General features: G+C 34.8%; 11 protein-coding genes and 1 non-coding gene across 16 annotated transcripts; 5 read left to right on the forward strand and 7 right to left on the reverse strand.

Moving 5' to 3' along the window:
• Positions 1-3,061: 3,061 nt before the first annotated feature.
• On the forward strand, positions 3,062-14,231 carry LOC118053300 (5'-3' exoribonuclease 4). 2 transcript variants are annotated; one of them, XM_035064525.2, is made up of 22 exons: positions 3,077-3,454; positions 4,026-4,128; positions 4,230-4,306; positions 4,397-4,588; positions 4,750-4,869; positions 4,978-5,040; positions 5,125-5,271; positions 5,351-5,515; positions 5,943-6,020; positions 7,222-7,308; positions 7,884-7,964; positions 8,641-8,736; positions 9,738-9,808; positions 10,229-10,357; positions 10,469-10,545; positions 10,639-10,679; positions 10,778-10,852; positions 11,700-11,851; positions 11,954-12,058; positions 12,138-12,213; positions 12,747-12,826; positions 13,096-14,231. In XM_035064525.2, exons 1-22 carry the CDS (start codon positions 3,248-3,250, stop codon positions 13,769-13,771), a joined length of 2,898 nt encoding a protein of 965 aa, XP_034920416.1. In that variant the 5' UTR covers positions 3,077-3,247; the 3' UTR covers positions 13,772-14,231. The 2 variants fall into 2 exon arrangements, 1 of the variants encoding a protein (XP_034920416.1); XR_004688339.2 differs by lacking the exon at positions 13,096-14,231 and having other exon boundaries at positions 3,062-3,454; positions 11,954-12,045.
• A 2,702-nt stretch (positions 14,232-16,933) lies between these two features.
• Positions 16,934-17,848, reverse strand: LOC118053299 (uncharacterized). Its single transcript, XM_035064524.2, has one exon. It carries the CDS (start codon positions 17,788-17,790, stop codon positions 17,068-17,070), a length of 723 nt encoding a protein of 240 aa, XP_034920415.1. The 5' UTR covers positions 17,791-17,848; the 3' UTR covers positions 16,934-17,067.
• A 2,964-nt stretch (positions 17,849-20,812) lies between these two features.
• LOC118053298 (protein transport protein SEC24 C) lies at positions 20,813-35,653 on the forward strand. Of its 2 annotated transcripts, XM_035064523.2 has the most exons (25): positions 20,813-21,017; positions 21,175-22,127; positions 24,402-24,629; positions 24,752-24,826; positions 24,920-25,018; positions 25,393-25,504; positions 25,970-26,097; positions 26,262-26,381; positions 26,621-26,701; positions 27,020-27,097; positions 27,252-27,344; positions 27,948-28,002; positions 28,754-28,830; positions 29,439-29,510; positions 29,679-29,762; positions 30,498-30,617; positions 30,729-30,797; positions 31,199-31,276; positions 32,406-32,544; positions 32,863-33,027; positions 33,594-33,739; positions 33,821-34,000; positions 34,372-34,460; positions 34,597-34,628; positions 35,300-35,653. In XM_035064523.2, the coding sequence occupies exons 2-25, from the start codon at positions 21,270-21,272 to the stop codon at positions 35,410-35,412; spliced, it is 3,291 nt and encodes a 1,096-aa protein (XP_034920414.1). In that variant the 5' UTR covers positions 20,813-21,017; positions 21,175-21,269; the 3' UTR covers positions 35,413-35,653. The 2 variants fall into 2 exon arrangements, with proteins under 2 accessions (XP_034920414.1, XP_073259987.1); XM_073403886.1 differs by lacking the exon at positions 20,813-21,017 and having other exon boundaries at positions 21,146-22,127.
• A 2,753-nt stretch (positions 35,654-38,406) lies between these two features.
• On the reverse strand, positions 38,407-42,071 carry LOC118053296 (receptor-like kinase TMK4). The gene is made up of 2 exons (XM_035064522.2): positions 39,789-42,071; positions 38,407-39,237 (listed from the first exon to the last, which is right to left on the reverse strand). Exons 1-2 carry the CDS (start codon positions 42,037-42,039, stop codon positions 38,723-38,725), a joined length of 2,766 nt encoding a protein of 921 aa, XP_034920413.1. The 5' UTR covers positions 42,040-42,071; the 3' UTR covers positions 38,407-38,722.
• A 2,681-nt stretch (positions 42,072-44,752) lies between these two features.
• Positions 44,753-47,093, reverse strand: LOC118053295 (guanosine deaminase). 2 transcript variants are annotated; one of them, XM_035064520.2, is made up of 5 exons: positions 46,917-47,093; positions 45,925-45,984; positions 45,369-45,559; positions 45,126-45,230; positions 44,753-45,030 (listed from the first exon to the last, which is right to left on the reverse strand). In XM_035064520.2, exons 1-5 carry the CDS (start codon positions 46,930-46,932, stop codon positions 44,842-44,844), a joined length of 561 nt encoding a protein of 186 aa, XP_034920411.1. In that variant the 5' UTR covers positions 46,933-47,093; the 3' UTR covers positions 44,753-44,841. The 2 variants fall into 2 exon arrangements, with proteins under 2 accessions (XP_034920411.1, XP_034920412.1); XM_035064521.2 differs by having other exon boundaries at positions 45,369-45,551; positions 46,917-47,092.
• A 4,054-nt stretch (positions 47,094-51,147) lies between these two features.
• On the reverse strand, positions 51,148-53,483 carry LOC118053294 (small ribosomal subunit protein eS24z). The gene is made up of 5 exons (XM_035064519.2): positions 53,312-53,483; positions 52,491-52,532; positions 52,014-52,184; positions 51,503-51,589; positions 51,148-51,395 (listed from the first exon to the last, which is right to left on the reverse strand). Exons 1-5 carry the CDS (start codon positions 53,381-53,383, stop codon positions 51,363-51,365), a joined length of 405 nt encoding a protein of 134 aa, XP_034920410.1. The 5' UTR covers positions 53,384-53,483; the 3' UTR covers positions 51,148-51,362.
• Positions 52,804-52,889, reverse strand: LOC118053323 (small nucleolar RNA SNORD24). The gene has a single exon (XR_004688343.1). It is a non-coding gene; the product is annotated as a small nucleolar RNA SNORD24 (small nucleolar RNA).
• An 8,361-nt stretch (positions 53,484-61,844) lies between the features above and the next one.
• On the reverse strand, positions 61,845-65,220 carry LOC118053293 (probable serine/threonine-protein kinase WNK9). The gene is made up of 7 exons (XM_035064518.2): positions 64,768-65,220; positions 64,638-64,675; positions 64,216-64,443; positions 63,865-64,085; positions 63,538-63,695; positions 63,032-63,467; positions 61,845-62,941 (listed from the first exon to the last, which is right to left on the reverse strand). Exons 1-7 carry the CDS (start codon positions 64,843-64,845, stop codon positions 61,908-61,910), a joined length of 2,193 nt encoding a protein of 730 aa, XP_034920409.1. The 5' UTR covers positions 64,846-65,220; the 3' UTR covers positions 61,845-61,907.
• Positions 65,221-79,802: 14,582 nt separating this feature from the next.
• On the forward strand, positions 79,803-80,816 carry LOC118053314 (uncharacterized). The gene has a single exon (XM_035064539.1). The coding sequence runs from the start codon at positions 79,803-79,805 to the stop codon at positions 80,814-80,816; it is 1,014 nt and encodes a 337-aa protein (XP_034920430.1).
• Positions 80,817-82,687: 1,871 nt separating this feature from the next.
• LOC118053291 (uncharacterized) lies at positions 82,688-86,798 on the reverse strand. 2 transcript variants are annotated; one of them, XM_035064517.2, is made up of 8 exons: positions 86,644-86,798; positions 86,388-86,533; positions 86,153-86,259; positions 85,147-85,212; positions 84,846-84,928; positions 83,647-83,693; positions 83,119-83,197; positions 82,688-83,017 (listed from the first exon to the last, which is right to left on the reverse strand). In XM_035064517.2, exons 1-8 carry the CDS (start codon positions 86,704-86,706, stop codon positions 82,928-82,930), a joined length of 681 nt encoding a protein of 226 aa, XP_034920408.1. In that variant the 5' UTR covers positions 86,707-86,798; the 3' UTR covers positions 82,688-82,927. The 2 variants fall into 2 exon arrangements, with proteins under 2 accessions (XP_034920408.1, XP_073259908.1); XM_073403807.1 differs by having other exon boundaries at positions 85,147-85,215.
• Positions 86,799-88,307: 1,509 nt separating this feature from the next.
• LOC118053289 (uncharacterized) lies at positions 88,308-91,353 on the forward strand. Its single transcript, XM_035064514.2, has 2 exons — positions 88,308-90,659; positions 90,841-91,353. The coding sequence occupies exons 1-2, from the start codon at positions 88,355-88,357 to the stop codon at positions 91,230-91,232; spliced, it is 2,697 nt and encodes an 898-aa protein (XP_034920405.1). The 5' UTR covers positions 88,308-88,354; the 3' UTR covers positions 91,233-91,353.
• A 30,162-nt stretch (positions 91,354-121,515) lies between these two features.
• Positions 121,516-124,802, forward strand: LOC118053290 (uncharacterized). Its single transcript, XM_073403755.1, has 3 exons — positions 121,516-123,842; positions 124,233-124,252; positions 124,296-124,802. The coding sequence occupies exons 1-3, from the start codon at positions 121,544-121,546 to the stop codon at positions 124,659-124,661; spliced, it is 2,685 nt and encodes an 894-aa protein (XP_073259856.1). The 5' UTR covers positions 121,516-121,543; the 3' UTR covers positions 124,662-124,802.
• Positions 124,803-143,882: the final 19,080 nt, after the last annotated feature.

Genomic DNA, 143,882 nt, shown 5'->3' on the forward strand with positions numbered 1-143,882 from the left:
ATCTTCATTACTATCTCTTAAACTAGGTGTGTGTATAATATGTCACGAGACATTAGCTCAACATCTAGGAATAAGTTTTTTATTTTTAAAGGAAAAGTGCGATTCATTATTTATCAATTAACATTATATTAGAAAGAAATATTGAACAAAACTCCAGTTTTTATCACAATCATAATTTCTAGAGTTTATAGTTAAGTAATGATATAAACTCTAGAAATTACTTAACTATAAATTATAAACTCTAGAAATTATGTTTTGCCATTCATTATTTATCAATTAACATTATATTGGAAAGAAATATTGAACAAAACTCCAGTTTTTATCACAATCATTATTTCTAGAGTTTATAATTAAATAATAATTAATAATATTTGCAATTTAGAATGCACCAGTTGATAATTTTCAACAATATATAATAAAACATGATAATCTTCTATCACCAAACCAAACTTACTAAAATCAACTCTATTTGATGTCAGATGATTCATTACAAGTTTTGAATTAGTTTTTAATAGGGGTATTTAAAAAAACCGATCACCAAGAAAATCAAAAAAACTTAACCGAAATGAAAAACCAATTAAACTAATTTTTAAAACCATAAATTCTAATAAGTCTGGTTTGGTTTTGGTTTTAATACGAAAACTGACAAATTGAACCAAAGCAACCAAAAAACCTAAAAATTATACAAATTAAGAGGGGTATAAATAGTTAAATACTGAAACCTAACCCTGACATAATCTCCCCTGACCTCGTAAAAAGTCATCGCCATGACCCCTTGAAAATATTTATCTTAATCTTTCTGTCCCTTTCAAGTTTAAATTGTTCTACCTTTGTGTTTGTCTCCATTTTAAAAGTCCCATATTATCTAGATTCTAGCTAAACACAAACCCACCTCTCCATCTCCCTAGCTTCTTTTCTCTCTTTACTTCTGCATAAGCTGTCACCATCCTCCTCTATTATTGCAAGTTGTAGTAGAAGGAGACGACTCCTTCGTTAAAAAAAAAATGGCAAGGTAAAATTTGACCCAATACTTAGTGTTCGACCAGGGATCCAAGGCATATCAACATGAAACAATGATTAATGATCAAAGATGAATTTATAGCTTTTGTTGTTTACTATAATGAAGATGGATGTATTACAAAATCCTCTAGATGGTTAGCTAAACTGCATTATTCCTCGCTTGGCAGCTCAAGTTTATAATAGCAGGAAATATAAAATCCCAAGCAAGGAAAAATTAGTGTTTGATTTCTGAAGGGATTAGGTTTCCTGGTTTTATGGAAAAAAACAACCGAATTTAACCGAGTCAAACTAGTTTGGTTTGAATTGGATTTCAAGCTAGTCTGGTTAATAATTTACAAAACCAATATAACTCGGTTCAGTTGATTTTTTAAGTCTAAACCAAACCAAACCATGAACACTTATAGTTTCCACAGTAACAAACCTCAAAATTCAATGAAATCAGCTTTTGTAGCACCTTTTTCAATACCAATGTCTCTCTCGTAGCTGAAGTGAACACTCCTCTTCCACAACATATAATTGCCCCGTTATGATCCCTAACAATATATCTTGCTCCTATTGTAGAGATGTCCTAAAAATATGTTGCATTAATATTGCATTTTTACTTTCCTACCGATGGTTTCTCTCATCATGATATGGGAGAATGAATAACAAGTGATCCATTTCAACACATATGAGCTGCTTTCCACTTATTTTAAAAATCAATCCCCCTCTTTAATGCACCTAATACTGTCACCATTTTGTTATGTTATTGCTTCTCATTACGTTGATTTCATAGGAACCACATAATTACAATAACCTGTTCTATGTTCTCCTCATCCAATATAGCAAACAAACTAAAAAACCTGAAAGTTGATCGTGCCTGTCATATGAAAGACCATACATATCTCTTGCCAATATACAACTACGAATAGACATTTAAAAAAGACATGTTATCTAGATTTCTGTACCCCTTCAAATAGCACAAATATCAAGAACTTTCATTCCCTTTTCAATTAATCCGCTGCAAGTTAAAATGCAATGTTAACACATTCGTCAAAGAAAATATTTAATACTTGGAGGGATATTCAAATTCCATAATTTACGCCATTTTCCATTTATGTGAGATTAGGTTTATTGATGTTAATGGCAACATGGTAGCTAGATTTATAACTTGTATTGGATTGAATTTTGGTCCTTCAACATTTAAAAATGTTTAAATGAGCCAACTTTTATTTTATTTTTCTAAATTGAGTATCAACCAAGCATTGAAAAATTATTTTGACACTGAAAAATCCTCGTATCAAGACAACAAGAATCAAATACCAAGTTAAGTCCCAAATAAAAAAAAAACAAGGGATCAATTTTTTTTAAAAAAGTTAAGGGATTGAAATAAAAAATAAAAAAAGACATGAATGCGCTCCAATCATGCAAATTAGTCAATGAAATTGGCAAAAAAGAAGCTGGACATTTCTTTAACCTTTAATACGATCCTCAAAGACCTAATCATTGCAAATCAAATAAATTGAATTTTGCTTTGCAAAATGATAACTAATTGAGCGACAAAATATTTTTACAACACCTTAAGTTCCCTATATGCAGCATGAAAAATAAATTACCAAGATCAATTATAAATTAAAGTACTGTCAAATGACCAAATAAAAAGAAAAAGAAAATTAAGGGACCAAAGCATAAACAATTCCAGGGACCAATTTTTTTTTGCTGTTGTTGTCTATATTGTTTTGTGTCTAGAGCTACATTGTTTTTTTTTTTCCCCCCTTACATGGATTCAATTTTTTCTTGTAATTAATCTCATAAATATATATTGCCAAAGAAGCAATTTTCAAAAAATATGACGAAGTCGTTGTTTAAATTATTTTTATACGAATTTGTTTTTTTCTACCTACTCAATGGTTTAACACCCTTTTTTTTTTTTTTAATCTAGCCAAATTTTGATCAAAACATTAAATTAACCCAACTTAAATTAGTCACCGGTCTACTATTTTCTTCCCCAATTAACCCCCAGCTCCCGCCCAAAATCACACTTCCTCGACACCATTCGAAGTCCAAAGTCCAACCACTACCCAACGAATCTCCCTTTACGCGGGCAATCTCGTCCATTAATCTGTCACCGTACCCAACACCGTTACAATGATCCTTCCTTCCAATAAAAAACCCACAAGAAAAAGCACTCGCTTCAATTCTCCGATCTCGATAGAACCAGAGCCGGACGTAGCCAGAGAGTCTGGACATGGGTGTACCAGCGTTCTACAGGCTTCTCTTAGACCGATACCCGCTATCAATTTCGGATGTGATCGAAGAGGAACCTCAAGAGGATTCGAATGGAAACTCCAAACCAATCGATGTTTCAAAGCCTAACCCTAATGGTATTGAGTTTGACAATTTGTATTTGGATATGAACGGGATCATCCATCCCTGCTTCCATCCTGAAGGCAAGGTACAATTTACCAACTTATACTTGTATAGTTTTCTGGAATTTTAGCTTCTTAGGGTTTAAAAGGAGGTTTTTTGTATTTGTAGTTGAATTGCTGTTAAATTTTGATGTAAATGCAATTGACTGTTGTTAAATTTTGATGGTTATTGTTCGCTGCAAAGCTATACTTATACAGATTGTAAAGTTTTAGCTAGGGTTTAAAAGAGGGGTTTTTTTGTGTGTTGTTGGATGTAGTTGTTGATTTTGATGGATAGTGTTTAAAATGAACATTCATTTATAATTTTACACATGTTATAGGGTTTTGTTAAGGTTTAAAAGTTTGAAAGATTTTGTGTGTTATTTAAATTCTGTCCATTTTTCATGGTTAGTATTGAATGGAAGCATATATTTTACGCAAGTTGTAGAATTTTATATTGTAAGATTTAAAAGAGGAAATCTTTGATTTTGTTTGTGTGAATTAATTGTTATCAATTTTGATGGTTTGGGCTTAAAAGAGGGTTTTATATATATATATATAGTTTCTGTGTGTAATTGAATAAGTTGAATGGTTTCTTACTTTTGATTTTATTTACAGCCTGCACCTGCTGCTTATGATGATGTGTTCAAGTCCATATTTGCTTACATTGATCATTTGTTTGCCTTGGTTCGTCCAAGGAAACTACTTTTTATGGCAATTGGTAGGGTTCTTGTTTTATTGATTTTTCTTTTAACCGGTTTTGGTATTTGTTGAATTTATAATCATTTAAAGTTCATTGGTTTTTTCCTGGGATAATTGTAGATGGGGTTGCTCCTAGAGCTAAAATGAACCAGCAACGGTCGCGACGGTTTAGAGCTGCAAAAGATGCTGCTCAAGCAGTAAGATTGAGATAATTTAATGGTTTTTTTAGTGGATCCTCTTTTGTAGAAGCGATGATCTTAGTATCATTTTATTTATGATGTATGTAGGAAGCTGAAGAAGAAAGATTGAGGAAAGAATTTGAGGCCGAGGGGGAGCTTTTATCCGTTAAAGAAACGCCTAAAACATTTGATTCTAATGTTATCACTCCTGGCACTCAATTTATGGCTGCTCTTTCGACTGCGCTTCAGTATTATATACAAAGTAGATTGAATCACAATCTGGGCTGGCAGAATACCAAGGTGTGATGGATGTTCTCCTTTTGCTTAGTTTGTTATAGATCGGATCATTCCTTGTCTTTGGAGTAATCCCTTCTGTATCTTTTGAATATACTTTCAGCTTTTCAGGATACTTTGTGTTCTCTAAACTTATTTATGGGGCTGCATTGGGTGATTATTTGAAGGTTATTCTTTCTGATTCAAATGTTCCTGGTGAGGGAGAGCACAAAATCATGTCTTATATAAGATTGCAACGCAACCTTTCCGGTTTCAATCCAAACACACGCCATTGTCTGTATAGTCTGGTGAGCGTGTTTCTGATTTGAGGCATTTTGGCATTTCAGATCTTATTGTTTTATTATTATTTTGGCATCTAACTGCTAATCCTATGAAATTATTTTGTTTGTGGTCAGGATGCAGATTTAATTATGCTGTCTTTAGCCACGCATGAGGTTCACTTTTCCATATTAAGAGAGGTTTGCAGCTCATAATCTAAAGTTGGCATCATTTCTCCATCGATTATTGGTCAGTCATAAATTTTATATGCGTTGATTGTACAGATAGTTACACTTCCCGGGCAGCAGGATAAATGTTTTCTCTGTGGTCAAGCTGGTCATCTTGCAGCTGAATGTCATGGCAAGCAAGGAGATGATGCTTTAGATTGGCATGTGGTAGATGATACCCCAATTCACAAGAAGAAATATCAGGTTGAAGAACAGACATCAACTGTTTCCATTTGTTTCCATCTCGTCGTAGTATTTCTAAGCTGTCTCCTTATTTGAACAGTTCCTCAACATCTGGGTGCTGCGAGAATATTTGCAATATGATCTGGAGATTCTGAACCCACCATTTGCTATCAACTTTGAACGAATAGTGGATGACTTTGTGTTCATGTGTTTTTTTGTTGGCAATGACTTCCTTCCGCATATGCCAACATTGGAAATTAGGGAGGTATGTAAGTAGCAAGCAATGGTTATACGAATGAGTTTGGGACTGAACAACAGGCTGAGTTCCATTTGTTTAGTTTTTCAGTGATCAACTCTTGACAAACAATTATTATGAGATGAGGTGGTTTTTGTTTTGTAGCTTGTTTGTGTTGCTCAGCTCCTAGTTCTTTTGGATGCTTTTTAGCTAATATTAAGTGACATTGATCTGCTTTTGTCCTCCAATCTCTCCTCTACTTCTTACTATGAAATCTTTTCTTCTTTTGTCAATGAAAAAGAAAGATATTGATGTTTTTATTTATATTGGCCATAGTTTTGTTTTGAAGTTCTGTTGCTTCATGGTTTTCACTTTGTTGTTCTTCCTGGTGCTATCTACACTATTTATTGACTCTTCAGTTTTATCAACTTCATCATCACGTCCTTTCCTGATTCAGGGTGCTATAAGCTTACTGATGCATATTTATAGAAGGGAGTTCTCTGCAATGGGTGGTTATCTTACTCTTGCGGGTGAGGTAATTTCTCTTTTTTATGTTCTCTACAATACTTGTGCCTTTGACTATACTCTGGAATATGTTTCTCATTATATGAAATCTGTTAAAGATTTGGAATACAACATTAGTCTAATTTTATATCATGCATCCATTTTTTTCATTTATCACAATTATGATCAGGTGGAAACTGTGCGCAACACTTGAAAATTTAGATTACCATTGTTAATGATGGTCTGTTCATTCTTGTTGTTTTCCTCCCACCTTTGTTCTAACTCTTCAAAACCAAGTTTTTTTCCTCCTTTTAGTTTAGATTACTTCTCCTTTTAATCAAGTGGATTTACTTAATAAAATCTGCTAATAAAAATTAATAAATAATTTACAAAGTTATAGACAAGAACTTCTGTTAGAGTTTGTAGTGAGAGATTTTTGTTGCTTATGAGCGATGATGTTTTAAGACTTCTGGTGAGTGTAGTGTTTCTAAAAATACTCAGATTCATTTTAGTTTTCTAACTTTGGACTTGATTTCGAACGCATTTAGCCCTTCCAGCCTTCCATTTCATCCTAAGCCATCTGAATTAATGTGGACCACTTGAGACAAGAGGATACTAGCGATAACATGAGATTTTTGCTTTATGTTTGCTGGAAGATATCATTCTAAATATTAGAAAGTTCATGCATTATCAATGCATTTGGTTGTCTCCAAATAGAATTAGATCTTAGCTGCCCAATTCCACCCTTTCCTCTGTATCTCTTTTATCATACTTATTTGTTTGGAAATTGAATTCAGGTTTGGCTCATTTTATATGCTTGAATTTCTAGAATGACTTGCTTGCTAAACATGTGCTTTAATACTCAGTGGGTTCTAGCCAAGATATAGACATGTTATAGCCTGTCCTGACCCCTAGTTATTCTAAACTACTTTTTTTATTTCTCCTTTTCTCTCAAAGAAGTTCCTTTTTGGCTCTGAAAGTCTTACTTGGTTAGATAATCTTTTTATTAGTTATTGCTCTTTGTCACCCATATCATGAAATAGTTACATCTATCTGCTGGATTTGCCAAAAAAACTTGTTCTTCAGTGCTTCTGTCCCCTTTTAAATCACCATGGCTTGTATTTCATACTTTTTATGCTGCTTGTTGGTTACTTTCAAGGAATGATTTTGCTCCACTATTGCAAGCATGAGTTCTAATGAATGTTCTGATTTCAATTAGCTTCTGTATACAGGTTTTCCTAGATAAAGTAGAACACTTTATTCAGTGTGTTGCTGTCTACGAGGAGCAAATCTTTCAGAAGAGGACTCGTATACAACAGGTGTTTTCTTTTTCCATGCATGGACTTATAGTCTTCAGTTCTCATCCTTGGGTCTAATGCAAATATCTGCGTTTATTTTTACTATTTATTGCTGGTAATAGCATGCTCACTTGTTGGACCATCTTGTTGGCTAGAGACTTTTTATGTTTAGATGACAATTTATGTAAAATCTTGGCAATGATTTAACTTATCTGTAACTGTAAATTTGCTAGATACAGCAGGTAGGATGTTGGCCCTAAATGAAACCCCATATGCTGCTCCTCATTTACTTTATTAGTAGAAGTATTAGGTTCTGTAAACCATTACAAAATTTAAGATGCACTCCGAAAATTGGTCTGGTGATAAAAAATTTACTTTATGTGCTAGAGCTGAAGAAATTTAGGGGATTCCCTTATCTTGTTTGGAATGCTTAGTTCTCTAAGATTTACGTCAAATTTTTATACACACATTGCAAAGCAGACTGTATTCTTCTTTCTATTTTTCTTCTGTGGCAAATTTTGAGTTTTGGAGTCATATACATATTGTCTTCTCTGGTTATCTTTTTGTTTGTACTTGTGTGGATAATCCATTTTCAGGCTTTTGATAATAATGAAGAGATGAAACTCAAAGCAAGGAGAGAGTCCTCTGAAGTGATACAAGCACCAGTTGTAGATAAGGTTTGTGCCTATAATATTTTCATTTGATGATATGGATTTAAATAAATGTGTTGTGTTCTGAATTTGCCTGTGAAAAATTGTTTAGGATCTATATTAAACAAAAATGAACCAATTATCAATTCCTTGCCAGTTAGTTTTTGACAGAAACCTCAATCCTCTCTCATTTTTTTGGACTTCTCCATGTATAGACAAAAGCTCGTTAGAGGAGTTGACGCTTAATATTGTTTCTAATTTTTCAATACAGGATGTTGGTCTTAACTCTTCGAGAGAAAGGAATATAAAGCTAATTTTGTATGATTCCCATGTTGTGTTTGGTGACCTAAGGATTTTTCTTTTCTTAATAGGGTTTTTAAGATTTAAAAAATAATAATTGCTTTTGCTTTCTAACTGGTAAATTTGAAACTTACGGTTGTGCCTTAAGTTCCTTGTCTTTAGAGGTAGATTTTATTTTGTAGATAAACAGCGAAGATTATTTTGGTTCAGTAGTGTCTAAATATTGAACATCCATTTACTCTAGCAGGCTCGTTTTCTGTTTGATATTTGTAAGTTTGCTTATCCATGGCCTTGCATCTTGTGGACCAACTGAGGACAATGTCAGCCCATTTGAAGGCTAGTCTTGTCTTTCTGGTTGTCCATTTTCCTGGTATAAAATTTGGTTCATTTTTCTTCTTGTCAGGTTAAATTAGGGGAACCTGGATACAAAGAGAGATACTATGCTGAGAAATTTGAGTTGTCAAATCAAGAGGAGGTTGACAAAGTTAGAAAGGAAGTGGTAAGTTGTTTTTTCCTAATCATGCAATTAGCACCTTAGCATATCCATATAGATTATTATCTGCATTTTCTCTTGGTAGCAAAATTTTGTGTGTACACAGTAGTTCATGACAACCGTCTGTCTCCCCCCACTAGTCCTTCCTCTCCTTAAGAACCCCCAGGCCCCAACATCAAAGCTGCTAGGTTGCTTGTACATATTTTTTTTCCTGTAGTTATACGGTCTTCATTCTGAGATCCCTTGGCATGATGAAGTACATTAAATGAGTCTTTCAATCACCCTTTTTAATGGGGTGGTTTTCGTTATTGTTATTAGTTTATATGGGTGACCTTGAGTGCTACTTGTCTCACTGTTGTGCTATCAACTTGCTGTTGGCTTCTCATTTCCAGTTCCTAAGAGTTTATTTATTAGTTTATCTGGATGATCTTTTGGGTGTCATTAGTCTTATTGCTGTGCTATCAGCATGCGATTGGCTTCTTGTTTCCACCTCAAAGAGTACACATTTTTTTCAACAAATGAATATGTTCTTCATGGTGATTATATTTGTTTTATTATGATCTCAAGTTCCATTATTTTCTCCAACTTTTCATTTTGAGATTTCTTAATTTATATTGACTTTAGTTTGAAGGTGTAATATAATAAGGTGAACTTCACAGATTTACATGAAGAAAATAAGGCTGCTTTTGAAAAATCAAGGAGTTTTGCATGTTTTTCCTTGAATGGGAACACTATTATGTACTATCTTAACCAAAGGAAAAAAAGAGAAGAAAATAATGAATAGATAGAGAAAAAGTCAGTTGCTTGTCATCATAACAAATAGAAATCTGGCGTGACAAAAGATTTGGATGTAGGAAGTATGCCAGATATGGTTTCTGGAGTATAATTTTTTTTTTGATGTTGCTAATGTTCCTTTTTGGTCTCCCTTGTCCCTGTCACTTGTTTTCTGTACAACCAATCATGTATCTGAAGAAAAAAGAAAATAACGTTTGATGTTGTTCATGCAGGTATTGAAGTATGTGGAAGGTTTGTGTTGGGTCTGTCATTATTACTTCCAAGGTGTTTGCTCTTGGCAATGGTCAGTTCAATAAAGGCAGAAACTAGAAAGTCATTATACTTATTTTCACTGGCAATTTAAATTTTTTTATTGGAGTTTCAAGAACAAGCACGTGCCCAAAAATACAAACCTATATATGAATGTATAATATCTTGAAGCTCTATACATGAGTAAAGAAATAATGGAAAAGAGGACAGTAAGTTCATTGAAAGTTGAGAACTATAGTTCTATCTGTTTTGAAGGTGGTTTTGACCCTGAGCTCTTAAGCATATGACCTGCCAACCAATCAAATTTCTATGGCTTGTGACAGCTAAATTTAGCTTTGCCATCACTCTGCTCATCAAATGGACAAAAATAGGCTTCCATTCACTCTATAAGCTTATATGATACGGTTCCTTACTGCAATTAGTTGAAGTTGGAATTCTCTGTTGTCTGTTTCAGGTTTTATCCGTTCCATTATGCCCCATTTGCTTCAGATCTTAAGGATCTGGGTGAGGTGGAATTAAACTTTTTTATTGGAGAGCCATTCAAACCCTTTGATCAACTTATGGGAACCCTACCAGCTGCAAGGTTTTTTTTTCTTTCTTTTTTATGTGAACTCCTTGCATTTTCAATTTTACTTTGGATACTCTGTCTGATTATTCTTCCTGTGCTGTGTGTCATCCTTTGGGCATACTACAGTTCTAATGCTTTGCCAAAAGAATACAGGAAATTGATGACCAATCCATCTTCACCAATTCATAGATTCTTTCCCTCAGGTAAAAGAATTGATTGAAGGATATTGATTAATTTACCTCAAGGAATTGTTTATCTTCTTCACAAGATTAATGGGGTTTCTTTATTGTGGACAGATTTTGAAATTGACATGAATGGCAAGCGCTTTGCTTGGCAGGTAAATTATTCTGTATTGGTTATCAATACATGTGCTTTAACTATACCTTTTTTTTTTTATCAACTGACTATATTTACCTTATATTTATTGGAAGCTAGGGTATTGCCAAATTGCCATTTATTGATGAGAGGAAATTGCTTGCCCAGACAAAGAAGCTTGAAAGCACTTTAACGGTATTTAGGTTTTTTAAAGTAGTATCCAATAATTTCATCCATTGTAAACTATATTTTAATTTCTCTTGTATGTGTTGGCCATTTTATTAGAGGCTTTCACTCTGCACATGTTCTTGTAAATATAAACTACTACATGTTCCTTGCTCTCTTGGATGTTGAGCTATTCTTTTGGAGGCTTTTACTCTGATATTTTCAGAGTTTTGAAAAAGAAAAGTATGCAATTAAGATTTGGGAAAGCATATTTAATGGAGAAATGCCACTGTCTGAGAGATCAATTTTGTGCAAAGAGAAGGATTCGTGATGTGATATTTTAAAAAACCTGTTGAGATTCCTAGTTATAATGCATTTCTACTGATTTAGATTCTAGGAAACAATATCAATTCGAATACTGATTTCGGAGAAAAAATATTTATTTGTTACAGATGCTTTTGTCACCAAAGGTTCCTAAAGTTTATTTCTTATGTTACTGTAATGGAGGTTGGGCTGTTAACATAAACTCGTATTCATTTATCTTTTTACTTGTGTAACTTTTTAATAGTCAATTATTTGATTGTGTGATCTGATAGTTTTTTGCTAAATTTTGTATTTGAATAAATCCATGTCGACTTTTGAGTGATTTTCATACCAGATGGAAAAGTTTTTTAGTTGATATATCCTCCTGTACTTAAATTTCTCCTGAAATTTAATTTGTAAGCACCAAGGGTAGTTTAGAGTTGGCAGTCAGTTGTGTTCACACCCCTATAATGGGTTTGATCCTTCAGAAGCTAAACCTTGCGGTTTTGTGGCATATCAGTCTTCTTTTTAGTTTGGATGTCAAGTATGTTAATCTTTGATTTGCTATTTGCAGGAGGAAGAGCAGATCAGGAATAGAGTGATGCATGATTTGCTATATATTCATCCTGTTCATCCATTAGCTCAACTAGTTATTTCATACTATCAACAGAACGATCATTTATCTGAAGGTGAAAGATTTGCTTGGGAAATTGACACAAGAGCCAGGTTAGTTGGTCTTAGTGTTGATTGATGTTTTAGTTTGAATCTGTCAAATCATTATTTATGTGTGCTGGCTTTATTATCTCATTTTACACTGACCTTTTACAGTGGGGGGATGAATGGTTGTCTTTGGTTATATGAGAGAAATGTGCGGAGAAGTGTGGTCCCCTCCCCTATACTTGGATTGCCAGCCTTAGAGGGTAACCAAGTTTTGTAAGTTCCAACTTTTTCCAGTGCTGTTTTCATAAGCTGATTGATCCTTGGTGTAATGTTGTGTACTTTTTCTTTGCAGAAATATCACATTTCTAAATCCTAAATACCGTGGACACATCCCAGAAATTCCTGAGGGTGTAGTCATGCCTGAAAAGGTATGTGAGCTCTAGATGCCTGTAAATTTGGTTTATTTTGTTATACGCTGAAAAGAAAGGACATGGAATTTCTGTCAACTAATGATGTGGCAGTGATTCAATTCATGCATAAAATAATGTAATAGTGTTATTGGGTTTCATAGTTCAGAGTTTACTGGAGCAGTAAACTGGGATTCTTCTGTGAAAATTAATTGGCCATGCCTGAAAAGGTATGTGAGCTCTAGATGCATGTTTTTCGAAGGTATTGCTGGGCAGTAAACTGGAGGCAGTCCTTGTGTTCAAGGAAATTGAGTTTGGTCATGGTTTATGTTTCTGGAAGTTCCCCCCTGCATATGCATATGGGTGGAAGTGCTGATGCAATTGTAATATAATGGTCATGTTAAGTTTGCAGGTGCAAGGATTCTCATATGTTGTTTCCTTGAAGGCATTTTCTTTGGATAATGTGTTGTGCCGTCACAGGGTTTGATGTTAGTTGATGATTTGATTTCACAAATGTCCATGGCTAATTTGAGGCATGTTCTTGCTATTTGCAGATCGTAAAACCTGAAGATCTTAAATCATTCCCCACATTATGGCATGAAGATAATGGCCGGAGACAGCAAGGCAGGGAAAGGTACGAATGGATTTCCACATCTTTGCAATAATTGATTTGCATTGGTTTGTAATGTTTGGGTGGTTAGGTTGAATATGGGTGACATTTGTTCATGACCTGCTATTCTTGACAGACAATGCATCTCGCTCAATTTACATGTGGAGAAAGGAAGGGTTTCATTGATATCCTCTTTTTTTTTTCTCTGAAAAGCATAGATTGTAGGGATTAGAACTTACTGCTTCGTCTTCTCTTAAATAGCCTAATTCACACGTGCTGTCTCTGTATTACAGGCCACAAGCACAACGAGCAGTAGCTGGCCCCTTCCTGGGGGATGCAGCTCATCGTCTTGTCAAGAACACCCTTAATATCAAACCAAATGTTTCATCCTCTAGGGTGTTTGACCAGCAACTATATCATAATATCCCGGGCAATTACACATTCTACAGACCAAGACCAGCTGGACCAGCTGGTTATGGAAGGGGCTATAGGGATGATCCAAACTATCATTATGCACAGCACAGTAACCAGCAAGGCCTGATGAGTAATCCTAGGTATCAATCTTTGTCAAACGGTGTGCAAAGCAACCGACACAACTTTAGGACTCAAGACAGAGTACAGTACTATCAACAGTATCATAACTTGAGTAGTGGGGTGTCTGCTCTGACTGTAGAAGAAAATATCAGAAGCAGGGCACCTGCAGTGATCTCACCTCGAATGCCGAATCCAGGAAACACTCCAATCTTACAAAATCAGGCCGAGCAGAACACAGGTCTACTTTCATCACCACCCACCAATTGGATCAACAAAACAGCTGCAGGAAACACTGGAATGTACTTCAAACAAGAATCAACGTCGATGGGTCCAAATGAGAAGCAGGTGAAGCAGGTTTATCAGGCTAAGACACAAGTAGCTCAGGAGACGCCAGATATTCAAGCTCAGGAGACGCCAGATTTAAAACAGCAGTAACATTGTATATTTGAAGAATCTTGCGTGTTTTTGCCACACCCACATTTCAGTGGCAATGTATGTTCATTTGAATCTTTGAATCTTTGCATAAGCGCAAGTTTTTGGTGAATTTACTCGGTTTGGGCAACAAGAGTCACAGAAACTATTCCTGGATGGTATGCAGCTGCAAGAGCTCGTGGATGTTAAAGAGTTTAATATAGTGAACAGTGGCCTTTTTGAGATCCACTTTTGATTTGGTGAGAGTTAGCATACTGCATCTCACCTCATTCATGTTGCAGCTGCTTTCTTCCAGATTTTCCTATTTGCTTACCAGATTGTCGTAGAAAACTGTATCATACAAATGTTTGGTTGCAATCGGGCATGTATCTCAGAAATGTTGTCCATATGTACCGTATTTTGGATGATGTAATTATTCTTGATGCAGTATCCTTTTTTGTGACTCGGAACTTTTTGCTTTTCAGGATTTCTGTGCAAATCTGACAGAATCTGAACGATAGTTCCTTACGAAACCTTAAACGATTGCCTAACAAGGAGAAGCTTTTTCCAAGTTCTATGGCTTGCTAAAGCCCTCTTTGGTGTGTTTTTACTGGCTCACTCACTGTTTAAGGTGGCAGAGACGGCTCTCTCCAAAGGCCCTTTCTATCCTGGGTTGGAGCTGGGATATCATTCTTGCTCAAGTTTCAGCATTCTTTCGCCCAACATTTTCCATTTAGAGGTTAGCTTGGTGCTCGCGCTATGTAGCTGGCATGGTAAAAAAAATATTTAGACGAAGCAATGTTATTAAATAAGCAATAAAAATTAGAGACTCGGTCATTGATTTGTTGAGTTTAATATACTTGGTTAATTTAACATGTGAAATTCTAGATCTAAAATCAATTAAGAAACTTAATTTTTAATCAATTTAATGTTTTTAATTAATTTAATATTGAATGATGAATCAAAAAAACAATATATCGATTTAAAAAATTAGCAATCTAAATAATAAAAATCAAATTTGATTGGAAAAAAACTAGAGGATGAAATTGTAAGGAAAAAATCAATTTTAAAAATTATCTCAAATAAACTAAATAGCAATAAAAAAAATAAAGATCAAATTTAATATATGAAGAAATTGAAAAAAAATCTAGTTTTATAAATTATTTCAATAAAAAAATGATAATAAGAAGAAAAATGGATCAAATTTGAATGAAAAACAAATTGAAGATCTGTTTTGAAAATTTAAAGAGTCAAACATAGAAATCAAGTAGGAGAGAGAAAGCGAAAAAAAAAGTCATTGATATCAAAGTAGAGGTCAATAAGCTGCACCCGCCACTAAGAAATGAAGATTTTATCGAAACAATTTGAACACTACCTTGAAAGCTATTATTTGGCCGTCAAACACCCACTCATGCACGAATCAAATGGCACAACTATAACCCATGCGCTCTACAATATACATGTCAATCAATTTTTTAAAATAATATTTATATTTATTAAACTATAAAACTATCCTTCTTACAACTTGATTGTAACAAAAAAAAAAGTTAGGCACAGCCTAAATAAATTTTGATTTTAAAGGCAATTTAATTACGTGCTTTAAAAAATAAAAATACAAAAAGTCATTGGACACCAATTTATTTTTATTTTTTTTGCTTTTAAGTGTAATGCTGTTTTTAAAATGCTAAAATACCAATTTGTCACATATCAATATGACTATGACTAATGGATCCTTATAAAAAGAATATGTTACCTCAATAATTAGTTCATTTTTTTTTTTTTAAAAAAGAAAGACAAAATGATCATTATAATATTCCAATTTATGTCTCCTTATTGGAGAAAAAAAAATTCAATTTTATAAATTATTTAAAATAATATAAATAATAATAAAAAATATATATATCAAATTTTAAAAAAAAAAAAATTGAAGAGTTGCTTTGAAAATTTAAAAGGTTAAGCCTAGAAATTAAGAGGGAGAGCCGCCTAGACAATTTGAATACTGTCCGAGAAGCTATTGTTTAGTCATTAAAAACCCATTCACAGATCACTCGAATGTTGCTACCACAACTTTAATATTCTAATATTTACAATGTACATTTGCAATATTTTTTTAAAATAATATTTATATTTATATTTATTAAATTATCAAATTGTTCAGTAAATTTGATTATAACAAAAAAAAAATTAAAGAAAGTTTGAACACAACTTTTTTAAAAAATTGCTTTTAAGAAGTCGTCCAAGCCTGCTTTGAAAAGTGAAAATATAAAAAAGTACATGAAAACTAATTCTAAAATAAAATTACTTTCAACAATCATTAAATTATTTTATTGTGCTTTAATATAATAATGATTAGTGGATACTCGTGAAAATAATAGCTAGCGGTTTTTTATTTGAGAAGGGGCAAAATAATTAATCCAGCAATGTGTCTCCCAGTTAGTCTCTTTTTTTTATTATTATTTTATTTTAAGCATTGTATATATTAAGGGTGATCATTTTTTATTTAGTTTGATTTATATAAAAAAAATAATTAAATCGATTTTTTTTTAAAAAAAATCAAAACCAGTTCAAACCAAGCAGTTTCAATTCAGTTCGGTTTTTTAGAATAAAAATTAATTCAAACCAGTTTGACTCGATTTTTTCAATTTGGTTTGGTTTTAGTCGGTTTTTTTTGTTTGGCTCAGGTTTTTTTTTTGTTTTTTTTGTGGTTTGGGTTTGGTTCGGTCTTTCGGTTTCAGGCTTAAAAAACCAAAATCAAACCGAACAAATTGATTTTTTTAAAATTTTAATAAATTTAATCAGTTTTTTTTTTTACAGATTTTTTTAAAAATATTTTAAATATTTTAAATTTAATTGATTTTCCATTTTTTTTCTCACCCGTAGCATATATGTTCCCAATAACTATAGGTCTCTCTCTCTCTCTTTCTCTTACATGTCAAGCATTTTACTTTGCTTCATCATTTCTCTTCCACATAAAACAGCCAAGGATAAGAGAATCATTGATCATCTAGCATGTCAGATACTTAGTAAAATATGCAAATTATTCAAATCTTTAGATGAGATGCATGTTCAATGCTGTACAAAAGAAGAAATAATGAACTAGCTTAGCAATAGAACCTGAAGATGAAGAGAGCAGAAGTCAAAAGATGATCTTCTGATAAAAGAGATTCGACTCAGAACACTTAGATGTCCATATAAATTCTGATGTTCGTGTAACTCTCAAGTCCATTTCTGAATTATCACTCTGTTTGCAAACATTTTGTTCCAGATGAACTTCAAATACATATAATACAGCATAACATGAAAAAAAACCTCACCATTTACTATTGCAGAAAATACCCTGACAAGAACAGAACAAAGAAGAAGAACAAGGTCCCATATATCAAAATAGTCTTTTGACCAGAAGTAAGTGCATTGCCTCCTAATCCATACTGCTGGTTCTGTGCAAACCCAGCAATCTCCACACTTTTACTCTCGAAGAAACTCTGTGCAGCTCCACAAGTTGGACACCTCCAATCATCAGGTAGCTTGTCAAACTGAAACCCTGGTGGTAATGGATATGATGGGTCACCAACTGCCTCATCGTATTTGTAGCCACAAGACCTACACTCATAAATCCCAGTGTTTAAAACTGCAAACTTCTCTTCCAACCTTCTCTTATCGAACTGTGGCTCTTCTTCTTCTTCTTCTTCTTCGGGAGGAGACTCTGTTGGTGGATTGGTTTGGGTTGAATCTGATAGAGTTGGCGTCTTGTCTTCTCTGGAGACATCAATGGAGTGTAGAGAGAAAAGATGAGTCTTTTGGGGTTTATGAATGGAGAGGAATGACAGTTTTGAGAAACGGGTTCTGGATTTTGGAGGGGAAAGCTGTGGAAGGTGGAAGGACACAGTGGCTCTTGCGGCTGCACAAGCCATTACTCGAGTTGTGTGTTTTATATGGCTTCTTTTCTTGTGCCAGTGTTTGTGTCTTAAAGGGTGTAGACAAAAATGGAATGTGTGTTGATTTTCTGGGTGGAGGAGAAACGGAGTGGATCCATGGAAGAGCATATGCTGTGTTCTGAATGGATGGTGGATAAGGTGGGGGAAGTGACAGAGATTGCAGATCGATTCTTATGGCTTACAAGTCTTTCGTTTTTATTTTAAGAATATAAAAAAATTATTGTAAATTTATTTTACAAATAAATTTATTTTTATTTCTTATATTTTTGTCTATTTTGTATTTATTTTTTTATATTCAAATATTAATCAAACAAGAACTAATGATGTGTTTCCTTCCTTCAAAGAAAAATCTCAAGTTCTAGACTTTATAATTTAATATCATAGTCAATGCATGGTCTAGGTCATATCGATCACATTCCAACTAGCTATGTTAATCAATGAGATTGATTTTTAAGATACTGTAATATGTGATGTATCCATAAAGATGATGTGTTAGTAAATTAAAATAATTTAGAAAGATACGATCTGTAGATGAATCTAGTAATAAAAAAAGAAAATAGAAAAAGAAAGTTAAATAAATACTATTAAGTTAAATAAATACTATTTTCATGAAAAAACAATAGTTTAAATTCATGTGTTTGTAAAGAAATATTTAACCCCGATTTTTATTTTTAACGTGGACATTTTTTTTTATCTTAGATGTTGTGTTTTCTTACCAAGAAAAAAATATTTTATATTTATGAATAAATCATGGAAAAAATTATTTTTATATCAAACACGAGAAAATATAATAATAATCTCTTTGAGAATTTATAAAAAAAAATTAAAAATAATATTTTTTTAAAAATGAACTAAAAAAATTAAAGTATCGGAAAAAGAGGATATTAATTTAAATAAGAGTAGAAAAATTAATGAACCAATAAACTAAAAATAATTTTCAATGCATTTTAAAAGACAAGATAAAAAGTCAATCTTTATCTTACAAGTAGAGACAAATGAAAATGTAAATATTTAACCATGATTTTTCTTTTTAATTTATGTGTTTGTATTATTTTTTTTTATCTTAGGCAACTAATTTTTATTTTTATAAATACATCAAACAAATATAATTTATTTATATCAATTAAAAAGAAAAAAATTTAAAAAATAAATTAGAATAGTCTATTTGAAATATTATATCAAAAAAATTAAGAAATAAATGCTATTTAAAAAAGATAAAAAATAAATATTAAGACAAGAGAGAGAGGGTATTAATTAAAGTTCAAATAAAAGAAAGTAACAAACACATAAAAATATAAAGGGTACTCGTTAAAACCCCATTAAAAAATAATCAAAATAAAAATACTCGTGCAACAATGGGTCAACCACCAGTTTGACTATAAAAAAAATTCCAGGCTTGCTCAAGTGTTAATTTTTTTTTATTTTTATCTAGGTGACAAGTTGTCTACGGGGTTACTATTTGAATTTTGACCACCATTATATGGCTGAAAAATCAGAGAGAATAAAAATTATTTGGAAAGTACAAAAATCAATTGAATAAAAAAAATCCAGATAAACCCCAATCTATTTTTAAAGGCATATTTATTGGAAAAAATCACTATTATCATCAAGATTCTCTCATCAAATAGATCCTTTTGACACTAATACCAGTTATTTTTGTTTGTTGTTGAAGTATGATCGATCATAATTTTTTTTTCTTCTATGCCATTTCTAGTGAATTTTTACTATTTTTGTTCATGTCTTCTCACTTTTAATTTTATCTCTTCCTGCACTTTAAATCTTTATATGATGAAATTAGGTATTCAAAAATTAAACAAAAGAAAAGAGCTTAAGGAAAAAAATAGAAAAAAAGAATAAAAGTGAAAATAGATGTTTTACCATCCATATTATAATATAGTTTAAAATACCTTGGGAAATTATTATGCTGGTATTGTGTATGTAGAATGCTTGCATCATGAACTACATTGTAAATGTTAAGAGAACCATGAGAGCGTTGTTTTTTTTATTTTTTATTTAAAAAGTTGTTAGTGTGTATTCCACACACCCTAGCGAGTGGGTGACGCCCATGCTTTTTAGGAGGCGCATGAAGTGCCTCTCGGTAACCAAATTTGGCAATTCATCGTCTTGATATACACGTAGACGTGTCCTCTCTTTTTATGGTGCAACGCGTGTAGATATATTATGGTCGTTGATCGATTATCTGTGTTTAATTTTTATTTTTTCTACTAGCAACTAAAGTGCATAATTTATCACCTATTTATTTATTGTTTGCTTGGATCTGACAACTATGTTTGATGTTAGATTCAAGAACGAGTCTGTTATGATGTCATAACCAAAGCTTATGGATCTTACATTACCGTCAGACCCAAGCCTCAAGTCACTTAGTTATGGCATAACTGCTAGATTCAATAAATTTAAAACATTTTATATATTTTTTAATATATTTTTAAAATTGATATTTACCCTTTACAAAGCGTGAGCTAATGAATAAATTTACAGAGAAAAACACTGTTATTTCAGTATGTATTTTAATTTAATTTAATTAGTAGTTAACATAATTTAGTAAGAAAGTTTTGTTTGTAATTGATTTTTTTTTAAATGATTATATTATTTACCATATTTAAAGAAAGCCAGCTACGGTTGACTTGGACAAGAGACGAGAGTAATAATTTGTGTACCTAGAAAAAAGCTGACTGGGAATCACAATGCTGAAATGGCACGATCTAAGTGGATCAAAGAAATCACTCCTCCCACAAATAATGACGTGGCATAAGTCTCTCTCTCTTCTAGTTTTATGTGTAATGTAACGTCCTCTCCTACTTTCCAAACTTACCATCCAAATCTTTCTTTTTTGGTAACCTTTAATTTAGCTCCCAATGTTTTATCTAATTATCAATTGAGTCCCCAAACAAATATTTCTATCAGTTAAGTACGAAATTTTCCTCAATTGTATTAAACGGCGTGTTTTATTTCATGATATATGCTTACGTAAGACAGAAAATATTAACATACATCAACAGAGAGAATGATTTCTTCTTTTAAGGACTAAATTGAAGTTTGTTTTCTTGTTTTAGAATAACCAAAACCATTTATTATATTTTATAAAAAAGTGAAAATATACCCTCTCTCTCTAAAAAACCTGTCTTTTGTCATCAACCCCCCCTCCCTCTCTGTCTCTCAATTGATGTGCCCATCTTGGATCTTCCTCTCTTGATTCCAAAAACCCTGAAGAAATCTCTTGTTTTCACTTTCTCTCCTAAACTATTTCTCTTAGATCCAACAACCCTTTTGATCATTTTCGCCGAATTGCTGGATCCAATTCTCTCTGATCACTGGTACTTAACTATCTCTTCTCTCCACAAAAAGATCCAATCTTTATTCATTTTTTGTATAATTACATTCATTTATGTTTCAATCCAGTATAAATTTGTGGGTTCAATATATATATTTATAGTGAATTTAGATTTGGGTTTTGTGTTTTTGAATGTGTAGATTTGGATTTGGTCCTGTTTTTTTGAAGATTGACACTTGTTGAAGATAAAAGAGGGATTTTTTAACTTTTGGGATTGGATTGGTTCGATATAAACATGGCATCTAATGTGCCTCCAGGGGCACCTAGGCAACCACCACCGCCTAGTTATAACCCAAATTATCAGCAAAACCCGAATATTTTATCCGATAATTTTCAGAATTTGAATCTCAACCGGCCCTCTTCCATGCCGAATTCAGCTCCTAGGCCTTCGCCATTTGGCCAACCACCGCCATTTCCCTCCTCAGCTCCTTCACCACAATTTTCCCGGCCTGGTGCACCACCTCCTGGTGTTGTCCCTAGACCTTCAGTGCCCCCCTCGGGATTACCTCCATCCACTTTCCCCCCAAATGTTACCCCTGGTAGACCTACTGGGCCGCCTTTCAGTCAGCCGCAGCCTTTCAGTCAGACGCAGCCTTTCAGTCAGACGCAGCCTTTCGGTCAGACGCAGCCTTTTGGGTCCAGACCGCCTCCGGGGTCATTCCCGTCTTCTGCAAGTAGTGGTCTGGGAATGGGTCCTGTCTCTGGTGCACCACCTCAAGGCTCACTTGTACCGCCCTTGGGTTCTCGCCCTAGTCCTGCTGCACCATCTTCTTCACCTTTGAGTATGCCCCCATCCAGTTCATTTGGTGGTTTAATGAGTAATGGGCCACCAGCACCAGCTTTCCAGAGTGCTCCACGATTTCCTTCCCCTGTTAGTGCACCACAGCAACCGCCCATGGGTCCTCCACCAACAGTGGGGTTGGCTCGCGCACCGCCTCAAAGCATGCGCCAATTAATGGGTAGTTTGGGGATTAGTGGCCAGCCAGTTGCTCCTTTTTCAGCACCACCTCAAGGGACACCGTTTTCAGCTCAGCATGGGATGGCACCACCACCAGTAGGTTCTCCTTTTGCACCACAGATGCAACCGCAGTCTGTAAGTTTGTTAAAATCTCACAACTTGCAGTCAGTATTTGGAAAATTTCAATTGTTATGTAGTTTCCATTTTGAATTTATTTTAACTTCAGCGTTTCACAATTGCTTGAAATTCAAGTAAACTAGCTCTTTGGGCGATGTTGATAGCTTGAAAAATGTTATATTGAATATAGTTTGTACTCTATTTGGAATTGCATTGGATGTAGATTCAGCCTCAAGGCTCCATTTTGCTTTACAAAAATGGCTGGAAAAAAATTATAAAAATCAATCATGAACTTGAATATGTTGGAGGAATAGTATGCTTTGTTATGTAATACAAGATGAAAGGAAACAAAAACATGCATTGAAATACTTCTACTACTTTAGACTATATCATGAAATGTTTTGATTGTTTTCAAATATGCTATACTGAGAGCCAAGGCTTACTCTGGTGGTATGCATTACTTCATCAAGTGATAAGAAACTGATATGGGAACTTATGAGGTTCTTAATTGGAAGTTTTGCAGGTTCTGATGTCTTCTTATTAGCTTTAAAACATTCTTGTAACATTGTAGATTAAATGTGGTGAACGATTTTTTAATGTATCGAGGCGAGAAATTTTACACCAGATAGTTACTCCATAGGGGAGAGAGGTACGCAGAAATATTTTTATCACTTTTGGTTGGACCGAATGTGATTCTCTCTTTTCAAAGTGGGCCATGGAGTAACTATTGGTCATTACTCCTGGAGTAACATAAAATTTCTTGTATCGAGGTGGCCAGATTCTTGGCTGAGGAAATGATGGTGACATCTTTTTTCACAGCTTATGTTGTGTTGCTTTAACAGTTTGAAAAAGTAAACCTAGAGACTATTGCTGGTAATCAGGAAGATTGCTTTAACAGTTTGTAACCTAAGAGTTATGAGTGATATAACTGGTTTTTTGGGGCCGGACAATGAAAGTTGAAGCTGGCAATCAGGTAGAACCTTAGCTTACAGCTGAACTGAGTAGATTTCCAGCAGCGTGGATGTGTCTAATTAAAAAAAAACCATAGCTGACAGTTGAACTGAGTAGATTTGCAGCTGCTTGGGCGTGTCTAATTATAGAAAACCATAGCTGACAGTTAACTGAGTAGATTTGTAGCTGCTTGGGTGTGTCTAACTATAGAAAACCATAGCTGACAGTTGAACTGAGTAGATTCGCCGGTGCTTGGGTGTGTCTAGCTATAGAAAACAGCTTAAATGTCTTCCGACTTTACAAGTATAAGGACATAGACATAGAGGATAGGAAGAAGATAGAAGTAAAGAATAGAGGGAGAAGAACTCAAAAAAGAGAGAAGAAAATAAGGGGAGGCTGTGTTGTGATAGGAGATAAGAAGGGGCTAGGCAGCTTTATGGAATTCTATTGCTTTGAAATCATCAGTTCATTTGGATGGAAAGAAATGTAGGAATATAAAGTATCTTTTCACTTCAACCCAGTTGTTGTGGGATATATTACTACTCCTCTCACGTGCCAGTGGTGCCTTCAGGACTTTTATGAATGTTCGTCTTAAAGTTATTCAGAGAGATCGGAGTTCTCTTTTAGCTTGAGATTGTTTTAATTTCTTTTTTGTTTGGAGGATATCTTCTCCTAACTAATCTTGTATATTTATTTCCCTCCTTAAATAGCACTCTTGTCCTTCAGAAAGAAAGACAAAAGAGCAAGGTAAGGAAAAGTGAGGGAAAGAAGAGGGAATAAGGCAGCGACCACCAGCTTCCAGATTCCTTTATCTGTAAAGAAAAGCAAAGCTTTGTCTCTTGATAAGCACCACCTCCTAACCAGCTGATATACCATGCAGTTAACTTATCATGTGTTTGGTTTGCGCCAAGGTTTTTTATTTGAACAGTCATGGCATTGTAGATGTTAACCAAACAAACTTATTGTGTTTTCGTGTGCATGCCTGTTGATATATGGATTAACAATATAAGAAGTGAACAAGGGTTATTCTTCAATAAATCTGTCTGTAAATCTTCCTTGTACTTCCATTCCATGAATTGTTCATTGCTGGTCTGTTGCCTCAATTGTTTCCTATCTACTTTAGGTAGAATATGAAATTTTCTGGCTATGTTAAGAGCTACTTTTCATGAAGAATGGGGCTATCTTGCTTTACAGATTTCAGTGTGATTTGTGCTGATGTGTGTTTGTTTAAGTAGCAGGGATCCATCTCCTGCCTATGATGGGTGAATCTTTGCCTGACATCACATATGCATCTCTTTCCTCCCAAAAATTCTGAACACTGAATTTTATGGATTCTTCTAGGTAGCTCAACCTCCACCGATTCCTGGTTCTGCTCAACCACCTAGAATGTTTGGAATGCCACCACCACTACCAAATCAAATGACTGCTATATCACCTGTTATGGGTCAAACTGGAAGTCCTTTATCAGGAGCATCAAAGATTGATCCCAATCAAATTCCCCGGCCCATTCCAGGTTCCTCTGTGATCCTACATGATACTCGTGCGGGGAATCAGGCCAACCCACCACCGGTATTTATTCCTTCTTGATTTGTCTCTTTCTTTTTAGTCTCTCTTTGTGGAATTTTGCATGCTAAATTAATTTAACCACTGGTTTATCAATCCCTCATCTGATTATTTGTCCTTTTGTAAAGCCTGCTATAAGTGACTACATTGTTACAGACACTGGGAATTGCAGTCCACGGTACATGAGGTGCACCATCAATCAGGTTATAATAAACTCTTAGCATGCACAAACTTGAAGACTTTCTTTGAAGCGTTTACAATTTCTGACATTATGATTGACTCCTTCGATATTTCAGATTCCATGCACGGTTGATCTGTTATCAACATCTGGCATGCCGTTGGCTTTGTTGCTTCAACCTCTGGCCCTTCCTCATCCATCAGAGGATCCTGTCCAGGTATTAACGATTTCTTTTTTCTTTATTCCATCTCTACTGCGTGACATTTTCTTCTTTCCTGAATGAAAAGAAAGTTTGTTTTGCTCATTATTAGGTGAAATATTGTTTTCTACTGCAATTCTTCTTTCTTATTTCATTTCCAATGTTCTTTCTTTCTCATTGAAGTTTGATCCCCAACAAAAGCAATTAAAATCTTGTATCTGACACATGATTTGGGAATCACCAACCCATATTATCATCATTTATAAGTTTTCTTTTTTTGTGTGGAAATGCCTAGTAACCAGTAAAAAGAGCACGGGCCATTGCTTTCATGTTGATGAATTGTGCAATTATAATCTCACTGGTTCTTATATCACAAAAATTTGTGTTTGTAGGTTGTTGATTTTGGAGAAAGTGGTCCTGTTCGTTGTTCTCGTTGCAAAGGCTACATAAATCCCTTTATGAAATTCATTGATCAAGGGAGGCAGTTCATTTGTAATTTGTGTGGTCAGTTTACATACTGTTTATTTTTTTGGTTGTTGGAATTCTTTTTGCAGTTTTAATTGTTAGGCTTTCTGAATTTTGCAAAATGTCTGATTTGCTAGTTATAATGGGATTTGAAATAGTCTTATTGTTCCCAATGCCTCTTTGGATTAGTCGGTGACTGAAGACAAGAAAAAGTCATGTACTATACGCATCGTATTTAGTTTATCACTGTCAGAACTTCCGGAGCAGTGTTGCATGCATCAATCAAGAATAGACATTGTTTATTATTCACTTTCAAACGTACCACTTTCAGTTACGGAGCATTGTTTTGAGATGTACAACTTATAACTAGTTGTGTTGACATTTTATAGATCTGTTAACAGCTACTGCACTTTATTGGTTTCATTGACTAGTTGATTTGGCTCTGCTCCCTGAACACACTGGCATGATAAGGTACTTTACAATTTCACTCATTTGTTTTGGCAGGGTTTACTGATGAGACTCCCCGTGACTACCACTGCAATCTAGGTCCAGATGGTAGGCGTAGAGATGCTGATGAAAGGCCTGAGCTATGCAGGGGAACAGTTGAATTTGTTGCCACAAAAGAATACATGGTTTGTTTTCTCTTTTGTAGTTTTATAAAATACCATTTGCTCTCGATTTCTTCTAATCGGATGCCTATGTGACTATCTATTATATATTTGATTCCTTGGTTCAGTCACTACAGTTTTTCTCTGGACTACTGTAAATATTTTATTTTCTATTTATTGTCTTCCAGGTTCGTGATCCTATGCCGGCTGTGTATTTCTTTCTTATTGATGTATCCATGCATGCCATACAAACTGGTGCAACTGCTGCAGCTTGCAGTTCAATTAATCAAGTTATTGCTGATCTTCCGGTGAGTTTTATGTCCACTTCTGAAACATTTTAGCATGTAATTTGTCTAGTGCAGGTATTTTCATCGACTGGCATTGATATTATGTTGAGATTCACTTGCATTCATTTAATCATTCATGCTATTTGCAGTTATTTTTTCTTTTGATACGTTACTCTAGCTTGTATTTCATAATATACCTAGATTTGCAAACAAGAAGGCAGTTTTGATTACTGATGTATGAACTGAAAAATCCTTTGCAGGAAGGGCCACGGACAATGGTGGGCATTGCAACTTTTGATTCAACAATCCATTTTTACAATCTGAAACGGGCATTACAACAGGTAAATATGACATTTTTTCCTGAAGATGCAAGTTGATACATTTTTTGTTGTTGGAGGATGTATGGTATCTATGAAGTAAAGGAGATGGATAAAGAACTTTAAGTAGATTGAACAATCAGCTAGATGCTGTTTTGTGCTGTCTTTCTCTGCTCATACCTTTTCTGGGAGTTGTTATTAAATCTATGACCAGCGTCCAGCACATCATTTTATTGTACTTAGATTTATGGTTCTGATTAAATTTCAATTATTTTTAGAATCAGTGAATAGTCACATCAAAAATTTTGAGGGCTGATTTTGATTTTTGACACATGTTTGCAGCCACTGATGCTTATTGTACCTGATATACATGATGTTTACACTCCTCTGCAAACTGATGTTATTGTTCCGGTTTCCGAGGTTAGCCATCTGGACTCCTATTCTTTGGTTGATCTTTTTTGGTCCAGATGGCCAAAATATACACACTTATTGTTCAGTTATGAGTTTTATGTTTAGAGACACCAGCCATATTTATTAGTTTTTAAAATTCTTTTGGTTTCTTGTGTGGATTCAGTGCCGTCAACATTTAGAGCTATTATTGGATAGTATTCCAACTATGTTTCAGAACAGTAGAATTGCTGAATCAGCCTTCAGTGCAGCAATCAAGGTATAGTCTTTTTTGCTTGTGGAAACCATATATGTATTGGTTTTGGATGATGTATGCAAATCTCGTAAAAAATTGAAACACTGTACATGTCTTTTCTTAAGGGGAGGTGAAACTTAATTTTTGCACTGACCATGATACTCGGTCCTTTAAAATTTCCAATTCACTTGCATGGTTCCATCTTGGACATTAGTCTTAACACGTAATATTTGAAACGGGGTACTTAGGGCTGCATGCACAACATAGCGCATTTGGACACGTATCATGTAACTAAGCATGCATGTCCTGATAACTAAAATGGAATATACATAAACTGTCCGCACGAGGTTTTTCAGCCACTACATTCAAAACACTATTTTCTATCTCTTTTTGCCTTTCAGAGGGAGAACCTAATTGATTCACACTAATTGATGCATACGGTGCTTCCTATTTTCCTAGGTTTGTCTTTAGATGGAAAAACCTTGGCAGAATGATACATGTTCCTATGTGTCCGTTGCTGCTGCTGGGTTATAGATGTCATCTGGAATCAAATATTATATGCATCACAAACTCATGCAAATATCTTCAGATATTTGGAATTTATAATTCATTTTTTTCCTATTTCAGGCAGCTTTTTTGGCAATGAAAAATACTGGCGGGAAGCTTTTGGTATTTCAATCAGGCAAGCTTATGAACTTGTCATCATCTGCTCACCTTTTCTTTCTTTCTTTCATTTTTTGTTGTTGTAGACCTATGTAAATGTACATGATTGTTAAGTTTTTGTATTTTTTTATGGTAGGATGCAGTCAATAACATTCTGCTCCTTGTACTTTTCTTTGTTACTGTGTTAGGCATATAATTTGAGAACAGATAACCACTTATTCTCTGTTGCTATATGTGCTCCTGAGGCTTTGATTTTGATCTAAGTTCCGAGTTCAGTTAGATGCCAATAAAGAGAATGATATTTTATACTAAGTATTCATACTGCATATTATGTGATCATGTGTGTAGTTGTGATCTGCATCATTGTAATTACTTGTCGTTATTGTCTAGAATATTCCAATGGAAGAAGTGACTTGTGAAATGGAGAAAAAAAAAGGTTTAACTTTCTCTCTCATGAGAGAGTTCTAGAATAAAACACATATACCAGAGTTTCATCAAGTTTGATTTAGACTCGATTTGAGCTGGCTGCCTGGCCTATGGTGTTAGTCATAGTTTTATTAAATTAAGCAATCATTTCACTTTTACATTTTTGTCAAATGGAAATTATGTGTTTTGTGGATGCTTTTCTTGCTTTAAGCATGTTTCAGGCAATTCCATATTTTTCTTGATCCTATTACATCTTAGGAGCTTTCCTGCTTCTTCCTACCACTATAAAACCTAGACTGAAATTATTCTGATGGGGTATTCTGATGATTCTACTATGTTTTCAGTCTTGCCTTCTGTTGGCATTGGAGCCCTTTCTGCTCGAGAGGCTGAGGGAAGAAGTAACATCTCTGCAGGGGAGAAGGTATATTTATCTTATTTAGGTGTTCTCCTGCCATCTGTTGTGGTTGTCTTCTTGCTTTTCATCCTGCAGCGTGGAATTAATTTAAGATGAGAACTATTGAATCCTATCCCATCCATTCATATTTGAAGGGGACTGCATAATTTGTTCTAACTTCAATCTCATCTTGCCTTTGAATAGTTATAACTGACACCCGTGCACACTCACACACAAACTTATAGCCTTTCCTAAATATAATTTTTCTTCTCTTGGGCCTCTGAAAGATTGGAAGAAGAATCAACATGTTAGGATGATAATTAGATCTGATTATCTGTCAACTTTGGAAGGTTAATGTTGACAAATGGATATGCTCATCTTCTTGTCATGTTAATCATTATTTGAGGCTTAAATAATCTGGTAGTTTTGTCTTGAAACTAATGGACTGACATTCCCTCTCATGTTCCATTTTACTGGAAGTGGAGTACCAGGCTATAATATATTTTGCAGTAGTATTCATCTGTTAAACTCTTGTTTTTCCATCATAATTGGTGAAGTGAAGAAACAGTCAATTCAACTGGAGAACATAGCCCTGAGGTTTTGGTAACAGTATTTTCTTATTTACTGGATTGCAGGAGGCCCATAAATTACTCCAACCAGCAGACAAAACATTGAAGGAAATGGCAATTGAATTTGCTGAATATCAGGTGGCCTTTTTATAATTCTTTCCCCCTGTTTACATTTTCATTATGAGGATGCTAGTACTTAAATTGTTTGTTTTCCCTTTTGTACTTTATCATAATCATGAGCTGGTAGATATATACCCTTTTGCCAAAATGTATCTAATCAGGTTTACTTTCCTGTATGTGTTCTAGGTCTGTGTTGATGTGTTCATCACTACCCAGACTTATGTCGACATTGCTTCTATCTCTGTCATCCCAAAAACAACTGGAGGGCAGGTATTATTTGAACTTGAAGTGCCAATCCTGTAGTTATAACACTTGTTTCACAGTTTCAGTAAAATGACAACATGTATATTGGAATTTTATCTTTGCAATACCATGTTAAAGGCAGCAAGCCTATTTGTAAACTGATGTTTGGGACCTATTTATTTCTTTTTAATATGCTGGATGCCCTTCCCAAGCTATCTTTCTCATTTTACTTTTCTTAATCTTTTTTTCCCCATATCTGTGTGATATTTGACTTTTGGTTCTGTGGTGATGTCAAGCATCTATTTTCAATGATTTATTGAGTACATCTTCCATTCTTTGGTGACTTATGACCTAGATCCTTGTGTTGGTTTTGCCATGGTACACGCTTCATGTTGCATTCTAAATCATGTAAACATGCTAATTCAAACACGGAAACCTTAATTACTTGCTGTGCACCTTGATTCCTCTTGGTGAGTTATGACCTCAGTCTTTTTGGCTGGTTCCATAGTGCATATCTTGTACGAGATATTGCTGCCATGATCCTTAGGAGAGAGTTGCTGGGGGCTCTCTTGTAGGCAAGCTGGATAATATTTGGCATATATTGGCAATCTGTTTTATACTAACATTTCACCACCATATCATTGTACCCATCACCCAGTGCATGAGCTCTAACAATGTGCTGTGAATGACTTCTAGTTTCTTCTTTTAGAGCTGCTGGCATATTTCTGATTATCACTTCAAATGTTTCACATTCTGTTCCAGGTTTATTATTACTATCCTTTCTCTGCTGTTTCTGATCCAGCAAAGCTGTACAATGATCTCAGATGGAATGTCACACGACCTCAAGGGTTTGAGGCAGTGATGCGTGTGAGGTGCAGCCAGGTACCCCTTTCTGGGATATATATCTTTTGTACCTTGCTCGCAGTTATAAATTGATTGATTATGTTTTCTTTACATGATACTAGGAATTTGAGGTGGTTTGTTTCTTTATAGGGCATTCAAGTTCAAGAATACCATGGAAACTTTTGCAAGCGCATTCCAACAGATATTGACCTAGCTGCGGTTTGTATCTTTTTATGAAATTCTTCAGTTTCATACTCTGGTAGCCTATTACACTTTAGTTTATTTGTTAATGAGAGCATTCAAGTTGTGAGGTGCCTAGATTCATCCTCTATTGATACTGGACTATAACTTTGCTTTTTAAAGCACCAGGCTGAATATAAAATCATATTCACTTGCCAGAAACTTCTTTCATAGAACAAGCTATCGAGTGAGTAGAAGAATCTGTTTTGACTTGGGCTGATCTATTGGAGGCTGATTCATTATGTATTTTATTTTTTTATGGCTTCATTCCATTTCTTGATTTCCTATCTCTGGTTTCATATGAGTCAAGTGGCAACGTGCATATTTTATAGCATTTTTACTTCTAATTGTTCTACCTGATCATTCCTTTTGTTTTGCAGATTGATTGTGACAAAACTATTATGGTTACATTAAAACATGATGATAAGTTGCAGGATGGCTCAGAATGTGCTTTCCAGGTATCTTAGTATTTCTTGCCACTGCACAGCTTTTAATACTTACTGGTCCTATCTGCTTTCATTATATCTAGGGTGAATTATGTTGTGGTCCCACCAAGTTTGACCATTATATGGTATAATCTGGTTTTATGATTCATGCAATTAAATCCTTGAATTTCATCTCGACTGCAATGTTAGGCTACTTCAAGTTACCATTTAGTAGGTTAGAGGAGAATCCATGCAACAAGTACAGTGCTGTAATTTCTCCCAGAAACCCACCTTGTCCTGGTGTTAGCAGCTTATGAAAACTCAAGTTCTTCAATAGTCCATTCATTTTGCTAGGGGTCCAATTCAACCACCTGCCTGAGTAATCCAAAATACAAACTTAACTGCTGTCAGGTTTTCTCTTTCTGTTTCATGTTCAAGAACCATCTAAACAGACCAAGATAACAGTAGCCAGGAATTCACGTTCTACTGCTATTCTGACCCTGGCAAGATTCATGAAACAATAACACAGAAAAAAAGGCTAAAAGAATTTGAAACATCAGTATGCTGAATGTGTTGTGATATCTGTCAATAATGTTGTAGCACGTCAATCATGATGTCTGACAACCTTCAGCTCTACCTCCCTATTATTTGCCCAAATGGCTTAATCAAGCTTTTCTCAAATCTCCCTTGGTACTCGCGAAAGAAACAAAAAGATCAGGAGGGTCCTTGTATAGAGGGACTGCAGGGACAGTTACAAAACACAACATCATGGCTGATGCCATATGTCATTGCTGACATATAATGCAACTAACACAAGTGCATTACTTAAGAAGTATCTAGTTAGACGGTTCTTGAACACGGAACAATAACAGAATGAGAGAAAGAAGACTTGATTTTTGCTCTCAATTGAAATTGTGTGCTTTCATTACTGACATGTAATTCAATTAGCACAGGTACATTACACTAGCAGTATCTAATTAGGTGGTTCTTGAATTTGAAACAATTACATAGTGAAAGGGAGATGACTTTATTTTGGCTGCCAATTGCAAATGCCTGCTTTTACCTTGTTAGAATTATGAAACTTGGAAGGACCATGGGGTGATTTCCCTTGAATCTTTTGTTGAGAAGATTTCTTATTCATATTGTTTGCTTCATTGTTCAGTGTGCCCTCCTCTACACCACAGTGTATGGACAAAGAAGAATTCGTGTTACAAATTTATCATTACCATGCACAAACAATTTAAGTAATCTGTTCCGCTTGGCTGACTTGGATTCCCAATTTGTGTGTTTCTTGAAGCAAGGTATTGAATTTTTTGTCAGGCATTCTCTTTCCTGTCTGTTTACACTGTTTCATAATTATACTGTTCTCATATCATGGTTTCTGACAATCTTTATATCATTCTTATCCACCATGTTTAAGTCACTATCATGATAATAACTGTCATTTTTTCACACTTCCAACATGTTATAGAAATTCCTGCCAAACTTTGGCCTTTTAGTTACATAAGAATGGATGTCTCTTTGCTTCTAGAAGTTTTTATTGTTCATGGCTTAACATAAGTAATTATTTTTTGTTTTGACGTAAGGGGACTGATACTTTTCTCAACTTGTCTTTCTAGCGGCAAGTGAAATCCCTTCCAACCCACCCTTGGTTATCCGAGACCGAGTGACAAACTTTTGCATAAACATTCTGCTTTCATATCGCAAATTTTGTGCGACAGTATCATCATCAGGACAACTCATCCTTCCAGAAGCACTTAAACTTCTGCCCCTGTACACCCTCGGTATATACTTCTCTCACATTAATTTATGCTTATTCCGATATAGTGTTTGTGCTGAAATTGCAGATATTGCTATGAACTCACCTAACAATTAATCATGTTTTATGCTGTGGAACTGTTTCAACAGTTAAATACCTGTACATGATCCATATACACTTGGGTGTCTAGCAGAATTTCTTTTCTGGGAGTTAATATGGTTAAAGCATTGAAGAGCAAAATAACTTTATATGGTTAAAGTAAAGCTAGTTAGATAAGTAAATTAGTTCATTGCAGTTACACCTTTCCTTTTCAGTGTTTCTGTAGCTTTACATTTTTTTTTCCTTGGTAGAAATAACTTTAGTTAAAACGTTGATTTGTTGATAAATTTTGGTGCTGTTTTTCATTTTAGTGCATAATGATATTTCCTCTTATTGATACTATAATTCTGTTTCTGTTCTGCAATATGTGTATTGTTTACTGGACAGATTTGAAATGGATGCAAGTGTATCAGCAAGTTTCTTTTAGTATATTTAAAGAAATTGACATGCCTTGATTTTTTTCCCTTTTCTGGCTCCCTCTCTCTCTTCCAGCATTAATTAAAAGTACAGGATTGAAACTCGATGGGAGGATAGACGATCGGTCTTTTTGGATCAATTATGTTTCTTCTGTTTCTACTCCTTTAGCGATTCCATTGGTGCACCCTAGGATGATTGCAATCCACGACCTTGATTCACAGGCATGGGTTGTCTTTTACTATTTTCAATGCTATATTATATATTTGCCCTAAATTCAATGGTAACCTGCTGCTCATTGACAGGAAGCAATTGGATCTCTTATCCCCCCTGCACTTCCTCTTTCTAGTGAATATGTGAATGACAATGGAGTTTATCTTCTTGAGAATGGTCAGGATGTTTCAATATATATTGGGAACTCGGTTAATCCAGATATCTTGCAAAAACTGTTTGGCATTTCATCTGTTGCTGAAATCCCAACTCAGGTACCATTCTTTTAAAGAATTTAGATCTGCCTAACATCATTATTTTATTAGTCTTGGTTTGGAAGAAGCTGTACCTGACCATCAGACCAATGTGGAAGATGCCAAATTCACTTGAGGGACGTAACCTCGTATGCTATGTGCCCACAGAATGGGCTTACAAGACACTACTAATTCACAGGCTCAGTTGGGAATTTTATGAATGAAACTTTTGGAGATAAAAATGCTCAAACTTTTTAAGGTTTTTTGGGGCTCTGAGTTAATTTGATAATTAACATTGTAAATACATGGACCTGTCAGAGGTGTTTTATCAGAAATTTTCTATTTGCATAGCCATTCAATTGTTTTGCAACTAATTATTTTGGTATTCTCAGTATGTCCTGGAGCAATATGACAATCCACTATCAAAGAAACTAAATGATGTGGTGAACGAGATACGACGCCAAAGATGTTCTTTCCTGCGGTATGATGTTTCAGTTGGTGATTTTTAATATAAGAATTTTTTTATGACTTATATTCACCTATTATTTTTTTCTGTCATTCTATCTACACATGCTTGCAATCTCTCATTCTGATGTATTGCAATTCTTATCTTGCAGTTTAAAGTTGTGTAAAAAAGGAGATCCATCAGGTGAGTTCATTGGACCTGTTCTTCTAAATAATGGAGGGAACTGTAATTCCACTACATATAGTAAACCTGAAACCAAAATGAAACAGATTACTAGCTCCTCGAAAAACTCACATTATCTTGTACCCCTGCCAAAGTAGTTGCAGGACTTGGCCATTTCTGATACTTCATTACTTATCAGGTTATTTGGAAATGTGTGACTAGTTAGGAACTGCATTGGGTCATTTCATGGAAACACAGAATAGAAGTGTTAGTTTGCCAGCACCACCCTCCTTCACTTCATGGGCCATATAACATTGCTACTCTTATCAATTCTCATGTTGAAGTCATGTTTTGATGGATCATGTAGTTTTTTAGTATCGATATATCATCATTATAAATTTCATGATTACTGATCACAGCACTTTACGTAGTCAGAAAAACCACTAGCTACTACCAAAGAGGGCCCGATGATAAATTTGATCTGTCCTGATGATAATTTTGATCTGTAAATGCATCGTGGTAATATCTATGTTCATCCAATCAAATTGTGCTTTATAATACACGCACTGTTCTCATCTTTGTCTGGTGTTGAGTTTTCTTCTGCTGATACTACTGGATGGAGAGAGTTTTTATTGTTAAAATGTTCTTAACAAGTTTGATTTGTTAACATTCGACTGCTACTTTTTCCACAGGAATGTCATTCTTCTCATATTTGGTTGAAGACAAGGTTCCAGCTGGCACTCTCTCCTATGTAGAATTTCTAGTGCAGGTCCATCGGCAAATTCAAGTAAAAATGTCTTCATAATTCTGGCATCTACAGTTGATTTTACAAGTTTTGATAGGCGCCTGCAAGGACAGAATCAGATTCAAAGTAAAGAAAATCAGTGTCATGCTTGATATGTGTTTCTGGGATCAGCAACTCACTCTTATTTATTTACAGAAAGCAAGCTGGGTATGAATTTTTCCATGGAAGTTTTGTTGAGTGTGGTTCTATATTTTATAACAGTGATTGCCAATAATAAACGCTTTCATTTATTGTTATCTTACCCCGTTTCCCCACCATTTCCTTTTCTACTGGTCATTGTGTGCTGTTAGAAACCCTATGCCCGCCCTACACCGCCCCTTTGGTGGGTAGACATCCACTGATTGAGGGTCTCTCCGGGAAAGTACCGTAAGAATCCAGTGGTGGAGGGAGGGGAAGATGTAGAACAATTTTTTGTTGTAATCTCACACAACCTTGTTAGATGTGTACATTTGTATGACAATTTTAATGAGAAAGTTAACAGAACCGTCTTGAGATATGGTTTTATCACAGCTGAAACTCTTTCATGCACTCTGGAACCTGGTCAAAAGCTCTCTGATCAGGGAAACCCATGACATGGTTTTCTGTGACCTCGAGAGAAATTGAGCAAAACCAATCAACAAAATAATGATTGAAAGTGTAGACTCAAAGAAAAATGACAATGGGTATTGAACCATTAAGGCTAAAAAAAGAATGGCCCAAGCAGCCAATCAAAAACAAAGAAATCGAAATTGAATAGAGCTCTGAAATTAACAAATGACGGGTTGGTTTCACTGTTTGTGTAGACAATGAACCATCATATTTTGATTTTACCCCTCCCCCCTCAATTTCAATTTAACCCTTCTGTGACCTAATTCACTGAGATTAGATTCCAATTATATATATATAAAAAAAAATACAAAACTAAAAGAAAAATGACTTGAAAAGTATAACAAGAAGAAATTACATGTAACACCAAACTGGTGATAATTTTTATTTTGATTTAAAATTTTATTTTATATATTTTTTAGTCATTGACCATGAGAGAAGAATGAAAGTCATCTAAAAAGGCGAGGAGAAAAATTATCAATTGGGCAACTTTTTGGTGTAGAAACTCGTTGCTTTTTGTGTTAATAAGTTTCATTCAATAAGGAGAGTTTGATAATGGTAGCTGTTTTTTTTAAACATCCATAAGAAAGAAGATCGAGTTTGGTTTATATATTTCGCATTCGGTCAATTTGTTTATTTTAATGATTTTAGGGTGTTTTAGAGTTATTAGATATGTTGGAGATGAGTTTTTGATGTTTTGGAAGTGAAAATGGGTTGAAAAATAGAATTTTCAACCCAAAAAACTCATTCCCCTGTTTTCCTACCATAGTGGTGGCAAAAAACTGGGTTGTAACCCCGTGGACAACATGTTGTTTGTCGCAATAAGCGACACGTCGTTTGTTACCTTTTATATATATATATATATATATATATATAGAAAAATAAGGGGTGAACAATCCCTTACAAAGAGAAAATGCTCACGTGTTTTGGCCTTTTTTTTTAAAAAAAAGCCAAGCACTGTCGCACTATGCCACTTAGACTTGCTTGTCTAGTCAATTTCAAGAAAATATATTAAAATAATGTTTCAATATTTTATATGCGATTGAAGAAAAAAATAATAAATATGATAAAATCTTGTCAAAAATCTACTAAATATTAAAGATAAGAAATTTTGTTTTCCTTGAAAATTTGAAGTTGGTTTTTTTTTTTTGGCATATTTGATACAAAATAATTGAATAAGAAATTATTAACATTCCTATAAAAACTCATAATATTATTTAAAAACCATATCAAAATTGCATAAGAATTTAAATATCATGTTAAGCATTTTATTTATAATGCATTTCAATCAAAATCTAAAACAAAATATTGGAAAAATTTCATAAAAAGTGCTTAGGCACCTAGGTCATATAGATGGGGCTTGCACACTTAATCTTCTTCTTCTTATTTTTTTTTTCAAGAACAAACAACATATCATCCACCATTTTATTTTTTAAAAAAAGAGTAAAGTAGACGATGTGTCATGTGATTCTTCATATTTTGGTACCAAAGAGATAGCTTGAAAATCAAGCAAGACTTTTTAGATCTAAAAAGCTTTTTTTAACTCATTTTCATTGAAAAACACATGATAAACACCCTTAAAATCTCAATAAATTAATTTCTCAACTTGAAATATCCCTAAATTAGCTAAAAAATACAAAAAAATAATAATATATTTTTCAACCTTGGTTTGCTTCTTCAAACAACATGGAGCTAAAAAAAACATGTTAATAATACTCATCTCATCAAAAGAAACAAATTGACATCAAATTTGAATTTTCTATTAATAGATATCAGGCAACCAATCATTTTCTTTCCTTATTATGTTTTATGATAATTTTTTTTTTATCTCTTAAACTCAAAAACTGAAATGTGAATAAAATTAAATTTTTGATCAAAATTAAAAGTTTCAAACCGAAGAATCTAAAAATAATAAAAAAAAATTTGAAGATTAGATTTTTTAAAAAGGCATTCATTAATAGTTTTACAAAAAAAAAAAAAAAACTGTATTTTTATCTGTCAAATTTAATCCTCATAATTTTAAACTTTTTAAGAACAATTCAATGTCAGTTTAGTTTTTTATTTTAATAATAATAACTTTATATAAATCAAATCAAATTAAATTATTAAACTCAACTTTCATTCAACACACAACATAATATAGAAAAAAATATTCCACTCGGCTACCGGATCAGAAAATACTTCCAAGACCACAAAAAGGGCAAACTAATATTGAAATCCACAATATTATGTGAGTGAATATATAGTGTTTTTCATATTTTATTTAGGTTTTTGTTTATAATAATTTAATAAAGGAAAGCCACGAATAAAAAAAAAACTAAAAATCTCCACACAGCAATCAGCACCTGAAAGCAGTATATACAATAACAATAACAATAATGATAATAATGAAGAAATAAAGAAGAAGAAGAAGAAGAAGAAGAGAATAGAGCCGGAAATATATTACAACAACCTTTTCTCTCCGTTTCTGATTTGACTCCAGGGTAGCTAAATCAATCAGTAGCCTCAACGACTACAGTAAAGAGAGAGAAAAAAAGAAAAAACTAAATAGCTCTAATGTTCAGCTTTGGACCATTTAAAATAACGAAAATAAATAAATAAATAAATACAATGAAGCCTTGATATAGTTTGGTAACCACTAGTGGCAGCAATCCAGCCAGTTGAGAAGGATACCAATCATCATCTTTCTACCTTACCTCTTCAAAAGTATTTTAATCTCCTTTTGTCACCGACAATCATTTGAAGTAAATGTGTCTGAAAAGCCAGAGGTCATTGAGGGAACACTTGACCTGGTCTGAGTGAAGGAAGTATCATCAGACATCGTAGAAGTACCTTCTTCAGTTTGCCATCTTCGCAGTGTTTCAGGAAGGTTGGTGTCAAGGTCAGTGCCACAGTTCTGGTCCTCTTGTTGGCTAGCCGGCCTCCATTGCTTCACAAGAGGTGCCAGTACATTCACTGCATGCCCCATGTCTGGTCTCTGATATGGATCACGAGCAGTGCAATGTCCTGCTAACTCAGTCACCGTATAAATGGTGGCTAATGTCTCTTCATCTGGATTTAGAGACTCATCAATTGCCTTTGGAATGTTCTCCTTGTTGATCAGGATCCTGCGGAACCATGTGACCAGATGAGCTGCCTCTTCTGGCCTAGTGTCATCCACTGCTTTTCTGCCAGTTATAATCTCCATTAGAACAACTCCAAAGGCATAAACATCCACCTTTGAAGTCACTCTTCCTGTAGCTGAAGAAAACAAAGAAGACACAATTTAGATTCAGATCATCCGCAAACAAAGGGACCTGGTTCCCAAATAATTTCATCACAGACTAAAGGAAAGCGCGTGCAGAATCTGAGAATTAAACGCAAATTCACATAGAGATGTCTTTGAAAACATGCTTGCAGCAAACAAAATTGCACACATGCACCCAATGAGAATTGTTCGTAGAATAAATTGACCCTTTGTAAAAAGTCGACCCTCACTGAACTTAACCATCAACTAATTCAGTTCATCAAAATCAAGAGAAATTTACGATCAATATCAGCAGCCAATAACCTGAAGCATTTACAGGACAGCAAAAATATGGCTATTTCTGTAATGTTGAAAAGAAAAAACTCAATTGACACAACACGAAATAGATGCTAAGATGAAATGATCATGTGAGAAACATAACAAAAAATGTGAACCTATTAACATTCCAATCTTCATACTGCTAAATCATTGTTAAGAAGAACATGCAACTGGAGAAATCCCTTCAACAAAGTTGAGAATATACGAAAAGGGCCAAGCCAATTACCAGCATACTCAGGTGCAAGATAACCAAATGTGCCTGCCAATCGTGTTTCCACAGAATACTTCCCATCTGGTGCATTTTTAACCAAACCAAAATCAGCCACTTTGGCTCTCATGTCGTCCCCAAGAAGAATATTTGAAGTTTTCAAATCTCTGTGAATGAAACTCTGCTGTGCTAAACTGTGCAGATACTCGACTCCTCTTGCCACATCCAGTGCAATTGTGATCCGCTGCTTCCATGTAAGTGGAGTGTACCTGTAATCGTGACATTCAAATAGATGCTGTCCTAGTGTTCCTTGTGGCATATACTCATAGACCAACAGTCTCTCGTTGCCATTTATACAATAACCTAAGAGAGCAACTAGATGTCTATGCCTAACCTTTGTAAGCACCGCAATCTCTGCTTGAAACTCACTAATACCTTTGTTTATCATCACTGTGGATTCCATTCTCTTCACAGCAATCTTAGTTCCATCATGCAACTCTCCTCTATAAACCACTCCAAAACCACCTCTTCCTATAATATTAATCTCATGAAAATTATCAGTCACTTGTCGAAGAAATTCAATTGGCACAGCAACATTCCCACCCTCAAAAATATTTTTGCTGTTATCACCATCACTGCTCTGGCCATGCAATGCAATAGGGACCTTATTATAACCATTCCCTCCACCTGCAACTTCATTTTTGAAAAATGCCTTTCCACCATCCTGTTTCAACTCCTTCCCAGATTTGGGATGTCGTTTCTTATATTTATATAAGATAAATGACAGGACAACAATAAAGATGACAACAGCAACAATGATGCCTGCAATCATACCTCCAGGTATCTTGGTACTACCTGCACTGCTTCCTCCACTGGTAGTTCCTCCACTGGAAGTGCCATTGGTAGTTCCTCCACTGGAAGTATCTACATCTGTCCTCAAGAAAGGGTTCCCCGGCTTTGTAATTAATTTCACAGAGCCTGGAAACTCAGGAATTTTTCCTGATAGGTTATTGTTGGAAACGTCAAGGGTTTCTAGCTCTGGCAGCTTGGTCAAGCTATCAGGAATTGAACCCGTCAAGTTATTCTCATTGAGATACAAACTTTTCAAAGAAGAGAGCTTGGCAAACGATGGAGAGATACTCCCCGTAAATTGCTGCTTTGCCAAATTCACAGTAACAACATTCTTCTTCCCAGCGTCACAAGTAACAAGGGGCCAACCACAAGCATCATTACCATCCCACTTATCAGACAATGTCGAAGGATACCCAAAACCCCCAGCAATCTCAAGCAACGTCATCACCAGAGCATCACAAGGAGCCCCAGGACCTGCACAGTATTTGTTAATCCCTTCATTTTTAACGGTGATAACAGACGGGGGAAACTGAGGCACAGGTCCTTGGAACTTGTTATTAGACAAAGAAACATTCACTAAATTCGGCAAAGAAACCAACGACGCAGGCACAATCCCTGTAAGCTGATTATCCCTCAACTGCAAATCAAAAATGCTCTTACATTCTGTCAAATCTGGTATAGGACCCGTAAATTGATTCACATGAAGCCAAACCTGAGACAACTGAGTTATCGATCCAATCACCTCAATACTCCCACTTAACCCAATTTGCTGATTATTCACCCACAAATTCTGTATCCCAGAATTCGCAAAAGAAGGTGGCAAAACCCCCGTCAAATTATTATAACTCAGTCTCAAATTCTGCAAACTTGGTAACGACCCAAAAACATCAGGAATAGAACCAAAAAGTTGACAATCATTGGCTGTTAACGTTGTCAGACTAGTACATTGAGCTAAATCAGTTGGAAGCTTCCACGGAGACAAATTTACATTATTTCCAATACTTAACGTTTGCAAACCCGTTAATCCTTGAAAAAAACCAGGAGGGATGGACGTGAAATTGTTGGAATCCAAGAAAATGTATTGCAAATTCGTTAAGTTGGCGAGGGATGGGAGATCCCCAGAAAGCTGGTTGCCCTGTACAGAAAGAGATTGTAGTTCAGAAAGGGTAGATATTTCTGGAGGAAGAGTGCCTGAGAGGCTGAGTTTTGAGAGAGAAATGGAGGTGACTCTTGATTTGGAAGAATCACAGTTTATACCATGCCAGGAACAAAAAGTGGTGGAGGATTTTGTGGACCAGCCGGAGGGTAATGGGGTTATGGAGTTGGCCAGCTTAAGAATGGTGGCGCCGTCGTCGGCTGTGGCGGTGGAGAAGAGGAGGAGGAAGAGGGAGAAGAGGAAAGGGTGGTGGTGACCCATTGGGAGAAAACAGGTGAGGAAGGTAGAGGAAAGAAAGGCTATTGAATGAAAACACATATTTGCCTTATTTTTAGGAAGTTTTTAAGTGAATTTGATTTTTTTTTCTCTTATTCTTTTTATTTATGAGGAAAAAAAATAGTAATAAGCTTTGCTGTTATTTTTTTTATTTAGATAATTAGCATTGGTATTTAAAGTGGTTGTTAAGATAAATCAATATTATCAAACAAATCTTGGTGTAATTTTTTTTTAATTCTTTTTAGATTAGATTTTTTTGTATATTATATGCATTAATGATAATTCTTGTGTATAGCATGCATTAATTATTTTTTTCGTGATGACATTGAATATATATCAATTATGGGTATTGATTAGATTTTGAATTATGTGAAATCCTATAACTGTTTTATTATTGATATGGCAATTCAGAGAAAATTCATAGAGTTAGTTGAATTCTTTTTGAAAAAGAGATGAGATAATTAGGAAAAATGGAAATAAAAATTCAAAAATTCTTGATTTGCTAATTCATTTACAATTTTTGGATCATATACAATTATTTCCTTTAAGATTTTGGATAAATATCTCTTAAAGCTTCCAAAAATAATGTGCCCAATACATAGTATTCGCTTCATCTTCCCAAATTCAAGTGAAGTCGTCGGAGTCCATTATTATGTTCATAAAATAAATGTGACAGATGTGTTTCTGTCCCAAATGGTAAGAATACTCTATGCAATGGGATATAAGAGATTTGGGCAGTGGAGACCGAGAGAAAGCATGTCTCCTTGTATTTGTATTTATGTTTTTTGTTTTGAAAATATAAAAATTTATTTTAAAATTATCTTAATTTATTTTATATTTTCATTTCTACGACTAAACATGTTTTTATCTCGACTCTTCTATCATGGAAGATTAATCAAACACGATACTAGAAACTAAAGAGTCTTGTCTTGTTATCTTGTTGAGTCTTGAGTATATCATCAACTATCGGACTGATGTATTCACAGACAAATATTTGTCTTGCGGCCTCCTCCAGAATGTGAACAACATAGTATGTGATTAACTAGAGAACTTGAAACATCAAACTAAGTTGGTTTTCCTTAGAGGGGTACAATGGGATGCGACAAGGAGCCAAAATTAATTTTTGGAACTGTACTTTTTAAACAATGAGATGAGGAGTTTGTGATGAAATATGTATGTATGTATGTTTTTACTCCTTTTATACCATGTTTTTTTAATGAATTTTGAGCTTATTTGAGTTTATCAAAAGTTATTTTTATAAGTTTGGCATGCTGAATTAATTACTAAATATAAGAAATTCTGCATTTTATGTTTTGAACTTAGCTTTTTGTGACAGGTTTTTCACTAGAGTTTTTGAATCAGAATGTAGGCTTGATCTAAGTTGAAAAAACACATGTCAAGCTTTCTAGGAAGACATTATGTATAAAAATATGATCTCATTTGGATCTCTAATCAGACCTGCAAACTCGAGCCAAAATTCTACTCGCTGCAAAATTCTCTTCTTTCACAATTCAAACGAGAATATCTTAAATTTCAAATATTAAAATCAGGCGATTTAAAAGTTCAAATTCATCTAAACATTCAAGAATAAAACTTTCATGAAGTACTCCAAATCAGATAAAATCTTTTTGAAGGCCAAACTCCGGACGCAATGTAAAAGACAAGATGAGTCTCCTGATCTGATTAGAAAACTAACGGTGCTGAGCATCTCACTACGGCTGAGAGTCTGACATAAAAATGGTGGGTATTAGGACCCAAGAAAGGTTTATATCAAGCCCATAACATGTCATAAATGAAATAATACAGTTGGGATTGTCAAATATTTTAGGAAACCAAGTTAAAAACAAAGTCTAAGTTGCAGCAGAGTTGGAATTACAGTAGAATTATGATATTAGCAGAGTCAGTTTTCAACACAAATTCTGAGATATTTATCTAACCTTAAGGACTAGATAAAAAGTAATGAACTGAGTATTATGAAGACTTCTAATTAGCCTAATATTCTTGAAGAAATTTGGCAGCCAAGAGAGAGGATAAATAGAGCATAACATAGCTGAAACAAGGTTCAGAAAAACATTCCTTTCTCTCTACTTTTGTCAATTTTCCAGCAACTATAAAATAAACTCCTGAATTCAGTTCAAGAGGGATACACACCATCTCTATTAACAAGTTGTGAGAAGTAATTTTATCATTTTAATTCTTTCATATTCAAATATTTATTTTTTCTTGTTTAGAATTATGTTATTGATTGTAATTCAAGCTTATTGAATTGTTTTGAGGTGACATATATGCTTTCTAGTTTCTTTCAATCAGTAATTGTTGTTAGGGACTAGAGTACGAAGAATTAATTTGATTGTTATAACTCTCATCTTGATTTATTAGGGAATAATAAATTAAGTTAAATTGTCAAGTTTTTGAATGTTTGCTTAGAATAAATGCATAAATTGTATTCCTCGACTAATGTCGAATGAATAAAAATTGCTTTTAATATTATATTCGCTTGATAGTAAGAAATTAATTAGAGAATTTTTTCTAATTAATGTACTCATAGTGTTATCGATTTCCCATAATTTTAAGGGACATCAAATTTATTTGCTTGATGTAAAATAATATTTATTTTACTTTGATGATCAACAAAATTATAGGAATGGATGTGTGGATCCTTAAACTAATTTAAGGACATATCAGTTTATTTTGATGGTTTTGACAATCAACCAACTATATATTGGAATATATCATAAGGAGAGCATACAATAGATAAATACACAGTAAGCAAGCTTTACGTGAAAATCAATACATGGTAAATTTCGACTTGGTCTTTTCGAATACTTGTTCTGCGATAACAGCGCCACTACCGTCGGCTTTCTTGATCTCCAAGTGAGCCTTCTGATAGAACCCAGTACCTCTTAATGCATCAGCAATGAAATCATCAAACCCAATTGCAATAGCTGCTTCAGCTTCTGCTCCGTAAACCAACCTCTGTTGCAGATAATGCAAAAACACAAACGTGTTAGAATCTTGGAAAACTTGAAGCATTAAACATCACGTGGAAATGAGAATTTGAGCTTCTCGACCTTGAGTCTTGAGAGATGGATGGCACCGAAGCACATCGGACAAGGCTCGCAGGACGCGTATATTTCGCAATCCGAGAGCTCAATTCGGTTCAGCTTCTTACATGCCTGCAAGATAAATTTATTCATGCATTGTATAGCAGGAATTTACCAAAATAAGTCTGCAATTTGCACATGAACACACACGACACGACACGACACGACTGCAGATAAAATCAAGGGAATATGATAATTTCAACTCTTAACCTCTCTAATGGCAGTAACTTCGGCGTGCGCAGTGGGATCGGTGTTTTGCAAAACCATGTTGTGACAGCTCATGACTACTTCATCGTTTCGAACAACGACAGCACCGAATGGACCTCCGTCACCACACTCGACGCCTTTATAAGCTTCTTCAACTGCTCTACTTAAAAATTTATGGTCTCTATCCTGAACAGCTGGTTGATTAGTCAACACAAACTTTCATAATCAATAACTATCAAGAGACAGATACATGATGGTCTTGAAACCCAAAAGTCGTCCTTAACAGGGAAAACAGCAAGGGAAAAAGACAAAGAGAGAAGTGGGGAGCCACGATGCATTAACGCAAACAAGGACAGAGACAAATTTTCTCAGTGTTCACAATAATGAAAACGATCATATTGATTGGGATATTAAGAATGGAAATGCATAAATTGACATATGTTCCTCATGAAAGTACATTTAATTTGATCAACCAACTGCTGGCGATGCTAATTTATCGTTAAAATGTCCACACATGTTAGAGAAAAAAAATGGAGCAAGATACGCAATTGACATTTACCTTCTTGATAACCAGCAAAAGAAGATGCCATAGAAATAGTTTGGTCTTCAGCTTCCATCACTATTGAAAAGCAAGAGGGTAAAACAGAACAAAAATGTTACCACTGATCTATAATTGAAGAAAATGACATATAATTATCTAAGATTTCTTATATACATGATGACTTTAACTAACTTGTAGAATCCAAAAACATGTGTTTTAACCAAATTGTCGAAACCAGTGATCTAAAGCATTCAATCATACTAGCATTCACTTAGCCGATTTTTTGAGACAGTCATGGTAAAGATTAAGACCAGCTCTAAAGTTTGAATAAATGGTATAATTCTTAGATTTACAATCAGGTACTGCTTTCTCAGAAATGAACCCATCCATTATCTTTGATAGTTTAAACATCACAAGACATGAAAATGTTTCTCAAAGACAGACCGAAAGGACTATTGTTGCTGTCATTATACGTCTATATATTAAGCCTCAAATTCTACAAATCAATCTGTAGAAACACAGAAAAAGAAAGCTCGCTCTGTAAATGTCCAAAACAGGACATATAGCTGAAATTCTTGGAAAGTCTGCCATTTTAAGACATCCAGATATATTTTCAATATATTAAAGATTAAAATTCCAACATTACACAGCCAAAATTTTAAAGGGAAGAACTTTAACTCTTCGTTTCCTAATTAAAAAAAGAAAGGAAAACAAGCAAATGAATTAAACAAAACAAAAATCTAAATTCATGGCAGCCAAAAAAAGTTCAAGCTTTAATTCCAAATATACCAAATTACCAAACATAAACATAGAACCAAAAGAAAATACAAGAAAACTAACCAAACTCAGAATCCCATTACAAGAAAACAACAAAACTTTGAAAACATAAAGCATGTAAGCACAACATGAGCCAGCTTAAACCATGACAAAAAACATCGATGCAAAAAAACACCTTCAAAACAAAAACCCTTCATTATAATTCAAGAAACGACAAAAGAAAAGTTGATTACCATTATCATCCTCCATGATGAAAGAAAGTAAAAAAAGAAAATGGGGTTAGTAAGGAATGGTGTGGAAAAGAGTAGATAAAGAGAAGGAAAGAGGAGTGCAAGAGGATGATATAAACTAGTCCACCAATTCACTATATTTATAGTCTCAGTTCCAAACAGGAAGGGGAAGAGAGAGAGAGAGAGAGAGAGAGAGAGAGAGAGAGAGAGAGAGAGAGGGAAAAGGAAAAGTACACGTGAAATTGAGAGAGAGACAAATGGGAATCTTTGATTCTAAGTACTTCGAACCCAATTCACTTTTTTTTTTCTTTTCTTGGTTTTTTTTTTATTTATTAAAATGCAGCCACAATTTATTATTATTATTATTATTATTATTATTATTATTAATTAATTAACAAAACACTATAGAGTACAGTTAAACCACTTTATTCACATTCACAAAATACTATTTACTAGAATATTATTATTTTTATTTAGTTTTTTTAAAATTTACCTTTCAATAACTCAAAAAAAAATTATTTTTTTTTTCAATTTTATTATCAATATTAGATCATTTTAAAAATTATGTTTTATGATTTTTTTTTTTTTTTCATGTTGGGTTACATACAAGTCTTATGGATTTAAGTTTTTTTTCTTTTCTTTTCTTGATTTCAACCCTTAACATTATATCTGTTGGAAATAAGGTTTCATAATTTTTTTTAGCTCGTTTTACATGAATTTATCTTGATCTTATGAACCAAGTCATGAATTTAAAAGTTAACTTGAGTTGACAAGGTTCATTATTTTGTGTTTCTTTTTCTAATTGATTTTTTATATTTCATTATTCAAAATTAGATTGATTAGAAACTCGACTTATTATTTTTTTCTAATTTTCTTTCTATGAATTATTTCGAGACTCAAGTCACAGGTTTGGTAGATTGATTCAAGTTAACTCTAATTGATTTTTTGAATTTCATCATTCAAAATTAGGTTGATTAGAAACTCAGCTTAGTAATTGTTTTTTAATTTTCTTTCTATGGGTTATTCCGAGAGCCAGGTCGCAGATTTGATAGGTTGACCTGAATTGACTCTATTTATTTTTTAAGTCCTTTTTAATTGAATAATTTTTAATTGGGTTTCGCATTTTTTTTCCTAATTTGCTTACTAGGGGGTTATTACGATCTCATTATTCAAGTCGTGGATTTGACATGTTGATCCATGTTGACTTGGCTCATTTTTTTTTTTTAATTGAATATATATTTTTTTCAATTTCACCCTCTAACAACTCAACTCATGTTTGACTTGGGTCATGAGTTTTGCGAGTTACATTGTAAAATTTAGATTGATCCAATATGTTATCGTAATAATATTTTTTTAAAAAAAAATATCATTTTGAATATTTTTTTAAAAAAGTCAAACCACGCATTAGTCAATCTTCGGGTTGCATTTGGGCTTACCAAGTCATCTAGACTCAACTCACATACGGGCTAATTATAAATTCGGGCTAAATAAAAAGTCAAGTTGAAAGGTTTCAAGGTTGACTTACAAGGTCAAGTTTAATAATAATTCTAAATAGTTCCCTTTAAATAAAATCCATCTTCCACTTTTTTCTCTATCAATTAAATCATTTTCACTTTTTTTTTTATCATTTAACAATTTTTTAATTTTAAATTGGTATTTTAAATTTGTTTTGATTTGTTTTGTATGAAGTTATCGCAGTCTCAAATAAAAACCCTGATAACTGCAATGAAGCTCATGATTCATTAAGTAAAAAATAGTTTAAAAGAATAAAATTGTTAAATCCAGTAGAGTCTATGATTTAGATTGCAACTTTTGCAAGTTAAGCCACGAAGCCTAAGTTGATCAAATATATCATCACCACTATATTAAAAAAAAATCATCTTAAAACTTTTTAAAGTCAAATCAATTTGTCTTCGAATCCATTAATTAGGTTGGCTGAGTCACATCGAGGTAACTCTCACACGATTTAATTTAAATCTTAAGCTTGGCAAGGAGACAATACAAGAGTTTTTAAAGTTAATTTATTGTGTTGAGTTTAATAACAATACCAAAAAAATCTCAACCACCCGGATATTATTTTTAGATTTATTTTTTTTATTGCCTAACACGAGCAAGTAAACCAGTACTAATAATAATAATAAAGAAATTGGAAACTTTACAAAAACACTATTATTCATTCCTTTTCTTTTTGTCAAAATTAAGGGGGAAATTATGTACAGATTTTTATTTTTGTTTCTGTCATATTTCCCATTTGTGAGATTAATTAAAAGAAGTAGGTGCCAATGAATTTGCTTGACTTGTATAGATTGGAGACGTGTATAACATCGGATTTATAGTGATAATAATTTAATTTCTGATTACTTTGAATCGATAATTTACCTTATACGTATGAATGGAGTGATTTGTATACATTCAATGAACGAGCTAAGATCAAATAGTCTGGACACGCTACAATGTATAAAACATAAGTTAATCGAACAGCAAGACTTTCAGAGTCTTCATGAGCTAGTAATGGTAAGGATTTCATTATCCAACAATTACCACCTTCCTTGCCTGAAAATAAATAAATAAATGTTTGATGGTCTGGTGCAGTGGCACACGACTTCTCTTTTCGGATGCCAACCACTTAACCTTCATAGTTTGGCATAATGCCTTTACTGTTCATCAATAAAGGGTGGAGGCTGCCATTAACACAGAATCCATATAGTGATATAGTGTAGAGTGCTCCTTGGAGGAGGGAACCCTCTGTTGATTTTGACAGAATCATGGCTTGAAGCTCACATTGTTTGTGGTTTCCACGGCAGCTACCACAAAGTCATTGTCTGACTGTCCAAATTAACGTTATTTTTACTAAAATAAATCTATTTAAAGGCTTCTGGATGACGATGACTTGAATTGCTGTCCTGTTAAATGGCTCTATAGTCTTCGGGTGGCTCAGTTTGGTTGCTTCAAGTTAAGAAAGAGCGGTTGTTTGCTTGCTTCAAGCTACCAAGTGGTCCGTCTAGTTTTTTAACTAAAAAACTCTCCATTGGCCAATCCATGCACGTCCTTTTTTCGGCAACTGAAGTGGCCAGCAAAGAATCTGGAGTGAGTCTGAAAATCTTAAATAGCTTTAGTCAAGAACACAATCACACCGAAAGCGATGCGAAAAGCATATTGATCTTCAATCGACCGAACTTGAATGTTTCACATGGAGTTCCCAGAATCAAATCCCATCAAAAATACTTCCTCCTTCTGAACAAGCTATATGCGTGCAAATCGTGCTTTAAGAGGGTCTTACAAGGACATGACAAGAAGCTAGAAATTATGTAGAATTGTGTGGCCTACCTCCTAGAAACTGAAACCAAATTCCTCACTCTTTCCTCGATCGGCGGACGATTCGTCCTCTTATTCACTCTGGCTCACTGGATTGGATTATGTCCCACCTTAAGAAGAATGACAAGAGAAAGACTCCTCTGCATTTATTGCTTGGGCACTAAAATAAATAAAAAACTTGCTTGGGGGTGGGGATGTTTATAAATGTTGTTATTATTGTTTTTTAAATAATTTTTTATGTTGAAATATATTAAAATTATATTTTTATTTTTTTAAAAAAATTATTTTTAAGATCAATATATTAAAACAATTCGAAATATATATATAAAAAAATTAATATAAAAAAACTTAAAAATATAATTTACACCGCATTATTGCCAAACAAATTATTGACCCACATGCACGAAAGATCATCTGTTGTGTGCTGTCGAACAAATAGGAAGGACAAGGAATACACATCTTCTCAAACATCCCTCGTCTCATATTCAGCATCTAATCTCAATCTTCTGAATATCATCAAAAGAATATGATGGAAAAGGATTCGCTGACAGGAAACACAAAATATTCACCACTAATTGAATGAAAATATACCGCTATTTGGCAATCACATTGTAACTTTAATTTTAATTTTAGAGCTGTTTGGGGGAACACAGGCGTTACCTTAAATTTTTTTAAAAAAAAATTGTTGGTAATTTTTTTTATATTTCATATCATTTTAATATATTAATATAAAAAAAATTAAAAATATATATATTATTTTAATACATTTCTAAATAAAAATCATTTGCCACATCCACTATCAAAATCCAAAACACACCCTTATTGTTCCATGTTGCATTTTGAAACCTTACTTAAAAAGTTTCTTCATGGGATCTAATTCCAGGTATAGCATTGAGTATCATTACGAAAATAACCAAAATGAAAATAACTAGAAATATATAATGGCTCGATGGTTCCAGAACTTGTCCACAGATGAGTGCTCAAAATCAGATAATTTAGCTAAACATAAGATAACCCAACCATCCACACAAAGATGAAATATTCCATTTCTAAATGAAAGAGCACAAGACTATTGAAGAAATCTCCCCTGGTGCATAAGGGCCACATAAAAACTACCACAAAATCACCTATAACTCATTTCTTCTTTGCAGCATCTCCGGCCTTAGTCTGCATCAGAAAATATTAAGGTTAGTTATTACTCTTGTAACATAAAGTAATGAAAAAGGAAATAACAAACATCAAGAGGCAAATCATAAATAAAACCAGGAGCTCACCTTCTTGACTCCACGGACTTTCTTTGCCCTGTTCTTTCTCTCCTTCAATTGCTTCCTCGACTTCTCTATCTTTGTGGCAAGCCCATTCTGCCAATACAAGACATAGATTAAGCAAAAATGCATGTGATGGAGAGCTTTCGCAACTGAACAACAACATGATTCCGACAAACATTGATGGAATGGCATGCTTAATCAACCCAACAGAATATGAAAAAAACACTAGCAGAACATTAATATTTGGCTACAGATAAGAATCACATCTATAACTAATAGAAACTTGCAAAGGAGCACTCCACTAATAATTATCTTTCAACAACATCAACTACATACTCCAAATTGAATAACCAGGTCAATTCATTCTACAAGTGTCATGTTCCAAACTATGATTTTAATTTTAGCTCCATATACTTAATTAATACATAACTTGCATAAACCCAAGAAATCCACAAGAAAATAATATCAAAACAAGTATGGAAGTTGAGATAAAGGAGAATGTGCATTTAAGACATACCCTTATGAGCCTGTACTTGGGCTCGTACTTCTTTGCATTGTCAACTGTATCATAAATCAACCCAAATCCAGTGGATTTCCCACCACCAAAATGGGTCCTAAATTTGAATACAAAGATTGTATTGGGGTCCTTCACCTCATACAAATTTGCCAGCTTCTCCTTCAGCTCTGCCTTCATAACAGAACAAGTGCAAGATCAACAACAAAACCAGGTGCATCAGTCACTCAAAAGTCAACTTTTATAAAAAAAAATGGTCAATGCAAATAACCTTTAAAAACTCAAGGTGTAAGTTATGTTATTCCTACATCAGAACTATCTCACAGTTAATTGTCCAATACAGCCCCATTATGACAATAATGGAAAATCGTTCCAAATCCTCATATAATACACAAATATGTTTTCAAAAACCATGGATGAAACAGATAATGCTCAGAAAAATAAAGCACAAAAAAAAGCAACATGAGACTGAGGATATACCTTAGAAACATTGGCTCTACCAGGATGAAGAACATCAATGATCTGCGTTAATCAAAAGAGAAGAATTAAAACCAAAAAAACTTGAAGACCTTAAAAAAGAAAACAAATACAATGGAATACACATTTTCACTGAACTATAACCTATGCAAACACAGATATTAGCAGGTAAAGCTCTAGTAGGGTCCATTTGACACCAAAGCATAATTGTTCTAAAATAACCACTACTGCCAGGGCCGGTAAACACGTTACAACATCTCATTTTACCAGCCAATAAAAACACCCAAGAAAATAATTTGAAACCAAAAGGATTCATGAGCTCAGAGATCTTGGTGGAAACTAACATCAAATGGATTCCTTGAAACCCATCAAGAGTAGCAAATATTGGTCACATCACTGGCCCCTATTATTTTGTCCAACTCTGAATTCATAAACATACATTAATCACTATCGTAAATTAAAAAGAAACTGAACTTCCCCAATCTAAAACACGCTTTATTTCTGTTGAAGCAAAACAAAACCAAGACTATTCACATTAACTATTAAAATCCCACAAACAATATTCTGTATGTCCATTTAAGAGCCGCGATCCATTCAAGTACCAACAATTTATTCCAAATACAACAAACAATAACACTAACACTTCCAGGAACAAACATTCATAAACAACCATCTTAAAAATTCCAAACTTTCTTCATTACAGTTCGAGATCTAAAGGACCCAGTAGAACAAAATCAATAGCTAAAAAAAATTTATTTACTAAACCCTCGTTTGGGCACCTAGAAAATGAAGAACAAAGAGAGAATGCGAGGCTCAAAGCTTACAAATTGCTTCCTTGAAAGGAGACGATTTGTCATGAATTTCCTGGTACGAATGGTAACTGCTTTGTCTGCCATGATTTCAATCAAACCCCTGGATTTTGTTTTTGGATTTTGGAGGCGGAGAGCTAGAGACTGGTGAATAGCTGCTGCAGCTCAAGGAGATAACGATGGAGTGGCAAAACCCTGGCTTTTATATTGTGGTGTTTATAGGGTTATTTTTTTGGATTTAGTGATTGAATCGTGCCCTAAAGAAATGCATTGGGCTTTATAGGCCATTTAAAGTTTTTGGGCTAAATCGATTTCTTTTGAAGGCTTTTGAAAATATAGGCCCATTGAGTAGAGAATACTTTAAAGAACTTGGCCCAGAATGGCACCCACGAAACACTACTAAGCACTTGCGAAAGTTTATCAGACGCCACCTTTAAAGAATGATTTTAAATAGAGTTTCGTTATTATTTTGAAATAAAAGAAACGAAGATATAGGAGATAGATATTATGTGTGTCAGAGACAAAATTATATATATAAATAAATTGAGTATCTCTATATCCTATTTAGTTATTATAGATAATAATAAATAATAAAATATATATAAAAAATTATTTTACCCTTAAATGTTTTACTGAAAAACTTATTAAAAAATAATTAAATATTAATTTTTTTATTTTAGTTTATATTAAGTACTAAAATTAATAATATTATAATCCTTGATTATAAAATCCGGATAAACCTAGCGAATTAACTTGGAATTCAGTTGATCTGAGGCTTGGACCGATCTAAGTTTAAGAAAAATAAAATAAAAGAAGGATTAACCCTACCTAACTTGATAAAAAACTGGGGTCAACTCAAGATAAAACACGATTGTTTTGAATTTTTTTTTTAATTAGGTTAACTAGAGTTAACTCTATCAACTCATTATCTGAGCCTTGTCCTAGGTTGACTTTTGAGTTGGATTTTAAAACTATGATAATAACTATTTTTATTCATACATTAACCAATGTTAACCTAATTTGACTCTCTCGACCCATGACTTGGATCTTGTTCAAAGTTGACCCCCGAGTCAAGTTTTAAAACTATGATAATAATCATTTGTGTTCTTACGTTGACTTGGGTTGATCTTCCTGACTCGGGCCTTGCTCCAAGTCAACCCTCGAGTCAGTTCTTAAAATTATGATAATAACTATTTTATCCACATATTGACTCGGGTCAATGATTAACTCGACTCGTGACCCGGTCATTGTTCTAGGTCATCCCCGAGTTGAGTTTTAAAACTATAATAATAATTGTTTTTATTCTTATACTGACTTGGGTCAACTAGATCGTGGACTGAGTCTTGTCTTGAATTTACCTCTAAGTTGAGTTTTAAAACTATAATAATAATAATTTTTATCCTTATATGTCTTTAGTTTGATAATTTTAAAGTTAAGAATTTTTTACAAAGATATTTTTAAAAAATAATAATAAATATTGTTTTAGGAGACATGTCCTCCTTTTACCTTCTATTTTGGAAGTTTGGAAATTCACTCCAAAATTATCTCATCAACATATTTATTTTTACATTCTTGTCCACATTACAGTAACCAAACTCTAACTATTTTTTAATTCATTTGTCCTTCTGTAAATGACAAATTTTAACATTAAAAATATAATTTAACACAGTCAAATTTAATATAACACAGTCAAATTTAATATTATTTTAAAGATGAATAAATATGGTATTATAAAATAATAAAAATAAAAATAAACCTTTAAATAAAAAAAATATGAGATATCATTAAACCTATTCAAAAGCTAAATTAAATAAATTTGTTTGGAACCAATTCTTTAATTGAATTCAATTTCGTGTTCAATTTGAATCCAATTGATAAATAAGTTAAATTTACATATTTGAAAGATATATAATCGAATTTATTATTTCTTATATTACCCTTGTTATCTTCATTTTAATCCTTCAAAATTCTATATATAAAAAAAAAAGGGAGATGGTAATTAAGATAATGTTTTTAGGGAAGTTAGTTTTAAAATTAATTTCTTCTCTTTAACATAATAGATCAGAGGAGATGACATCTAATTTATTTTTATATCATTTTTAGAGATTAAATTTTATTTAGAATTCAATTCTTAACACTTGAACAATTTTAAATATAAAATTTTGTTAAAACCTTTTACTATTTCCACTGAACTCTTCTCTTTGAAATAAATAGATAAACATCCAAATCAAAGTTAATAGTGGTTAGAATTGAGCCACGAAAAGATTTCTATACCCTAAATTTTTTCAACGACTAATCATCTATGATTGAAACATAAAAATAAAGTTTAGAATCAAAATGAAAAAGCTAAAAGAAAATGGACGAATTATGAAAACATTTAAATTATAGGGACCAAAATATAATTTTAGGCACCATTCGTGGTGAAGGCGTTCATTTTTTTTCCTGAAGTCTGTAGCTATCCGACAGTCACCTAGTTTTTGAAGAAGGGGTTAGAACGCCTAGGATTGTTTAGTATATGACATGATGTTGAAGATGAATTGCATTCTTTGATTAATGAAAGAAAAATGTTAGAGATTACTGTATTACAAAATTGTGGTTTAATCTCTTTTCTTGATTCTAGAAGACACGGAATTGGTTTCGTGGCCAAGCCTTGAGGCATTGTTTATATGCTTTCGGCAGAAGAAGTACACATGCACTCAAGACTAGAAGATATTGCTTTATTATTTTTTGAATATGTTTCATTTCCCTTTGAGCATATCTATCTCAATACAAATTTCGTGAACGTCAATGAAACTCTGTTGTTACCCTTGAGAACATGCTTTATCATCTCATCATGTAAATCTGTTAACATATACGTTAGTTTTACATACTTTTGTTTCGGTTACAGAGACCTCACTAGCTTTGCTTTGGTTATTCATCTGCAAGTATACAACCATTTCCTAGAACTTTATCTGGTTTTTCATATATCTTTGCATGTTCTGTTGGATTTAGGATGTTTTTTTGTGTAATTTTTGTTTAGGCTGTCTTCTTCCCGCTTTTACATTTCAAACCTGATTGATATGTATATATCAGGACTGATGGATAGATGCAGATGCACTCTGCTTTCTTATCAGGTGGATGTGAAGCGAAGCATGGAGGATGGTGAAAAACGTTTCAACCAACTTTCCATGGGAAATTTGATGAAGACACACTTGTCAATATGAACAGCATAAAAAGGCAAAGCACGACAAGCAAGAGATACAATGGATTTGGCAATGAGTACATAGTGGTAAGATCACTTCTCTAAAGTTTCAATATTTTAGATCTCATATTTAAGTTCTGGATTGGAAGACTTTTTGCACTGTGGTATTGTAAATTTTGCGTGCCATTCTTCCACTTCAGGCAGTGCAGTTTGTCATGCAGGCAGTTGAGGTGTTGTGGACACCTAAGAATGAAAATGACATGCTGTCAGAGAGGGAACTGCTTGAAGATTACCCACTTTTGAGGCCTCTGTAAGAATTTATATCAGAGACTTGTGTTTTGCGTTGGAGATGTGGAATTACTTTGCAAATTAGGTGTAAATTTATATAGAACAAGCCCACGGTATACAGAGTGTACTTGCCTGGTATTGAGCAGATGTTCCTGTACTGAATTTCCAAGATTATCAAGATATAGATTGTGTATCTACTGAAACAGAACAGAATTCTTTCATCAGCAGTACAGCAAGTATGATAAATTCTAACAGGTCCAAAAAACAAGAGTCTAAAAGTCTATGGAGGTTCGGAATGCAGCTCTAATAGAAATATTGATGTCCCTTGTGATCCTTGACTGGACAATGTGAATAGCTGAAAAATGCTTCTCAAACTTTACGGTCAATCGAGGATGGCAGCAGATAGCAATAATGCATCTCATTTATACTTAGCAATTGCCAGTTCTAAACAGTTACCTTTCCTCTTTGGCATTTTTTAATTAATTTTTGTTCTGCTTTGCCAGGCTGCTATGTCAGTGCTTGTTTCTATTTTAATAGTCTCATGTAACCAATAAATCAAGGCATCTCCATTTCAGGAGTCCCCGAAGCTTCAAGTAATCTTTAGAATATATTCTGCTGTGATTTCACTGTATTAATCCCTCATTATAGTAACGAGCAGGCTCCATCTTTCTATATTACACCTAATCAAGTTGACTAGGTATAAAATACGATAGAAGGCTGTGGATAGTTTGAATCGTTCCTGTTAGATGCTGATAGATTTACCCTTCCTGAACTCTTGAAGGGTTAGACGGATAGATTATGAGGAAATGGATAGGGATGGCCATTGCACAGCATGATCAAGGCCAGAGGTGGATAGGGATGGCCATTGCACAGCATGATCAAGGCCAGAGGATAGATTATGAGGAAATAAATAGTGTCAAGGAACCATCCCAACTCAAGAGCTTAAGTTGTTAGGTGAATAGATAGTGTCAAAGAATCATCTCAATTCAATAACTTAAGCTGTTAGGCGAGGTCCCAAGATATAATTTATAATATTCTCAAACACACACCCTCAAGTGAAAGTTTTTTGGGCTTTAAACTTGCACAGACCCACATTACTTTATGCTTGATTTTTATCAAATAAATAAGGATGATGAGATTCGAATTCGTGACTGCTTGGTCATAAGGTTCTGATACCATGTCAAGGAACCATCTCAACCCAATAACTTAAGCGGTTAGGTGAGGTTCCAAGATATAATTTATATTATTCACTAAAGATAGCTAATTTGAGCTTCTTTCTTTTGTAGATCATGGCTAACTTGATCTCTCTAGTAAGGTTCTTGATAGTGTACAGGGTTCTTTCTGTACGTGGGTTTTATACATTGACCTTCCCTCCACAATACCTTGCATCGTTTTCCATCAGGGTGAAAGTTCAAGCAGATTTAAAGTTTTTGGTTATGGAGGATACACACAATGTGTTTCGATTAGTTTCCATTCATAGTATTTCTTTTAGGTGGTCCTACTCTAGGCCATAGCATTTTGCAGCCAAATTTTAATATCTTCTACTTTTCTAGCTAAAACCCTAATTTCCGTGGAGTATCAGAGTTCTTCACGAGGGGTTCTACCTATTTGATGATAATGAGGAGTTGATCTAATTAAACTCCACAAGTGTTGTCGTCATCACCAGGCGTGGACTTTGGCCTGACATTCACCACTGTCATGCATGATGGGAACTACCTGCAATAAAGGAGTTCAAATGGCTTGGTTTTTGCTTTATGATGTCATGGTAGGAACACGGACATTCGTGGTAATTAAGGTTTCTAGTTGAATATCTCATCCCATTTTCCTTTTCTATTGGGAATTACATTCACTGGGGTGTTTTTGGTCTGGATTTCTAGAATAGTCAACGAAAAGTGTTATGCTTTTTAACTGATCAATACCTTGAATTCAGTTGACCAAGGCAAGACTGAGTGGAGCTTAGAGCTTTTTCTTTATTCTAGGCAAGCTCCTTTGGTGCATGAGCCTTGCTAGAAATTCCACTCTTGTCTGATCAAGTTTGTCCTCTACTCGATCGTAAATCTAAATACAATCAAACCTGCTTGATCCAGTTATCATCCACCGACTGATTCACAGCGTTTGTGGTCAAGAAAACGTCAGGATTTAAAGGCACCCCATCAATTCGTCGAATTCTGCCGTTAATCTGATGGGTGAAATGTTCAATCATCAACTCCAACGTCAAAACGTGTCACTCACGCATTTCAACCAGGTTGCAATGGAAACTGAGTTCTGAAACTCCTATGTTGCCACAGAACTGTAATATGTGGAATCCTCTGATTGTTTTTGGTGGATATTTCAAGTGGTAGGTCATTGAATCGTTGAACTGTGAGTTTAGCATGTAGATGCTTTTGTCTTTTGCGTCTTCGCCGCAGCATCCACATCTTTTGTAAGTGCGAGATCATGTCCACAGTACAGCAGAAATATCTCCCAGCTCCCACTCTACCACCAATCCTCGTTGTCCAATCTACAACAATGGGCGTGTGTGCCTACTTTCCAGAAAGACCAAGATATCATATATATAGATAGCTTTTCTGAGTGGAATATCTGCTTTTTCAAGCTTTCTTCCATTTTTGAATTTGACATGGGAGTGGTGATTGGCGATGAATCTGTCAAACCATCCCTCATGATAAAGTTGCTTCCTGTTGAGGAATATACTTATCCAGTAGGTGTATGAATCGCCACTATCTTTCTTTAATAAAGGAAGCAACTTTCTATAGGATTCACATGTTTCCATTTGTCCTATATATATATCCTGCTGTGGGGAATGACTGTTATCACAAAATTATGACGAAAGAATACTTCACAGAGTTTTTCCAGTGTTCTCACAGCAAGAAAATATTTCTCAAATTAGCATAGTTACCCTTAATCATCGTTAATAACATCCTTAATCATCGTTATCTTCGTCATCATCACATCATTGATATATATGAGAAAATTAACCAACGGGTGAAAAAGCTTCTCAATCATTGAGTGTTTTTTTTTTTTTTTCCAAGCTATTGAGCCACCAGTCGATATTCATTCAATTGCTTTCTATCACATATATACATGCCGTGATTCATTAATAGCCTTAATGGCAATGCCTATCCTTGTGACTCACCTAATAAATCTCTAAACTTTTACAAAGACAATCACCCCTTTAATCATCGTGAAGCATGCGTAATTTGGCATGGCATGCTTGTTGTGAATCTTCTGTGTTTAGCTAGCTTCATGTTGGTTTTATTTTATTATATTTTTGTTTTATATATATATATATTTGATTATTTTATTGGTTGCTTACAATTCAAAGAAAGAATAAAGAAAAGAAGACGTAGCTTCACAAATATTCTAGTCAAATTTAATTAGGTATTAGTCAATTTTTGAATGAATTAAGAATTTAGTGAACTTTTTTTTAATTTAATAAACAATATTATGTTAAAAACAAAAGTAGAATAATGAAAAGAATGGAAAAGGTGTTAAAATTAAGATTATTAATTATTTAATGATTATATCTTATTCAACATAAATACTATACTTTTAATATGTAAACTTAAAGACATTAAACAACTTAAACTAAACCTTTGTTTGATATCGTGGTATCTGTATATAATATTTTTAAAAAATATATTATAATATTTTTTTATATATTTTTATTTTTAACATCAGCATATTAAAACCATTCAAAAATAATTAAAAAAACTAATTTTATACTTATTATAGATAAAAAAAAATAATTTAAAAAACGAGTTGTAATATAAAAATAAGCATTCACACCGAGTCTATAGAACCTTTAAGGATATTTTCGAGCATTATTTTTATTCAACAACTCTAGAATTCTCTTTATTTGGTTTCAGTATATATAATATATAATTCTCTTGAGTATATTATTCTATTTTTCTCTGTGAGAAATACAAGCATGAGTTCTTGCAGAGCATAGCAGTACTCAAAGAGTACAATATTTGTACATCCTTTTTTCTGCAAGGATGATTTGATTATTTATTTTATTTAGTAGTAAAAGCCAGCCTCAAAGTCAGCATAGGCTAAGGCCATAGGTGACCATATATTATTAATTGAATGATATTGCTCATGTGGGAGACCCCTGCTGTATCTTCATCAGCATGGATGAAATGAGCTACCTATATTCTATAATGCTTTAGTGGGCCATCTTCTCTTTTAAAAAATCTCTCTATGATTGCCCTAAACTGTGGGCTCTGCCGGTAGCTGCCCATACAGGGCTCTTCGGAAAACCTCTAATTTTTTATTTTTTATAATTCGGGATGTTTGGATCTGCATACCATAATTAATCTTTGAATTTATTAAACATTATGCTAACTTAATAGACAAATAAAACACTGCAGAGATAAAAAAACATACACACTAAAGCTTGAATCCAAATGTAGAGGAAAGAAAACCCTTTCCAGGACCGCTACAAGCCTTGGTGTAGAAAACCTCTAATTTTATATATATGTGTGTGTATTAATACATCAAAATTGTTCTAAAGCACTAAGAAAATCAATGTAATATATTTGTATGCTAAATACATCTCTGAAACGTCTTCAAATACAGATTTAACTCCAATGCAAAACAGTTTTGAGAAGATGTCCTGTTCTTGGTAAATTTAGTATGAATTGAAGACGCAAAAAGGACGCCAATTCAATCATGTAGGATCTTACACAATCGGTTGGCCCTACAAACTTCATTGATCGTATCCTCTCCTCATGATAGCAAATAATGCTCACCCTTTTTGGTAGTTCAAGTGTAAATGCTCCAATGGATGTCATCTCTGCACTTCAACACCCTTTAAACCCTACGTAATTACATTTTTCATCATGCAATCATGAACTCCATCACATTGTTTGGTAGCTGGCACTATCCAGGCCAAATGGATAATGTAAATGGTCTCTCGATAACTCATCACACTTTGATTAATTTTACAAGCCTCAGGATTTTACATCTCAACTCTTCATATGATTTGTTTGTCTTTGTTTTGTGTGATGAAGACAGTCTAGAGGCAGGCAACGCACTGTGTGGATGGTCATTAATATTGCTAGGGCAAAAAAGGGTGGATTTATTCACAATAGTGCTTCTATAATGTGTATAAGAATATAAAAGAATGGATGTCTCAAAATATTATACATCGACAGCATCAACTGGTAAGGATGTTGTCCTGTGGAGCGAGTGTGGGAGCAATGGCCCGGTGCAGAGATTCTTGGCGTTGACCATATCTTTCGCTCTTGGGGATTGATTCATTGCTTTGTGATTCCAGGGCCTTCGAGCATCCGAAAGGGCGCTGACATGAGTATGCAAACTATGACTAATCTGCTTAGCAAGGGATTTCAAGAGATCTCCATTGCTGCCTCCTTGAAATGAATTCAACATTGAAGTTGAAGAAACCACATCACTTGTTTTCTCTTCCCCGTTCTTAGAAGTTGAAGGTTTCACTGCAAGTCCTAATCGTTCATCTCTAAGTTTCCTCAATTCCATTTGGTGTTTCGCTTTAAGCCATCTCAAGTCTTGCTGGATTTCATTCTCATTACTGTCCGCAAGGTCATTGTACAATGAAGTCAGTCTGCTAAGAGAACCGGAACCGGTGACGTGCCGAAATGACTTTCCTCCAGGAATTCCATTTTCCATCTTGGTATCTTTTGTATCCTTTTCTGGGATTGACTGATCAAAATTTTCATACTCTTCATCTGACTGACTTTTTCCCGAGCCCATTGGAGTAAGTTGCCGGCTTTCTTGTTGACCCCAAATTTCCTGATAGTGCAAGTAGTCCTGTTGGTTGAGTGTGTTTGGCGCCCCTTCTGTTAGATGATGCTCAGATTCATCCACTTCAAAAATGATCTCTCCAAACCTTCCATGCATTGAAGCACATCCATGGCTACAACATGGATTATTTGACAAAAAATCCATGAAAGAACCATTAGAGGTGCGGGTGGAAGCACAATTGTGACAGAAAGTTTGATTTGCAAAGCAGGGTGTCTCCTCTATGCCTGGCCCTGGCCTCCATTCAGGTACCAAGGAAGCAATCTCCCCATCGATCATATCTGCTATTTTAGTCACATCTTGATCGGTGATATCAAGCTCAGCAACCATTTCAGTTGCCACGCTCAATGCTGTATCATTTTCAATGTCAAAAGGGAAATATATGTTTCGTATACGACCTGCAAAGAGATATAATTAAAGTGATTGCTAATATGGACATTTACCTGTACAGAAAAGATAAACACAAGGAAAGAAAACAACTCACTAACCTTCTTTATCTGCAATTCGGAGTCTTAAGAAGATGCCACCATCATCACCCCTCTTTCCTTTTATACTTGTGTCAACATTTGCAGGATGTTCATCATGATACTCGAAAAGTTCAATTCCACTCAGTTCGACCTCGACTGAATGATATTCCCATTCATTCTGAGCCTCATAGTCATAACCATTTAAGTATCCACTACTGTAGGAATTATTATTGTCATGATGCTCAAGATAAGGTGGCCTTATTAGGGGTCCTAAGCCATCAACCTCAATCCTCTGGTCCAACAGTCTCAAATCGGATTCACAACCATCAATTTGGAGAAAAGGGTCATTCAACAACTCCCTTGCAGATAGCCTAAGTGACACAGTGGCCAAACATTTCTCAACAAACTGTCGTACTTCTGGATCCTTTACTTTGTACAAAGCATCTGGTTTTTTCCCCTGAAGTAATAAAGCATGTAAGTGAACACATCATGTTTTGAGGGGGGAGGAAGGCAGAAGGAGGTCTTACAGAGATAACTTTCTTGTAGATTTGAACAGGATGAGTGCATTCACTGTAGGGATATTCAAAAGTGACCATCTCCAAGATGCACATACCAAACGAATAAATATCAACCAATTCGTTGTATGCCTCTTCATACACTTCTGGAGCCATAAACTCAGGTGTCCCTGAAGAAAGGAGAGCCCCGCAGAAAAGAAGAATAAACCAAAGTGTAATTATTATCAATATAAATCACAGAGATCCTAGAATCTTCTGTTACAAGTCTCAACTGATTCTAATGCTCTGGTTATAGCGACCAAATAAAGAGAATTCATGAGATTTGTCGATTAAACCTACCAACACAATGAGCAGCATGAGATTTTCGAAGAATTGCCGCAAGGCCAAGATCTCCAATCTTCACCTCTCCTTGGTTCCCATTCACAAAAATATTATCACACTTTAGATCTCTGTGGATCACAGGAGGGTCATGGCTATGGAGATAAAGAAGCCCTCTCAAGATCTGCCTACACCAATGCTTCACAGCTCGAATGTTTACTCTCCTGTGCTTTAGTCTATACCTATCGAAGACGGAAAAAAGTAAAGAGACCAACTTATACGATGATGAACAATACAAAAGACCCACAAGGCATAATCAACAGAAAAGCAAAGAATGGGTCATGAAATCAGTATGTTTTGACAAATTCTTACTGTCTCAAAGTCCCAGAAGTGAACATTTCCGTCACAAAGTTGATGTTCCTATTTGCAGTATCAACCCAAGAAGTGTAGAACTTCATTATGTTCTTATGCTTCAATGTCTTAAGGAGATGAATCTCACAGTAGAGTCTTTCAAGATCTTCAGGACTTTGTAAGAAATCATATAGCTTGACCTGGTTCCAAGCAACTTCAATCCCTTCGTACTCATCAAATGCTCTATAACTGCCCCAATCAAGAAACTAACCGTTACCAAAAATTTGTAGAAAGAGCCGAAAAGACTCCAACTTTTGCAAAAATATTGCATGAGCATCCATCAAATTCAAGCAAAAAAAACAAAAGAACCAAACATGTGGGGGGAAAAAAAAACTAAATGGGATTCCATGAAATTAATGAGAAACAAAAACTTAGATTCATACACTGTCTTTGAAGCTCCTCGGCCAAGGATTTCATTGTACTGCAAAAAAACAAAAGGAAATCCCAAAATCAAACTCACAATTCATTTCACAGTAGAAACACACGCGCAGAGAGAGAGAGAGAGAGATGTACTCTGCCATATCTTCCAGTTGGATCAACCTCAACAAACTCAGAGTAATCGGGTGGTTCCAGATGTGAAGGACCATTCATTCTCCGAAACTTTCAAAAACTTATTTTTACTCTCTCTTTCTTCCTTCGTTATGATAAGTATTTCGCCGTACGGTAGTTTCTTTCTGTCTTCTTGACTCAAGGAAGGACTCAAGAGAGGGAGAAATGAGAGAAAAAGACGACTTCTTTATTAAAAAACATGGTGTATATTGTTTCAATAACCCTTTTACAGATAGATGAGAAATGAGTAATCAATCAGAAACAAGTTACAAGAGGGTGTTTTTAAAAGACAGTTTCTTTTTCCTTTTTTTATTTTATAACTATATTACAACATTTCTAGAGGAGAGGATACATACAGAATCCACCAACCACACCATTAAAGAACATGACAAATAGAGAGAGAGATGGGGTGGGTCTCCCTCCTCTTCTTCTCTTATAAAGGTCTTAGCTTTGAAGTAGGCCTGTAGCCTGCAAAATTTGTGAAAAAAAACTCAATGAAAAAAAAAAAACTGGTGGACAAACATGGGACCCAGTTGACTGTGATGCTCTAATGTGGGACCATGTTTCACGAGCAAAGAAAATTAACATGGAGACATTCGAGCTCCTCTTGGACTCCTTGCAGATGCCTAACATAAGCATCCACAAAAACAGTAAAAACTATTGCATTAGATAAGTAGTTTGTCCATATTTCATCTTATTTCTCTCTTGTCTAAAATATTTAAAAATTTTAAAATAATTAATTTAAAATAAAAAATTTAATTTTTTAAAAATATTTTTAAAAACATAAAAACTAACATGATTAACCTCTCTTGTATTAGTAAAGGTATTTAAGGGGGAAAAAAGAAATTATTCCCATTTTGTAACTAAAAGGTTGACAGCCATTTAATTGTGACAATCTAAAACTGAAATGAAGAGATTGAAAAAAAAAACTGTGTCATTATGCCTACGTTGCAAACATAATCACTTCGTTAATTGGTAATGGAAAAAAGTTATATTCTAATTTTATCCATTATCACTTAACAAAGTGATAAAATTATTAATCACTACATCCCTGGATAAAAACTGACAAAAACATTCTGCAGCCATATATATACCGATAAAATTACAAAAAAAAATTAAAAATTAAAAAATATATTATAATGTGTAACTTGACAGTAAAATTCTTCCTAAATATACCAATAAAAATTATGCGTGAACATAGTCACAAGTCTTCTTGAGTTCGAGTTAGGGCGTGCACTTCTTGTAAGAGCCTGGGATAACCGAGATTTTACTTATTTATTTGAACCCACAAAGTACGCTTTCCAGAGAATGGGGTTTTCTTAAATCCAAAAAAAAAAAAAAATAATCATAAGTCTTTTTCATCTACAAAGGAGAATTGTTTCCTCTCAATTAAATCATCCGTGGAACATTCAACGTTGCAATTTTCAAAGCACGTCTTTGCTTTATTTTTTATCAAGAAAATTGATACAAGACTCAATGAGACCAAATTACTTAATTAATAATTAAAATATTGATAATGACAACTTGAACATCATAAAATCTTTCAAAACATATCCTGTAGTACTCATTTATTTCTATATTTTTAATTTTTTTGCCTCATGTTTTCAAAGTTAAAACACCAACGTCTTCACGAGGTTAGGTAAGGCTGATTTTATAGCTGTAGGTTTTAAAAGTCTTCGATTTATGGCTTAATTTACAGATTAGTGAGTCCAAGCACAAAACGATAAAGAAACCAAATTAAAAAAATGGAAAGCAGAATACTAACATGTGGACTGAAAATTGAAAAGAAGGTCTATATCGTTTGAGTAATATTACGAATATTAATATGTAATTTTTGGAAAGCGTTAGACTTGCGGTAAAAAAAATTTATTAAATGATCTAAATATTTATCATTTATAATTAAACTCTAACCATGATAAATAGAGTATTTAAGAGTTTAATAATAATTATTTTTTAAGGTGTTTTTCATTCAGATATATATTAAAATAATATTTTTTTTATTTTTTAAAAATTATTCTTCATATCAGCATATCAAAATAATTAAAAAATTATTTTAAAATTAAAATTAAAATTTTAAAATACACAATTTGAAAGAGTTCCCAAATAAAATCATAATCAATATCAATGATTAATAAACCTCATTAAACTGCGAATTTCATTTTGGTGTAGACTAGTTCATAAACCCTGAGTATAAATATTCTATTTAAAATAAATTAGTTTTTTTATCAATTAGTTTTTTTTTTTGGAAATTACGACAAATTAATCGAACGATGAATTAACAAAAATATCATCCCATCTTGCATCGTATTTATAGCTTCCAACGGAATTTTGGTACCTAAGGTCGAGTTCTTTGGTCAACATATATAACCTTGAAGATCAAGGATGAATTTTCCAAGAACAAAATTTTTCTTTATTATTATTATTAGGAAAATGTTTTCCTGTAGATTGAAACCATTTGTATCATGCATGGTAAATAATATTTAGGCTGTATTTTTCTCTGCGATACAATTACAAGCTGTGTTGAAGGGCATTCACAGTATATGGACTGCAGGAAACTAATTATTGGAAGAAAGACTGACTTAAAATACACATGGTGAGTGTTTATACGCATAAAATTTGCAGAAAAACACAGCTGATTTCATGTCCCGAGAGAATCCAACACTGTAAACATGGAGTTTGCTGGGCACGTGTCAGGTATGGGAGTCAGGGTGCAAGATAAATCAAAGTGGATTTCATCTTCACATGGACGTCCATGCACAAGCGCATGCAATTTGGAACCTGGTCTGGTCTTTTTCAGAGCTCACACTTGCTAGCCATTTATGGTGCAGAGCTGCATGGTGGGGTTCGAAGGTTTTTTGAATCTAAAGCTGTGATACTGACATGAAACCAGCTAGTCAAGCTTATCTTATATGCTCGTCGTGATCAAAAGTCCTGAATGTTAAGAGCGCGCAGGCCCTAGCTAGGGTTGGTTTTATTGCAGAGGCACCGTAGGGGAAGGTTTCCTCCTTTAATTTAATGTTTTTTTTTTTTTTTAATGAAAGAATAGCAATTTCTTTATATTAAGGAAAAACTATAGCTTATTTGTTTGAAAAAATAATTTAGTATTTCAGTCAATAATAAGTTCATTAATTTAATGATTTGAATCATAACAAAACCCTTTGAAATTTCTAAATTTTAGCTGTCTTTGTAGGAATTAATTTAATGATTTGAACTTTTTAATGAAAGAATAGCAATTTCTTTATATTAAGGAAAAACTATAGCTTATTGTTTGAAAAAATAATTTAGTATTTCAGTCAATAATAAGTTCATTAATTTAATGATTTGAATCATAACAAAACCCTTTGAAATTTCTAAATTTTAGCTGTCTTTTTAGGAATTAATTGCATCTTAATGACGCATAGAAATGAATTGAGTTGTCATAAACTAACGAGGAACAAGCTACTCTACTAGACTCCATTTTGATGGAAAATTTTAAACCGTTGATCAATATTAATTTTTTTTATATAGCTAGAAATAATTATTAGACTTTTATTCAAAAAGATGAAAATCTTGACAAGCAAGAGAGCAAATAGTTGACTCGCAACCTTGTAGATCCAAGGGTAAATTACAATTTACCTCCAAGAAGTTTATGTGCTGTCTTAATTCCACCTAAAATCTTTGACCTATTTCAATTAGACCCCATATCTTTCCCTTTTGTTCGAATGTGCCCCGACACCTTTCACTTTTTCTAAGCCCCCCCCCCAATTAGGTGTGTAAATTCTAATTTCGTTCCTGAAATTCATGAAATATCCCAATATCATTCAAAAAGTAAATAAAAATTTGAAATGAACAAAAATAAAAATAAAAAATTAATAGAAAATATTTTTTAGTTAAAACAAATATAATAAAGCCTGAGAGGATTGGTTCTTGAGAAATCCTCAAATCCTAGCTACCAACTTCAATTCTCCCTTAGCAACGTCATCTTTACTTTTATCAATGCTATAGTTAAATAATAATGTTATAGGTGATATCAAAACTATATACTCAAGGTACCATTCCATTCATATGGGATTTTAATTTTCTTTTTTCATAATTCTTCTTCAAGATTTTTATAGAAATTGAATAAAAATTCTATATGATATGTTAGCGAGAGAGTGTATGAGTGGCAATGACAATGATAGTTGATACTTTTTGTTTAAAAAATCAATTTTATATCGTATTTTTGTATATTAATCTTATTTCTTTATTTTCAAAGGGCTATTAAGAAATGTTTGTGAAAAAAGGTACTTTCATTATATTCTTCATTGAAAATGTATTTTTTTAGTGATCTTTTCAATTTCAATATTTTTCATTCTTCTCTTTTAAGTTATATTAAGATACTCCATAAATTTTAGAGACAAATTTGAAATTTACACGGTGGAATAAAACAATACGAGGTCTAATTGAAAGAAATCAAAGTTTTAAATGGAATTGAGAAAACATATAAACATTAGGAGAGAAAATATAAATTGAGAGCCCACAATTGGTAGTTAAGCACGGTGTAAGAAAGCGAAATCGACTTTGAAAAGGTGCTCAAGCAATCAACATTAAAATTGACGAGTCTTTCCCTAATTTCTCTACTTATATAATTCAACATTTCCTTTTATTTTATTGCGTATTAAGGTAATTTGGAACATTGATTTTACTTATTTTACACTTTCTACAATTTTACATAGAAAAATAATAAAATTAAGCAATAAATTATTCAATGGGCCTATACTAATTAAAAAAAAATTATTCATAATCTATAAAAATAGCAAAAACTCAAATCCAAGAGCCAAATTGTAAGAAAAAGTATTGGATTGTAGATAATTATTAGTAAGAGGTGTTTGAGAGTATGATAGCATTAATTTTTTAAAATGTTTTTCGCTAGGAAATATATTAAATTAATTTTTTAAAAAAATATTTTTAATATCAGCACATCAAAACGATCTGAATATATATATATATATATATATATATATATATATATAATCTTAAACAAAAAAATTAGATTTTAACCGAACTTTATTTGGTCCACACTCCCATTCGGAGGCATAATGTCTTAATTAACTAAAGGATGTATTGGAAAAGAACTTGGCATTCTAGAACTAATTTAAATATTATTGGAGAATTAAGGGATTTGAGATGTATATATTTGAACTAAAGGACTTATTTGAAAATAACTTTGAACTCAAGGACCCGTTAAAAAACCAAGGGATTATTGAAGAAGTGCATACTTGAACTAAAAGACTTACTAAAAAACCTTTGTACTCAATATTATAAAATAATTGAGTGACCATAGGAGATGGGTTAACTATAGCTCGACGACAAGCTACCTACCGATAACTGGTTAGACATTGATTCAATGGTTAAGGATTCAAAATCGGAGTTCCAATAATAGTGAAAAATTCCTTTCTTTTTTTAATTTAAACATCAAAACTAGCGTCAGCTGGTGGTTGAGAAATAATATATAATTTATATTATTTTTTAATATATTTTTTTTATGAAAATTATTTAGACTTAAAACTGATATATATTTATACTATTTTATATTTAATTTTTATCAAATAAATAAAAATAATAAAATTTAAAATCATTAACATTTAATTATTAATGCTTTAGTATAATGTAAAAAAACTATTTTAATTTATAAATTTAAATTATTAAATATGATTATAAAATATGTTTTATATTATTTTTTAATATTATAATATTAATTTCTAAAAAGTAATGATTAATGAACATCTCAAAATGCTTTTAGTTAGGCGTAGAAATAAGCTCTATGTGAAGCTTAACACTGTAATTATTGCTCCTAGTTGATTTGATTGATTGACGTTTGCAGGTAATTCAACAAATTAAACGACAGTGATCATTGCGAAACGTCTACATGAGTTTTCTTCGGAGAGATACAAAAAAATTATGGTCAAAAGATCATTGTAATGCTTGTTATCTTTTCTAAGATAATCATCCATAATCAGCACTTTAAATCCATTTTCTTCGACATTTTTTCAAACTTTCTGGAATGCAGCAATCTATCTTTAAAATTTTTGTTTGTTATTATATTTTAAAAGTATTTTTTAAAAAAATTAATTTTTTTATTTTAAATTAATATTTTTTATGTTTTTAGATCATTTTGATACGCCAATGTTAAAAATAATTTTATTAAAAAATAAAAAAATATATTATTTTAATACATTTTCAAGTAGAAAACATTTTAAAAAACAGTTGCAATTATATTTTAAAATATATTTTTAATATCTAAACAAATCTTAATTATTTACCCTTGCTGCTCATAATCGATGCTAATTTCCTTTAACTTGTTCATAGAAACCATTTCCCTTGACTTTATAAAAAAAATTAAAGTTATTTTTCAGCAAAAATCAATACATAATTAATTATTCAAAAATTTAATTTTAAGCGGTCAAGTTATTTAACTTTGACATAAATAGCTTTTCTTTAATTAAACAATTTAGTTTTAATACATGAAATATATAAACACACACTTTTGCATGAAAAAAAATATTTTACTATTTTAGAACCCAAAAACAAAATTTTTCTATCAATGTTTTTATATAAAAAAGTCAAAAAAAGGGACATGATTGGCAATCAGCATTTCCAGAAGTTTTCTTCGTTTGACTAGATGTCGTTTGATTCCTTGAGCACCGTACATATTAAGAAGTCAAAAATATACAAAACAAAGCTTTGACTACAAAACTGATGCAATGACCAACGAAACGATACTTCGGATTCTTGGAACAAGTCTTGTACGGGGATAAGTGTTGTCCAGTACGCGTGTTTGGAATTACAATAATAGTGTCCTTTTAAATGTTTTTATTTTAAAATATATTAAAATAATATTATTTTAAAAAATTATTTTTAATATTAAAACATCAAATTAATCTGAAAATATCAAAAAACATATTAATTTAAAATAAAAAAATTAATTTTTTCAAAAACACTTTCAAAATACAATAGAAAACACACCTCCACTCCCTATCATAAATTACAAAAAGTTCTTCTTAATTATTTTAAAAACTGAAAAAACTAAATTTGAAAAATAAAAAATGAAAAATTATTTTAAAAATATAAAGAAACTTAGAAAAAATTGAAACTAACTTATAAATCTTTAAAAATAAAAATAAAAATAAAAACTACGTTCATAAAGCCTTATAATGGAAATATGTCTGTACCTATACAAAAAGTTTTGCAAGACACATATTTCTTGACTCTCTCATTAGTATTACTCTATGCAATTTTTTATATCTTTTATGGGCTATTTCAATTTTTGGGATGTTTTGAGATTTTATGTTACCATGTAAGAATTTAAGTTTTTATACTTTCTTTGTTATTTAAATTTTTTTATTTTCTTAAAAAAATTAAGATTTGATCTTTATGTATAAAAAATCAGATTAAATTTAATTTTTTTAATTCTTTATCCAAAAAATTGATAAAAAAAAAAACATATGAGAGAATATAAATATACAACGAGTGAAAAATTCTTAAAATGATACTAAGAGGATGGATCAAGTAATGAAAGTTTTTGAGAATAATCTTAATGAAACCAAACGTCAAAAGAAGAAGAAGAAGAAGGGTGACCCTAGCAAGGAAAATAAGTGTATCATGCGAGCAAAAAGTAAATGAGCACAAGAAAAATTAACCGAATGTGACATGGTTAGTCTTATATTTAGCTTTTTTTTAGTAATATTTTATTTTCACCCCCTAGAATTATAAATTGATTACCAGTTGGATTATTATTGAAAACAGCAGAGAAACGCGTTCTTTGATTGATGCAGAAGAAGTTGACATAATGTAGTGTTTTTAGAAATTTAGTTGTGATTGTTTTTTAAAATATTTTTTGTATTAAAATATTATAAAATAATAATATTTTATTTTTAAAAAAACTTATTTTTGAAAGTAAAATATATATATAAAAAAAATTTAATAACATTTTTTTTATATATAGAACAGAATTTACACTGATATTATGCTCTAGAACGATTTTTTCAAATCATGTGCTCTGCAATTTGCATGGTTAACGCGTACAAGAACATGTCTTCTTGTCTATCGTCTCTTTCGACCCTTTGTCCCTTTCTCTTCAAAATATCAGTTTCTTCAATTCTCTCTCTAGAAAAAGAGAGAGAGAGAGAGAGCAGGGAGCAGCTTTCTTCACGCTAGAATTTACAAACCATGTGTTCTGACATCGTAAGAACAGTGGGTCCTGACCAGACAGCTAATTAATTAGTTCTTCTAGTGTCTTAATCATTCATGTCTCATGAGATTAATTAATGATTGTTTTCTTATTACATGTATCAACTGTCTGTATTGAATCCGTTCAAAGATTTTAATCAAATATTATGTTTTGAATTCGTTATGAATTACAATTTAATCTTTAAAAATATTACAGGTTCTGATTTATAATTGTAAGAAGAAAAAATGTAATATTAAAACTATTTTTTTAAATACTTATATAATCTTTTTAAAAGGAATTTAAAGAAATAAAATGAAAGTAATTGAGGGTAATATAGAAAACAAAATAAATTAAATTTGATCTCTTTTAAATATATAAATTCAATTTATTTATCAATAAAATTCAAATTAAACACTATAAAATAATTTAATTACAATAAAGAATAACATATTAATTCCAAACTAAGAGAACAATTATATCCTATCAATGCATGTAACTCATTTAATCATGCAAATGTAGTGGAGGATTGCTTTGTGATTCCATCTTTGGGCATCAGTGATTCATCGGCTCCTCCAAAAAAAAAGATGAAAAGAAAAAAAGAATTATTCAGTATATTTAGAGTTGTACTATTACATCTCATATAAAAAGATGGAATTCGTAAATTATTTTTATAATAGATAAGTATAATCACTAGTATATACTTAATAATTTCTTGAATAAAAAAGGTTATATGGATTGTGGTTTTAATTTGCGAATTAATTAACCATGTTTATATGGATTATGGCTTTATGATTCTATATTTTAGATATCATTGATTGATTGATTGATCCTCAAAAAAAAATTTAAAAAAATAAAAAAAGAATTATTCATTATTTTCAGGAGTTATACTAATTCCATCTCATCCAATCCGTTAATTATTTTCATGAAAAATTCCATATTTTTATAATAGAAAGGAGTACGACCACTTATATATATATTTAATAATTTGTAAAAAAAATATAAATTATATATGTTATGGTTTTAAAATGCGAATTAACCATGTTCCAAATCTCAAAGTAGTACGGATAACTTGCATTTTAAGTGTTGATAGGGGGCACGTGTTGTGTTTGGAAGTGAGGGTGCATTCATGGCTCTTCCACGTGAATCACTCAAGGGGGATCCTCTGCATTTTCACACCTATTTCTTACGTTTTTCTCCATCGCTGCTAAGTTTCTTGAGAGCCTACAAAATAGATTTTTATTTAGCTTGGGATAGGAGAATGATGCACAACTCCCATGCATACTATATATATAATTAATATGCCCATAAATAGATTGGATTTTTTCTTTTCATAAATATTTTTTTTTATAAATATTATTTACTTGAAAATATATCAAAATAATATTTTTTTAAATTTTATTTTTAATATCAATATTTAAAAATAATAAAAAAAATATCATTTTTTTTTAACAAATTTCAAATATATGGTGAGACCGCAATGCCAAATGAGGTCCAAGGCACCGTTGGTTGGCCATGTATTTGTTAAAAATCTGAATTTGTTTTGTTTAAAATTAATTTTTTGATATTTTTGGAAATTTTTGATATACTAATATCAAAAATAAATTTTAAAAAATAAAAAATGAATATTTTAATAAATTTCTAAGTAAAATATTTTAAAAAACAACAAAAACATTAAACAATTAAAATTAAAATTTTTCATGGATACTTTGGAATGGTAACAATCATCATCATCTTACCAACAAAAAGTAACAATTATCATGGTAGACTCATTTAGACTCTGTTTTTTTTTATATTTTAAAAGTGTTTTTGAAAAAAATTAAAATTTTTTTATGTTTTCAAATCATTTAAAAAATTATTTTTTAAAAATAAAATAATATTTTAAAAAACAACTATTAACAAACTCCTAAGCACCCTTAAACCGTAAAATACAGCTAAGCCAATTTACTTATGCTTCTGTTGTTCAATACAGCTAAGCCCATCGAGCCAATATTTTGTACAAGTCTAAATAAGTGGACAAACCGTTGTCCGAAAACTGGGCTGCGTCGACCCAAAACTTGGTCTTGACGTGCATGGATCACGCTCTTCAACTGAAATAATCATCCTTTCCTCAGCCGAAGATAATGTTTGGTTACTGTAAGATAAAAATTATATATATATATATATATATATATATATATATATATATATATATATATATATATATATATCATTTATTTTGAAATGCAGTCCAGGCTAAATCAGGTTTAATCATTTATAGTATTTAGTACGGAGATTTTTTTTGGGTTATAAAAAGCGGCCTAAAATGTGCATGAAAATATTTCGTCTTAATTAATACACACATAGGAATCTCAGGAGAACTTACTATTAAGAATATAAAAAACATGGCATGATGCTGTGAAAGCTGAGCTTTTTGAAGTAACTAGTGAAATTACTTGGACTGTATTAATTGTCAAATAACTTAGAGGATTAATCAATTCTGTACTCATACAAGGGATCGAATGGATGCAGAAAAGGGAGAGAGTTTCCTTCATCATTATGTTATTTAAGTATTAAGACCCAGCACTAATTAGATTCCCAATTGAAATAAATAATAAAAAAAAATAAAAAAAAGGACCAAGAGTTTTTTTTTAGGAGTAAAGTTAACGAGTTCTTAAAGGGCACCCGTTCATATGCATTTAAGAGGACAAATTATTGTCCATTAACTTAGAAAAGAGAGTATTGCAATCATTGTTCATTTAAAATAATTGTCTATAAGTTAAATTTATTAAAATAAACTCTTATATTTCTAAAATAGTTGGCTTCATCTCTACCCTTAACTCCTCCCTCCCTCCCTCCCTCCGTTTTTTTTTTTGAGCTTATTTTTATCAACAACACAAGTAAATTGTAATAAAAGAAAATTAAAAGCCTATGTTGAGCTTTTCCTTTTTTAATAATCATTAATTTCTTAGAGCATTGCTAGGGTATCATGAACGTGGTATTAATTCTAATATTAGATGTTTTGTCTACAACATTTGGATAATGAGTTCTTACGATAAAGTAATTCTAAAAGATAAACAAATAAAAAAAATATACAATTTCATTTATGAAGAAAAAAGATGGATAATTTTGTTCAGAATTTAGTTGGAAAAAATAAAATAAAATAAAATAAAAGGCAAAAAATTTAACACTAAATAAAATAAATAGTCTTAGATATTTGTTCGGCACATAGAAAGGTGTTTTTTTTTTTAAAAAAAAAAAAAAAAATAGAAATGGCAATAAACTGAAAATTTAACATTAATTTTTTTTATAGAAAAGTTTGATTTGATTCAATCTCACTGTAAGTACTAATAGGGGTATATTTGTCATTAAAAAAACTGACACCATATTACATAGTTACGTTCAATTATACAGAAATAAATTTCGTGACAGTGAATTTAGTTGAAAGAGCTTTAATGCTTTATAACAACTTCCCTTAGTTTTTTTCTTCCCCCCTTTTTTATATTTATTTTTGTGGTATAGAAGCATTGTGTGGGTAGAAACAATATCGGGGTATAGCATGCTCATTTATTGATGAATAAAGAGTTCTTAATTTAATGGCAAATACCTGGGTGTGATTGAGATCACCTTCCTTTAAACAAAGGGCACCGCCCTTTTAATTCTACATTTATTTGCTTCCTCTCCTTTCTTTTTCTCGTGTCAAAATCGCCGTGTGAAAGAAATGGCACTTGTAATTAATGAAAAAAGAAACAACAATTCAATGACTTCTACAATCATTTCTATATCTTGAATAAATTTATATATTCTAGAGTGATGGTGAATAGATTGGTAGTTTTTATTGTCGCGGTTTTATTTTAAAAATAAATTTTAAACAAATATTTTTAATTGTATTTCTAATAAAGTAGGTTGTTTTTAGTTGAATAGATTGGTAGTTATTTGAACTTTTTACAAATTTAAGATTTAAATTAAGGAAAATCAAACATCAACGTCTAAAGAAAATATGCTAGACAATATTATGTGCGTTAGACATAGCGTATGGGTGTTTATGCCATCCAAATAAGGAAAATCAAACAACAACGTCTACAGAAAATTTGTCACTTAATGTGAAAGCTTATAAGTAATTATTCGAATAATTAACACAAATGCATGCTACTACATCCACGCTGGGTCTTTCTAGTTAAGAGCTCCTTCCCCCCTTACATTGGCTGTGGAAATGAATTTGTTTTAAGCAATAACTCTTACTAATTAACAACGAGTATATAGCATATTATAAAAGAAAGGAAATAAAAAGATAAGAAAAGGCATCACCGATATGATAAGCACACGATAGGGACAAAGGAGGCCCTTTTATATACCTTTTTTTTTGTCTAATGGGAACCTTTTCTTCTAATAAACTAAGCATGCAAGCTATCAAGCAAAGCGTAGGCTAAGGCATGGCTAGCATGCCAAGCCATCAAGCAAAAAGAATCGAATAAAACTCATTTAAATCCAAAGACACGATGGAAACTAGCTTATGAATTGCTGTATTTTGTCCATAATGTAGCGAGCCTTGATTGGCATCTTTTTGGAAGCCAGGAAATAAACAAATTGGGTACAAAAGAAGAGACATGAATGCTGTGTTCGCGGACCAAATTACCTTTCCATGTAGATTATATTGATTTTTTTTTGTTCGGATGATCATTCATGAGTACCATCAAGTGGAGAATTGTCTGCTTGTGGGTGTGTTTGTGTGTATAAAATAATGTTTCATCATAAGCATCCAATTTTGCATTTCCAACAGGCATCGAACACCCTCAAAAGTAGAGGCTTCTCTAGAACCCTAATGTCATCGCAGTGATTAGAGAAGCAAATACTGCAAAAGTGGCTGGGGACTCTCCTTTATTATTCTCTTCTTTTTAAAAAATAATATAAATTATATTTTAGAACCTCACCTAATAATTTAAACTTTTTGAATAAAATTAATTTTTTAAAATAATATCAAAGCTTTAATGACCAAACGGTTATAAGTTTAAATTTCACCATCTCTATTTATTTAATAAAATAAGCATAAGATAATGTTGACATGTGCAAATTTCAAATCCAAATAACTTTTACTTGAAAAAATATATTAAAGAATAATATAAATTATATTTTAAAACTTCATCTAATAACTTAAATTTTTAGATTGAATTGATTTTTTTAACACTTCTCTCTTTAACGCGACATTGTTGCTTCGAGATAGCCAAAAAACCAAAAAGGGAAGAGGGAAAGCGATGATAAAAAAAGGATTATAACCCTTTTGTAGCACTAAAGAGAGAATAAAAATCAAAGTCACTGCTTGTAATGTGGGTGGGAATTATGAGGGGACAGTGCAACCCAGCTCACATTCACGACAGAGAGAGAGGTGTTCATGAGCCCTTTCAAAGGCGCCAATCAAGGAAAGGGACATGAACTGTAAGCCTTAGCTGCTACTGATGGCTGTGATGATGGGTGATGAATTATGGAAGCCTTGTGCTTTGATCATCATTCAAGAACTAAACTTGGAAGCATATATGTGAGAATAAATATGAATATTTATTTAATATTTGGTACAGAGAATGATTTTCTTCTAAAGTATATATATGCTATTTAAACTCACACTTTAGTAGGTTTAATCATTAATGGCAAAACAGCTCCCTGTGATTCAATGCTTTTGTCGTAAAGAAATTTGTACTTTAAAAGAGAATAATTAATTAAGTCTCTAATTAGTTTTAATGAGACCCTATTGGTTGTATTAAGCATATGCTAGATGACACTTGTGGGGTTGCAACGCCTGGATTTTGCTAGTGTTTTCCTAGGCCCTCGCCCTCCCAACAACGGTAAAATTTAAGACTTGATCTAGGTATGCATACACAAGATATGTAATTTCATTAGTTGAAGAAATTTGATAAATATAAATGGAAACGTCGTTGAAATGTTCTTGTCAGTAAATTACAATAAATTTTATTAATAAAATATTCTTTCACTATATTTATTAATAAAAACCAAAAAATATCTTCTAGTTTATACCAAGAGAATTATAATAAAATAACATAAAAAATTAAAAAAATATAATGACATGTCATATAGACAACATTATTTATAAACTAATTCTATCGGTATATTCTAAAAAGCTTTGGAATTGTTTATTTTTTAATTATATTATTTATGTTGTTAATTACATATAAAATAAAATTATTGATGGATTATTTCATTAATATTTTTTAGAAAGTTTAAAAAAAAGTACTGCAAATATCATTATACCTTGGTTGAATCAATCCGTGAGTCATGAATTATTAATATGTTCTCTTCATCTTATATTTCCCTTTTTTTTTTTTTTAAATTATGACAACCCCTTTTTCATTTAAATTCAAGATAATATCACGAAAAATAAATTTACTTACAAACTGATTTGAGTGTTCGACCGTTCTCACAAAAAAATATGATTAATAATCAAGGATTGGGGTATTTTTAACTTGGCACTCCTAATAAACAAGAGACAAATTTTATCTTTTAATTATTTTTTAATTAGTTTCATTTTTTTCTTTCGACTACTTTGTTTGAAAAAAAAGAATCCCAGTAAGATTAAGTTTCACTTTCAAACTAACTCTATCCAAATTAATGCCCTTGAAGAAAAAAAAATCATAATACAAAGAGACATCACCTCCCTTCCCCTGCTGTGACCTAGTCATAGCAAAAAAAAAAAAAAAAAAAAACAAAAGCCAACTCTTCAAAACCCCTCGTGCACAACCCCCACCTCCCTCCCTCCCTCTCAAACTTCCCTGAGTGAGTTCACCAACTGAATGTTTTGTTAAAGAACACGCTAGCTAGTACCAACATGATCCCAGCATGTTTCAGCAATCCCAGCACACTCTCGAGTACCTCTCAAGTGCCTCAAAATCTCGTTACTTGCATTTACCAAACTCAACTCTGCAACTCACCAACCTATCTCACGCTCACTTGGTCAAAATCTCTCTTCTCTCACTCCCTCACCATCTACGCTGCTGATTCTTTCTCCATCACCATCTCTCTATACCCATCATCCTTTTCTTTCTTTAGAAACAAACCGGGCTCCAAATCCCTCTACCTGACCCACCAGTACCATTACCAAAGAATCAAGCTTTACTGGGACTTTACTCGAGCTGAGTTCTCTCACAACTCGGCTGAGCCCGAATCTCGATTCTACATTGCCATCTCCTGCGATGCAAGATTGGAATTCTTTCTTGGTGATCTTCACTCCGAGTTGACTCGGAGATCCGGGTTGGTCATGACTCGCCAAATCGGTCATGAGCCGGCTTTGTTGTCTCGGAGGGAGCATGTGTTTGGACGCAAGAGCTATGTGTCCAGGGCTAATTTCTTGGGGTCCAAACATGAAATTGGGATAGAGTGCAGCGGGGGCATGCTTGTTGTTAAAGTTGATGGCGAAGTTAGTCTTGTTATTAAGAGATTGGCATGGAAATTTAGAGGTAATGAGAGAATTTATGTTGGTGGGCTCGAAGTTGAGTTCTTTTGGGATGTGTTCAATTGGGTCAACAACGACAACAATGGTCTTGGTGGTGGTGCTCATGGTCACGGTGTGTTTATTTTTCAAGTCGGTGATGGTGGTGTATGGCCTCAAATGGCTGGTCCGGAGAAGAGATTGATGAGGAAGAGTATGTCCATGGTGGGCCCCACATCGACTCCGCCGGCACTGTCGTTGTCATCACCTTCCCCGTCGTGCTCTAGCGTGCTGCAATGGGCGGAGGAGAGTAGTGATTGTGGGAGAAGTTCATGTTCTTCATCTACTTCTAGGTCGTGTGGGAGCAATGTCGGAGGGTTCTCTTTGTTGTTGTATGCTTGGAGGAAGGACTGAAACTTGAAAAATATGGATCGTGTTTTCAAATTCGTGGATTATTGATAATTTTTTATTCCATAAAATATTTGAATTTGAAGGTTTTCCATATATATGTTGTGTTATTTAATTTGATTGTATATTAATGTGTAAATAAAAAACCACTTGAATATTTTTTTTTTCTGGGGAAAACGACAGATTTGTCCCCCAATTGTCATGTAATTCTCATTTGAGTCACCAAATAAAAGAAATTCCCAGATATGCTATTTATCAAACATTATCAACTTAACCCAATGGCTAAAATATATGATAAAAAAGATAAAAACATTAAATTTACTTCTATTTTTATGTCGATTATGTTTTTAATTTGGTCGATTATTTTGAATTGTGTTGAATTTATTTTTTGTGAGATAATTTATTCGGTAATATATTAAGCCTTGGATGGATATAAAATGCATCTCATAGATATACAAATATTTAATACTATCATAAGTTGGTTATTGAATTAATTCGACAAATTTAGAAACCCAAAGGGGTAATTGAGCAAACTCAAAGGTTAATTAACTAAATTAAAAACACAGATAAAATAAATAATTGACATAAACACAATAGTAAATTTAAGGATGTTGCATACAAAATAGGTTAATTTCAATTTTCCCCTTGAGGTTTGAGGCAAATTCGGTTTCTCCCCATAAGATTTTGATTGCTGCAATGTCATCCTGAAGTTTCAATCAACTATTAATGTCCCTCTTCAAGTAATCCAAAAGTAAGAGAATTTTTTTTTTTTTTCAATCTCTAAACTTCTAAACTCTTATCAAATAGAACCATTTTAAAATAATTTGATGTGATCGAATATTTACTTTGATTAAAAGGTTCAAATGATAGCACATATATCACTTATATTTAAAAATATAAGAAACAAAATTAAAATTTATCTTTTTTTAATATGGTTGAAAAAAAAAACATAAGATAATTTAAAATTTTAAGAATATATATTAAATTAGATAGACCATCAAAGATAAAAACCTTAAGTTTACAAAGCCTAATACCCAAAAGAAAAGGACTTTTAAACTTTTGTAATGCTACGAGGATATAATCGACAACTAATAAAATAATATTATATTTAATTAACTAATTAATGTGTAAAATACTCTGACTCATCAGAGTAAAAATAGAATAATTATTTGTTTTTTAATTAGCTACATAGTTTAAACTTTTATTCTTACATCAAATTTTTAGTCTGATACACATGAAATTATTTTTTATGATTTTTGTAATTATATCTTTAACATAAATGATATATATTGTAGCATCATTTAGATCCTTGAGCTGCAACTTAAGTATTTTATCTCGTCTAATTATTAATTCACAAAAGTTTCTATTTGATCACATTTTGAAAGTTTAGGGATTGATTTTTTTTTTTTTGTTAATTGATTCAATATTAAAACATCTGCAGGGATGTGATTGAAACTTTAGGGGAAAAAAACTGATTAAGTAGCTCTCAAGATAAAAATCATAGCTCAAAAAGGTTACACAAGGACCTTCGCCTAAAGGCTTCCAGTTGATGGACCCTGTCGTAACTAACTGATGAGAAATCTTTCTCGAGTATTTTAAGAACGACAGAGACTAGAGGAAAGCAATCATCAGTCCCTTTTCACTGGAAATTATAACTTTCTTCTTTCAATCCCGTCGTTAAGTAGGAAGAAACAGGGCACCAAGACCTAGGATTCATGACCAGCAACTGAAAAGTAAGGGAATATTGTAACCATGCGCGCATGCACCACCGCCATCTCCACCACCACAGCACCTAGGATTCCCAGACACTCACTCCAAACAAGAACTGAAAATTTCAAGGAGGTTGGTTCCTTTTTGTTATCAAGGTGATGGAAGACTTTCTGCGCTAAAACATGAGTAGCTCTCATTACTACTTTTACGCACAACGCAAATATTCTTCTTGTGCTTGGTGGCCATGCTCCTACCATCATTGCAATAGTATACCTTTTGTCCTTTATAATAATCTAGCCAGCCTCGAAAGAAAACATACAAGCAAAAAATATGGTGTTTTGGGGGACAGCACTACTCCAATCTAGCCAGCCTCGAAAGAAAACATACAAGCAGAAGTTTTCTCAAATTCATTCACCAGGTCTATCAAAGCTAGGGGTAAATATCTGACCAATAGCTTCAACTGCAGAAACATTCCAGCTCTCAGCATGCCTAACAATCTGTCAAATGGAAAGTTGCAACCCCTTATTAATAATGGAGCCACGATATAGAAACATGTCATAAGAAATGATATTATCAAAAGCAGAAGGTTTCATCTCACTTTAAGCTTGTTATCTAATTCATAGACTGTGCTTCCGTCGATTGAAATGAGAGGCCTCCATGGGAATTTCAGGTATGTTCTGCAGATTAGATGAACTGGTTAGTACAGTAATTAAGCAGGAGCCATGGTGGATGGTGTGAAATATAAAATGAAAAGCTTGACAAGACTAACAATTGATTTAGGAAGACCTATAAAGGCAACATACAGTGAAATAACCATCTATGGGATTCCTGATTTGAAGAGCAGCATATGACCTACTGGACACATGCACATACAGTGCTTATGCAGATTCACATATTCACTGCGGTTAAATTTCATATCGATAACCCTTCTCCAAATTAGAAAAGATTAAGACAACCTTATAATTAGATTTCTCATGCAAACAGAACATTTCAAGAGCAAAACTCTTCTTCTTTTCGAGGCAAAATTCTCTTTGCTATTTTAAGAACCACTACAAGCAAAAATGAAATTCCAAATAAAAACCATCAATAAAGGAAAGGGATATTTCATCAAAACCAATTTAAGCACCTTAGTTTCCATCTTGCCAGCACAAAATATGTTTCGGAATTGACACCCTGCATGCAAAGTCATATTATTGGGTATTGTTATCAGCAACATCCAATAGTGAATAGTTCCATGTAGAAAAGGAAAAGGTTTAGCTCAAGGAGGATGTAAGCCAAGGAAATAGTTGCATGTGTTCTTCAGTTCAGACACCCCCCCTTAGGGCATATTAGAACTATAAACTAGCAAGAGCAAATTGTTAGACAGCAACTCTTGTTATCGTAGACACCTATGCGTTTGTCCACACGGTTTCCCATAGGATACCTTTCATCTTCCATTCTCTCATCCCCTATATGGTGGTGATGGTAGGAGTGATTTTGGAAGCACTGATTAATCAGAATCAATAGAGAAAACAAGTCCAGATATAATCTCCTACTACAACCTAAGATGTTCTAAAACATGAGCACTAGCATGAGAGGCTGCTAGAAGGAGATATACCAAGAATTGCTGCACATCCTATGCATCTGCACTTAAACTATGAATCCACACTGATCATGCTACAAAAACTTAAACTATCAACTAAGAATAATTGTCTCCAATAAATGATTTATAACATAAGCATCGTGGACGTATATGGTATGGTAAGTGATATGTATTTTAGCATGATTATATAATAAAGCAAAGCGAGGAAAAACTTATGCTTAAGCACAGGGACCACGTAAAGCCAAATCACAAAACAAAATGCCCAAAAGGGCCTTAAAATCCTAAGAACGTAAGATTATAAAGAGTGAACAAGAGATTCGGCTGAAGGGAGTGAAACCAAGGGGGTATATTCTTGTATTTCTACAAAACCCTTAACAAAAATTTCCTTAAAAGTAAGCACAGAAACACTTGAGGCAAAACATGAACTTTATGACAGATTTCAAAGTAGTATGTTGAGTTTGGGCAATTGATCAAAGAACTTGACATTCTATACAGGCAAGAGAAGTTATTAAATAAAAACAGCTCTATCCAGCCAGTTCTCAATCACTACACTAAATTTCCCAAACTATGCTGTTTGGACTATAAGCTGGGGTGATGATTTAACTATATGTTTCCTAAAATAGTTCTCACTGTCAAATATATTGGGATCGGCTCGAATGACATGATATAAAGTTGATACTTTATGTGAATATTCAGTTTTTATTTACTGTGAAATCAATTTTAAGTTTGTAGAGTATGTTTACCTTCTCAATGTTTTGTAATCCAATTGATGGACTATCGAAGAAAGGAACCAGCAATTTCAAATTGCGTGAATACAACTTAGTACCTGATCAAAAAGCAAGGGGAATGAAGATTGAATTCCAAGTAATGCAAGCAAACTATTATAGACTTCATCAACGATGTAGCACATCATGGAACAATTAGAGACGAGAATCTGATTGAATATAGTTTCAGATCTGGTAGGGAACTCCTCAGTATCTGATGAGTTGACATAAATGAAACTGCTGAAGATGTATAATCACATAAAAGCTCAATGGTTTATACCTTGGAATTTAATGGTTGGATCTTCAAAGACACAATCTTCATCATAAATCGCTGAAGTGAAAACCCCTGCTTTTAATAAATAATAAAGCACTAATTAAAATAGGCATCAGTATGAGTATTTTGGTGCTAAACGAGTAATTATCTGGATCTTCTAGTGAGAGCAGGGTTGAGATTTTCACGGAATCATATCCAACGCAATCCCAAAACTTATGCTTGAGAATAAAATGCAAACAAACTGGGGTTTTGTTTTTTCTTTTCTATTTCATTTTTGATGAACAAGGTGCGTTTTTGTTAAGCCTAAATGAAAAAGAAAGTTCAAGCCAAAACCAGACAAGGCTACAAAGGAAGTGGCTGTAAGTCTGTAACCCAAAACAGGAAAGAAGAGTAATATCCAAAAACAAAAAGTCTACAGCCAACAAACAATGACAAAAAAACATATAGGAACAAGAGAGAAGGTCATTAAGCAGAAAGAAAATGGTCTGTGGCAAGATCTAAATAGACAAAATGTCAAGAACCTTGCGAAGAAACACAATACTGATGAGCCAAAAAACTGACAACCCCGTAGAGCATCACCCTTCCATAGAAACCAACAGCCCTCAAGAAATCTCATTCCATAGAAATTAACCCAATAACACACAACCAGCAGTTATCATCAAATTAGCAATCAGATAGGTAAAGGAAGGAACACAAAGGGCACAGCATAGCTGATTTTTGTTCTTAAAAAAATGCAGGGAGATGAAGTCCTTTCAAATCAAACCAAGAAATCCAAAATCAGTAACACCAGCACACTAAAGACAGGAAGGAAAAGGTTGCTGAACAACACCTAATTCGGATTTCACAAATAAAAAAAATCATTAAAGTAAAAACAAGAGTAGACTTAGCTGCTAGAAAAGGCCATAACCCAATTTTTATCTTGGTTCCCAAAATGCAAACTTCACTCAACTGAGAGGGGAAATCAAGAAAGCAACCAAACAATCAGTAGACAATTCAATGAGCAGATAAATACCTGTGACGAAATAAGCATTCTCATAATCAGACTTGAGGATCATTATAACATCATCAATACCAGAAACAGATATCTCATCTCTATCTTTATTGTTCACTTTCTCTAATCTACAGAACCAAAAGGAGAAAATAAACAATTAATTAACAATCAAAACCTGAAAATTCAAACACACACACAGCATAATCCCTAAAAATCCAATTTCAAATTTGAAGAGGGAGAATAATAAGGAAGATACCTCTCTTTGCCTGAGAAGGAGAAAACCCTTAAAAGCTCTGTGACCCCACTTACAACCAATTTCAAAATCTGTGGGGTTTTAGTTCTAGTTTGGCTCTTCTTTTCATTATCTGTTGCTCCTGAGCAGCATCTAATTCCATGAATTCTCTGCAAAATTAATGCTAGTAAATTGGCTAGAAAGAAGAGAGAAATTCAACTTGAAAATTGAAACTTCGACAGAATGAATAATTTGAAGGGCGGGTCCCTTGCTTTGTTACCTTAATAGTCATTAAGGTTGTTGGATTCAGAGAGCATATTCCCGCCATTTTTGTAACAGACATGGAATGGAATCAGTTAATCAGTCCATGCAAGTGTCATTACTCGAGGACTGGTAGCCACTAATGATCTGCCTCGTCAAAGATGTTTGCTTAACTTTACTTTGAGATTGTTATGATTTAAAATATATATATATATATTTTAAAATATATTAAAATAATATTTTTTAATTAATGTATTATAATAATTTAAAAATACTAAAATAATATTAATTTTAAACAAAAAAATTTAATTTTTTTTAAAATACGGGTCAAACTACATTCTCAAATGAACATTGTTATAATTATTTTTTTGTTTGAAAATATATAAAAATAACATATTTTTTTAGAATTATTTTTAGTATTAATAAATTAAATTTTTTTAAAAATATAAAAAAAATTATTTTTTAAAAAAATCTAAAACTTATAAAAAGCCATAAAAAACAAATATCTTTTTATTCTAATCTAATCTGTTTCTCCAAACTTTTTTATGGTTATTTTTGAACAATTTTAAATTTTAATGTTAAAATATATTTTTTAAAATATTGCTTTGAAATTTGTTTTTTCAAGAATCTTATTTAAGAGCAAATATGCTCTAATCTATCTATTTATTTCTTTAATATAATAGATGAGTTTATATAAGATTATTTAAAGAAAATAAGAATTACTAAAATAAAAACTTTCAGAGAAATAACTGAATCAAGATATTTTAAAGGAAGAATATATATATTTTAAGTTTTTGGTAAATAAATGTATCAATTAATCGACACAAAAAAAAAAAGAAAAAAAAAGTGACAGTGGAGTGGCATATTGGGTCATTTTTATAGGCCGCGCTCTATCATAAACAAATGGGCTGTGTGTGCAGCCCTAGCTCAGGCATGAACTGGTGACAGATTTTTCTACACGGGTCGTTTGCTTGCACCATGTGAAAGACTTTATTACACACAAAACATAGATATATTGAATTCTTCGTCTTTTTTCTTCATCCTTCTTCAATGTTGCGATTTTTTATAATTTTTTCTGATTTTTTTTAATTATCATTCGGTTTATTTGGAGCCGATATTCATAATATATTTTAATTTGATTTATATAATATCCTATCATATGAACATCTTCAACATTTGCTATCTTATACTAACTACTGAATTTCCAAGTACTTCATTAATTAGCAAGTTCAAACCCAATGAACACGACAAACATCTTATTGGTTGGTGAAGCTTTAATAGGGAGTCAAATTTGGACAAGTCAAATTTGGAACGATGACCCACAATATTCTTTGGAAAGGTAGAGCAAAGAATATTTAGAAATTTCAGAATGAAAGATTCCTCTACCTGGCAATTCCAATTAATTCAGAGAGCCCGCGTTTAATTAAGCATTATTTCTTCACCGATTCAATTGAAGGAGAGAAAACTGATGCAAAAGATTTAAAAAAACAAAATATTTTTTTATTTTTTTGTTTAGTTTAGAAATGAGCTACGGATTTTGAACAAATGAGGCAACAATTAAGCATCTTTAGAAATTACAGGTCACTGTTGTTGACGTATATATGTCAAATTCTGTAAAATAAGAACAAAGAATAGGAAATTTCACAATTAAAAATTCCAATAAACATTCCATTTCTTTTTTTCTATAAAAACCTATCTTCATCTGCCATGGGAAACAATATCCCTTAGACATGATGTCCTTCCTACAGAAACCATTCTCAAAGTTTCTCCATGTCCTTTTTTTTCTCCTTCTAATGTTCATTCCTTCTTTCTTTGCCTTTCCTCCTAATTCCTCTGCAACTTCATTTGCTGCTGCTGAAGGTAATAAAGAAGCGGAGGCTCTCCTAAAATGGAAAGCAAGTCTTGATGACAACCACAGCCAAGCTGTCCTGTCTTCTTGGGTTGGCAGCAGCCCTTGCAAGTGGCTTGGGATCACTTGTGACAATTCTGGAAGTGTCGCGAATTTCAACCTTCCACATTTTGGTCTGAGAGGTACGCTTCATAGTTTCAACTTCTCATCCTTCCCCAATCTTCTCACTCTCAATCTCTCGAACAATTCACTCTACGGAACTATTCCACTTGAGATAGGATTGTTAACAAGTCTTAACGTTCTCTATCTTGATAAAAATAATCTCACCGGTTTAATCCCAGTTTCTATTGGAACTCTGGAACACCTATCCGTTCTTCATCTAGGAGGTAACAAATTCTCTGGTTCTATTCCTTCTTCCATTGGGAACATGACTATGCTCACTAGACTTGTTCTGAACATGAATAATTTATCTGGATCTGTTCCTCAGGAAATAGGACACCTTGAATCCCTTGTTGAATTGAAATTGTCTTCAAACAGTTTCACTGGCCATTTACCACGAGACCTGTGCCTTGGTGGGTTGCTTGTAATTTTTACAGCCGCCAACAATCATTTTTCTGGTCCAATCCCTAAAAACTTGCGAAATTGCACTAGTCTATTTAGATTAAGGCTTGACCAAAACCAATTGACAGGGAATATTTCTGAAGATTTTGGCCTCTACCCAAACTTGAACTATGTGGACCTCAGTCACAATAATTTGTCTGGTGAGCTGACGTGGAAATGGGGAAGTTTTCACAACTTGACGAGCCTAAAATTGTCAAACAATAATATCACCGGTGAGATACCATCAGAGCTTGGAAAGGCCACTGGACTACAACTGATTGATCTCTCATCAAATCTCCTAAAGGGGACAATTCCAAAAGAATTGGGGCAGTTGAAAGCGTTGTTCAACCTTACTCTTCATAACAACCATCTTTTTGGTGTCATTCCCTTTGAAATCCAAATGCTATCTCAACTTCAATTCCTTAATTTAGCTTCGAATAATCTTGGTGGATCAATCCCAAAACAACTGGGAGAGTGCTCAAATTTAGTACAGTTGAACTTGAGTCATAATAAGTTCATAGGGAGCATCCCATCTGAGATAGGCTTCCTGCATTTTCTTGGAAATCTAGATCTCAGTGGGAATGTTCTGGCAGGAGAGATACCATCACAAATTAGGCAATTGAAACAGTTAGAAACGATGAACCTCTCTCACAACAAACTTTCAGGTTCGATTCCAACTGCTTTTGTAGATTTGCTGAGCTTGACAGCTGTAGACATCTCTTACAATGAACTAGAGGGCCCTATCCCCAAAATCAAAGGCTTCATTGAAGCTCCATTTGAAGCTTTTATGAATAATAGTGGTCTCTGTGGAAATGCCAGTAGTCTAAAGCCTTGTATGCTTCTTACAAGCAGGAGAAAGAGCAACAAAATTGTCATTTTAATTCTTTTTTCTCTCCCGGGCAGTCTACTTCTACTACTTACCATGGTTGGATGTTTATACTTTCGCCACCAAACAAGTAGAGAAAGAATCTCCTTTTTAGAAGAGCAACAAAGTCCACTCAGTTTTGCAGTATGGGGCTATGAGGAGGAGATCCTACATGAAACTATCATCCAGGCCACTAATAATTTCAACTTCAATAACTGCATTGGGAAAGGGGGAAATGGAATTGTTTATCAAGCCATGTTGCCAACAGGTCAGGTGGTTGCCGTGAAGAAACTTCACCCATCAAGAGAGGACGAGCTTATGGATTTGAGAACTTTTAGAAATGAGATTCGCATGTTAATAGATATTCGACATCGAAATATTGTGAAGTTATATGGATTTTGTACATTAATAGAGCACTCTTTTTTAGTTTACGAGTTCATAGAAAGGGGAAGTTTGAAGATGAATTTATCTAGCGAAGAACAGGCAACGGACTTGGATTGGAATAGAAGGCTTAATGTTGTTAAAGGAGTGGCCAATGCATTATCCTATTTGCACCATGATTGCTCGCCTCCAATCATTCATCGAGACATTTCTAGCAGCAATGTTCTTCTAGATTTGGAATACGAGGCTCATGTTTCGGATTTTGGGACAGCTCGGCTCTTGATGCCTGACTCGACCAACTGGACCTCATTTGCTGGCACCTTCGGATACACAGCTCCAGGTACATACTTGATTTCATTCTTAACATATATATATATATATATATATAAGCAGAACAATACAACCAGTACTATGAAAATGGAGGGCTACTTTTGGATGCTCTAAAGGTTATGAATAATAAATTGTCATATTAGCAGTACAAAACAACCAGTACTATGAAAAAATGACCAGAATTTTTGCAGAGCTAGCTTACACAATGAGAGTGAACGAGAAGTGCGATGTCTACAGCTTTGGAGTGGTCACAATGGAAGTAATAATGGGAATGCATCCGGGTGATCTCATCTCATCTCTTTCTGCATCTGCTTTTTCCTCCTCATCGTGCTCACAAATCAACCAGCAGACGTTGTTGAAGGATGTGATAGACCAACGTATCCCACTTCCTGAAAATCGAGTTGTAGAAGGTGTTGTCAACATTATCAAAATAGCATTTGCATGCCTGCTTGCCAATCCCCAATCGAGGCCAACCATGCGACAAGTAGCTTCGGAACTCATAGCTCGATGGCCTCCGCTGCCAAAGTCATTCTCCGCAATAACATTGGAAGATCTGATGCCTCAAACAACTGTGACAGGCTGAGAATTTTCCAAAAGATTTTTTATAATTAGTATGTGATTGTTTCGAGTTATGTACTTTTGTTTGTAATAAATTATTTCACTGCTTTGTATTTTGTTTCTTTAACGATTAATATGTTTTAGTACAGTATTATTATCAATCAAAGTGAATAAAGGCTCTCTGCTACAGTATTAACGAGGACACCTGGGTTTCAAGATCCTGTTTCATCCTTTGTAATAAAGGAAATCTTCAATTCAATATTGAGCTGAAATGAATAAACACAAAGTATAATTTGTAATTTGCAACTTCAAATATTGAATAGTTCTATGCAGAAAAGGAGAAGGTTTAGCTCAAGGAGGATGTAAGCCAAGGAAATAGTTGCATGTGTTCTTCAGTGCAGAACCCCCTCCACCCCGCGGCATATTATAAATATAAATTAGCAAGAGCAAATTGTAAGACAGCAACTCTTGTTATCGTAGACACCTATGCGTTTGTCCACATGGTTTCCCCAAAAGATATAACCTTTCATCTTCCATTCTCTCATCCCCTAATTGTAATTTTTTCTTCTTCTTTGCTTTGTATAATTTTTTATCTGCTTTCTGTTTTTAATTGTAATTTTGCTTTTCTTCAAAATTAGCTGTTCTTATTAACAGGTGGTGTCATTTGCTTTCTGTGTTTTGTAATTAACATGCTATTATAGATTTATTTTTTAGATCTATTTTAAAGAAAAAAGAATAAATACATTTAGAAGATATAATAAATCCTACATGTAGAAGAAATACTTACATAGAACAATTTTTGATCAACTGTTTTAACATGTGAGAAGACTATTATTTTGAAATTGAAAACAACTTTGTAAAGCAACTGAGGGAGTTGAAGACTAGGTAAGATTCAAGTCAACATAAACAATTAATCAAATGTTCTTAAACTTTGCCCAAAATTCTTCACCAGCATGATAACCTTCACACTAGTTTTTAGCGATGTATTTTTAAGAAGATGCTTCCATGAAACTACGTATCGCTAAAAACAACTCCTAATTTCTTGCCAAATAAGGTAATGAATAATAATAAAAAAAAAGACCATGAGAATATATGGTTGACAGGGTCAATAAAAATAAAATATTGATTTAATATTTGTTTTGAAAAAAAAATTAAACAACATTTAAAAAAAAATTAAAAATCAAATTTAATCTTGATCGGGATGATCAATTCTCTAATTTATCCACAAAATCTATTGGATTGCATCGATTAACTTCTATCTAATTTTATTTAAAACTTAATTCAAACTAAATCATTAATTAATAAATTTAATATGTTCTTCTGTGAATTTGAGGGAAGTAGTTTTCTTTCTAACGTCAGTGAACATTCAAAAGCCCTCAATGGTTTGGTTCAGTTACAAAACAACTGGGAGAGTGCTCGAACATGACTATACTCTTGACTCTAAATCTGGCACACAAAGCTTCTACATAACCTTCCAACGTTACTTCTTGCCTCCCAAACTCCTCAAAGTTCTGGTGCCAATATAATGCTATTCCATGAAGGGAGTTTTTCAGAATCTCCAATCTTTTCATGATCAAAATGTTGATTGCATCTATACAACCACTTACGGGCATCTTCCCCATCAAAGCTGGGAAAGTCACATATGGGTTTGTGCATCCTAAACTGAGAGTGCTCACCTTCACTAGGTAATCAGGTTATTGAAACTTATGAGTTGTTTGTTTGTCTCGGGTAGTATTAGCCTCCCCTGTGGAAAGTTGTAGTGTTTGAAGAAGGGATGTTTGTTGATAAGCTATTCCCCTAATGAGACCCTGAGTTCATTAAACTTAGCTTCATGGTTGCTTTTTGTTGTCACCAGTTTGTGATTGTAAGACTAACATTTTCATCATTTGTTCATAATCTTATGCTTGATCCTTGCTGACAGCTTCAAGGGAGCTCTCCAGCTTTTTGATGTCTAGAGATCTAGTGTCAGGAGCCATGTTCAGAAGCTACAATGGAGTCTACTAATCACAGGGATCAATAAACTCGCCGGCGATGAATAACATAAACACTGGATGATAGGGAATAAAGAAGAAGAGAGAGAAGGACATAAATCGGTTAAGTCAACATTTTTCATTCTACTATTTTCACGCTGGCATTCTGTTACAAATACTAACTGAAAAAGCGGCTAAGAACAACTTGTATATTTAAAAAAATAATAATAATTTCACTTTTAGGAACAACGAAGACCATTTTTGCATTATTTCTAACAAATATAATGTAAAGAGCTGTGCTGATCACCCACATCAGCTACATTATTATTTTCATGGGTTCTGTTCATTTCCTTGTGGGTAGGGTTCTTCGGCTTAGTTATTTTGTTTCCTGCAATAAAAGTAATTATAATTTTGAAGGCCGAGCAGGCCCATGAGGCCCTCTTTTTTATACACTAAACTGCAGTCTAAGCCCAAACAAATATAAAAAAGACATGCGTTTTCAAAAAATATGCCTAAAACGCAGACAAACATGTATTCAAATATGATATACGGTAGTTATTGTTTTTAAAAATAATATTTTTAAAAAAATATATTAAAATAGTATAGATTTTTGTTTTTTAAAATTATTTTTTATATTAGTATATTAAAATAATTAAAAATTAAAATTTAATTTAAGATAATAAAAAAACTATAAAATTTTTAAAAACATAACTACTCACCACAAAAACAAGCAGAATCCAAGTTGTAACACAGTTTTCAAGGTTTATCATTTGAACCAACTAATCAAAAGGGCTAGAATTCAATTTTCTTATTACTATCCAATTTTTTATTCATGTCTTTTTATAATTTTTCAGATAAAAAAATTTTTACAAAAAAACAACAAAAAACCCCCAAAAATATATTTTTTGATATATTTGTATCGTTTTTAGTATTTTCAATACCATCTCAAAAGAATTTAAATTTTCAAATATATTTTGAATGCATTCAACTTTTAATGCGTTAATTTGACAATCACTGATTTTTCTTGTTGAGTCGACGTTAATATTACTTATTTTCAAAAAAATTAAAAATACAAAAAAATAAAATTTTACAAGGAATCAAATATGAAAAGAAAAGGTTGAGGGACCAATTTGTTTTTTGAGTTACTTGGGACCAAGCAATTAAAAATAACAAAATCTATAAAGAGAAGTGAAAATTTTAGTAAGGGGTAGAGAAAAATTTTAGGGGCAAAAAATTTAAGGCCATGTTTGTTTCCAGAATTTTAATTTATATGCGGTCAAGTAGTCAAGTATCTGAAGAATAAATAAAATCATGTTGTATTTTCTGTGAAAATGTAATAACATGTTTCTAAATCTATTTTGAAATTTAATAACTGATTTATTAAAGCTTTAAGAATTTGACTAATATTTTAAATTTTTAAATCATATCAAACTACAAAGTAGCTTATTTCAGGTATGGTATACTAGGGGTGCTAATATTTTCTTTAGCTACAACCAGTTTTTTACTCTTAAATATGTGACAATAACAAATATATCTGAATTTTCTAGTAATTCTAAATCAAACACTAGATAGTGACTCTTAAATTAAACAAATGAGAATGAAAAATTACTATAGCGGGGACATGCGACAGCTTTGACAACCAATGTTGGTATTTCAATACTTTTAAAACAAAAAACAGAAATGATATCAAAATTCACGTTTTTTAATTTGCCAGTACCATTATTCCTCTTTCCTTTGAAGCATACCATTCAGAAAAATAAAAAATTATAAAATATAATGGAACACCTAGGATATGCTCTGTAGCAAATGTTTTTTTCATCCTTATTTTTTTTTAGTTACGCTCTTATATGCTTTAATTAATGACTTGGAGAATTGAAAGAATTGTACTACGTACGTACGTTCAAAAACACGAAGAGAAGGAATTTCCAATTTGATATTCATAATATAAGTTTATTTTGATCCATTAATTTGTTTTCTATATTTTTGAAATTAGAGTTGGAGAAAAATGATGTTAGAAAGAGAAAATTCTTGATTTAAATTGATTGTAGCAACAAAAAAATAATAATTAATATCAGTGTCAAAAGATTCTTTAGACAAAATAAGTTCTATTAAGTATTATTTATGATAAAAATCATGTCTACAAAACTAAATCTTACCTAGCAAAGATTTTGAGAATTGGGTTGAGTTTTGGTTTTAAAAATTATTAACTAACAACTTACCAAATTGATTCATTGAGTTGAGATTTATTGATATTTAAGACTTATTTATTTTTTTGTTTAAAAAGTGTATTTAAAAAAACTACTTTTTTATTTTATTTTTTTCTCTACTTCAACTTAATGTATTTTTATTGTTTTCAATTTATTTTGATGTGCTGATGTCAAAAATATTTAAAAAAATATATATAAAAGAGAGTGATGTAGATAATAAAATGATTAAAATAAATATGTATTACTTTTGTAGTTTTTAATTATATTATTGTGCGTTGAATTATTAATATATTATAAATATAACATTGCAACATTAAAATTCTATTTTTATTGTTTTATTAAACTAGCTACAATCCTATCTTAAATATAATTTATTCATATTCATGATTTTGTTAACATATCCAAATTGAAAGATCATTGGTATTGTTGTAACCCATTTTTGGGTCCCCACAAAAAATAAAAAATAATAATAAATAAATAACCAAAGAAGGTTAGAAAAATAACAGGAGGCAGAAGCGCTTAGAAAATGGTCGGAAGATTGGTCAAGGAGGTTAAAAAATACAAAGTTTGGATTTTTGACAGTATATTCTTGAAAGATGAGAGCCCTGTTGAGAAGGAAAATTTGAATTTTTGAGGAGAAAAGCCCAAATTTGGATGTTTATGGACTTAATTGGATTTTATTTGAATTTATAGAGGATTGGAGTGCAAGAAAAATTGATTTTTAAGTCAATTTGGGCTTTAATTGGAAGAAATTTAAGTTCTGGGGCCAAAATATATTTTTTTGGAATTTATTAGGTCAAATCAAGGGCTTAATTGCATAAATATTGAAGTTTAATGGCCAATTAGGGGCTCAATTGTGAAAATCCAAAACCAGGGACAAATTTGGAAAACGCGGGTAAATAGAGGGGGCTGTCTTGATTTGATCCAGGGGCGTAATTGAAGAAATTGGAAGTTTATTGATCAATGGAGGGCTTAATTGCATAAATCAGAGGCCAAGGACCAAGGCGAAAAATGCGGCCAAATATGGGGGGGGGGCGAGGACCGAAATTGGCAGGGACGCAATTGAAAGAGACAGAAGATAATTGAGGGCTGAGTTGAAATTTGGGCGCATTCTGGTGCCTTTTTTAAATGAAACGGCGCGTTTTACCCAAAACGACGCCGTTTCACATATATATTAAAAAAAAAAAAAAGAAGGACCGAACGGTGCCGTTTTGAACGGCACTGTTCCCCTTTCTTCTTCCTCCCCGAACGTGCAGCAAGCATGGACAAAAAGCTTGTTTAATCAAGCATGGGAAGAAATCTTCGTGCAGCAAGCGTGCACTGACAACACCCGGAGCCCATACACCTCGGACGACGCGAAGCCAGGAGGGCCACGCCTTGATCAACCACGCTCGCCGACCAGCCGACCGGCGCTGTCCCCCCACGATGCCCTGCTCAACCTGCTGTCATGCTCCCCACGCTGCCCTGCTCAGCCCATGCAGCCCCGCTCCCTTTGCCCGCCTATAAAAGAAGGGGAGAGACTTGAAGCACGGGAGGAGAAAGGAACGAAAAAAACCCGAGACCAAGAGAGAGAGAGAAACTGAAGGAGAGAGAAATAGTTGAACCAAAGGGAAATACTTAAAACTCAAAGAAACAGAACCAGGAGGAGGGGAAGAGTACCGAAACCGTGGGAAAACTTAGAGGAAAGGCAGACCAAGCACGACCCGAGAGGTTACCGGACTGTTGGGAACCGTCGTTTTGAGCCACCGACCTCCGCTGCAGCACCATTAACCCGAATGTTCGACTAGCAGCATCACCTCCGCCGTGCTAGGTATTCTTCTTCCCCCTGCATTCTCGTTTGCCTTTATATTCGTTGTCCTCCTGCATGCGGAATCGTTCTGCATGCAGGAGGTAGGGGAAGGGAATTATTTTCCCTTCCCCGTTGGTTTTTTTGCACTGGGTCGGGTTTCCGGCCCAGTTTTGTTATTATTTATTTTGGGCCAGACCGAGTCTGGCCCAGTCTAAAGAGAATTTTTTTGTTGGGCCGAGATCGGCCCATCTTCCTTGCGGGCCGAGATCGGCCCAGCCTCCTTGCGGGCCGAGATCGGCCCAATCCTGTTTTGGGCTGATGTTTGGCCCAATTCCAGCTGGGTTGGGTTCGGCCCATTCATTTGGGCTGGCCCAGCCTGAATTTTTTATTATATATTATTGAATTATAGTATATTATAATAATATATATGTGTGTATATTGTGTATATATATTTTTACTTAAAAACAAATATTTCGAAAAATCTTAAAAAATATTGTTGATTTCCTTGAATATTTTTGTCAAAATGGGTTAATGTTGGTTGGTATTTTTATACTGTAAAGATACAAAACCAATGTTAAAAATAACCGGTTTTCGTAAGAATATCAAAGATTTTCAGAATGAAAAATGTTTTTGCTTTCAAAAAAATTTTAAAAAAAAAATCCCTAAAAATGTTGTTGATTTTTCTGCATTTTTTATTAAAGTGGATTAATATTGGGTTGTATTTTTATACCGTAAGGATACAAGCTCAGTATTTAAATGCCCGATTTTCGTCAAAGCATAAAAACAAAAAAAAAAATATTTTCAAAAAATGGTTTTGTTTTAAAATACGGCCTAGTCTCTTCAATATATATAGATATAAATAGTATAACATCATATTTTTACATAACAAAGAAAATTTTCAAAACAATATATGTATTAGCATGCATTTTGGCTTTAATAACCAGTTTATTTAAGCCATGAGAACTAGGCCAATATTTCAAAAATTCTAAAAAATCCTTTTGTTTTCCTTTTTTTAGTATTTGGGATTACGAATTTATACATAAAACGTATTCCTAAATATATATTTTTTTTTTGTATAGACGCTAGAACGGTTAGAGTTTTACCCGATAAGATAAAAGACCTTCTTACCGAGGAGGATTTTTTCTTGAACCATAGACAGACCAACGACTAGAGGTACAATAACACCTTAGTTTTTATCAGACAATAAAACAATGCAGCTTACCTTAGGTAGGGCGTATTTGGGGTGCTAATACCTTCCCTTTACGCAACCAGTCCCCGTACCCAATCTCTGAGGCCAGTTAGGGTTCCTAGTGACCAAAATACTAGGTGGCGACTCCTATTCCATTTCCTACCGATAAAAGACACCTTTTTCTTGTATCCCCATAGATATAGATAGATTTACATTGTAGATAAGAAAAATAGAAAAAACTATATAATTTTCGCCGCGACGCCGCACACGTGCGACAGAATGGCGACTCCACTGGGGACCTTGTAGACTAAGCTTTGTTTTTGTCTGATTTGTTTGTGTTTTTGTGTGTTTATTGTTAATATGCCTTTCCTTTTATTTGCGTATTTATTTTATTTTATTTTACTCATATTATTCATGCATTGTATACAATTGTCTCATGCATCACTTGCTTTAATTTTGAAAAGCACACACAAGCTTTAAGTTAAGTGGGGAATTAGCGATTTACCCTAAGACTATTAGTCAGGGTTTAAAGGCGTGAAACACCCAACTCATATCTGAGTGTCTGCTTGGTAATGGTGGGCATACGTGTCTTAACTGTTCTTTGCAACGCCCCCATACTTCTTTACAAAGAACGTCACTGGGCAGATATGAGACCCTTTGAGACCAGATAGAAAGACTACCCACTCTCATTTGATAATTAGAGCTTGTCCTTAGGTTGTGAAATCTTACTTTCATTTTGCATCACGATTAATAATGTTAAATTCATCAACCCAGGTTTTGAGCTGAAATCATGACTAAGTACCTCTCTTTCCAAGAATATGGACAAGAGTCTGAGTTGGCTCATATTGCCGAAGGAAAATGCCCAAGAATCGATACTAGTGGTTTACCATACATTACCAAGGTAAATCACATGGTAAACGACTTAGGAAAGTTGCTGCCTATCATGGAATATGTTGACGAGACTTTGTTTGAAAGGCGATATGGGAGAATTGCACAAATAATGAGGTTACTTGTACAAGCAGCGGCGATCAAAGCCCTTCTGAATTTTTGGGATCCAAGTTATCGGTGTTTTACCTTTGGAAACATCGATATGACACCCACCTTGGAAGAATATGAGAGAATTCTGGACTTTCCAAATGACAGCCACAGAATCTACCACCGACGCAGATTTAAAGACACAGCTTCGGAAGTAGTCAATTTATTAAGCTTAGGAAAGATCAGCCAGTGTAGAGTCGCTGAAGGGGGTTTTAAATGGAAGGTCATTGAAGCCCGAATGAAGAGAAATGCCGAAGAGGGCAAGTTGGGAGACGAGCGATATAGGTTGGTGGCCTTCGCCATTTTTGGGCTAGTGTTGTTCCCTTCTGAAACTGGGGTCATCAGTTTAGAAGCAGCAAGTGTCTTCATCGAATATGAGCGCGACCGGATCAACCCTTCCTCAGCCATCTTGGGGGAAACCATGTTATCTCTTAGTCACTGCCGAACACATGGAAAAGGAGCTATGAGATGTTGCGTCCCTATGTTGTACCTATGGATAATTAGTCATATCGAAGCACCAAGAGACATCTTCAACAACTTTTGGTGGTTTGACTTGCGACCGTTAAAGATTACCATAGATGAGACTTGAAAGAATTGGGATGAGAAGGCATGGAGGGATAAGTATGCAGCATTGCCAAGTAGCAACTTCAAATGGAAAGCGCTGTGGATGAACAACGTTATTTGCACAATGAGCTGCGGAAGTAAGATATGGGTTCCTTTAATTGGTATAACCGGTTACATCAGCTATGCGCCCGCCCTCGTAACAAGGCAGTTAGGCGGAATGCAATATACGCCAAGAACCTTGGGTTTAGCTGATTTCATTGGGTTATTCAAGCACCAACCGTTCATCAAAGAAATGGAGCTTATCTGACAGGATTGAGAAAGACCCTTGAAGGTGAAAAGAGAAGAAGGAAGCAGTTTTGAAACCTCATTCAGCCATAATTATACAGTTTGGAGGAATGAAGATTTTTCTGAAGTGAAGGGTCTCTCTACACAAGAACAGTCTGAGGCAGCGATAGAAACACAGAAAATGAAAAGAAAGGATGATGAGGAAGATCTAAGAAAGCAGTTAGATCAGTGTATAATAGAACTCAGCAAAAGTAAGGGGCGACAACAACTGTTAGAGAACCAGCTAGAGGAGGAAAATACGATGAGGGTTTTCTTGAATCAGCAGTTAGAAAAACAAGAGAAGCAACTAATGTCTCTAAAGGAATGGCAGAAAAGGGCTGAGGTAGCTGAAGACATAACAACGGGGGTCCAGGCTGAGTTAAGGAATCGAATAGCTGATTATGATGAGTTGGTCAAGAAGAATGGGATAGCAGAAAAGGAATTGGCTAAGGTTAAGAAGGCAACAAAAGGCGTGAATGTTGATAAGGAGACGATGGATTGTTTGAAGAAGGGAAGGAAACTTCTTTTGAAGAAAATAAAAGTTGAAAAGGAGAAGAATCGTCTAGCCAACCTCGACATAGAAGAAGAAAGGAAGGTTAGAGCTCAATACATGGTGCAACTAGAGGAAGAAAGAAATGCGAGAAGGGCCGCTGAGTCGGACATGAGAGATTACCAGAAGAGAGTTGAGTCTTCAAAAGGAAGGATGAAGGCTTTACAATCAGAGATCGAGGTACGAGAAGAAGAGTTAAGGGAGTTGAGAAGACACTACTTCGAGATGGAAGAAGAGATGAGTAAGGCTAAGCAAGAGCGTCAAGAATGCCAAGACTACATGGACAGCTTTGCAGTTCGAATCAATTCCAAAATAGCAGAGCTGGATATCGAAAAGGAAGAGCTACAGAGGACAAGAGATAAGTTGGCACAATCAGAGGATATGGTGCGAGTATTGGAAAGAAGCAACGAAGCTTTAGGAGCCAGCAACGAAGCAATAATCAGAGATAACACTGTATTCCACGATAAGATAAGCCATATGTCAAAACAGGTTGAGCACGTATGTCGCACGTGGTGTGGCGGCGCGGCGATCGTCCACCCTCAAGGAAAAATCGGAATATTTATTCCAAGCAAATAGGGAGAGACAAGGAATTCTTGTCTCTATAAGTGAAAATATGGATTGGGAGTCGCCACCTAGTATTCTGGTTACTAGGAACCTTAACTGGTTTTTAGAGATCGGGTACGGAGACTGGTTGTGTAAAGGGAAGGTATTAGCACCCCAACTACGCCCTACCTAAGGTAGGCTACATTGTTTTAATGTCTGATAAAATCTAAAATCGTGTTATGGTTTTTGAATTGTTGGTTCGTTTACGGTTTAAGAAAAGTCCTCCTTTGTAAGGAGATCCTTATCTTTATCGGGTAAAAAACTAACTATTCGAAGTCGTCAAAAGAAAATATCTTATTAATATCAGGAATACGATTTACGTATAAATTCATAATCCCTGATACTAAAATCAAACAAAATAAAATATTTTGTTGTTTTTGAGATTTTGGCCAATGTTCTCTTGACTTTAATAAACTGGTTATTAAAGCCAAAATGCATGCTAAAAATATTGTTTTTTTTTGACATATGAAAAATACGATATGATTTTTTGATTTGAGACACTTGGCCGTATGCACAAAAACATTTTTTTTTTCTCTTTTTTTTTAATCTTTTTGTAATTTTTGAAAGTTGTGACAAAAAACCGGGCATTTTAATACTAGATTTATATTTTTACGATGTAAAATACTACCAGATATTAATCAAAATGACATAAAAACTGCACGAAAAAATTATAAAATGCTGAAGCAAATATTTTTTTATTTTTTTTCTTTTTGAATGGGCCGAGTCAGACCCAAATACATGTGTGAACAGTGCCGTAAATAGTGCCATGTGAACAGTACCGTGGGACGAAAACCGGGTATTTTAATACCGGATTTATATTTTTACGATGTAAAATACCACCCGATATTAATAAAAAAAAAATGTGCTGGAAAAATTATACAATTTTGTAAAAAAAAAAAAAATGAAACTGAAATGGGCCGGACCAGGCCCAAATGCATGGGCTGGGCCGACCAGGCCATTTACATGAGCTGGGCCAACGGCCTAGACTAGGCCCAAACGGGCTGGTTACTGTGCATAAGCACAGTAACCAGCCCTTCGTTATTTGCAGAACGTGAATTAATTCACGTTCTGCATGAAGGCGCTGGCGACCATAAGCAAAGGGAGGCAGAGGCGGGGCAACAGGATGGCGTACCTGCGGTGGCGTCGAGGTGGTGCTGCTGGCGGCGTTGGCACGGTGGCGATGGTGGCGGAGGCACGGTGGCCGACGATTTTCCTTCTCTCTCTCTCTTCTGTTTTTTTCTCCTTTTCTTCTGTTTCTGTTTTGTTTCTCTTCTCTCTTCCCTCTCCCTTTTGTTGTGTTCTCTCTCTCTCTCGTCCTCCCTCTCTCCTTTTTTCTTCTCTTCCTCCCCTGTTTTTATAGGCAAAAACAGGGGGGGCCGAATGGTGGGTGGCCGCCCCTCCACTATCCGTTCAATGGATAAAAAGGAGGCAAGTGGGCGTCGAATGGTAGGCGTATTATTGCGCCAAATCCGGGAAAGAAGTTCGGCGAAAAGTGGAGAAGAAAAAATTCTTCTCCCCTGTTCTCTGCGTGCGCAGGGAAGAAGACGATGGTGCCGTTTCAAAACGGCACCGTTTTGTGTTTTTTTTTTATATAATAAACAGTGAATGAAACGGCGCCGTTTTTGGTTTAAAACGCGCCGTTTCATTTAAAAGAAAAAGGCGCCAAGACACGTTAGATATCAAAGAAGTCCCTCAATTTGCGCGCGTTTTGCATTTTAGTCCTTGGTCTCGGATTTCTTCAATTAAGTCCCTAATTGGCCATTAAACTTCAATATTTATGCAATTAAGCCCCTGATTTGACCAATTTAACTTCCAAAAATTATAATTTGACCCCAGAAAATTAATTTCTTCTAATTAAAGCCCAAATTAACTCCAAAATCAAATTTTTTTGCAAATTAAAACCTCTATAAATTCAATTAAACCTTCAATAAAATTTAATTGAGTCCATAAACTTCTAAATTTTGCATTTTTCTTCCTTAAATTGAATTTTGTTTATCATCGGGGCTCTCATCAGTCAATGATATATTGTCAAATTTTTAATTTTTTTATTTTTTGAACATCCTCAATCAATTTTTGAGCATTTTTAGGACGCTCTGACATTTTTCACTGTTATATTTTTTGATAATATATTTTTTGAATTTTTTTTGTATTTTATTATTTTTTATGTGGGGACCCGAAAATGGGGGTTACAACAACGTAGCCCGTTATGCGGAAAGGTTGCAACAGCAAGCCACCGAAGTTTGGAAATGACGCTTCAAAGTATCGAGAAATACCCATGGGGGCCATGGCTGTTTTATTAGGGATTTAGCTAATAGGGGAAATGCCTTTTAGAAATAGCAATGTATAGGACTTCTTTATTCCATTTATTGTTTTGTATGAACAGTTTCTGTTATTATATAAGAAGTCCATGACGTATTTCCTTTCTTAATGTGTTGAGTAAGCCACTATATAAGAACTTGGCAAACCCTCCCTTATGGTAATCAGGTCAACTCAGAAATCTTGCTTAAAGGTTCCGAAAGTCATGAATAAGCTCATAATACACACACACACACACACACACACACATATGACATTATGCATCACATTCTCATCACACATTTTGTTTTTAATTCATCATATGCATGCCAGATCGTGAAACATAGGTCCCATATCCAGAGTCCACCAAACCCGGTCCAGATCAAGAATGGATAACGAAGAAAGAGCTCAATTAGAGTCGCACTACCAGACCGAGTTGGAATCTGTGAAGAATGAAGTTTCTCGATTTGACCAACCTGCTTGAGCAACTTTTAAGAAACCAAGAACGGAGAGGGAACGTTCTACCCAACCACCTATAGGAGCACCGTCAGCTCATGTCCCCAGGGTTATCTCAGAACCTTGGGGGCAGATTCAGCGACGAGGGGCAGCACTTTTGCACACTGCTATTCCCATTCAGCCCCTCAAGCTCACATCACTGTAGATTTAACAGCCGAGGGGCCTTCCGATAATAGGTCCACTGGTTTTTGTGAACGATGACAAGATATCAGCATTAGAAGAAAGGTTAAGAAGCAGTTCGAGGGAAATGATTGGTTTGACCCCAATGCGAGCGTCAGAAATATGCTTGGTACTAAACGTCACGGTACCAAAAGATTTTAGGATTACCGGAGTTTATAAGGTACACTGGGTTGTGAATGCCCAAACACTCACCTTCGATCTTATTGCAATAAGATGGCTGAGGTGATTCATGACGATAAGTTAATGATCTACTTTTTCCAAGACAGTCTATCGGGATCTGCGCTAAGTTGGTACATGAGGCTGGATAATGTCAAGATTAAGAAATGGAAGGACTTAGTGGAGGCTTTCCTAAAGCAATACAAGTTCAATTGGAAATTTCTCCAGATCGAACGAGCCTCATGTCAATGGAAAAAGAGAAGCCAAGAGTTAGTGAGGCTTATGCGCAAAGATAGAGGGACGAGGCCACGCATGTGCAACCCCCCTTTGATAGAAACAGAGATGATGACTTTGTTCGCCAATACATTCAAGGCACCTTTACTATGAGCATTTAATGGGTAGCTCATCTCAACATTTCTATGATGTTGTACGTGTGGCGGAAAGAATAGAGCAAAGGAATCAAAGCTGGGTTTGGCATAACGGAGCCTTTAGAGAAGAAAGGTTTTGTTGGAAGAGAAAAGAGAAGGTGACGTTAACAATTTGGAAGATGGGTACAAAGGCAAAAAAGTAAATTTCCGTAGTCCACAAGCACCTACCTCTCAATTCTCACGCATAAACTGTTAACCAACCTTTTTCACCTAACCGAACAAATAACCAGCCAAAACTACCAAAATCACTACCAAGATCACTACCAAAGACCCCACCCCAAGATACACTTCAGAACAACTACCGCCTTTACCCATGCCATTGAAAGGACATGTATGCCAAGCTATTTGGAGTATTTGGACAAGTAGCCTCCTATCCCTACACTACCACTACAACCACCTTTCCCAATTTGTACAAGCCTGAGTTGTCTTGCGAGTACCTCATGGGGCAATCCCATTAGGGCATGGGATTGAAACCTGCTATTGCCTTCAAGAAGAGGTTATTGGAGCTTATTAAGACGGGATGGGTATCCTTCCGAAGACAAGTTACTCCCCAATGTTAATTCAAACCCATTGCGTAAGCATGCTCCAAATAGTGGTTGGAATAGGCATGATCGAAGTGGGAAAGGTCAGAGGCAAGGTGTTGAAGGTGCCCGATGAAAAGGTTGTACGACATGTTAGTACAATCAGGGATTTCTAGAGGCAAAGGTGGTAAGGCAATCAAAGAGAGGTGAACTACTGTGAGTTCCACAGGAAGAAGATGGACATCACATTGAGGATTACGCAGAGTTTTGCGAAAAGATCACAAAAATGTTGAAGAATGGACAATTGAGGATTGAAACCCATGGAGAGCAGGTGTGAGGTAAGCATGATGGAAGGCCATAGATGAGATGGCAGAGTTTGCAGAGATCCAAACAGACTGCTAATGGCCCCAAGGCTGATCTTGACTAAACTGTCCTGCACAAAAGAGAATCACCAATGCCATGCCGTATAATTATGGGTATTGCCTGTCCAATGTTTCCGAGCGCCTCTTACCTTTGTTCCAGACGCAGATAAGTGGTTTGACCAGGAGCCTGTGGTCATTGCTTTACGCCGCTGAAGAATGGAGGAAGGAAAAGGGTAAGGAAGTGGTAGATCTGGACAAAGCTCCCGAAGTTAATAAGGCCGGTAACGGAAGAGGAGTCGCATATGAGTTTCTGAAGTTGATCAAGCCATAGCGAATATTGCATAGTGGATCAACTAAAAAAAGACTCCAGCGCGGATCTCTCTTATGTCCTTGATTACTCCAGCTCTGAGCCGCATCGAAATGCCTTTGCAATCAAAGGTATGAATGAAGGCATATGTACCCCAAGACATTGAGCATAAAACCATGGAGCATTTAGTTAGGGAGGATCCATGCAACTAATTACCTCTACTTCAACGGCTGACGAGATTGATGCCTGAAGGTATCGGACACACACAAGCCCTGAAATTACTACATTACTGTGTTAGGTGCAAAAGACTGCCTTGTAGGGAAAGTACTCGTCGATAATGCTTCGGCCTCTCAACGTGTTGCCAAAAGCACATTCTGCGAGGAAATGCCGATTGATGAAATCTCATATGAAGCCAAGTACTATGATGGCCAGAGCATATGATTGTGTTGTAGGCCAATAGCTGTGGGACCTTAGAAGTGGAGCTATAATGTGGGACCGCAAAATGTTCCTAGTGACACTTCAGGTGATATGGATATCCCACCCTTCCTATAGTATGTTGTTGGGAAGACCTTGGATCCACGCAGCGGGGGGCAGTAGCTTCGTCATTGCACCAATGCCTGAAGTACATCATGAATGGGATGCTTAGGTAACTGTCAAGGCTGAGGAGGCAATATCCATGATAAAAGAATGTGGCTGTGCCTTTTATCGAAGCGGAGGATTGCAAGGATGGCAATATCCATGCTTTTTGAGAATCGTGTTCACAAACACCGACTGGGTGCCAGTTGAGAACACCAGTGCTAAGCTAAGGACACAAGGATCTCAGAAGCAGCAAGGATGGCAAGTCTAATGTTTTCTTGAACCGTGTGGTCCCACGTCAATATAACCTCGCTGCGGGAATACTAGAAGGGCTAATCCGACAAGGAAGAGAAAAGCTGATCAAAGATTTGGGCTAGATATCAAACCTAACCAAGATGATTATCGTTGGGCTGCTGATCGGAGAGAAGGACCAAGAGGCATGGCTTAGAATTAAAGGAAGAGATCTCTTGAAGAAGAAACAACTAGAAATCCCTCCCCTTAGCGTATCATTTCCCAAAGAGCTGCATACATAGTGCAACATGATAAGGGAGCTGGAAGCCTGGGTCTAGAACTGGCTCATATGAGCATAAACACCTTGGAGGGAAACGAGAAGAAAAGGGGATGACGTGAAAGCAAGTAGCGGGAAAGGAAGATGAAGCGCATGCCACAACTGACGATCCATACACTAGAAGAAGTTCTCCGCCAAGACCGTTGTGCGCAAGTTGGCTCCAGGCGAAAAGTTTTAGAATTGGGTGACCCCAAGAAGCTCTAGTGGTTTTCAAAATGTAAACCATCTTGTTTGCCTTAGCATGTTTTTTGTCATTGCTTATGTTTGCTTTTTATTTTTTCTCTAGTTGACAATCAAGGCTCATGATGTCAGCTAGATTCTATATTTGTCATAGAGCCCACCTTTTTTCCTTTGAATGAATTGAGATCATGCACTTTTTTCAAGAATTGTTTGTTTATATATATATGCATTTACACCAAGCACTTACCCGCTCTCAGGAATCCTGAAAGCGGGGTCTCCAACAACGTCACATACATTTAGCATCAAGAATAAATGGCCAAACTTGAAGGAGCATGTAATAGCTATGGAAGAAGATAAGAGTGGGATGAAAGCAATATCAGTGAATTCACCAGGCTAGTAGAACAAACAACAGGAACAGACTTTTGGAAGCCTGCCACCGAGGAACTCGAAACCATCATGTGGGCAAAAGTCAACTCAAGAAAGAGTTGAAAAATAGGAGGTACCCTAATTACTTTCTGAACAAAAGGATAAAAATGATCACCCTATTACAAGAGATATTCAGATGTCTTTGCTTTGGTCCTATGAAGATATGCCCGGTTTGGATACAAGTATTGTAGAACACAAGGATACCGTTGGAAATGAAGTTATAAGCCAGTCAAGCAGAAGCTCAGGAGGGCCCACCCGGACATCTGGATCAATGGTCAAGGCAGAAACTCGAAAAAGCAATGGGATGCTGGCTTTCTAGAAGTAGTTAGATAGCCCACAATGGGTGTCTAACATTGTTGTGGTGCCCCAAGAAGGAAGGAAGATTCAAAGTTTGTGTGGATTTCGGAATTTGAATAAAGCTAGCCCTAAGGATGATTTTCCTCTACCACACACATAGATGTTTTAGTGGATAATGTTTGCCCGAAGTTCCACTTATATCCTTTTATGAACGCGGTTTTTCAGGATACAACCAAATAAAAAATGGCTTTAGAGGATAAGGCGAAAACAACTTTTGTCACACCTTGGGGGACCTACTGCTACAAGGTTCATGCCATTTGGGTTAAAGAACGCAGGTGCAACATATCAAAGAGCAATGGTGACTCTATCCACGACATTGATGCACAAAGAAATTGAGGTGTATGTAGATGATATGATTTGCCAAGTCTAAAAAGGAACAAGAATCATGTGGAAGTTTTTAAGGAAGTTATTTGAGAGTTGGTTGAGGAAGTATGAACTAAGGCTTAATCCTGCAAAATGTTCATTCGGAAGTTAAATCGGTTGCAAGCTGTTGGGATTTTGTGGTAAGTGATTAGAGGTATAGAGGTGGATCCCGAATTAAAGTAAAAGGGCCATCCAGGGTGTGGGCCATGTCGTCCCCTAAGACCGGAGAAAGAAGCCAAGTAAGAGGATTCTTAGGAAGGTTGAATTACATTGCTCGGTTTATAGCTCACCTAACAACAACATGCAACGAGCTAGTATTCCGATTACTAAGGAAAAAGAATTTGGAACCTGGAAATGAGGGAGGTGAGGAGGCATTTCAATAAAATCAAGCATTATTTACAAAATCCACCTTTACTAGGTTCCCTCCCAGTATTCAGGAAAACCTACTATTTTCCAGCACTCATATCTTATATCTAACCGTTAGGGAAAGTAGCCATGGGTTTGTGTATTGGGTCAGCATATGAAACCGTTAGAAGGAAGGAAAGAGCTAATTTATTACTTGAGTAAGAAAATTCACTGATATGTGAGTCCAGATACACGGAGATAGAAAGGCTCTGTTGTGCGTTTGGTTGTGTGGGCGGCAAAAAGGGTTTGCCGACATTATACATGTAAACCGGGTATACTATAGCCACTTTGGTTGATTTCAAAGGTGGATCCTCTGAGGTATATTTTGTAATAAGCAATAGGGTTTTCTCTCAAGTAGAATTGCATAACATTTTATTTCTTCGGTGGCAAGTTTTATTAGCAGGAATATGACATAGTTGTATATGATAAGGAAAGCCGTAAAAGGGAGTGCAATTTGCAGACCATCTGGCCTATAATGCTGTTTGAAGATTACGAACCTTTGGATTTTATTTCCCTGATGAAAGATATATTGTCAATTAGAATAAAGAAGAAGAAGAAAAAGACAGATTGGTGACCATGTTTTTTTGATGGGGGCAGTAAATGTATTATATGGTAACGGTTATGCAAGGCAGGAGCACCCCTGGAGCTAATTTAATCTTCTCCTCTAAATAAGAAACAATACCCAGTTTTCGGTCAAACTACACTTCGAGTACACAACAATACAGCTGAAGTATGAAGCTTGTATCCTCGGTTTTAGAAGCAGCATTGGAGCTGAAAATAAAGAAAGATAGATGTATATGGGGACTCAATGTTGATCATTTGCCAGGTAAAAAGGGGAATGGCAAACCAAAGAGGAAAAAGTTGAGGCCTTACCAGGAAATAATTACCTATCCATGCTAGCAAAGGAATTTGAAGAAATTAGATCACCCATCTGGGAAGGCAGGGGAACCATTTTGCGGATGCAATTTTGGCCACATTAGCTGCTCCTATGACTACCATTGATCTCAAGTGCAAGGTACAACTGGTACACATTGATATTAGAAATGATCCAGCTCACTGTTGTTTAGTTGAGGGAGAGATAGACGGACAAAACCTTGGTATTATGATATCAAGAATCTTGTACGGAATCAGGGATATCCGGTGGAGCTTCTAAGACGGATAAGAAAACCTTGAGAAGGTTGGCTTTACGTAGACTTACTATTTAGATGGAGAGATTTTATATAAAAGGTCATTTTGATGAGAACTCTGTTAAGGTGTTTGGATGAGGCAGATGCTAGAAGGGCATTAAGAGAGGGCCATGAGGGGATTTGCTCAACCCATGGTGCTAGCGGGCATATGATAGCGAGGGAAAATCCAAAAGGGCTGGTTATTTTTGATGACACTAGAAAAAGACTGCATAGACTATGTCAGAAAAATGTCACAGCGAATAGTTGTCAAATTTTACAATGACAAGGTCAATATGCCACCAGCTCCTCTGTTTAAGCCTAAACATCTCTCCTAATATAGCCAATCCCTTGCCCCTATACCACCCGCTTCGCGCTATGGTTTGATTGTGGGGAATTGACATGTGATTGGACCTGTAAACCCAAAAAAGCGAGCAAATGGTCATAAGATTTTTCCCTCGTGGCTATTGAACATACTCACCAAAATGTGGGGTTAGAAGCCGGGTCATTTGCTCATGTGACGCAAAAAGTGGTGAATAAATTTATTGAGATAGATTTGATATGTCGGTAATGGTCCACCAGAAAAGATTATAACTGATAATGCCTAAAATTTCAACGGCAAGATAAATAATAGAGTCTGCCCAAAAAAATCAAGCATTCCAATTCTATCGCCATATAGACCAAAGCATGAATGGGGCGTATAGAAGCTGCTAACAAGAATGTCAAAAAGATTATTCAGAAGTATGGTAGTCACCTATAGGGATTGGCATGAGATGTTGCCCATTTGCCCTTCTCATGCATATCGCACCGCAGTTCGAACCTCGACAGGGACTACCCCATATTCTCTGGTATACGGTATGGAGGCGAGTGATGCCCTTGGAAGTGGAAATTCCCGTCGTTAAGAGTGTTAATAGATTCTGAGTTTAGAAGAGTCGAGTGGGCCTAAAGTGAGACACGAGCAACTGAATTGCCTGTAGTCAGTGAAAAAGAGTTATGTATTTGTGCCGCACATATGTCATCACCAGCTTTACCAAAAAACGAAATGGCTAAGGCGTATGATAAGAAGGTTAGACCGCGGTTGTTTCAAGAAGGGGATCTAGTATTAAAGAAAAATATTTGTCATTACCCGGAGATGATCAAAGCAAATGGGCACCAAATTTACGAGGGTCCTTATGTAGTAACAAAGGCATTCTCAGGAGGAGCATTGAAGTTAGCTAGAATGGATGGAGAAGACTTAGCTAGACCTGTGATTCTGACTCTCTGTAAAAAAGATATTATGCTTGATGTAAGCCCTTAAATCAATAAAGCAAAGTTTGGCCATTTGATTTCTTTCTTCTTGCATTTGATCTCACAACATTCATTTTCGCCATTAATCCAAACAGTGCATGTCTTGGTGTTATTCTCATCACTTATTAAAAAGTTTAGCATCGGCTGAACGCATTTCTTCTCTATATAAAAGCTCAGACTAGGATCACACCCCTACGTTGGGGGCAATACAAGATGTTTTTATAAAAAGTATTACGGAAGCCAATAGATTTGAAAACCAAGCTAAAACATTTGACAAAAGCATGACAAAAAGGCAATAACAAGTCATACATTTTGAGAAAATGACTACTTGAAGAAAGTCAAAGAATTATTCTCCAAGAATATGATCAGTAAAAAGAGGCAACACGAGAGATGAATCCAACATACGACTTCAAAAGCAAGCTCGTATTAAGAAAGAGCTTCATGAGCTAGAAGAAGATGATGTGGCCTATGTTTCAAAAACCAGGTACGAATGCATGCATTGCATCTAATCATAAATCATTGCATATTGTTTTTTTATCATTACAGGAGGAGATCTTAGTGCATTCCAACAAGATTGGGGACGAATAATGAATCATTGAGTTGATTCTAGAACAACAAGAAGAGAAAATAATTTTCAAACCCTGCCAGCAGGAAGAGCGACATCGATAGCATTTGAAAAAAGGGGGAATCGCCAGATAGGATTCCAAGTTGATTAAAGGAGATCGCCAGAAGGGATCTCGTGTTTCACTATTTGGAGGTCGCCAGATGGGACCTCGTATTTCATGTTGGTTAAAAGGGAATCGCCAGATGGGATTCCAAGTTGATTAAAGGAGATCGCCAGAAGGGATCTCGTGTTTCACTATTTGGAGGTCGCCAGATGGGACCTCGTATTTCATATTGGTTAAAAGGGAATCGCCAGATGGGATTCCAAGTTGATTAAAGAAGATCGCCAGAAGGGATCTCGTGTTTCACTATTTGGAGGTCGCCAGATGGGACCTCGTATTTCATGTTGGTTAAAAAGGAATCGCCAGATGGGATTCCAAGTTGATTAAAGGAGATCGCCAGAAGGGATCTCGTGTTTCACTATTTGGAGGTCGCCAGATGGGACCTCGTATTTCATATTGGTTAAAAGGGAATCGCCAGATGGGATTCCAAGTTGATTAAAGGAGATCGCCAGAAGGGATCTCGTGTTTCACTATTTGGAGGTCGCCAAATGGGACCTCGTATTTCATATTGGTTAAAAGGGAATCGCCAGATGGGATTCCAAGTTGATTAAAGGAGATCGCCATAAGGGATCTCGTGTTTCACTATTTGGAGGTCGCCAGATGGGACCTCGTATTTCATGTTGGTTAAAAAGGAATCGCCAGATGGGATTCCAAGTTGATTAAAAGAGATCGCCAGAAGGGATCTCGTGTTTCACTATTTGGAGGTCGCCAGATGGGACCTCATATCTCATATTTCATATAGGAATCGCCAGATGGGGTTCCAAGTTGATTAAAGGAGATCGCCAGAAGGGATCTCGTATTTCGATAGTTGTCAAAGGAGGTCGCCAGAGGGGACCCCATATTTTTTTCATGGAATCGCCAGATGGGATCCCAATGTTTGAGGCCGAAGAGGATTGCTGTAAAGAAAGAGTTTCAAGTCGATCAAGCTTCGAACAGATCAGTTTCAGGAGTTCAGACTGGGTTATCTTTATAAAACTTACTACGCCTTTGCTCCGTAAGCATTATAAAGAGGGGGCATCTGTTGTAACCCATTTTTGGGTCCCCACAAAAAAATAAAAAATAATAATAAAATAAAATAACCAAAGAAGGTTAGAAAAATAACAGGAGGCAGAAACGCTCAGAAAATGGTCAGAAGATTGGTCAAGGAGGTTAAAAAATACAAAGTTTGGATTTTTGACAGTATATTCTTGAAAGATGAGAGCCCTGTTGAGAAGGAAAATTTGAATTTTTGAGGAGAAAAGCCCAAATTTGGATGTTTATGGACTTAATTGGATTTTATTTGAATTTATAGAGGATTGGAGTGCAAGAAAAATTGATTTTTAAGTCAATTTGGGCTTTAATTGGAAGAAATTTAAGTTCTGGGGCCAAAATATATTTTTTTGGAATTTATTAGGTCAAATCAGGGGCTTAATTGCATAAATATTGAAGTTTAATGGCCAATTAGGGGCTCAATTGTGAAAATCCGAAACCAGGGACCAATTTGGAAAACGCGGGTAAATAGAGGGGGCTGTCTTGATTTGATCCAGGGGCGTAATTGAAGAAATTGGAAGTTTATTGATCAATTGAGGGCTTAATTGCATAAATCAGAGGCCAAGGACCAAGGCGAAAAACGCGGCCAAATATGGGGGGCGGGGACCGAAATTGGCAGGGACGCAATTGAAAGAGACACAAGATAATTGAGGGCTGAGTTGAAATTTGGGCGCATTCTGGCGCCTTTTTTAAATGAAACGGCATGTTTTCCCCAAAATGACGCCGTTTCACATATATATATTAAAAAAAAAAAAAAGGAACCGAGCGGTGCCGTTTTGAACGGCACTGTTTCCCCTTTCTTCTTCCTCCTCCGAACGTGCAGCGAGCATGGACAAAAAGCTTGTTTAATCAAGCATGGGAAGAAATCTTCGTGCAGCAAGCGTGCACTGACAACACCCGGAGCCCATACACCTCGGACGACGCGAAGCCAGGAGGGCCACGCCTTGATCAACCACGCTCGCCGACCAGCAGACCGGCGCTGTCCCCCCACGATGCCCTGCTCAACCTGCTGTCATGCTCCCCACGCTGCCCTGCTCAGCCCATGCAACCCCGCTCCCTTTGCCCGCCTATAAAAGAAGGGGAGAGACTTGAAGCACGGGAGGAGAAAGGAACGAAAAAAACCCGAGACCGAGAGAGAGAGAGAAACTGAAGGAGAGAGAAACCGTTGAACCAAAGGGAAATACTTAAAACTCAAAGAAACAAAACCAGGAGGAGGGGAAGAGTACCGAAACCGTGGGAAAACTTAGAGGAAAGGCAGACCAAGCACGACCCGAGAGGTTACCGGACTGTTGGGAACCGTCGTTTTGAGCCACCGACCTCCGCTGCAGCACCATCAACCCGGACGTTCGACCAGCAGCATCACCTCCGCCGTGCCAGGTATTCTTCTTCCCCCTGCATTCTCGTTTGCCTTTATATTCGTTGTCCTCCTGCATGCAGAATCGTTCTGCATGCAGGAGGTAGGGGAAGGGAATTATTTTCCCTTCCCCGTTGGTTTTTTTGCACTCGGCCGGGTTTCCGGCCCAGTTTTGTTATTATTTATTTTGGGCCAGACCGAGTCTGGCCCAGTCTAAAGAGAATTTTTTTGTTGGGCCGAGATCGGCCCAGCTTCCTTGCGGGCCGAGATCGGCCCAACCTCCTAGCGAGCCGAGATCGGCCTAGGCGGCCGAGATCGCCCAATCCTGTTTTGGGCTGATGTTTGGCCCAATTCCTAGCTGGGTTGGGTTCGGCCCATTCATTTGGGCCGGCCCAGCCTGAATTTTTATTATATATTATTGAATTATAGTATATTATAATATATATGTGTGTATATTGTGTATATATATTTTTACTTAAAAAAACATATTTCGAAAAATCTTAAAAAATATTGTTGATTTCCTTGAATATTTTTGTCAAAATGGGTTAATGTTGGTTGGTATTTTTATACTGTAAAGATACAAAACCAATGTTAAAAAATACCCGGTTTTCGTAAAAATATCAAAGATTTTCAGAATAAAAAATGTTTTTGCTTTCAAATTTTTTTTTTAAAAAATCCCTAAAAATGTTGTTGATTTTTCTGCATATTTTTATTAAAAGTGGATTAATATTGGGTTGTATTTTTATACCGTAAGGATACAAGCTCAGTATTTAAATGCCCGATTTTCGTCAAAGCATAAAAACAAAAAAATAATAATAATATTTTCAAAAAAATGGTTTTGTTTTAAAATACGGCCTAGTCTCTCCAATATATATAGATATAAATAGTATAACATCATATTTTTACATAACAAAGAAAATTTTCAAAACAATATATGTATTAGCATGCATTTTGGCTTTAATAACCAGTTTATTTAAGCCATGAGAACTAGGCCAATATTTCAAAAATTCTAAAAAATCTTTTTGTTTTCCTTTTTTTAGTATTTGGGATTACGAATTTATACATAAAACGTATTCCTAAATATTTTTTTTTTTTTTGGTATAGACGCTAGAACGGTTAAAGTTTTACCCGATAAGATAAAAAGACCTTCTTACCGAGGAGGATTTTTTCTTGAACCATAGACAGACCAACGACTAGAGGTACAATAACACCTTAGTTTTTATCAGACAATAAAACAATGCAACTTACCTTAAGTGGGGCGTATTTGGGGTGCTAATACCTTCCCTTTACGCAACCAGTCCCTGTACCCAATCTCTGAGGCCAGTTAGGGTTCCTAGTGACCAAAATACTAGGTGGCGACTCCTATTCCATTTCCTACCGATAAAAGACACTTTTTTCTTGTATCCCCATAGATATAGATAGATTTACATTGTAGATAAGAAAAATGGAAAAAACTATATAATTTTCGCCGCGACGCCGCACACGTGCGACAGGTATCAAATTAATAATGGTGCATCTTATTTGTGTTCTACAATAGATCAAGCTTGAGTGTTTTATTGTTCTCTCTTGTGTAACAATTATAGAGAGAGAAAAAAGAGAGAGGTTATTTTGGTTTTTTAACTAGAAGAAGAATGAAATATGAGAAAGAAACTGATCAAAAATTTTTTGCTTTCAGAAGGTGCGTGGATGAGCTTGTTGTTAGATAATACTATAAATCATATCATGAAATCTCACCTACTAACTTAAGCTATTAGTTTGAAATAGTTCTTTGACATGATCTCAGAGCCTTGATGACTAAGCGGTCACAAGTTAAAATCTCATCATCTCTATTTATTTAATAAAAAATTAAGCACGAGGTAATGTGGCCATGTGCAAGTTTCAAGCCCAACTGACTTTTACTTGAGAGGGTATGTTATAGAATAATATAAATCATATCATGAAACATAACCTAACAGTTTAAACTATTGAGTTGAAATGGTTCTTTAAGACTTGTGTTGTTCATTATTTCTCTCTTCTTTGTACACCTTTCATTTAGAAGGCTAAACTCATCTTCTGAAAATAACATAGTTTTTTTAGTGTTTGGTGTTGCTACCCAATTTTTTACCCATGTTTTGATAAATTTTCAGAAAAAATCAAAAATAGAGAAAAACAAAGAAAATCCAAAAAATATGTTTTTATAATATATTTTCATCATTTTAGCATTTTCAACGCCGTCTAAAAAAGGAATTTAAATTTTTAAGGGTCTTTTGAAGGCGTTCAACTTTTCACGTGTCATTTTTAAAATCATTTATTTTCCTCATTGAGTCGACGTTGATATTGCTCGTTTCCAAAAAAATACAAAAAAAATAAGAAAAATTAAAATTTACAAAAAGAAAGAAGTTGAGGGACCAAATTGAAAAACCTAGCAACATTTCACGTATAAATACTAGTCTTCTCAACACATTCAGGGAGGGCAATTTTGACACATTAAAAAAAAACACAAAAACCCTAAAACCCCACTCCTTCTCTCCACTCACAAAAAAACCAGTCGGCGGCGCCTCCCCCTACTGGTTTTGAATTTTTGTTCCCCGAGATCCTTGGATTTTCCTCTCCTAGAACCAGAGAGCCAAGGACCCCCCACCATTTCAGATCCCACATTTTACCCTGTCGTTTCCCCTTTTCTAAAAGAAGACTAAGGCTGCCGCCCCCCTCCATTTTTGATCTTCTTCTTCTTGAGTCCGCCTCCCACAGCCCCTCTCTCGGCTGCTCACTTCCTCTCCTTAAAAAAAAAAAAAAACAGAGACTGACCTTCATTTCCTTCAACAGCCGCCTATCTCCTTCGGTCTCCATCAACACCGGCCAAACAGCCCCCCAAACCCCCCGGATTATTTTTTTTCTTCCTTTCTCCCTCACCAGCAGCCACACTCTCAGCCCCTCACTCCACAGCCGCCGGTCACCAGACCTCTCTCCCCCTTAGTCGTTCCTTCTTCCCTTGGATAACAGCACCACCACAACTCCCCCTTTTTTTGTTCCTCTGATTTTCTCCACCCGGCCGGCCAAACGACAGCAGCAACAAGATCTGCCATCGGCAGAAGAAGAAACCCACCACTGGAAACAGAGAACAACGGGGAAACGATAGCAATGACGGCCCCATCCTCGTGCAGCGGCGCCGTGTTCCTCCAGTAGCAGCAACCGGGCAACGAACAGAGCCCATCACAGCGGCGGCCAAGCTCCTCCAGCACACCACAGAACCGGTTACCCCGTCTCCATCAATCAGCCACCATACGGCGGCGCCCACAGATCGGCAGCCAACGCCACTCATAGCTCCGACTTCCAACACTCCCGCCTCCGACAGAGCCGCCAGCTGAAGAAGAAAGAAGACCGGGACAGATCTGAGAAGGAGAAGACAAAATAAAATCAACTGTGTTGTGCATTTTCTGTAATTGCAGGTAACGGTGGTCCTCACCGCCGGCAGGGAAAGGAAGAGGGGAAGAAGGTGATCCAGACCCCCCTGTTGCTGTTTTTTTTCACGCGCCGCCAGTGACGGTGGTGCGTGAGGTCCACGCGCCGCCAGTGACGGTGGTGCGTGAGGTCCACGCGCTGCCACTGTTCCCGCTACCAGAAACCTTGCTCAACACTGTTCTGGCTTGCAGAGGGGCATTCATGTAATTTCAGATGGTGTTGAGGCCCTTATTGTAATTTTTATGTAGTTTTTATTTTTTTTTGTTTTGAATTTATATTTTTGTATAAATGTGATGTAAGAGAAAACAGAAAAGAAAAGAAAAGAAAATGAAAAATAAATAATAAAAAGAAAGTTGTGTGTGTGTTTGTTTATTTATTTATGCTATTGAATTATAAAAATAAAAAAGGAAAAGAAAAGAAAAGAAAAGAAACAACAAAATATAGTAAAAGTGAATGTGGGTGTTTTTATTTGTTTTATTTATTTTTATATATTTTTTTTATGATAAAATTGCAAATATTAAAGAAGAATTTAATATTTTGATTGGATCACGGTTAAGAATTATTAGCTTATACGTAAGTTGTATTTCTAATATCCGATGAAAAGACAATTATTAAAACTTTTTTAACACGTCAAATTCATGAAGTAGCTTACCTCAGGTAGGGTGCGTTAGGGGTGCTAATACCTTTCCTAACCACAACCAGTCTCATACCCGCGAATCTCTGACAATACCAGTACATTAGGTTTCCTAGTAGCCCTCAATCAATTACTAGGTGGACGACTCCAACGAACAATTCAATCAAACGCAACAACGAGAAAAATCGCCAGCCGATGCTGCGTGGATTTTTTCAACGTGCGACATTTGGTAATGAAAAGAAACAGCACCATATATGTAATATGGAATTAAAATTTTCTTTTTTGGTGATGTTTTATTGGTATAATTGTACTCTAATTATATATATATATGTATGTTTGTCTTTTCAGTTTAGAGATTAAAATGCACCATCCTCTCTCAATTTTGTCCGTTACATTTTATTGCAGGCCATTGTTTCCGTAACAAATTTGCATCCCTTTCTTTACACATCAGTTCCCTCTTTTTCCTAGGCAAGCCTACGTTCTATTCGCAGATATGCGCGGGAAACTGAGCGAGTTGAAGACTAGGTTACATCCAAGTCAATATAAACAAGACTATAATATTTATTTTTAGTTATAGGTGATTGATTTAAAATATAATAAGAATTATTGTTGAATAAAAAATAATTCAAAAGTTTTTGATTAAAACAACTTTTGAAAGTAATTTTTCATAATAAAATGACATATATTCTTTTATAGCTTTGAATTTCATTTTGGTGCATTGAATTATTAATATAACATATTTACAGCAATAAAACATTAAAATATTACTTTTATTACCTTATTAAACTAGCTGTAATTTTATCATGTTTATAATAAATTTGTAAACATTGAGTAAACATAGTCAACAGTGAGGTTTGTGGGTGTGTGTACTTTTTTTATGAGTTTTTTGAATGATAAAATCAAAATGATAAAAAAAAATTAAAAAAAAAAGTTTAATGTTTTGATGTGATTATGTAAAGGATTATAAAATTATACATAGAATATATTTTTGATATTTGATGAAAAGATAAAATCATTAAAATTTTTATAACATATCTAGATCATGAAGTAGTTTATTTTAGATAAGGTGTGCTAAAAGTGCTACTATTTTTTTCTAATTACAATTAATTTTTTACTTTTGAATCTTTGACAAATATCAATATATTTAGATTTTTTAATAACTCTGAATTAAATACTAGATAGTGAATTTTTAATAATCAAACAATGATAAAAAGCGTTATCTGCGCTGTGCGGTCCGTCCACTAGACTACATAAAAAACAAAGAGAACATAACTTCCTGAAACCCCATGGCACAATCTGGGACCAATGGAGTTTATTAGCTATTGAATTTCCAACTTCATGATGCATCAAGTCCATTCGTAACTTTAAACCGAAAGAGCACGATAAACAGGTTATTGGTCGGTGAGGCTTTCATGGAATAATATTGTTGTGGACGTACAACAAGAAATTAATTAACACAAGTTGTGACATTTCTTCACTGATGCAACACTAGTGATTTATTTTTTAAACAATTATCACAACTTAAAAAATTTATGTTAAATAATCATTTTAATTTAATAATTTAAATTAAAATATAATTTATATTATTTTTTTAACATATTCTTTTAAGTGAAAATTTTATAGACTTAAGACTTATATAGATTCATATTATCTTCTGCTTGATTTTTTTTTATCAAATAAATAAGGATGATAATATTTAAACTCGTGACCACTTGGTTATCAAGGCTCTGATGCCATGTCAAAGAACTATCTCAGCTCAATAACTTAAATTGTTGGATGAAGTTCCATGATATAATTTATATTATTCTCTAACACTTTAAATTATTAGGTAAGATTATAATAATAATTATATATTATTTTTTAAATTAATATTTTTTAGACCTAAAATTTATAAGTGCCTATATTATCTTATTTTTAATTTTATTAATTAAAATAAAAATATTGAAATTCCAACTTATTTCTTGACCCCTAACTTGAGCTTAATAGCTATAAAAATAACCATAAGTTATGTGAAAGGCATAAAAATACCGACATACTCACTAGAATGCAATTTGCAATATTAAATATTATCGCACTAGGTATGTTTGTTGATGAGTCAGATAAGTTTTTGGATAAATTAAACCTTCATTTACCTGTCTGTATTGTTCTTATATATTCCATGTGAATTTTTATTTTTGATGTTACAACTCGAGAGCTGCTTTCTTGCGCTACATTTATTAATATGTTACACAATCATATACAGTTAAAAGGCTACATCAAGAATCTTTGGACAAGTCAAATTTGGACAACCCGAGGCCCACAATATTCATGGTACTTTCCAATCAACAGGGAGTCCTATGATTTGGAAAGGTAGAACGAAGATTATTTAGAAATTTCAGAATGAAAGATTCCTCTACCTTGCAATTCCAATTAATTGAGAAAGCCCGAGAGCGATTAATTAAACATTATTTCTTCACCGATTCAATTAAAGGAGAGAAAACTGATGCAAAAGATTTTAAAAGACAAAATATTTTTTTCTTAATTATTTTTATTTTTTTATCTAGTTTAGAAATGAGCTACGGATTTTGAAGAAATGAGCCAACAATTAAGCATCTTTAGAAATTATAGGACTTGGAAATGAATTTTCCTAGGATTTACCAAATCTTCCACCCAATAAAAACTGATGTCACTGTTGTTGACACGTATCAAATTCTGTAAAATAAGAACAAAGATGAATAGGAAATTTCACAATTAAAAATTTCAATAAATACTCCATTTGTTTTTTTTTTCTATAAATACCCATCATTGGAGCCTAGAATCTTCATCTTCCATAGGAAACCATATCCCTTAGACATGATGTCCTTCCTACAGAAACCATTCTCAATGTTTCTCCATGTCCTTTTTTTTCTCCTTCTAATGTGCTTTCCTTCTTTCTTTGCCTTTCCTCCTAATTTCTCTGCAACTTCATTTGGTGCTGCTGAAGATAATAAAGAAGCGGAGGCTCTCCTAAAATGGAAAGCAAGTCTTGATGACAACCACAGCCAAGCTGTCCTGTCTTCTTGGGTTGGCAGCAGCCCTTGCAAGTGGCTTGGGATCACTTGTGATAATTCTGGAAGTGTCATGAATTTCAACCTTCCACATTTTGGTCTGAGAGGTACGCTTCATAGTTTCAACTTCTCATCCTTCCCTAATCTTCTCACTCTCAATCTCACGAACAATTCACTCTACGGAATTATTCCACTTGAGATAGGACTGGTAACAAGTCTTAACGTTCTCTACCTTGATAAAAATAATCTCACTGGTTTGATCCCAGTTTCTATTGGAACTCTGAAACACCTATCCGTTCTTGATCTGAGCAAGAATAATTTATCTGGATCTGTTCCTCGGGAAATAGGACAACTTGAATCCCTTGTTTTTTTGGGCTTGTCCTTTAATAATCTCAGTGGTTCTCTACCCCCCGAGATGAATAATCTCACACATTTGAGGACTTTGCGCTTGTCTTTAAACAATTTCACTGGCCATTTACCACGAGACTTGTGCCTTGGTGGGTTGCTTGTAAATTTTACAGCTGTCGGCAATCATTTTTCTGGCCCAATCCCTAAAAGCTTGCAAAATTGTACTAGTCTATTTAGAGTTAGACTTGAGGGGAACCAATTGACGGGGAATATTTCTGAAGATTTCGGCCTCTACCCAAACTTGAACTATATGGACCTAAGTCAAAATGACTTGTATGGTGAGCTTACGTGGAAATGGAGAGGTTTTCACAACTTGACGAGCCTAAAATTGTCAAACAATAATATCACAGGTGAGATACCATCAGAGCTTGGAAAGGCTACTGGGCTACGAATCATTGATCTCTCGTCAAATCTCCTGAAAGGGACAATTCCAAAAGAACTGGGGCAGTTGAAGGCGTTGTACAACCTTACTCTTCATAACAACCATCTTTCTGGTGTCGTTCCATTCCAAATGCTATCTCAACTTCAATCCCTTAATTTAGCTTCTAATAATCTTGGTGGATTAATCCCAAAACAAGTGGGAGAGTGCTTAAATTTATTACAGTTGAACTTGAGTCATAATAAGTTCATAGGGAGCATCCCATATGAGATAGGCTTCCTGCATTTTCTTGAAGATCTAGATCTCAGTGGGAACCTACTGGCAGGAGAGATACCATCAGAAATTGGGCAATTAAAACGGTTAGAAATGATGAACCTCTCTCACAACAAACTTTCCGGTTTGATTCCAAATGCTTTTGTAGATTTGGTGAGCTTGACAATTGTAGACATCTCCTACAATGAACTAGAGGGCCCTATTCCCAAAATCAAAGCCTTCAATGAAGCTCCTTTTGAAGCTTTTATGAATAATAATGGTCTCTGTGGAAATGCCAGTGATCTCAAGCCTTGTACACTTCTTCCAAGAAGGAGAAAGAGCAACAAGATTGCCATTTTAATTCTTTTTCCTCTCCTGGGAAGTCTACTTCTACTACTTACCATGGTTGGCTGTTTATACTTTCGCCACCAAACAAGTAGAGAAAGAATCTCCTTTTTAGGAGAGCGACAAAGTCCACTCAGTTTTGCATTATGGGGCTATGAGGAGGAGATCCTACATAAAACTATCATCCAGGCCACTAATAATTTCAACTCCAATAATTATATAGGGAAAGGGGGATACGGAATTGTTTATCGAGCCATGTTGCTAACAGGTCAGGTCGTTGCCGTGAAGAAACTTCACCCATCAAGAGAGGGTGAGCTTGTGGATTTGAAAACTTTTAGAAATGAGATTCGCATGTTAATAGATATTCGACATCGGAATATTGTGAAGTTATATGGGTTTTGTTCATTAATAGAGCACTCCTTTTTAGTTTACGAGTTCATAGAAAGGGGAAGTTTGAAGATGAATTTATCTAGCGAAGAACATGCAATGGACTTGGATTGGAATAGAAGGCTTAATGTTGTTAAAGGAGTGGCCAATGCATTATCCTATTTGCACCATGATTGCTCGCCCCCAATCATTCATCGAGACATTTCCAGCAGCAATGTTCTTTTAGATTTGGAATATGAGGCTCATGTTTCGGATTTTGGGACAGCTCGGCTCTTGATGCCTGACTCGACCAACTGGACCTCATTTGCTGGCACCTTCGGATACACAGCTCCAGGTACATACTTGATTTCATTCTTAACATACATACATGATAAATATACATACATAGCTCCAGGTACATACTTGATTTCATTCTTAACATACATACATGATAAATATACATACATAGCTCCAGGTACATACTTGATTTCATTCTTAACATACATACATGATACATATATATATATATATATATATATATATATATATATATATATATATATATATATCAATTGCTAAAGGATGAAAATGGAGGGCTGCTTTTTGATGCTCTAAAGGTTATGTCTAATAAATTGTCATATTAGCAGTTACAGCAGTACTTGAAAAAATACAGCAGAGCAGTACTATGAAAAGGGGCGTGGCTCAATGACCTTTGAAGGTTTTTTGGGGCTGGAGAGTTTGCTAGCTTACACAATGAGAGTGAACAAGTTATCAAAAAAAAAAAAAAAAAAAAAAAAAAAAAAAAAAAAAAAAGTGCGATGTTTACAGCTTTGGAGTGGTCACAATGGAAGTAATAATGGGAATGCATCCGGGTGATCTCATCTCATCTCTTTCTGCATCAGCATTTTCCTCCTCGTCGAGCTCACAAATCAACCAGCATGCATTGTTGAAGGATGTGATAGACCAACGTATCCCACTTCCTGAAAATGGAGTTGCAGAAGGTGTGGTCAACATTATCAAAATAGCATTTGCATGCTTGCTTGCCAATCCCCAATCTAGGCCAACCATGCGACAGGTAGCTTTGCAGCTCATAGCTCGATGGCTTCCGTTGCCAAAGTCATTCTCCGCAATAACATTGGAAGATCTGATGCCTCAAACAACTGTGACAGGCTGAGAATTTTCCAAAAGATTTTCTATAATTATGTAGTATGTGATTGTTTCTACTTATGTTACTTTCAATTTTCGTAGCTTTGTTTGTAATATATTATTTCTCTGCTTTGTATTTTGTTTCTTCAACGATTAATATATTTTTATACAGTAGTATTATCAATCAAAGTGAATAAAGGCTTCTGCTATAATGAGGACACCCGGATTCCAAGATTTTGTTTCATCCCTTGTAATAAAAGAAATCTTCAATTCATTATTGAGCTGAAATGAATAAACTAGCATGAGAGGCTTTTAGAATTGATGCACATACTATGCATCTGCACTTAAACTATGAATCCAAACTGATAATACTACAAAAACTTAAACTATCAACTACACAGAGTTCTTCACAGTGAACTCTTGAAGAATCCTTCGTGCAGCCTGGATTCTTTAAAGAAAAGAAAAAAGATACAAAAATAATTGAATCAAGAAATTTTAAAAGGAAGAATATAATGTTTTTTAAGTTTTTGGTAAATAAATGAATCAATTAGTTGACACAAAAAAAAGTGACAGATTTGTAAATTCCTCACATCAACTACATTATAATTTTCATGGGTTCTGTTCATTTCCTTGTGGGTAGGGTTCTTCGGCTTAGTTATTTTGTTTCCTGTAATTAAAGTAATATAATTTTACAGGGGCGAGCAGGCCCATGAGGCCCGCTTTTTATACACTAAACTGCAGTTTAAGCCCAAACAAATATAAAAACATATGCATTTCAAAAAATATGCCAGAAACGCAGACAAACATGTATTCAAATGGATATATAGAATTTCATGGAAGTTATTGTTTTTAAGAACAAATTTTTTTAAAAAATATATATTAAAATAGTAAAGCAAAACGGTTAGAATCCAATTTTGTTAAAGCAACTTTGTTTGCTTTTGAAAATCTTTGACACAAATCAATGTTGGTATTTTAATATTTTTAAAACAAAAACAGAAATGATATCCAAATTCACGTTTTTCAGTAATTTGCCAGCACCATTATTCCTCTTTCCTTTGAAGCATAACATTCAGAAAAATAAAAAAAATTACTTAAACGAATTGAAGCATAACAGGAGGCAATGTGCTGTGTTGTTTTTTAATTTATTATTATTATTATTATTAATCCTTTTGGTTAAATACAAAATTTTGGCAATCAATATTTTATTTTGGCGCAGATTCGAATCTCGAGAAATCATTTGGCTTTTTTCTCCTTTGATAATTCATTAGATATTCGCATATGAATTTTATTTCATTAGATATTCGCATTGTTAATCAAAATTTATTATTTAAAAAAAATAAAGTTGTAACAAAATACATAATCTAATATATATGTGGGAAAAACCAAAAATTAACAATTAAAGATATATTTAATTCTTTGTTTTTTTCTTCATCCTTCTTTGATATTGGAAATTTTATATTTGTTTTTGGATTTTTTTTAATTTAATCTTTGAGCATTTGATTTATTATGAACTGATGTTCATGGATGTGATTTAATTTAATTGATATAAGATTATCATTTTCCCGGATAGCATCTCAACATTTGCTATAATTCATTATGTTATTTTATATAAAAGTTTCACCTGTTCAACATATGTAATGATATTTTGCGGGAAGAAGTACTGTTACCTTTAGGAAAAAGGCATTTTAAGTTGCAAGCTTACAAGTAATATGACTAAAGAAAAACCAAAGAGAACGATTAACAGGTTAATGGCTGGTGAAGCTTTAATGGCAATATTATAAGTTTATTTTGATTCAAAAAACTGCTTTCTGTATTTTTTAGTACTTGAATGAAAGGAGACAAACTAGATCTTGCCTGGTGAAGCACAATATTTAACAGGTTATTGGCTGGTGAAGCTTTAATGGCATGATGCTGTGGATGTAACAAGAAACAATTAACACGATAAGGTTTTAAATATGGTGTATCAGCTCCTTATATTTTTTTTTATCTGTATCTGTTAGTTTTGTATATTTTTTTTGTTTGCTTTCTATTTTTGTAATTTTATTTTTCTTCTTTGCTTTTTTTTTTTTTGTATTTTTTTCTTCTTTGCTTTTGGTTTTTTGTATCTTGCTTTTGGTTTTTCTGATCTGTATCTTGCTTTTCTTCAAAATTAGCTGTTCTTATTAACAGGAGGTGTCATTTGCTTTCTGTGTTTTGTAATTAACATGCTATTAATTAATTATTTTTTAGATCTATTTTAAAGAAAAAAGAATAAATACAAATAGAAGAGATAATAAATCCTACATGTAGAAATACATGCATAGAACAATTTTTGATCAACTGTTTTAACATGTCAGAAGACTATTATCTTGAAATTGTAAACAACTTTGTAAAGCAACCGAGGGAGTTGAAGACTAGGTAAGATTAAAGTCAACATAAACAATTAATCAAATGTTCTTAAACTTTGCCCAAAATTCTTCACCAGCATGATAACCTTCACACTATTTTTTTGTGGTTGACGCAGCGATGTTTTTTTAAGAAGATGCTTCCATGAAACTACGTATCGCTAAAAACAACTCCTAAATGATTTTTACCTTGACGAACTGACGGTTAATGTCCTCCTTCCACCCCACACTTCACGGCGTCTAGACATGGGCAACCTTTCCACTTTCCATTCCTTCTTCGAAATCACCTCGCAAGTTGGACTCTATCCTATGATTTTTAAAGCCAAATAAGGTACTGAATTAAAAAAAAATAATAATAAAAAAAAAACCATGAGAATATATGGTTGACAGGGTCAATAAAAATAAAATATTGATTGAATATTGTTTTTGAAAAAAAATTAAAACAACATTTAAAAAAAAATAAAAAACAAATTTAATCTTGATCGGGATGATCAATTCTCTAATTTATCCACAAAATCTATTGGATTGCATCGATTAACTTGATTGATCCACCAAAGCGAAACAGTTTTGATAACATGCTTTCTGTATTGGGTTAATAGGAAGCTACCATATGAGCTCCGTTAGTTCACATAATAAAAAAGATTGGTGAATATTGTTGGGCGGAATCCGGTGACCGGTGATGTACTGATAATTGCTCAACGGAGGGGTAAGCACACTGAGACACAATATTTTACGTGGTTCGGCAAAACCGCCTACATCCACGGGAGAGACAATATTATTTAGAGATTAGAGAAAGGATACAATAAATACATGGAGGAGGAGGATTACATCCACTCACTCAACTCACTCATTGCTGCAATGGCAGCAGGGCTGCTGCCCATGGCAGCAGCTCCTCTTTCTCTCTTCCTCTCTATTGCACTCACAACTCTCTCTACATCTTAGCTCTCAAAACATGCCTCTTTTATAGGCAAATGCTAGCACCAACTCCAGCTCCTTTTCATCAATAATGGTTGCTGAATTTTGACAATTGAGAAGGCTGCACATGGTTGATACTTTTGTCAATGGTGGCTGCCATCTTCTTCAACAAAGGTGGATGGTCAAAGTCAAGGTTAGGCACATTCAATGGCAACACACCTAACAATCACTCCCTTTGACATTTATATGGGCAATTGTCCTCTTGCTTCTTCAGCATAATCTTGCATCCTGCAGCTCTTCCAAGCTTACCATTCCGAGAGCATCTCCGGCCAAGTTTACAGGTACTCGCCAAACCTTTCAATCACCAGAGTCACCAAAGCACATCCTTGCTTACACCAAAGGATCACTTCAACCAGATGGTTTCACACATCACATCTCCTGAGGTGTATCCGCTCGTCGTCATACGGCGGTCTGAACTGGGGCTCCTATCCTGGCCTCCACACCTTCTCCAAGGTGTCTCCGCTCGTCGTGGAACGGTCTCATCCTCCTTCATCGGGATGACTCCAGTGGCTCCAAGATTCTCTACCACCATGTGGACTTGGGAGAGATTACTGCCACTGACTACATAGAAAGAGAAAGTTGCGGTATACTCCTCGCAATCCTCCACCTCGATTTCTATGTTTGGAGCTTCTACGCCTTTCTGCTTGACAGCTCCACCTACACCAACTCTCTTTGGTGGCTTCGCCTTTCATCATAGGCGGTCGCCTTTTATCACAGGCGTTTGCACCCCCTCAATTAGGTGCCTCTGCAACAGCTCTCTTTCCATCCTTGCATGCATTGGAAAGGTCTTCGCCTGTTGTCTTCATCAAGAGCATAAAAGACTTCCTGTTGTACAAACTTTAACAGTCTTTGCTCTGAGCTTCATCTGGGAACACTTCTTCTCCTTGCACCTGTTGTCTCATTACAGTACCTCATTGGATCCCTCGGGTACTCCTGCACAATCTTCGTGTGCCCTCGTGCAATTTCTGTTCTCCAGATTTCTCCCTATTCCTTGCTTATGTTTGACAGCAGCTCATCCTGTCACAACACCTGGCCAAGTCAAAATAGGGTGCCAATCTTTATCCCCTTGCTGTATTTCTCTTCCATTATCAGGGTCTTCATCAATTCTCCCCTCGAGAAATCACAGTCACCGAATCTAGCTTCTTTGGAGAAATCACCACTCCATCAGATCCTTGATCATACGGAACCCAATTGTTCCCCTTGTGCCGGCATCCTGCTAGTCTTCAACTGTTTCATTACAAACTGCTATATATACGAAAATAGTATCTATGGATAATCCTTCCACTAAGCAAGTTCCCAGGAAAGATTGGAGGGGTCACAACGGTCCTGCTTAAAACCCAATCTCCTAGACAGAACTTCTTAGGCTATATCTATCCATCGTACTGTCTCTCCGTATATACAACCATTTGCTAGCTTTGTTGCGGCTTTCCTTACAAGTGATCTGGAATATACATGTTTAATACATTATTTCTCAACATCTAGCGAGACTACTAGTGCTTAGATTCGTCAAGATTGGTCTTCATTAATTTTCACTCTCCACCTCTAATTGTCCACATAACCGGGTGTCCAGAGTGTCCCAATTTTGCCTTCCATCAAGGCATTAAATTTCCCCATTTAACATTTCAACACATGTAATTGGGTAAACATGTGCACCTTCTTCTTCTTCATCTCCATCGACCACCATGATGACCTTCAGATGCCTCCTCATCGGGCAATCTGTCTTTAATTATTCACCACTACCATTTTTGGTCTCGAATCTCAACGATCGGACCATACCATTGCATCCAGAATGATCAAATTAGCTGGAAACATGTCTTGAATCGTCCAAATCGCACTTCAGACGGCTAAGATTTGATCAAAACAATTCTGGCCTGATCAACGGCTCAGATTCAATCTCAGATCCGGTTGCACGTAGGATCAGCTACACTGGATCCTATCCCTCGGCTCGCGGCTCGGCTCAGCTCCAACTCAGCTCGACTCAACTCGGCTCGTGGCTCGGCTCGCGGCTGATGATGTGGCATGTGGGTCCCCCTATGCTGACATGGATGTTGAATAGTCAATTGCTTGCTGACTGTGTATGATGATGCCGTCCTTGCATCATGCTGATGTCATCCTTTGCATGGTACTGTTCATGACACCGTCACTGTTCATGTCTACTGTTCACACGAGTCGGGTCAACTGGTATTCGGGTCGGGTCAACTCATCCGGGTGAAGAAGACGCGTGGCATGCGTGGGGCGCGTCTGCGTGCGTGGGCAGACGCCTTGCCGGAGAGTGATGGAGAGTGCGGCCATGTCCGACGTCCGATTTTGACGCCGTTTTCACCAGTGGCTTCGTCTCTTCCTCCTCTACACAGTGGGTTGGTCAAAACACCATTTTGACAACTTTCATTTTTGAGCAAAAAATCAAACACCACTTAAACCATATGCTCTGATACCGAACTGGCTGTCTGGTTTGTTGGGCGGAATCCGGTGAGGCCCGGTGATTTGTACTGATAATTGCATATCAACGGTTACAGGGTCAAGCACACTGAGACACAATATTTTACGTGGTTCGGCAAAACCGCCTACATCCACGGGAGAGACAATATTATTTAGAGATTAGAGAAAGGATACAATAAATACATGAAGGAGGAGGATTACATCCACTCACTCAACTCACTCATTGCTGCAATGGCAGCAGGGCTGCTGCCCATGACAGCAGCTCCTCTTTCTCTCTTCCTCTCTATTGCACTCACAACTCTCTCTACATCTTAGCTCTCAAAACATGCCTCTTTTATAGGCAAATGCTAGCACCAACTCCAGCTTCTTTTCATCAATAATGGCTGCTGAATTTTGACAATTGAGAAGGCTGCACATGGTTGATACTTTTGTCAATGGTGGGCTGCATCTTCTTCAACAAAGGTGGATGGTCAAAGTCAAGGTTAGGCACATTCAATGGCAACACACCTAACAAATATAACCAAAAAAATAAATGGTTTTTAATATTTCCAACTTTTTTTTTCCTTCTTCTTTTTTATATGAACAGGCACGAATCAGATTTTATCCGAAATATTGTGGAAGATGTGTTGGCTAAATTGGGTCCTAAATGTCTATATCGTCCTGAGCACCTTGTGGGTATTGATTCTCACGTTGATAATATTATTGCCCTACTAAGAATTGTTACAGATGAAAGTCGCATTGTGGGCATACATGGAATGGGCGGGATAGGTAAGACAACTCTAGCAAAAGTTGTATTTAATCTGCTCTTCTGTGAATTTGAGGGAAGTAGTTTTCTTTCTAACGTCAGTGAACATTCAAAAGCCCTCAATGGTTTGGTTCCGTTACAAAACCAGCTGCTTCATGATACTTTGGAAACAATAATATTGTTAGGATCAATATTAATGTAGACAGGGGAATGATTTTAATCACAGAAAGACTCCGTTACAAAAGAGTTCTTGTTGTTCTTGATGATGTAGATAACGAGTATCAAGTTAAAGCATTGGTGGGAGAAAATAGGTTTGGTCCTGGAAGTGTAATAATGGTTACATCTAGAAATGAGCATTTGCTTACTCGATTTGCAGTGCATGTAAAACTCCAGAACCTAGTATCCAGGCAAAGCTTGTGATAAGTTTTGACGCACTGGATGATGATATACTAAAAAATATATTCCTTGATATTGCATGTTTCTTCGTTGGCAGAAGCAAAGAATATGTGTCAACCATACTACATGCTCGCTATGGTTTCAATCAAGAAATCAATTTAACAATTCTTGTTGAAAGGTCTCTCTTAGAAGTTAATTTACAGAATCAATTAAGGATGCATGATCTAGTAAGAGACATGGGAAGAGAGATAGTTTGTCAAATGTGTCCCCTACTTCCTGGAAAACGCAGCAGAATTTGGCTTCATGAGGAAGCATGGGAAGTGCTCAAAATGAACATGGTAAGATGCATTGCTGCATAACCACAAAGTTTTATATGTATTTCCTATTGGTGGGAGAAACCACTGGTGGTAGCTTTGAAACACTCAGAGGGGATAAAACACAAGGTTTTATTACAAAAACAAGAAGCTTACAAATACAACACAAAAGCTTAATACAATACACACCCTCTCTCTCTCTTTCTAGTGTTTCTCTCTATTCTCTCCACTCAATATAACATAAGCTGAGCACTCTATTTATACACGAATTCAAAACAAGAAAGTTCAACCTTCAAGTGTGAAGGCGGCTAGCAGCTACAGGTGCGGAGGCGGCTGGTGGTTGGTGGTTGCCTTCCTTGACCTTCTGGATTGAGTTTAAGTTTCAACAAATCTCCCCTTTAAACTCAATCGAGAGATGTCATGCCAAGCATGAACTTTAATCTGATAAATAATTCTCTTTTTAATGGCTTTGTGAAGATGTCTGCAACTTGATCATTTGTTGTGCAAGATATCAGTTGGACTTCTTCATTCTTCACATGTTCCCGGATAAAGTGATGACGTGTATCAATGTGTTTGCTCCTTTCATGATACACTAGGTTCTTTGCTAATGCGATTGCTGATCGATTGTCAATATAAATCTCCATAGGATTTTCTTGAGGAAATCCCAAAAACTTCAGCATATTCCTTAACCACATTGAATGGCATACGGCTGAGTTGCCAGCAACATACTCAGCTTCACAGCTTGATAATGTTACAATCGATTGCTTCTTGGATTACCATGTGAAAGATGTGTCTCCCATGAAAAAGATAAACCTTGTTGTGCTTTTCCTTTAATCCAAATCTCTACCCCAATCACTATCCGAGTAGCCTACAAGATTAAAGTCTTTACTTGAGGTATAAAACATACCTTCATTCATTGTGCCTTTGATGTAGTGAAGAATTCTCTTAGCTGCATTCAAGTGAGACTGGTCTAGCGTCTCCATGTATCTGCTGATGAGTCCGACTCCGTAGAGTATATCCGGTCTGGTACATGTCAAGTACCTTAAGCTTCCTACTAGGCTTTTGAAGTAAGTTGGATCAACATTTCCAACCTTACTCTTCCTCAATTCTACTCCATTCTCAACTGGAGTCGATACCGGATTGCAGCTTTCCATCTTGAACCTTTTAAGAATATCTTTGGCGCAACTGCTTTGGGATACAAAAATCCCTTCTTCTTTCTGCGTTACTTTTAAGCCAAGAAAATGTGACATTAGACCAATGTCAGTCATCTCAAACTCCTGTACCATGCTTTGTTTGAAGTCTTCAAACATGGTAGGGTTGTTGCCGATGAATATCAAGTCATCAACATATAGGCACGCAAATAAGATGCTGCCATCTGCTTCTTTCTTCACATATATTGCGTGTTTATATGGACATTTTTCAAATCCATTATCTTGAAAATACCTGTCAATTCTGGTATTCCAAGCACGCAGAGCTTGCTTCAAACCATACTTTCTTCAATTTGTATACTTTGCCTTCATTTTCAGCTTCAATGTATCCAAGTGGTTGTTCAACATAGATCTCTTCTTCTAGGAAGCCATTCAGAAATGCTGACTTCACATCGAGTTGATAGATCTTCCATCTATATTGTGCAGCTAGTGAGATCATCAGTCTAATTTCTCTAGCCGGGCTACTGGAGCAAATACTTCTCCATAGTCAATGCCTTCTCTCTGTTTGTAGCCTTTAGCCACTAATCTGGCTTTGTATCTTTGCACTTCTCCTTTTGCATTCTTCTTCATCTTGTAGACCCATTTGACACCTATTGCTTTCTTGTTTTCTGGTAGATTAGTCAGCTTCCAGGTATCATTCTTCTCAATGGCATGTATTTCTTCATCCATTGTTGTTATCCATTTCTCTTCTGTGACAGCTTCATTGAAGCTTAATGGGTCACTATCTGCAAAGAAACAAAACAAAGTTGTATCTTCCATGACTTGAGTGACATCGTACAGCTCTTCAAGGTTTCTCATCCTTATTGGTCCTTCTAATTAGGATGTTAATGGTGGTGTTAATGATGATGCTTCTGGTGTGTTCCTCCTGTTGAATACAGGGAATCTGTGTATCGAACTTTGTGGTTCAGCTGCTGGCACAATCGGTTCTTCTACAAGTACTGTTGGTACTTCTTCACCTTCAAGGATAAAATCAGTGTTGATCCATCTGACTGCTTCTTTATCATCATTCCATTCCCAAGATTTATCTTCTTCAAAGATAACATCTCTACTCATAATTGCTTTCTTCGTGATGGGATTATACAGCTTGTATCTCATCCTTCTTTCACCATATCCGACAAAGATGCATTTCTTGCTTTTATCATCGAGCTTTGTCCTTCTTGCATCTGGGATCTTTGCATATGCCACACAACCAAAGACTCGTAGATGAGTAACACTTGGTTTGTGACCACTCCATGCTTTTTCTGGAATGACGCCTTGCAAACTTCTTGTTGGGCAGCGATTCAGTAGATACACTGCACATTATACAGCTTCAGCCTAGTATTGCTTGGGCAACTTCTTTTCTTTGAGCAGACTTCTTGCCATGTCAAGAATCGTGCGATTCTTCCTCTCAGGTACACCATTCAGTTGTGGTGTATAAGCTGGTGTTGTCTGATGTCTGATGCCTTGTTGTGTAAAAAAGGCTTCAAAGTCATTTGCTGTATATTCTCCACCTTGATCAGATCTTATAGTTATGATCATGTAGCCACTTTGCTTCTCCACAATTGCTTTAAAATCTTCAAAACAATTGAATACTTCTGACTTCCTCTTCAGAAAGTATATCCACGTCTTTCTACTAAAATCATCAATAAAAAAATGAGGAAGTACCTATTTTGTCCAATCGACATAGACGTTATGGGGCCACACACATCTATGTGTACTAACTCTAGTGGCCTCTTTGCTTTCCAATTGACTTCTTTGGCAAAACTGGATCTGTGATGTTTGCTTAGGACACAACTCTCATAGACTTCATCTGGATGATCAATGTGAGGCAAACCTTTGACCATCTTCTTGCTTGCTAGCATCTTCAGACTTGTGAAATTCAGATGTCCAAGTCTCAGGTGCCAAAGCCATTCTTCACTGTTGGTGATGGCACTCAAACACCTTGCTGCATCATACTGGATGTTCAAAGGAAACATCCTATTCTTGGACATTTTCACATAGGCAATTAATCTCCAATTGTTGTCTCTAATTGTCAGATGACAATTCTTCTAGTAAAAAGTATATCCTCTCTCCATAAGTTGACCTAAGCTGATCAGGTTCTGCTTTATGGCTGGGATATAATACACATCGGCGATGTAGCTGGAATCGCAGTTCTTCAACTTGATTGGGATGCTGCCTTTACCTTTGAATGAAACCTTTGAGGTATCTCCAAAAGTAACTAGACCTTGCTTGGTCTCATCTAGATCACCAAATAACTCTCGGTAGCCGCACATGTGATTGCTGGCTCCAGTATTTAGATACCATATATCCTCCTGTTTCTTACCAAGTCCTTGTTGGACAAGTAATGCAGCTGCTTCTATGTCATCCTTCTCTGCATAGTTAGCTTGCTCACGTATCTCTAATGGAGCTTTCCTTCGGCATTCAGTGCTATAGTGCCCAAATTGATTGCAACTATAACATTGGATATTCCTCTTGTCACGGTTATTGTAATCGCCTCCTCTTCATCTAGGAGTGAATGCTTGTTGTCCTCGACCTCCTCTTGTGGTGTTTCTACCACCTCTTCCTCTAAAGCTTGTATTCCAAGATCCTCTTCCTTGGAATCTCTGAAATCCTCCTCTGGATCGTTGACTTTCTGCTTGAGTGGTATATCCACTTATTGAAGTCTCCCTTTGCTCATATCTGTCCTTGAGAGACAACTTTTCTTGTAAGGCATGTTCGATGGCCTTATCTCCATTTCGCTTTACAATCTTCTGCTCATGAGCTTGCAAAGAACTTATAAGCTCATCTACTGTCAACTTGTCCACTTCTTTGGACTCTTCAATGACGACAACAAAAAAATCAAATTTTGGATCTAGGGATCTCAAAATTTTCTTAGTAATTCGAGAATCGATGATGGCTTCTCCATTTCTCCTCATTTGATTGACTATCACCATAATTCTTGTGTGATAATCAAAAATAGACTCCGAGGACTTCATCTGTAATAACTCAAATTCACCTCGCAAAGATTGAAGACGAATCTTCTTGATTCTGTAAGCACCTTTGTATTTTTGTTGGAGAGCCTCCCATATGTCATGTGATGTTTCAGCGGGAGCTATGATCTCGAATGTATCTTTATCAAGACCTTGATAGATAATGTTCTTTGCTTTGTTGTCTTTCTTTCTGTTGACTTTCAGGGCTTGCTTCTGTGCCTCTTGTAGAGCATCTTCTGCTTCTTTGGACTCTGGTTCATCATAACCATGTTGTACAATATCCAAACACTCTTGTGAACCAAGAAATGCCTTCAATCTGATGCACCAACTATCATAGTTGTCTTTGGTCAGCTTCGGGATGAGTGTTTGTGTACTTTCTGTAGTCATTTTGCTCTTTGAATGACTATATCACCTTCTGGGAGCCGAATTTGACCAAACAAACACTATAGATCGATCCGGAATGGTCCAAATAGTAGGGAACGGTTTGACTTTGTAGAAATCGGGTCAGAAAATAGGTGAACCGGTCAAAAAATCAATTTTGTACGGCGGGCAGTTCGCTGGGGTCGAACCAGGAATATTCCAGGGAATATTCTATCAGCTCGGCTGCGGCTGGAACGCGGCTCAACTCGGCGCAGAGGGCGGCTCGTTTTGTGGCCTGGCTGGACTCGGCTTGCAGCTCGACATAAACGGCTCGGTGCGGCTCAAATATGGCGCGCGTGTGGCTTAGTCGTCTTCAACCTCTGGGCGCGTGGGTGAACAGTATAGAATCTTCAGGCAGCGCGTGTGGCTCACCGCGGTCTCCGATCAAGCTGATTATTGCACCAGTAAATTCGTATTGATGAGCTCTACACTGTGGAATGATCAAAACTTGTTTTTGACAACTTTGAAAATTTAGGAATACCCCAAAACTCTTTTGTTTTCTGATGAACGGGGCTCTGATACCAATTGTTGGTGAGAGAAACCACTGGTGGTGGCTTTGAAACACTCAGAGGGGATAAAACACAAGGTTTTATTACAAAAACAAGAAGCTTACAAATACAACACAAAAGCTTAATACAATACACTCTCTCTCTCTCTCTCTCTCTCTAGTGTTTCTCTCTATTCTCTCCACTCAATATAACATAAGCTGAGCACTCTATTTATACACGAATTCAAAACAAGAAAATTCAACCTTCAAGTGTGAAGGCGGCTGGCGGCTGCGGCTGGTGGTGGGTGGTTGCATTTCTTGACCTTCTGGATTGAGTTTAAGTTTCAACATTTTCTGTTGAGCTTGTTTTCAAATAATTTTAACAAAATAATTTTGTATAGGTCTACTTCCAAACCAAGATATATGTCGTTCTACTGAAATTTCTTGCTTTTGTTAGGGAACAAAAAAAGTGGAGGGTCTTGTGCTCAAATTTCAAATGCTGAACCTCTAAGAACAGAATCATTTAAAAACATGAAATATTTGAAATTACTCCAAATCAATGGAGTTCGTCTCAAAGGATGCTACAGACATCTTCCCAAAGGGATTATATGGCTTTGTTGGCATGGATGCTCTTTGAGATCTTTTCCACCTAAATTTTCACCTGCACTCTCTAGTTATTCATGATATGCAGTAACAGTAACATCAAAGAACTGAAGGTACAGACTATGTAGCGTGCCCCCCACAAAATTATTCCTCATGCAGTAAATTACTTAAACAACATTTTTTTTTTCATTGTTAATTCTTTCTCACTTTCCTTACTGTTTTGAACAGTTTCTCAACAATCTGAAAATCCTCAATCTCAGCAATTCTAAGTTTGCTAAAAACACCAAACTTCCTAGATGTCTTTAGACTTGAGAGACTAATACTTGAAGATTGCAGAAATTTAGCTTGAGGTGCACCAGTCTGTTGGACATTTGAAGGAACTTGTTCACTTGAGTTTGAAAGGATGTTGCAGCCTAACTAATCTTCCAGGAAGCATTTGCAACTTGAAATCTCTTGAAACTCTAGACATTAGCATGTGCTCGAGGCTAGAGAAATTTACCAGAGCACTTGGGTGTAATGGAATCGTTAACTGAGCTGATAGCTGATGAAACTGCAATAAGGCAACTTCCCTCATCAGTTGGACAATTGAAGAGACTCGGAAAGTTATCATTGAGTGGATGCAATAGCAAGCAAGACTCGCCAACGAGTTCAACCCCAAAGTTTTTTCTGCCAGCTTCTCTTTAGTAGTTTAAGCCTATTGAGAGGACTAGATCTCAGTTATCGTGGATTATCTGAAGGTGAGATTTCCATAGATCTCGGGAGTTTGTCCTCTCTCCAAGAATTGAATTTGTCCGGAAACAAATTCTTCAATCTGCCTTCTGGCATTGGCCTCCTTCCCAAGCTTAACTATTTACTGGTTAAGGACTGTACAAATCTTCTATCAGTTCCGGAACTCCCATCAAGTTTAATGGAACTGGATGCTGTTAATTGTTCGGCGTTGGAGAGACTGACAATTCATTCAAAAAGAATCCCATCACTGTATGTGAGTGGGTGCAACAATTTAATAGAGATTGAGGGTATGGAAGGTATGGGTAAGAGATGGGTCATTGTATCTGAAGACCGGAGCAATTTATCAAATAATTTGAAGCAGAGTCTTGTTCAGGTTCTCTCTCTCTCTCTCTCTCTCTCTCACACACACACACACACACACACAAGTCTCACGCATATGAATGTTGATTAGGTCTAAAGTTTTAGCTTTCCTTAAAACAGGCATTATGCAAGGGTGAAGAGTATGACATTGTCATTGCTGACGGTGAGATGCCAGAATTGTTCAGCAATCGAGCAGAAGGATCTTCATTAACATTAACATTTCATGTACCTCCAGGTTCAGATGGTAATAAAATCCAAGGGCTGGTTGCTTGGGTTGTCTGCGCCATCGATGGAAACATATCTGCTTATCTGCGGGGAGAGGCTGTTATAAGAAATAAGAGCAACGGTGTTCAATTGTTTAAAAGATCAATAATGTTGTTTACGATGAGCACAAATTCAAGCAACCAGTGTTCTTGGGTAAACCACATATCATTGGCTGCACTTCCTCCGAATGCAATGAAAGCTGGAGAGCAATTGGAGCTATCTGTTGAAGTAAAACATACCTCTTTTGAAGTACAAAAGTGTGGAGTCCATATGATAGTAAAGAAGCCAGAAGTTGAATAGTTTGGCGACAGCTAAAGAACTGTTCGCCATCATGCTGACAATATCATACCATCCCTTCCCCTGTCCTTGTTCATTATGTGTGTTCGGTAACTCAAGAATTGGCTGTGTGGCCTCATCCAATTAATAGGTCTCGATGACCTGAAAGGAAATAGAGTTCATATTCGTTGTGTTACAAGTTAAAGAAAGGAACTGGCGAAAGTTATTCATGTGATGAGGTAAGATGCTTGCATTAAATGAAATATTATTACCTGATAACCGATGGATAATGTATCGAAATCCTGTTCACATGCTCTCTGTATTTAGTCAGCCTGAATTCTTTGCGTCCTTTTCCTACAGAAAATAAACAAATTCAACGATCCATCGGTTCATTATTTCCATTAGTTTGACTGGGGCCACTATCTCCTCCTGGACTCCAGGGAGCTCTACGCTTGGCAAAACCAGAGTGACTTTTAGTTTGTCTCCTTAAATAAAGGACATAAAAATTTTATACAAATTGGAATACGATAAATTAAACTGGCACATTTGCGCACCTGGAAACCACCATATTGTAAGCTGTGTGCCTTTACTGTTATCACTTTCTGAGCTGCATAACAAATGAATTCCTAATTATGATGAACATGTCTGCACTGCTTTAATTAGTCCTTCTAGTCCTGTTTTATTGATGTGAATTTCCGAATGTGGAAGTGAGGACATATATATTCATCTATACAATGTACTACAACCAATTTACTAGTTGAATTTCTGATTGACGCTCTTCTTTGATATTACTTCATCTATACAATGCTTTAACTCCAGATTTTCATGTTCATATCTACCGTCCTCTGACCCCAAAAGACTGAAGGTGTGTGTCAGTGGAACCGGAAGAAATGCGTGCAGCTGTAGCCATTCTCTCTTGAAGATTTTGAAAATGACATTTGCTACAAGAGCAGTAATTTGAATGCTGAAAATGCTTTCTGATTGGACAGACTATCTTTGTGATTTCATGGACATAACCAACATTTATTCCCTATTTTTTTTATTGGAGTTTTAAAAAAAAAATTATTAATTTTTTATATATATTTTCAGATCGTTTGGATGTGTTGATCTCAAAAAATAATTTTGAAAAAAATAAAAAAAATATTATTTTAATGTATTTTTAAACAAAAAAAACTTTGAACTGTAATTATTATCAATAATCTTAAAGAGGTCTCCAATCTGTAAATGAAAACAATACTAGGCAAATTGTATTCGATTTTTTGTTCATTGAATTTATTTTAAAAAAATATTCATGTAACAAAGATCTTGAAAACCCACAAATGATCTCGTAAGTGCTGTTAAGAGCATAACCAATTTTAAAATTATTTTTTCTTTTTCATAAAAAAAAATATTATTTGTTTTCTTAGCTAATTATATTTCTTTTGCTTGATTACTTTTAATGGAGCTTATGGGATAAATTTATCATTTCTCTTTCTTAATTAAAAAAAAAAAATCAAATTTCATTTTCTAAGCATTATCTTCTTTTACTAATTGAGGGCTAAGTTGATTTATTCAATATAAACACGAGCCATGCGAGCTTGACAACAAGTTAGTGCTAATGTTAATTGTAAACAAATTAATTAACCTGTTTTAAAACTTTGCATAAAATTCCTCACTAACATAACAATGTTCAAACTTTTTTTTAATTTTTCTTGGTGCACGAATTAGATAACTTGTTAATAAGCTGTTTCCAAGAAACTACGCATCACCGAAACCAACTCCTAAAATGATTTTTTCTTTGAGGCTTGTCCTACTCGATGCTTCAGTTATGGGGCACGTCTCACGGCTACTATCCCTCACTGCATGCTGTTACCAAGCCGGCCGCTACCACCGCATGGCATTCTCTGGCCTTATAAAAGCCAGAGAAAGGCCACGAACCAGGGGGGAACGAAGGAGATAAAAAAACAAGGGAAACAGGGGAACGGACCAGGGAAACACGGAGGAGAGAGACAGAGGGACAAACGAAAAACAGAGAACATAAACAGAGAAAAAATCTGGGGGAAGACGCAAACAAAGGAAATTCCAAGGAATTGGGAGGGCGGGGGGGAGGCTTTTCCAGAAGAGAAAACACTAGAGGACAGACGCAGGGGACGGAAGAATAGCAGCAACACGGGGGAGAAGAAGACCATATAAATAAATATGGATTGATTTAAAATTATTATACTGATTTATTCATGCGCATTAAGTCATACAATAAATCCTTAATAATTTAAAATAAAACTAGCAATGCAACCTCTTTTAAATAAAAAGCTTAAAAGATAATAATATTTTTTATTTTAAGTAACCAGTTTTGTACCATAAAATCTCTACTGATACAAATAAAAACAATAAAAATAAAAAATAATTAATAATTATATCAAATAATGAAAATATTTTATTATTAAATATTTTTTTTTCAAGTGGTCTGCTAAAATACAAGTTAAAAAACCTTTTTATATAATAGTACTAGGCCTGTCTTAAAAAGGAAGGAAATCCTAATAAATAATTATAGAGTTATTCCATGAATTTTCTAAACTAAATAAAAAAGATAAAATTACCGAGCATAATATTATTTTTTTTGGTGTAATGAAAAGAAAAAAGAACAAACTAGCCTTCCCTACATTAGCTAGTACCAGAGGAGATAAGAAATCCCCGGAGGAGAGGAATCCTTAATGTAAAACTCAATCATGTACTCTGCTCCCATCTTGGCTCCATTTTTTTTTTCTCACTGTTGAAAGCTTCCGACAAGATATAGAGTTTATAAACTGGATTGAATATGAATAAGAGCAACCCATAAGAACAATTAAAAGTAATGCTATAATACCATTTTAAATAATAAACAAAAATTAAAAGAAGCGAGAGAAAAAGAAGAAGCCAAAGAAGCAAAAAAAAGAAAAAAAACTGAAGGTGAGGGAAGCTGAAAAAGAGAAAGAGAAAGAGAAAGAGAAAGAGGGTTGTAAAAGTGTGCAACTCGCAAATTATTTAATTCATCATCAATAATTTCCCCATAAAACACCTAATAATTATGCCAAAACCTACAAAAATAAAACTAAAGTTTAAAATAATATTGAATGAAAGAATTTAGAGATTTAAGAAGAGAAATGAAAAATGCAGAGAGAGCAGTTGATAGTTAAAGGAAGAAGATGAATGTATTCATTATATTTCATTAGTACAATGTTACATTATTGGAGTTGTATTTATAACTAAACTACAGAAGTAAACCAGTTGCTCTCTCCAATATTTAACAGCTTTTCTAACTATTTCTAACTGCTTAACATTATTAGCTACTTTAACTGTCTAACAGAATGTTAACCACTTCATCCTATAATCTCTTGACATATGGCATGATCTTGATCGTTGATATCTTTACATTCCCCAGCAATCGTATGCATAGAGGAACCAAGCATAAGATTGGAGCAATGGTGATGAAACAATGGAGAAGAAAGACCCTTAGTGAGAATGTCAGCGAACTGATCTGCAGAGGAAACATGTTGAACAAGCAAATCACCTTTGATAACACATTCTCTAACAAAGTGGTAATCAATCTGAAGATGCTTCATCCTGGAATGAAAGACTAGATTGGAAGCAAGAGAAATAGCAAAGATATTATCACAATGAATTAAAGGAGGAATAAGCAATGGAACATGCATATCATAGAAGAGTTGACGAAGCCATGCGAGCTCAGCAGCAGCAATAACAAGAGCTCTATATTCAGCCTCAGTAGAGGAGCGTGAGATAGTGTGTTGCTTCTTAGAAGCCCATGAAATAGGACTGGATCCTAAGTAAACAACAAAACTAGAAACATATTGACGATCATTGGGATCACCAGCCCAATCATCATCACTATATGCTTGTAAATTAAGGGTGCCAAGCTGAAAATGAATGTCATAATCAAGAGTACCCCTAAGATATCTCAAGATTCGTTTAACTAAAACAACATGAGATTCCATGGGACGATGCATGGATTGGCAAGCTTGATTGAAAGAGAAGGCAATGTCAAGACGTGTGAAGGTTAGATACTACAGAGCTCTAACAATACTCCTATACTATTGTGGACGAGAGTAAGGCTTCCCATCATCCTTGAGCAGGTGATGATAGGGAAGAAAAGGAGTGGCACATGACTTTGAATGTTTTAAATCAACTCGATCAAGCAATTCCTTGATATATTTAGATTAAGATACAAACAAGCCAGAGAAAGAATATATAAGAGACATGCAGTCCCAAAAAATATGTCAACGGGCCTAAATCCTTCATATCAAATTCCTGAGTTAAGGCATCAATAACTGATGTAAGGAGAGATGAATGGCTGCATATGAGAAGAATGTTGTCTACATAAAGCAGTAACATCATAGTGCCATGAGAGGAATGTTGGACAAATAAAGAAGGATTAGCAAGAGAAGCCTAGAATCCCAAGCTAGGCAGAAAACTTGTAAACCTGTCATTCTAGGCATGAGGAGCCTGTTTCAACCCATATAAGGACTTGCAGAGTTTGTAAACAAAGTCAGGATAAAGTTTGCTTGTAAAACCTTGTGGTTGAGCCATATACACCTCCTCTTGAAGAATTCCATGCATAAATGCATTTTTAACATCAAGTTGCCTTAAAAGCCAATGGAATTGAGCTGCAAGGGCCAACACCAACCGAATAGTGGTAGGTTTCACTACAGGACTAAATGTTTCATTATA

The sequence above is a fragment of the Populus alba genome, chromosome 13, assembly GCF_005239225.2.
Source record: "Populus alba chromosome 13, ASM523922v2, whole genome shotgun sequence".
NCBI lineage: Eukaryota > Viridiplantae > Streptophyta > Magnoliopsida > Malpighiales > Salicaceae > Populus > Populus alba.

Bases quoted from the DNA above. Each gene is read 5' to 3' on its own strand.
- LOC118053290 (XM_073403755.1), top strand. From the start codon at position 121,544: ATGATGTCCTTCCTACAGAAACCATTCTCAATGTTTCTCCATGTCCTT. The intron at 123,843-124,232 runs GTACATACTTGA...AGAGTTTGCTAG, and splicing joins CTTCGGATACACAGCTCCAG to CTTACACAATGAGAGTGAAC. The intron at 124,253-124,295 runs AAGTTATCAAAA...AAAAAAAAAAAA, and splicing joins CTTACACAATGAGAGTGAAC to AAAAAGTGCGATGTTTACAG.
- LOC118053298 (XM_035064523.2), top strand. From the start codon at position 21,270: ATGGCATCTAATGTGCCTCCAGGGGCACCTAGGCAACCACCACCGCCT. The intron at 29,511-29,678 runs GTGGCCTTTTTA...TATGTGTTCTAG, and splicing joins TTGAATTTGCTGAATATCAG to GTCTGTGTTGATGTGTTCAT. The intron at 34,629-35,299 runs GTGAGTTCATTG...CTTTTTCCACAG, and splicing joins TAAAAAAGGAGATCCATCAG to GAATGTCATTCTTCTCATAT.
- LOC118053289 (XM_035064514.2), top strand. From the start codon at position 88,355: ATGATGTCCTTCCTACAGAAACCATTCTCAAAGTTTCTCCATGTCCTT. The intron at 90,660-90,840 runs GTACATACTTGA...GAATTTTTGCAG, and splicing joins CTTCGGATACACAGCTCCAG to AGCTAGCTTACACAATGAGA.
- LOC118053296 (XM_035064522.2), bottom strand. From the start codon at position 42,039: ATGGGTCACCACCACCCTTTCCTCTTCTCCCTCTTCCTCCTCCTCTTC. The intron at 39,238-39,788 runs GTAATTGGCTTG...TGTTTTCTTCAG, and splicing joins TCTTGCACCTGAGTATGCTG to CTACAGGAAGAGTGACTTCA.
- LOC118053314 (XM_035064539.1), top strand. From the start codon at position 79,803: ATGATCCCAGCATGTTTCAGCAATCCCAGCACACTCTCGAGTACCTCT.
- LOC118053300 (XM_035064525.2), top strand. From the start codon at position 3,248: ATGGGTGTACCAGCGTTCTACAGGCTTCTCTTAGACCGATACCCGCTA. The intron at 4,870-4,977 runs GTGAGCGTGTTT...GTTTGTGGTCAG, and splicing joins GCCATTGTCTGTATAGTCTG to GATGCAGATTTAATTATGCT. The intron at 10,680-10,777 runs GTAAATTATTCT...ATTGGAAGCTAG, and splicing joins GCAAGCGCTTTGCTTGGCAG to GGTATTGCCAAATTGCCATT.
- LOC118053293 (XM_035064518.2), bottom strand. From the start codon at position 64,845: ATGAATGGTCCTTCACATCTGGAACCACCCGATTACTCTGAGTTTGTT. The intron at 64,676-64,767 runs GTACATCTCTCT...GTTTTTTTGCAG, and splicing joins CAACTGGAAGATATGGCAGA to TACAATGAAATCCTTGGCCG. The intron at 64,444-64,637 runs GTATGAATCTAA...TGATTGGGGCAG, and splicing joins CGAGGAGCTTCAAAGACAGT to TTATAGAGCATTTGATGAGT.
- LOC118053299 (XM_035064524.2), bottom strand. From the start codon at position 17,790: ATGCTCTTCCATGGATCCACTCCGTTTCTCCTCCACCCAGAAAATCAA.
- LOC118053294 (XM_035064519.2), bottom strand. From the start codon at position 53,383: ATGGCAGACAAAGCAGTTACCATTCGTACCAGGAAATTCATGACAAAT. The intron at 52,533-53,311 runs GTAAGCTTTGAG...TGATTAACGCAG, and splicing joins TCCTTTCAAGGAAGCAATTT to ATCATTGATGTTCTTCATCC. The intron at 51,590-52,013 runs GTATGTCTTAAA...TTGTATTGGCAG, and splicing joins CCAAGTACAGGCTCATAAGG to AATGGGCTTGCCACAAAGAT.
- LOC118053291 (XM_073403807.1), bottom strand. From the start codon at position 86,706: ATGTCTGTTACAAAAATGGCGGGAATATGCTCTCTGAATCCAACAACC. The intron at 86,534-86,643 runs GTAACAAAGCAA...TTAATTTTGCAG, and splicing joins CAACCTTAATGACTATTAAG to AGAATTCATGGAATTAGATG. The intron at 86,260-86,387 runs GTATCTTCCTTA...TTGGTTCTGTAG, and splicing joins TCCTTCTCAGGCAAAGAGAG to ATTAGAGAAAGTGAACAATA.
- LOC118053295 (XM_035064520.2), bottom strand. The intron at 45,560-45,924 runs GTAAATGTCAAT...CTAATCAACCAG, and splicing joins TTTTGCTGGTTATCAAGAAG to CTGTTCAGGATAGAGACCAT. The intron at 45,231-45,368 runs GTTAAGAGTTGA...TTTATCTTGCAG, and splicing joins AAGTTACTGCCATTAGAGAG to GCATGTAAGAAGCTGAACCG.